This window comes from Leucoraja erinacea, chromosome 4, assembly GCF_028641065.1.
Source record: "Leucoraja erinacea ecotype New England chromosome 4, Leri_hhj_1, whole genome shotgun sequence".
NCBI classification, from domain to species: domain Eukaryota; kingdom Metazoa; phylum Chordata; class Chondrichthyes; order Rajiformes; family Rajidae; genus Leucoraja; species Leucoraja erinaceus.
In genome coordinates this window covers 35,171,972-35,316,150 of record NC_073380.1, presented here as the reverse complement: position 1 = coordinate 35,316,150, position 144,179 = coordinate 35,171,972, and the positions used below count along the sequence as shown (strand labels likewise).

At 42.7% G+C, this 144,179-nt stretch overlaps 1 protein-coding gene across 4 annotated transcripts; it reads right to left on the bottom strand.

Annotated features, from left to right (window-relative positions):
• Positions 1 to 39,330: 39,330 nt before the first annotated feature.
• On the bottom strand, positions 39,331 to 94,417 carry ca8 (carbonic anhydrase VIII). Of its 4 annotated transcripts, XR_008723298.1 has the most exons (11): positions 93,945 to 94,338; positions 92,956 to 93,150; positions 90,999 to 91,190; positions 81,030 to 81,154; positions 73,663 to 73,758; positions 67,487 to 67,549; positions 63,684 to 63,732; positions 63,463 to 63,575; positions 57,384 to 57,551; positions 41,567 to 41,775; positions 39,331 to 39,901 (listed from the first exon to the last, which is right to left on the bottom strand). XR_008723298.1 is itself a non-coding variant. In XM_055634017.1 (10 exons), the coding sequence occupies exons 2-9, from the start codon at positions 93,029 to 93,031 to the stop codon at positions 57,417 to 57,419; spliced, it is 849 nt and encodes a 282-aa protein (XP_055489992.1). In that variant the 5' UTR covers positions 93,032 to 93,150; positions 93,945 to 94,417; the 3' UTR covers positions 39,332 to 39,901; positions 57,384 to 57,416. The 4 variants fall into 4 exon arrangements, 3 of the variants coding, with proteins under 3 accessions (XP_055489992.1, XP_055489991.1, XP_055489993.1); XM_055634017.1 differs by lacking the exon at positions 41,567 to 41,775 and having other exon boundaries at positions 39,332 to 39,901; positions 93,945 to 94,417; XM_055634016.1 differs by lacking the exon at positions 39,331 to 39,901 and having other exon boundaries at positions 39,920 to 41,775.
• Between the last annotated feature and the right edge of the window lie 49,762 nt (positions 94,418 to 144,179).

Genomic DNA, 144,179 nt, shown 5'->3' with positions numbered 1-144,179 from the left:
GCGAGACGAATTTGCCATGATGGATATAACATGCAAATAAAACAAGTTCGAATGAAATAAAACCCGATAAACTTAAACGGGGTGGGTAAGAAACTACTTCTTGACACCATGTAATGAGTTGACTCATACGTACGTCAAGGAACAACACATGTATATTAACTTTCACTCAGAGCATTCTTCGGCATGGTGTTACAGTAAACTAGCAGCTACTCAGACTAATTACTTAAGCAGACTTCTGATAATATAAACGACATAATATGCGGAGCTTCTAATACCAAGCACTACAATTTGTTAGCAAAAAGTAACCAACCTACACCATCCAAGATCGCAAGAAATTGCAGAGAATTATGGACGCAGCCCAGATCATCACACAAACCAACATCCCTTCCATTTACTCCATTTATACTTCACGCTACCTCGCCAAGGCCACCAGAATAATCAAGGATGAGTTGCACCCTGGCCACTCTCTCTTCTCCCCTCTCCCATCAGGCAAAAGGTATAGAAGTTTGAAAATGCACATTTCCAGATTTAGGGACAGTTTCTTCCCAGCTGTTGTCAGGCAAGTGAACCATCCTCCCACAACTGGAGAGGTCTTGAACTATTATCTACCTAATTGGAGACCCTCGGACTATCTTTGATCAGACATTACGGGCATTATCTTGCACTAAACGTTATTTACATTATTCCCTTTATCGTGTATCTGTACAGTGAATGGCTCAATTGTAATAGTGTATTTACCAGCTAACTGGTTGGCAAACAAAAGCTTTTCACTGTACCTCAGTACACATGACAGTCAACTAAATATAACTAAATAAAACTGCAGTATAATGTGGATAAATGTGAGGTTATCCATTTTGGTGGCAAAAATAGGAAAGCAGACTATTATCTAAATGGTGGCCGATTGGGAAAGGGGGAGATGCAGCGAGACCTGGGTGTCATGGTACACCAGTCATTGAAGGTAGGCATGCAGGTGCAGCAGGCAGTAAAGAAAGCGAATGGTATGTTAGCTTTCATTGCAAAAGGATTTGAGTATAGGAGCAGAGAGGTTCTACTGCAGTTGTACAGGGTCTTGGTGAGACCACACCTGGAGTATTGCATACAGTTTTGGTCTCCAAATCTGAGGAAGGACATTATTGCCATAGAGGGAGTGCAGAGATGGTTCACCAGACTGATTCCTGGGATGTCAGGACTGTCTTATGAAGAAAGACTGGATAGACTTGGTTTATACTCTCTAGAATTTAGAAGATTGAGAGGGGATCTTATAGAAACTTACAAAATTCTTAAGGGGTTGGACAGGCTAGATGCAGGAAGATTGTTCCCGATGTTAGGGAAGTCCAGGACAAGGGGTCACAGCCTAAGGATAAAGGGGAAATCCTTTAAAACCGAGATGAGAAGAACTTTTTTCACGCAGAGAGTGGTGAATCTCTGGAACTCTCTGCCACAGAGGGTAGTTGAGGCCAGTTCATTGGCTATATTTAAGAGGGAGTTAGATGTGGCCCTTGTGGCTAAGGGGATCAGGGGGTATGGAGAGAAGGCAGGTACGGGATACTGAGTTGGATGATCAGCCATGATCATATTGAATGGCGGTGCAGGCTCGAAGGGCCGAATGGCCTACTCCTGCACCTAATTTCTATGTTTCTATGTTTCTAAACTAAACGTCTTACTGTCTGCTCAATAGGCAAGACATGCACCACAGAAGAAAAGAGTGTGAAGTGTGCAAGCTTCTAGACCAAGCATTTATGTCTAAACATGAACTTCTTGCAATGCTAAGGTCATTTTGATTAAGAATTAAGTTGAATTATATGCCCCTGTTTTCCGGTGTGAAATATGATGATCGGGGGTGCCGATTGGACGAGAGAAACATTTCCTTCCAACTTACCTAACTCCACTTGGTTCTTCAATGCATATGCGATAGGCTTTTAAATTTATCCAGTGAATTGGCCTTTACTGCCTTCTGTGGTAGAGAATTCCATCAATTAACAACTCTCTGGGTGAAAATGTTTTTTTATCATCTCAGTTTTAAATGGCCTGCCCTTTATTCTTGGACTGTGGCCCATGGTTCTGGACTCCCCCAACATTGGGAACATTTTTCCTGCATCTAGCTTGTCCAGTCATTTTTTAATTTTATATGTTTCTATAAGACCCCTCTCATCCTTCTAAATTCCAGTGACTACAAGCCCAATCTTTAAAATCTTTCCTCATATGACAGACCCGTTATCCCAGGGATTAACCTATGTGAGGAATTGAATCCAAGTTATTAAAGACAGAATCGCAAATTTGAATTCTTCAGGTCATGCAGCATCTTTGGAGAACATGTTCTCTGCTGATGGAACCTATGTCCTATTCCCTCAATGATTGGTAGATCAATACTTTCCCATATATTACCATTAGAGCAGATGAGTGGTGGGAGGATCAGGGTGGAGTTAATGGTCATGTGAGACAGAATAGGTTTCATGGAAATAAGTAAGAGAAAGGGATTGGTGAGATGTTTCTGACAGCAGGGATAGACTCAAAAGGCCAAATGGTCTCTAACAATATCATATAAGAAATTTGAAATGTAACAATAGTCAAACCTGAGTAAGTTGCTTTTCCAGCTATGCTTATTGGATTGTGCTATGATGCTGAGCAACAATGTATGCTTTTTTTCATGATTTCACCCATATTTGCATATAATAGTTTTAACTGCATTCGGAGCTGACACATGAAGATCTTGAGCTGTAGGGACGTCACGCTGTTATGCATGTATTGTAGTCTTGTCAATATCCATGGGTGGTGATGCACTTGCAATGGAGATGTTCTGACACCATGGTAATAGGGAAATAAACTTAATTGAGCACACATACGATAATATCAATGACTGCCTGCCAACAAGAGAGCTCTAAATTTTCAGAGTGTTACAAATACTTCCCTGAGCAACAATATAACTCAAAATAATTTATTTTTTAAACTTAAGAGCACCTGAAATAAATAAAAATGGCAAGATGTATGTTTGACTGATGGTGAAATCTTGAGCAAAACACAAAGTGCTGGAGGAACAAAGTGCTGGAGTTAGATAGAGCTCTAGGGGCTAGTGGAGTCAAGAGATATGGGGAGAAGACAGGCACGGGTTATTGATAGGGGATGATCAGCCTTGATCACAATGAATGGCGGTGCTGGCTTGAATGGCCAAATGGCCTCCTCCTGCACCTATTTTCTATGTTTCTATGTTTCTATGAACTCCATTGGGAAGTTTGACAGTGAAATGGTCAATAAGCTGTGGCATCATTCATAGGATCTTGGACTGTTGCTGACACCCCCAGCACACCTTCAACTCGCAATATCAGAAACATACACATCTGAAAATGCAATTGCATTTTACATGGTTTTTATCAGCAGTATGCAATTGAAAATCTTGCATTAAACATTATTCACAATATTCCCTTTATCATGTATCTGTACACTGATAACAATCATTCCACATCATTTGGACAATCCAACCAGACATTTCCTGTTGTGATTTGGCCTATAATGTATATAAATGTATGTTCCGCATGTTCAATGTGTGCGCATATTATGATGTAGTTAGAGAGCTGCATGAACAAGACGCACTTGCTTCTCAATGTTACCTTCACCACCCGCAGTTAGAACAAGCGATGTGTGAATATGGGCATACATTGAAAATCAGTCAAAAATGGTGGAACTATCAGACTTCACACAAAGAGAGAAAAAATCAGATTTCATGTCAGGAGTTTCGACTTGCCTTCAACAGAATACCATTTCCTTCCAACTTACCTAACTCCACTTGGTTCTTCAATGCATATGCGATAGGCTTTTAAATTTATCCAGTGAATTGGCCTTTACTGCCTTCTGTGGTAGAGAATTAGATCAATTAACAACTCTCTGGGTGAAAATGTTTTTTTATCATCTCAGTTTTAAATGGCCTGCCCTTTATTCTTGGACTGTGGCCCATGGTTCTTGACTCCCCCAACATTGGGAACATTTTTCCTGCGTCTAGCTTGTCCAGTCATTTTTTGATTTTATATGTTTCTATAAGACCCCTCTCATCCTTCTAAATTCCAGTGACTACAAGCCCAATCTTTAAAATCTTTCCTCATATGACAGACCCGTTATCCCAGGGATTAACCTATGTGAGGAATTTAATCCAAGTTATTAAAGACAGAATCGCAAATTTGAATTATTCAGGTCATGCAGCATCTTTGGAGAACATGTTCTCTGCTGAACATGTTCTCCAGAGATGCTGCCTGACCCACAGTATTAATCCAGCACTTTGTATCTTTTTTTGTAAAACAGCATCTGCAGTTCTTTGTATCCTCAAAGATAAGAAAATCCCAGACAATTTCAGCAGATATGTGATGTAGTTAAATTAGAGAGTTGGAGAGTGTAGTGAAATAACCAAGCATTCAACAAGAACATTTTCACAGATTTTCATATGTTGACATCAGTTTATCGGGAAGGTTGACATAAAAAGAAATGGCAGCTCAGACTCAAGCTGGTCACATTGGAAGCCTAATAAAGCCCGTCCCACTTAGGAAACCTGAATGGAAACCTCTGGTGACCTTGCGCCCCACCCAAGATTTCCATTAGTCGCCAGAGGTTTTGGTCACTCACCTGGAAAGCCTCCACCGAAGCGTGAGCTGCATCTACTGACCAAAGATCCTACAGGATCTTTGCTACCAACCGCACACACACACACACACAACGCTAAGGTGGGGACCAGGGACAGCGGAGGAGCACTGTCTGCGCGATGAAGAGGAAGGTAAACGGCTGCCACAGAGCACGGTAAGTCCTTTAGAGAGCGCGGGGAGGAGGGAGAGAAGGAGAAAGAAGGGGAGAGGACAGAGAAGGGGAGAGAGGAAGGGGAGAGAAGGGGAAAAGAAGAGGGAAGAAGGAGAGAGAAGGGGGGAGAAGGAGTCGAGACTAATAAAGTTTAATAAAGTTCTCTCTCCCACCCCCTTCTCTCTCTCCCACCCCCTTCTCTCTCTCCCCCCCCTTCTCTCTCTCCCACCCCCTTCTCTCTCTCTCTCTCTCCTCTCCCCCCCCTTCTCTCTCCCCCCCTCCCCTTCTCTCCCCCCCTCCCCTTCTCTCCCCCCCTCCCCCCCCCCCCCCCCCCCCCCCCCCCCCCCCCCCCCCCCCTCCCCCCCCCCCCCCCCCCCCCTCATATCTACCTCATTGGAGACACTTGGACTAACTTTGATCAGACATTACTGGACTTTATCTTGCACTAAACATTATTCACATTACTCCCTTCATCATGTATCTGTACCCTGTGAATGGCTCAATTGTAACCATGTATTGTCTTTCCGCTCACTGGTTAGCATGCAGCAAAAGCTTTATTACTGTACCCCGGTACGTGTGACAATGAACTCAAACTCAACCTCAACATGAACAAGACTATTTGCCGATGTGATATTATTTGATGATATTTAACCAGTTGATGATGAACTATATCAATTTCAGGATCTCTATACAGGTGCAAGAGACTGCAGATGCGGGAATCTTGAGCAAACACAAAGTGCTTGAAGAGCACAGCAAGTCAGGCAGTATCTATAGAGTTAAATGAGTGGACAACACTTTGGGTCAGGACCCTACCTCTGACTGCAGTTTCCCTCAAACCAGCTTTAGCACATGTATATGCTCTATTAAATGTGGATGCAGAGATTCAGAAATATTTTACAATACATAGTAGAGTATTTATTCCTGCATAAAACTATCTCATACTATCTTCTCTAAAGAAGTTTAAAATTGCAATAGCCTAGATTTGACTAAATTAAGTGAAGTGAGGACACTTTTCTCAAATTGTGGGATGGTTATAACACCAACATGTCCACTTAATAAGGTTAAAGAAACTCAGAAACATTTTAAATCTGTAAATCTTATGACGATATAAATCAGTCTTCCCATTCAAAAATGTATGTAATTGTACACTTACGTGCTGAATGTTTGCACACATGTGCATTGAGGTCAGCAGACTGCATAAACAAGTTACATGTGTTTTTGCAACTCTCCACCTCTATCCATGATCCTCACTGTTTCCTTGCTGCCTATAGTTAAAACAAGCATGTGTATATGCAGATAGATTATATGTATTGCCAACATCAACATGATTTCAGTATCAGGCTGCAGAGTGTTATTATTCCCCAGGCATCATTCCTTTGAGCTTGGAGACACTGTTCTAAGGCCACCCATTGTTGGCCATTCCCAGCACGATGTGGTCTCGCTGCTACTGTGCTGAACTGGGAGACCTACAAACAAAGTAAAAACCTTAATATCATGATTTGTACCCGGTACTGAAACAATATGGCTATACCCGAAACAAAGGAGGTGATATTGTTGCTGCAGTAGTTCCTGAGACATACAAGTCATTAGTTGGCTCCTCAGCCATAATTATTTTAAAATCTTTGAAGGAACACCTTAACCCAACATAATTTGAGAACGTCAAGAGACACAAACAATGACAAACTGGAAGAAGCACTGGTCAGCACTTGGTCAAGATGGAGACAATGCTGAAAGCTGCAACTTCAAGATCATTTTTGATCAGTTTCATATATAGATAGGTAGATGAAAACATTTGATGGACATTGCCTAATTTGGAGCACTTGAGGAGACAGGGTGGCTGCCATTGTAGAAACGGTGTCCAGAACAGTTAGATAGCTTTATTTGGGATTAAATTTAGAAATAATCTTGTAGAAATGGCTGTACCTTCTTCTTAGTCCACAGAATTAGAACTGGGATCCTAACCATCTGCCTATTAAAAAAATCCTCTTTGCCTGTATCCACCTATTACCTGCCAGGATTTGTTCTGCCCCTACTCTCTTCCAGTTTCCCCTCCACTTCCCACACAACAGTCTGAAGAAGGGTCCCAACCAAAACATCACCTGTCCATGTTAACCAGAGAAGCTGCCTGACCCGCTAAGTTACTCCAGGACTTTGTGTCTTTTTCTGGAAAGTGATACGTCAATACTGCTGAAGAGTGTTTTTGATTGTCAAATTGTCGGACAAAGGCCAAGGAATAGACAAAAAGTGTGAGGTAAGATAAGGGAAGAAAAGCCATGAAATACAAAGCCAGAGGAAAGGTTATATTAAAAAAAAGGCTGCATTTAGAGTATCATGTTCAGGTCTGGGCACCATGTTATAGGAAAGATGTTGTCAAGCTGGAAAGGGTACAGAGAAGATTTCCAAGCATGATGCCTGGGCTAGAGGGTCGGAGCTATAGGGAGAGGTTGAGTAGCTGGGACTATATTCAGCGCAGGACGATGAGGAGTGATCTTATTAAGTTGTATAAAATCATGAGAGGAATAGATCGGGTAGATACACAGAGTCTCTTGCCCAGAGTAGGTGAATCCCTTCCTTCACCTTCCTTTCCTTCATTCTGTTTTCTCTTCTTCCTTCCTCCACAGGCCAAAGGATGAGTGAGGCTGACGAGCTGATGATGTGCAGGTGATTTGAGCCAATAGCTCAATTGGACTTAGCTGTGGCTTTTGTTGCTGAGTCTTCAGCCTGGCCCAGAGTGTTGCTGTTTTCCAGCAGTCAGGCTTTGCTTGTGGTGATGGGGATCATAGCAGTACTGAGGGAGGACATGTGATGTCACACTGGGTAGAAATCTTTAGCTTTAGAACATAGAAACATAGAAACATAGAAATTAGGTGCAGGAGTAGGCCATTCGGCCCTTCGAGCCTGCACCACCATTTAATATGATCATGGCTGATCATCCAACTCAGTATCCCGTACCTGCCTTCTCTCCATACCCTCTGATCCCCTTGGCCACAAGGGCCACATCTAACTCCCTCTTAAATATAGCCAATGAACTGGCCTCAACTACCCTCTGTGGCAGAGAGTTCCAGAGATTCACCACTCTCTGTGTGAAAAAAGTTCTCCTCATCTCAGTTTTAAAGGATTTCCCCCTTATCCTTAAGCTGTGACCCCTTGTCCTGGACTTCCCCAACATCGGGAACAATCTTCCTGCATCTAGCCTGTCCAACCCCTTAAGAATTTTGTAAGTTTCTATAAGATCCCCTCTCAATCTCCTAAATTCAAGAGAGTATAAACCAAGTCTATCCAGTCTTTCTTCATAAGACAGTCCTGACATCCCAGGAATCAGTCTGGTGAACCTTCTCTGCACTCCCACATTTGGGTTTGTAGAAGCTAAATTAACCGGGTGGAACAGTGGTACAGCCGGCAGAACTGGTGCCGCACAGTGCCTGACACCTAGGTTCCATCTTGAACTCGGGTGCTGACTTCGGAGATTGCATGTTCTACCAGGGACCGCATTGGATTTCCTTTGACTACACCAGCTTCCTCCTATGTCCCAAATATATGTGGATTTGGAGGTTAATTGGCTACTGTAAATTGCCTCATGTACAAGGAGTGGGTGTGAAAGTGGAATAACAGAACTAGTGAGAACGGGTGATCGATGTTCAGCGTAGACTTGAGGGGCACTATTCTTTTTTTCCACAGACGCTGCCAGACATTGAGATATTCTAGCTTTTTGTGTCTATCTTTGGTGGGCTGAAGGGCTTGTTTCCATGCTGCATCTCTAAATTAAACTAAACTGAAAAATAAATGAACACCTTTTTGCTGTCTTCATACAATGGCAATATGAGATGCAAATGCCCCATTTACCTCTGTCCGAAAGTAAGCCCAGTTATGGTTGGCCTACATCCTTAATCCACAATGTAGGAGGAACTGCACAAGTTCGAGATTAATGGGATGTTGGGGAAGGTTCAATATGAAGAGTGGAAACAGCATTGGTGGTGGACCCCAAGACAAACATAACAATGCAATCACATGGACAGCACAAGGTTACCCTGAGCAGAGCTGTTCATGATTAGCAGTTTTCACAGTCTACCTTAGAAGATTTATTCACATACTTGATGACTTCTTGAGATTTCAGTAATCTTGGCTAAGCATAGGTAAATATGGATTCTACGAGCTGGAACTATCTGACACATAATACTCACAAGGAGTTGTATGTTCACACAAGCTACCACATGTGGATAAAACAACTGGAGGAATTCAATGGGTCAGGCAGCGAATAAAATACATTGCCACAGAGACCAAGTAAAAACACTTGAAGAAGTTGGGTGAGATATTGGCAAGTTGCAGAAACATAAAGTATGGCTGGAATGAGAAAGGTGAATTACTGAGCTCAAACATTTCTTCTTGGGCTTCTAAATCAATAAGAATGGCTAGAGACCTGCCTTGGATTCTCAATCCTTTACATTAATTCTCTCAGGAATGCGCACAACACAAGCATCACTAAAGGGCCTGTCCCACTTGGGCGACCTTATCTGCGAGTTCTGGTGAGTATTCCCTCGACTCATACTCGCAGCATGGTCGACACGAGGTCGTAGGAGGTCTTCGTAACTCTCCTTCATGCTCGAGAGTGGTCTCCGCGTACTCGAGGCCTCAGCTAGGTCACGGCATTTTTTTCAATATGTTAAAACATGCCCGTGAGTAAAAAAGGTTCGCCATGGAAAAAATCGATACTTTGTTTACTCATAGGTTTAGTCGTAGTATGTCGGCATGTTAGTTAGTCATAAGTAATCGAGGGTAGTCGAAGGTAGTCTTCATCATAGTCGAAGGGAGGTCGAAGGAGATCAAAGGAGGTTGTCCAATTTTCCCGAAGTTAGTCATAGCTAGTCGCAGCTAGTCAAAGCTGGTTTTCAACATAGTCGAAGGAGGTCGAAGGAGGTCTTCTACATAGTCGAAGGAGGTCTTCAACATGTCATTTTTTCAAACTCTTCTAAACTCGCCAATTAGGCCAGCCTCCTTAATTCTTCCATTATATATTCTGTAAATATTGAAACTAAAATGTAAATGCTTGCATTGTACTTAATTTGGTGGTTGCTGGCTGAAGGGCCAAATGACCTACTCCTGCACCCATTGTCTATTGTTGCATCATTTTGTATTATTTCTGAACACAGTATTTATATCACTAAATCATTTTGCAATAGAATTGCATTTGGCTTGGTGGAGAAATATAAAGGCTGGTTTTCTGAAATTCTTACTGAGTGAGAAGTTATTTGACATCATGACAGGAATCTACAAAAAATAGCACCTTCATAGACATGTCTTGCTAAATGTGCATGTAATCTGCTTGTTCGATAAAGACTAACATAACAACTACGCTTGCGTTTTTCTCCTGATTTACAGATAATATCCACAACTATAACTCTAAACATTCAGTGGAGCATCTACACTGCTCATCTTAAAACAAAGTGGGCAATAATTCAGGTAGACTCAGGTTTAGAGAAAATCAAATCTAAATGCAGAGACATGATTTTCCAAATACTCTACCATTGCTTGATTACTGGATGGTGGGCCTAAGGGGTGTCATATTATGTGGGAGAGTACAGAAAAGCTCACTTCCAGCTAATATGTCATTTGGTGCAAATTATTAATGTTCTATAACTGGCTCATCCATACGGCCATCTTTAAGGAAGGAACTATGGGTGCTGGTTTACAGAAAAAAACTACAAAGTGCTGAGGTAACTCAGCGAGTCAGGCAGCATCTCTGGAGGACATGGATAGGTGACGATTCAGGTCAAGATCCTTCTTCAGGCTGATTATAGTTGGGAGAGAGAAAACTAGAAGAAGTGGTGGCAGGGCAAAGTCTGGCAAGTGATAGGGAGATACAAGTGAGGGGGTGGACAGTGCAGAGGTCTCTTTGACCAGGTTTATGGCTTCAGTATTAATATTCTTGCACCAACAGCAAACTAATATTATTCATGCTATTCACCAGGCTCCTCTCTTTCAAAAGGATAGCCCAATGTGTTGGTCACGTCACAGATCTCATATAGCCTGAGTTTCGCTAGATTGGTGAGAACAATCAGCTTCTGTTCCACCGGAGCATCACTGATCTACAGGAAGTATTGTATGTTGCTCTACCATGCTCATGATGCCCGCACAACTCTTTGTCTCAACACATCACCATTTTGTAAGGATGTCTAGCGAACCCGACTCCCCCCAACTCCCCTCCCTGGTGGCTCAGCATTTCAACTCCCCCTCCCATTCCCAATCTGACATTTGTGTCCTGGGCCTCCATTGCCATAGTGAGGCCCAGAGCAAATTGGAGGAATAGCACCTAATTTGCTCTGGGCCTCAATTGGAGGAATAGCACCTAATTTGGCTTGGGTAGTTTACACCACAGCGATATGAACATTGACTTCTCTAACTTCAGATAGCCCTTGCTTTCGCTCTCCATCCCCTCCCCTTCTTAGTTCTCCCACTAGTCTTACTGTCTCCGACTACATTCTATCTTTATCCCGCCCCCTCCCCCGACATCAGTCTGAAGAAGGGTCTCGACCCGAAAGGTCACCCATTCTTTCTCTCCAGACATGCTGCCTGTCCCGCTGAGACTCCAGCATTTTGTGTGTGTCCCCCCAACAACTGATGAGGTGCTGTAAAGGGATGTTCTCAAGGACTGAGGGAAATATTGTACAAGAAAAACAAATGAAGAGAAACCAAATTGTAAGGCACAACACTAGGAGGCAACACCAAAATACTAATGGGCCTGTCCCACTTTGGCGACTTATTAGGCAACTGCAGGAGGCTATGCAGTTGCCACATGGTCACCACATGTTCGCGGGTGGTTGCCAGGGAATCGCCTTCATGGTCGTGAGGAGTTCCCGCATTCTGGTAACTAATCGCAGCCTCATTATGGTCGCCACTAATTTTTTAACATATTGAAAAACTAGGGCGACTAGAATGAAGCCGCCATGAAGAGTAGTGAGAATTCTCGTGCCGTAGGTGGGTCGCCAGGAGGTCCTAATGGGTTGCCAGGATGTCGAAGGTTCTCATAGGTTGTAGCCGGTGCTGACCAGTGAATTTCATTGGCTCATTGGGGGGAAAAACGTAAGCAGCAGTTTTCAGAACCAAGGATAACCGATAACAGATAATGTTAATATCTGCCGAGATTCACAGCTGTGTATCTCTGGCTTCTTAAATGTTGTCTCCTCCATTCCCCCCCCCCCCCCCCCCCCCCCCCCCCCCCCCCCCCCCCACCCCCCACTCCCCCTCTTCTCTTTTAAAGGACTTACCATAGACTGTGCTTTAGCCGTCTTGATTACAGCGCCAACCTGTTCATCGTGGCGTGAGTCTGTATCACATTGGCTTTGCACCGTGTGAATTTCACTCAGACAGTGCTCCTCCTGCTTGCCCTGTCCCCCCCTGCATAATGGGCTGGTGAAGGAAGCGATGTGTTTGTGTGTTCCACTCTGACAGTCGCCATTCCATTTGCTGGTTTTTCAGGCAACTGCCGGCAACTTGATAGTCGCCTGAAAAATCGCCTGAGTGGGACAGGCCCATTACTACCACTTTCACTTGATGTTTTCAAAATAGTTTCTGTCAGATTGCATACTTTTTATCATAGCCCCTAACAGTTACAAGTGGTTGCTCTGACCAGCTATCTGAAGCACCAGAGGACTCAATGGTAAAAAAAAAAGATACTCAATAACATAAGAAAGGCAACGGCGAGTTAAGGTCACAATTTTGTCTTGCCAAAACATGCATTCAGCTCTCTCTTACAAACTATTCTCAAATAGTTCACTCAAGCTCCAAACATAAACATTAAACACAAAACCCAAATGCATATATTATGTTTTAATCATGGTTAGATCATTTCGCATATTTTTGAAACAGTTTCATCTGTCATAATGAGCTATAATGCAAAGATGTGTGAAACGGCATGGTGTCGCAGCAGTAGAGTTGCTGCCTTACAGTGCCGGAGACCCGGGTTCGATCCTGACTACGGGTGCTGTCTGCACGGAGTTTGCACGTTCTTCCTGTGACAGATTAGTTTTCTCCGGGTGCTTATGTGTCCTCCCACATTCTAGAATTGTGCGAGTTTATAGGTTAATTGGCTTTTGTAAAAAATCTGTCCTTAGAGTGTAGGATAGAACTAGTGTATAGGTGATTTGCTGGTCGGCGGAAGCTTGGTAGGCCAAAGAACCTGTTTCCACGATGTATCTCTAAACTAAACTTATTTAAAGATAGCTGATTAATAACATGTAAGACCATTTGGCAAAAAAACGGCTGGAGGATAGTGAGTGAGACAACATCACTCAGTGACTCAGACGACATCTGTGGAGGGAATGGACTAACAACGTTTTGGGTCAAAACCCTTCTTCAATCTTTAGGGTCCCAACCAGAAATGTCATCTGTCCATTCCCTCTATCGATGTTGCCAGACCCACTGAGTTCCTCCAGCACTTTGCTTTTTTTAATGAAGTTTCGAGCTCTGAAGTTTCATGCATCTCAAAGGCCATTCCTGGTCTCAGGATTTCATTCTCCAACCTACCTTCAGAAAATATTATGCTATGTACAAATTTGCATGATTATTACTAAATAATAAGAACATTAAACACATTACTGTGTGAATTGAAGTCACATATTGTAAAATAAATAAACCAGATGATACCAGGAATTTTATGAAACTATTTTGAAGACTATGAAAGTTATCCTTACTAACCTGGCCCATGCATCATTGCATGTACAACATCACATTGCTGCTTGTGATAATTGCCAGGTACAATGCTAGTTCTTGTATTTCCTCCATTACAATGCAATAGTAACTGCAGCAGAAAAGTACAGAAGTCACTGCTTGCCAAGTGCATTGCAATGACCAGAGGTCATAAAAAGTGTTATATAAATATAAGACTTCCTACCTTTAAACAAACATGCATGATGCAGCTTCATAGAACTTTGGTTGGTCTGCATTTGGAGTATTTTATGCAGTTCTGATCTCACTGGTACAGGAAGAATTTAGAGGCTTTGTAAAGGGTGCAGAGGTTTACAAGAATCATGCCTGAATTAAGGGGAATAAGTCCCAGGGAGATGTTGGAGAGACTTGGATTGTTTTCTCTGGAACTTCAGAGGTTGAGGAGAGACTAGATAGAAATATATAAAATCATGATAGGCATAGAAGGATAGACAGTCAGACGCTATATTCAATGCTCCTAACATTGAAGGCAAGCATACTTTATACCTTCTTAACCACCCTCTCTACTAATGCTGCCACTTTCAGTGAACTATGGTCTCCATGATTCCTCTGCACATCAATGTTAAGGGTTTTGTTATTAACTGTATACTCTATCCTTATATCCAACCACCCAAAGTGCATCACGTCACATTTGCTCCCGCTCTCATTGATAGGTAGAATTAACGCTATAAAAATGACTTTCTTACCACAATTAATATATTTGTTTCAAGCGATCCCAATATATATTCCAAAATACTTTTTCAAAAAACTAGATTCTACTATCACTAATTTTATATGGGATTACAGAGCACACAGAATTCAACGAAAGCATTTGTGTAAACCTAAAGAAGTTGGGGGTTTATCATTAGCTAACTTTATGTATTACTACTGGGCAGTGCATATTAAGAACATAATGTACTGGTTGGATAGTCCCACTCAGCAGTTGGAGTGGATAAGAATGGAGAAAGAGGAGTGCTATCCGTACGATATAGGAACAATCTTGCTCTCACCGATAACATTGAATAGTATAATATATAAGAAGAACCCAATTATTCACAATACAATAAGAATTTGGAAACAAATAAAAGTATCCTTGAAATTAAATAATCTATCAGTCCTAACCCCACTATTGAACAACCCCGCATTCAAACCATCTCTCATCGACAAAACATATCAACAATGGGATAAACTGGGGATTAGGAAAGTAGGGGATATGTATGAATTGGGCAAACTGTTATCATTTCAACATTTAAAATTTAAATTTAAACTGAAGGATAATCAATATTTTAAATATATACAGATATGTGACTTTATGAAGAATATACACATAGATTTCAAACTATATTTTTAGACCCTTTAGAAGAAGCAATGAATATTAAGGCTGATTCACATAAACTAATATCATACTTTTATAATAATATATTAAATAGAGAATTACCCTCAACAGAAGCACTAAGAGAAGATTGGGAACATGAACTAATGATAACGATCTCAAAGGATAGATGGGAAAAGTATCTGATGAACACACATAATTGTTCTCTTAATGCAAGACATAATTTAATTCAATTCAAATTATTACATAGACTATATTATTCAAAAACGAGGTTGAATAAATTTTATCCAAACGACTCTCCCAGATGCGATAAATGTTTGTTTCAAAACGCCAATATAACAAATTCATTTGTAGGATGTACAAAGTTGAATAAATTTTGGAGCGATATATTTGATATATTTACAAAGCTTTTCAAGTCTACAATAGAACCTAAAACGGAATGGATTATATTTGGAATAATAGTAGAAGATATCAATTTAAATAAAGACCAAAACGTTTTTTTTAATTATGGGTTAATAATTGGAAAGAAATTGATACTTAAATTTTGGAAAAATACAACCATACCAACTGTTAAAATGTGGATTAGGAATATGATGGACATAGCACGCCTTGAAGAATTGAGACCAACTAATAGATAAATATGACCAACTCTTAAGGAGTTGGTCTCCTTTCATCGACTTTTTGGAATCATGTGATGCAGCGGTACCGTAAAGATTGCTGTTTTCAGTTCATGCCGTGGATAGATCTACATCTCCGAATAAAGATTTGAAAATTTCTCTTTTAAGGGGCCTTCTCTCCTATTTCTACTTTACACTTTTTCTTTTTTTTTTTTATATACACACTTCACATTTTTCTATTCTCTACCATCTATTTTTCCTCTTTTTCCCCTTTCTATTGTTTTCTTTTTCTTGTCTTGCTTCCTTCTCAAAACATAAAACTAGAGGTTGTACATAGAATGGATTACGGTATGACATAGTTGGCACCTAAAATTAGGTTCCACTGTACTGTTTTGTACTGTATTAACTTCTAATAAAATAAACAAAAACAAAAACAAAAACAAAAAAAGAATCATGCCTGAATTAAGGGGAATAAGTCCCAGGGAGATGTTGGAGAGACTTGGATTGTTTTCTCTGGAACTTCAGTGGTTGAGGAGAGACTAGATAGAAATATATAAAATCATGATAGGCATAGTAGGATAGACAGTCAGACCCTAAACTCAATGCTCCTAACATTGAAGGCAAGCATACTTTATACCTTCTTAACCACCCTCTCTACTAATGCTGCCACTTTCAGTGAACTATGGTCTCCATGATTCCTCTGCACATCAATGTTAAGGGTTTTGCTATTAACTGTATACTCCATCCTTATATCCAACCACCCAAAGTGCATCACCTCACATTTGCTCACGTTAAACTATCTGCCATTTCTCCGACCATTTCTGCAACTGATCCATATCCTGCTGTATCTTCCTCACTGGCTGCAAGTTCTCTCTGCAAATGATTAATTCTATCTCACAAAATGAAGCAGCCTGTGCCTGCATGCAGCTCAACCTAGACAACATTCAGGCCTTAACTGATGAGTGTCAGATAACATTTGTTTCATACAAGTGACGAGCAAGAGAGAATATAGCCATTTGCTCTAGATATTTTTATGACAAAAGTAGGCCACTTTAATTACTACTTCGTCCACCACTGCAAATGTGTTATGTACCATCAACAAAGTTTATTTACTCTCCCATGATGGCACCTCTCAAACCTACAACTTCTACCACCAGAAAGGGTAAAGATAGTAAGTACACATGCATACTTCTACCTATGGTAGAACACAAAATGCTGGAGTAACTCAGTGGGCCAGGCAGCATTTGTGGTGAGGAATCTACACAAGATTCCAATATCCGCAGTCCTTGTGTCTCCACCTCCACCTATGGATTCTCCAAGTTGCACATCAACCCAACTTGGAAATACATTGACATTCCTTCATCGTCAGTGGAGCACAACCTGGCAATTCCTTTTTCAACAACTTTGTTGAATTAACTTCACCAGAAAAATTGCAGTGCTTCAAAAGGACGACTAACCACCATCTGCAATGGGCAATCGAGTTTCAATAAATATTGGTCTTGCCACTGGAAGCTCGATCCCAAAAAAACAAATGCATTAAAAAATATCTGTCCATTGCCTCTAGCATTGGACTTCAAATGGGAAGATTCGGAAGACAGTTATTTTTTCTTAATTGCTTTGTTACATTAAAATTTGTAATAGTGTATTTTTTCTTGCTCACTGATCCTCATTCATCTTCCTCTATTTGCACCTACTCTAGAGAAATTTGTTTTCACTGGCCCCTCTCAGCCACCAATCCTGCTCCTTGCATCCCTTGTTTCTAACTACTTGTATCTCTGTTAAAATGTCATTGGTCTGAAACCGTTTCTCTCTTCACAGAACCTGCCTGATAGGCTGAATACTTCTCACAATTTGTTTTCATTTCAGATTTCCATCATTTGCAGTTTTTTGTATTGGATTTGTATATGCATTGGAGAAATGAACTTTTCAATTTCAAATAAACCTCCCAAACTCCCTTCTCATCCCCCCAAACCATGTGCACACCATTTCCCAACTACCCAATCACCTTGCTCATTTCCCCTCCACCTTCCACTCATCTTCCAACTCTTCCATCCCCTCACCCCCATTTCCCTTTCATTGTCCCTCTTTCCCCTCACCCCGTCCCCTTCCACCCATATCCTTCCCTTCGACTTTACATTTCACGCCTCCTCTTCCTTCCTTATCTGGCACCCTTATGTCTCCATCCACCTCTAACCTTTGTCTCTATCTCTACACAAATGCTAATCGCCTCTCCTCAGCTGTGTCTACTAGGTTTTACCCCACCCTTTCCCTTCAGCTTTCTTTGCCAGCTATATTCCCTCAACTTCATCCGTCTGAAGAAGGGTCCAAACCAAAAATGTAATTTGTTAATTTCCCACCATAGATGCTGCCTGACCCTCTGAGCTCCTCGAAGCGAAGGGTTGTGGCCCGAAATGTTGCCTATTTCCTTCGCTTCATAGATGCTGCCGTGCCCACTGAGTTTCTCCAGCAATTTTGTCAATCTTCCTTCCATGTTTAAAACCACATAATATTGAGACAACATGAAAGTCAACATACAAACATAGAAAATAAGTGCAGGAGGAGGCCATTCGGCCCTTCGAGCCAGCGCCGCCATTCATTGTGATCATGGCTGATCGTCCCCTATCAATAACCCGTGCCTGCCTTCTCCCCATATCCCTTGATTCCACTAGCCCCTAGAGCTCTATCTAACTCTCTCTTAAATCCATCCAGTGATTTGGCCTCCACTGCCCTCGGTGGCAGGGAATTCCATAAATTCACAACTCTCTGGGTGAAAAAGTTTTTTCTCACCTCAGTCTTAAATGACCTCCCCTTTATTCTAAGACTGTGGCCCCTGGTTCTGGACTCGCCCAACATTGGGAAAATTTTTCCTGCATCTAGCTTGTCCAGTCCTTTTATAAGTTTCTATAAGATCCCCCTCATCCTTCTAAACTCCAGAGAATACAAGCCTAGTCTTTTCAATCTTTCCTCATATGACAATTCCGCCATCCCAGGGATCAATCTCGTGAACGTACACTGCACTGCCTCAATCACAAGGATGTTCTTCCTCAAATTAGGAGACCAAACCTGTACACAATACTCCAGTTGTGGTCTCACCAGAGCCCCATACAACTGCAGAAGAACCTCTTTACTCCTATACTGAATTCCTCTTGTTATGAAGGCCAACATTCCATTAGCTTTCTTCACTGCCTGCTGTACCTGTAAGCCAACTTTCAGTGACCGGTGTACAAGGACGCCCAGGTCTCGCTGCACCTCCCCCTTACCTAACCTAACCCCATTGAGATAAGAATCTGCCCCCTATTATACTGCATCTGCCATGCATCTGCCCACTCACTCAACCTGTCCAGGTCACCCTGCAACCTCCTAACATCCTCTTCACAGTTCACACTGCCACACAGCTTTGTGTCATCCACAAACTTGCTAGAGTTGCTCCTAATTCCCTCTTCCAAATCATTAATATATATGGTAAACAGTTGCGGCCCCAACAACGAGCCTTGTGGCACTCCACTCGCCACTGCCTGCCATTCTGAAAAGGACCCGTTCACTCCTACTCTTTGCTTCTGGTCTGCCAACCAATTTTCTATCCATGTCAACACCCTACCCCCAATACCAGGTGCTCAACAAAAAAGATTTTCTTCAGTACTGTATAATGAAGAATTTCACTATTTCTATATTTTAAAATGTGCTTATTTTGCCCTCTGTAGGAAATATACGTTATTGCAACTACATTTTTTTAAAGTCTTTCGTCTGGCGCTTCCACATGTCAAATTTCTAGACTGTGGTGGAATAGGCTTGTATGAGTTTAGCTGACCCACACCTGTCTGTTCAAAGTGACGTAAAGATGATTTGGTAGTGTTTAATTTCTCCTGGGGCTCATATTTATAGCTCAACCAATGAAATCAATCGACTGACTGATCATGTATTTTTCCATTGTAAATGTGAACTTGTAACGCTGAAACTGAATGTAATATTTGCCTATTTTCTTCTTTAGCAGTCTCTTAGGCTCAACTGTGACTTGCTTACACTCTGGTTTGGAGGTTCTTGAGAATGCTTATTAGGCTACTGTCAGATTTCCACAAATGAGGCAAGAGGTGCCTGATATAATGCGCCCATTTGCTGTTTTCGTAGTGATTTGGAGTGCTCCCAATGTACTGAAACACCCCAGTGCTCCTTCTACTCTAGATCGTTCATGGGTTAAGAGGTACCCAGGAGTTAGTGAGCATGTTGAACTTCTTCAAGGAAGGTTTCAGCACATTCTTGAATTTTATTCTCTGTCTGCCTGGTTATCACATCTCCCAATAGCGATCAAAAGAGAGTTTGTTTCGGGAGTCCAATGTCAAGCATACAAAAGATGCAACTTGCCCAATGCTGTCAATGTTGGGGATTTTGGCCTGGGCGAAGATGTTGACACTGGTTCATTTACTCTTCCAGAGAATTTGAAGGCTTTTTCAGAGGCTATTTTTAAAACTATCCATGAATAACCAAAGCCACAAGTCATCTCCACTATTCAATCAGACTGCCGCTGTCTCTACCTCAACAGCATTGATTTATATCCCGAATTACCTGATAATAATTTATCAAACTCATGCTCAACAGCTCAAATTCTCCCTTTTGGAAGAGATCCCCACTTTTTTTTTCTACCATTCCTGGCTTCACTCGAAAAAGGATTTGATCTAAAATGTTATACGCATGCCTTGCGGCTACAGATATAATAGCTTCATTACATAAATATTACCAAATACTTCTTATTTTCTGCAATCATCTATTTTCAAGGGAATATATGGCTTGTGCAACATAATTTAACCCATTCTTTCTGCCATAATTCTGGTGAATTTGCATCAGATCCTCCCCAAGGCCTACTACTTTCATGAGGTACAGAGCTAAACACAGCACAGCAAGATGCAGTACAACAAAGGTTTCAAATGTATAAAGGCATTTCTTTTGGCAATATACTTTATAAGCTATGGAGCATTTTTTTTAAACCATGGCGACATCAAACACTGCTTTGACATTATTATTAAAAAATCTTCTTGAATACACATTCAAGAATATTTTTTTCTGGAATTGTGCTTTGCAATCATTCTTTCTTTAGGCCTGTTACATTATAAGTTGCAGCATGGAAACAGGCTCTTCAGCCCACGAGTCCATGCTGATAATCAAATACCCATTCAACTTGTTCTATATTATCCCACTTTCTCATCCACACCCTACACACTAGGGGAAATTTACAGAGGCCAATTAACCTTTGCACGTCTTTGGGATGTGGGAGGAAAGCAGAACACCCAGAGGAAACCCACGCGGTCATAGGAAGAACGTTCAAACTTCATCCTGATAGCACCTGAGGTCATGATCGAACTCGGGTAACTGGAGCTGTGACGCAGCAGCTCTGCCAGCTGTGCCACCCTCATTTGTTTGTTATTTAGTTATAACCAATGTAACTAAAGGAACATATTGCCAATGTCCTCCCAATGGAAGACAACATGTAAGCCTTTGCAACAGCAAAGGAGGTTGAACAATGCAGGTGGCCAATTACTTCCGGGTAATGGAAGACCTATCTAGTGTGTCTCCTCCATAAGTTGCATACAAATCTAGCTCTAAGCATAGCTTTGTGCTTAGTGCCGGAGTTAGCCAGCGGGTCTGGTGGCAACTCTGGATGGGTAACATTTCGGTTTGGGACACTTCTTCAGACTGAAAGTAGAGAGGAGGTATGTGGTGGTAATAAAGGCCAGAACAAGCAGGACTGGCAAAGGGTGACCAAGGAAGAGTGGAGCCCTCAATGGCCCATTGTTGGCTGGGGAAGAGGTAATAACAAAGTGATACAAGGATGCGAACAGTGGAATGTGTAGGACAACTAAGGTGGGGGAGGGCAAGGGAGGGAATGCAAGGTGAACCCCAGGAACTTACTCCTGCACATGCAAATGCTACACCTGTCCTTATACCTCCTCCCTCGACTTCATTCAGGATCCCAATAGTCCTTTCAGGTGAGACATAGGTTCACCTGCACTTCCTCCAACGACATCTACTGTATCCGTTATTCTCAGGGTGGGCTCCTATATATCAGCGAGACCAAACACAGACTTGACGATCATTTCGCTGAACACCTAGACTCTTGGCCCATGCAATCTTCTGGCTGCCAAATATTTTAACTCCCATTCCCATATTGAATTTTCTGTCCTGGGCCTTCCCCACTGTCAGAGTGAGGCCAGATGCAAATTGGCGAAATATTTTGCTTGGTCAGTTTACAACCCAGTGGTATAAACATTGATTTCTCCAATTTCAAGTAACCCTTGCATTCCCTCCCTTCCCTCGCCCCACCCTGTCAGACCATATATTTGCCAGATGTTAAAGAAATCAACATCTGCTTCTACTCATTTTTATTAACCATCTTGGCATGTAGTTGATAGATTTGAGTTTTGCATTCGTCTGAGGAAATATGCATCCTATCAGTGAGGTCACCTGACTAATACTACCCATTGTGAATTATTCTAATTGTTAGTCAGTTACATTGTTAGTCATCTAATTAAAAGCTCTTTGAGATTAAGTCTTCATTTGAGAACTATTAATTGAATTTTGCAGGTTTAATTGCTAATATCAGGTCTACATTTCCGCGAGCATTGCCACTTTCATTTCACTGCACATCTCGTATGTGTATGTGACGAATAAACTTGACTTGACTTGACTACATGATTATAAATGTAACTAAATAGAAGATCTATACCTTAGACTATGTAAAACCAAAACCACTCAGTTAACAAAATTAATTGTGGCTGTGATTGTAGTATTCAATATGGCTCTAGGACATGTGATCTACTTATCCTGGAAAAGTCCTGAATTAATAAAGGTTAGTTAAAGAACATTATTACAGGGCTACAAATTAGCGAATGTGAAAATGAAATTTAAAAAATGTTGAAAACTGCTGGAGTAACTCAGTGGGTCAGGCAGCATCTCCAGAGTACATGGGTTGGTAACGTTTCAGATGGAGACCTTTTTCAGACTGATTTGGGGTGGGGGGGGGGGGAGCTGAAAGAGAGAGAGAGGTGAGGGGGAGTGAGGTTTGATTGGTCTTTGTACAACCATCTGCCTGAGATGAAAAGTCAGAAGGCACAAGACAAAATAATTTAACTGTTGTGAATTGTGAAGCTAGGGGAAGGAATGTAGGTAGAATGGGGAAAATAGGTGCAACAGGGGAGATAGGGGAAATGGGGAGGGACAGTTTGCAGTTATCTATAATTGGAGAAATCAATATTCAGACCAATGGGTTGTAACCTATTCAAGCGTAATATGAGGTACTATTTCTCCAGTTTGCATGTAGCCTGATAATGGAGGCGACCAGGACAGAAAGATCAGTATGGGAATGGGAAGAAGTTAGGATGGTTAGCAACCGGGAAATCCAGAAAGGCGTTGGATTAACCGTCAAAAAGTTGCCTATTCTATGCTTAGTCACAATGTTGTCATAATTTTGCTCTTTATGTATTTTTATGCATATGCATTTTGTGTCAAGTACTTTTCAATCCTGATTCATGGCCAACTATAATTTTTTCAAATTCTGGATTTGAAGGTTAAATCCCCCTTGTCCAATTTGGTAACTCAAAGAACTCAATTGTACATGCAATTGGAAATTTGTTTTCCAGATTAATATTTTAGTTGCTTTAGCGACTGGATGCACTTGGTCATCGTGGGGCTCCCTCCCTTCTCACCAGCTGCTGCTTTTTCCTGTTGGCCGTCACTTTGTCCACTCCCTGTTCGACCACCGCCACCTCCCCTTCCTCCTCCTTCTCCGCCGGAGTCGCCGACATACTCCACCTTTGAACATTTCGGCGGCTGCATGGAGAACGAGGAGACATTGGTGGTGGAGGGTGCAGCGGAGTAGACAGTGACAAGAGGAGGAGTGGATGGCAACTGAGTGGGATGGCCGACAGAAAGAATGGGCAGCTGGTTAAAGGAAAGGGAGGGAACCACACAGTAGCCAAGTGAGCCTTTTCATTGACAGCAGCTTGAAGAAAAAGCTGTTGGCCAAGGACTACAATGTGAGCCGCAAAAACAGCCGTGTCAACCAGACCATGCAGCAGCTGGTGAAGAAGGGCTTGCTGGTGCAGACCAACCCTATCAGTGCCTAGTTTTAAGGTGTAAACACAAAATTGCTGGGCTGAATCAGTCTGAAGGGTCCCAACGTCACATCCAAGTTTTCCAGAGATACTGCATAAGCCGTTGAGTTACTCCAGCACTTTGTGTCCATTTGTGTATTAACCATCATCTGTAGTTCTTTAACTACATACAATGAAAATACCTTACTCGCTTAATCGGCAATGACATACCATTCCTCTTCTTTCTACCCCCCACCCCCCAAATGGTCTGTTATATCAAGGGTTTACTGCACTTTATTTTCAACCACGTCCTTCTTATTATCTTCTCTAGGCTCAGAGGTGAAGGACTCTTAGCCATGGGATCTAAAAATCACTATTAATAATCTCACCACCATCCTATAGCAAAGAACATTGTTATTAAACATGGCTCAGCTGTTCCTTTCAAACAGAGCCCCCACTACAGAATACTATGTTAACTCCAAAATTCATAAAAATATATTCTCATTTATGAATCCACATAATTGACCATGTTGCAGCTGTACAAGTCATTGGTGAAACCGCATTTGGAGTGTGGTGTGTAGTTCTGGTTGCCCATCTGTTGGAAGGATGTCATGAAGTTGGAAAGGGGTCAGAAGCTATTCACAAGGATGTGGATAGACTGTGACTTACTTTGGACCTTATAGAAGGTCCGAGGCTCCGGAACTTATAGAATAATACAGAATCATGAAGGGCGGATATGCATAGTGTTTTTCCTGGTGTAGAGAATTCTAAAATTAAAGGACACAGGCATCTATATAATTAAAAATCTCATCTTGACCACTTCCTGTCTGCGCTGTATATTGATTTTAGAAAACACGCTACCCTGTATCACTGTGATTTTTGGCCATCTTACTCACACTCCTCCTCCACTCAGCCAGCCCTGAGGATTTTCTCTATTGATTAAAATTAAAAAAGTTATGAGTGTTTAAAATACTTTGAGATCAGTTGATTGGTGCTCTCGCCTGTCAATCACCGCAATGAAGGTAACGCCCCTTCCGGGGGGGGGGGGGGGGGGGGGGGGGGGAATTACTATAAAATCCCGGATGCCTGGACGTGAATCAGTCACTCTGCAAGATCGCGAAGGAGAGGCCACGACTGTGACTGAGATCACTAAGCTGTGAATCAACTGAACAGTGAGTCTGCAATGTACTTGCAATAAATGATTTGTTAGCCCTTAATGACAATGCCAAGAGTTGTTTGGCCTGCTGCCCTGCCTGTGCTTGAAAGTGCAATGCTTAATTGGAAATTAAATGACAATGCCATGAATTGTTTGGCCTACTGCCGTGCCTGTGCTTGAATTTGTAATGCTTAATTGGAAATGAAGTGAAATGACAATGCCATGAGTTGTTTGGCCTGCTGCCCTGCCTGTGCTTGAAACTGCAATGTTTTATTAGGTCCGATTGTGTTTGGAAGGAATAAATGCTTTATTAGGTCCAAATGTGCTTGGAAGGAATAAATGCTTTATCAGGTCCGACTGTGTTTGGAAGGAATAAATGCTTTATCAGGTCCGACTGTATTTGGAAGGAATAAATGCTTTATTAGGTCCGACTGTGTTTAGTCCAAAAGTCCCGCTCATTTCGTGACTTCCACTTAGTGAACAGGTCGCGCTGATTTCGTAATTTCCGGTGAGTGCAGAGGTCGCGTTGATTGCATAATTACCGGTAAATGCAGAGATTGCGGAAGTGCAGCGACTGCGGAAGCCCCACAGTGCAGAGGTCGCGCTCAGCCATGTGAGTAGATTCAAGAAAGTTTACTGTCATATCTATGGCGTGTGTTAGTGTGTGAGTGTGTGTGAGAGTGTTAGAGGGTGTGAGAGTGTGTGTGAGTGTGTGTGTGAGTGTGTGTGAGAGTGTGTTTGCGTGTGTGAGTATGTGTGTGTATGTGTGTATCTGTGCGTGTGAGAGTATGTGTGTGTGAGTGTATATGTGTGTGAGAGTGTGTGTATATGTGTGAGTGAGTGTGTGTGTGTGAGTGTGTGTGGGAGTGTGTGTTTGCACACGTGTGTTTGTGTATGTGTGTGTGTGTATTTGTGTGCGTGTGTGTATGTATCTGAGTGTATGTGCGAGTGGATGTGTGTGTGTGTCTATGTGTGTGTGTATGTATCTGTGTGTGAGTGCATGTGTGTGTGAGTGTGAGTCTGTGTGGGTGAGTGTGAGTGTGTGTGTGTGTGTGTTTGTGTGTGTGTGTGAGTGTGCGTATGTGTGCATCCATGTGTGTGAGTGAGTATGAGTGTATGTGTGCGTGTGTGAGTGCATGTGTGTGTGTGTGTGTGTGCGTGTGTGAGTGCGTGTGTGTGTGTGTGTGTGTGTGTGTGTGTGTGTGTATATTGGAATTGGTGGAGAGGTGGAATATTGCGTTGGGGGACCAGCCCTCCCCTGTAAAGCCAGGACCTAACGGGTCCCACTTAGTCTAATATGGTAAGAGGTGAAAGACTTAAAAGATTGCCCCTGAGGTCCTCTCGACTCAGAATGTGGTCCATATATGGAAGAGCTGCCAGAGAAAGCTATACAAATGTTTACAATTACAACTTATAAACATGCATTTGAACAGATATGTGGATAGGGTTTAGAGGGATATGGGTCAAATGCTCGTTAAATGGATTGCCCAGAATACCTTGATCTGCATGGACAAGTTGGGCCAAAGGGCCTGTTTCCATCTGTACAGCAGTATGATTTTCCTCATTCTCTTGCCTCTGTTGAGGCTGAAAGCAAATTATTTCCCAAGTTTCAATCTCTCTTTTAAATTTGATTTTCATATTTGGTATTTTAATAGTTTACATCCATCTTTTAGCATACCCTACTGGAAATTAATTTCATAGCAGTGTTAATTCTTACTCAAATCATGAAATTTGTTTGAACATTTAGGAAATTAATCATCATTCCAAGCAATTAGGAATCTCATTTTGATTGACAGCCCTTTTCTTGTAATGGATATCCAAGGCTCTGATTTTTGTTATTACATTTTCTACCAGTGACATTTTAGAATTAAATACATATACAATGCGGATAGAAGGAAACCAAGAAAGTAATTTTAAATCGCCAGTTGGTGGTGCTGTCACACCATGCAGTTAATTTTTCAGCACTTGCAAACACCTCTTTAAAAAGAAAATTAATCTAAATAAAACATTAAAACACAATTGCCAACATTTCCCCATCCTCCCTTCTCTGCAGCTTCTGGCAGTTTTGCACACCCACACAAATCTGTGTTTACAGAATGGAGGAAGGCTGAAAATGCACACAAGGGCAACAAGCTGGCTGAAAATGTTCTCTTGCTTGAGTGCTCTTCACTTCATTTGGTTGGAGCCAAGTTGACCTATAGTGGATTATAAATTGAAATCTGCCACTTAAAATGTATTAGCAACAGTATTATATATTCTCATGGCTCAAGAGGATATTAAAAAAAATAGTTTTCCATAATGGAAGCAACAGTTAATATATGCAATCTATTCGTCAGTGATCTCAATGAAATACGTGATATTTATAGAATGTCCTTGTCTTTCATATCCATCATTCAACTTGCATATCTCTTAAAATGCTCTGTCTTAGAAATCTCCATTAGTTCCCTGTACATTTTTTATTAATACTCATTATGAAGAAATGTAGTTTTTATTACATATGTTTGGCAGAGCAGAAATTTCATGGCTTCCATCCAACTAGCTTGACTTTGAGGTTTATAAATGTAGAGAGAAATGGAATAGAGTTAATTAATTCAAATTCAATTGATCCATATACTGATTTAATTTGCTGTATAAATGAGATTTAAGACTCCAGGCTAATTTTAGAATGATTTCATAATGATGTGTGACATACATCTCACTTAATTACTACTATTTAGCATTTTTTTTTTTTAAGTGATTTCTCACAGTTCTTACTCTAATCGGTCACTTCACAGCTAAAACTAATTATTCTAGTTTAATTTGCCAGTACCAACAACTGATTAAGTGAGAATTTAATGCTAAAAACAAGTGTCTGCAGATCAAAGAGGTTGGATGCATAACTTATTTAGTTTCATTTCCACACTAAGTATTTACAAAGTTTTCCCAAACTATCTTACCGTCAGATGCTGAGTGTACTTTAGGTATTTACTGAAATGCTCAGATTAAATCACAGGAAAGGTGTGTTCACATAATAGGCCAACAAGCTGAGATGAAAACGTATTGTGTTCAACCAAAGAAACAAAAAGGGCATCATTACATATTTGAAACAACCAAATTAAAATCTTTAAATTAGGCCGAGTGCTGCTGCTGCATGAGGTTGCAACAAAACAAGAAAAAAAATTGTTGCTGAGTCGGCTTTTTAAAATATTTCTGTGACTTGTGTATTACATACACCTGCTTGAAACAGGTACACATTGTGTGAAGTGCAGCCAGCCAAATGGAATTAACACCATATTTTACGCTTTAGACTGAATGTAGTAGCAACACAACTTTATCCTTCCCAATGTTGCTTTTTAATGTACTGAGAAGGCAGCAAGGTGAAAATTTCCATAACCACAGTAAACTCCATTGCAAAGTCTTAACGTAATAGTAACAGGTCAAAGAGTAAAAACATTCCTCTGCGACCTTTGTAAATGCTATTAAATTCAGACATTGCTCATAAAATTAGAAAAAATATTATGGCTCATTTTACAAATTTATTATAATAAGTTAAAATACCTGCTCGAGTTGAATTGCAAATACTCGACTTCTGCATAAACTCTTTAGATTCTGGAGTATTTCCTGAGGATTGGAGGGTAGCTAATGTAACCCAATTTTTTTTAAAAGGGAGGGAGAGAGAAAACGGGGAATTACAGACAAGTTAGTCTAACATCGGTAGTGGGGAAAATTCTAGAGTCAGTTATTAAAGATGGGATAGCAGCACATTTGGAAAGTGGTGAAATCATTGGACAAAGTCAGCATGGATTTATGAAAGGCAAACCATGTCTGACGAATCTTATAGAATTTTTCGAGGATGTAACTAGTAGAGTGGATAAGGGAGAACCAGTGGATGTGTTATATCTGGACTTTCAGAATGCTTTCGACAAGGTCCCACATAAGAGATTAGTTTGCAAACTTAAAGCACACGGTATTGGGGGTTCAGTATTGATGTGGATAGAGAACTGGCTGGCAGACAGGAAGCAAAGAGTAGGAGTAAACGGGTCCTTTTCAGAATGGCAGGCAGAGGAGGATGCTAGGAGGCTGCAAGGTGACTTGGATAGGTTGGGTGAGTGGGCAAATGCATGGCAGATACAGTATAATGTGGATAAATGTGAGGTTATCCACTTTCGTGGCAAGAACAGGAAAGTAGACTATTATCTGAATGGCAGCCGATTAGGAAAAGGGGAGATGCAACGAGACCTGGGTGTCATGGTACACCAGTCATTGAAAATAGGCATGCAGGTGCAGCAGGCAGTGAAGAAAGCGAATGGTATGTTAGCATTCATAGCAAAAGGATTTGAGTATAGGAGCAAGGAGGTTCTACTGCAGTTGTACAGGGCCTTGGTGAGACCACACCCGGAGTATTGCGTACAGTTTTGGTCTCCTAATCTGAGGAAAGACATTCTTGCCATAGAGGGAGTACAGAGAAGGTTCACCAGACTGATTCCTGGGATGGCAGGACTTTCATATGAAGAAAGACTGGATAGACTCGGCTTGTACTCGCTGGAATTTAGAAGATTGAGGGGGGATCTTATAGAAACTTACAAAATTCTTAAGGGGTTGGACAGGCTAGGTGCAAGAAGATTGTTCCCGATGTTGGGGAAGTCCAGAACAAGGGGTCAAGGGGTTTAAGGATAAGGGGGATGTATTTTAGGACCGAGATGAGAAAAAAAGAATTCACACGGAGAGTGGTGAATCTGTGGAATTCTCTCCCACAGAAAGTAGTTGAGGCCAGTTCATTGGCTATATTTAAGAGGGAGTTAGATGTGGCCCTTATGGCTAAAGGGATCAGGGGGTGTGGAGAGAAGGCCAACAGGATACTGAGTTGGATGATCAGCCATGATCATATTGAATGGGTAGTGCAGACTCGAAAGGCTGAATGGCCTACTCCTGCACATATTTTCTATGTTTCTATAGTTGTCACTTTAAACCAAAACTAATCTTTCGTATTATCCTATCAAGAGTTTGACTCATTTCCATCCTAGGTCTGCCAGACCTCTTAAAAAAAACAATATCATTCACATTTGAACATAATCGCACTGATTTTGAATCTTTAAATTTAAGGAAAAGTGGCTATTTTACTATTGTCAATAATTTTCAATAATTCAGAAAGCTATATGCTACTGCATCCATGAAGTGTTTAATTTAAGCAACAAAACTACCAAAACTATTCCTGGATGTTTAACCAACTGCTCAGCTAGAGCAGTTTAGGAGCTGAACCACAAGTTGGCTATTGACTAAAGCTCATAATTACAATGTTTTAGACAACTCCCTTGGGCCAAGTTGTCATTCGCCAGGAGAGAAATAAAGATGTAGTGTGTTGGTATGGCAAGGTAGAGCAGAATCCTGTTGTGGCAGAAATATGAAATGTGAACATGTCTGTAAATCTTAGTACAATATCCTAATCTTGGCAGAGCCATCAGAAAGAGTTACAACCCCATTCTGGCTCCTTCGCTCTAGGTTCTGATCAAAAAATGGATCGAACTATTTTACAGGTTTTACAGATGGCTTAATAGATCCTTTTCAGAGAGAGGAATTTGATGCCAGCTTTAGTGTTTGGGGTGCTTCATAGTGTTTGGGGTGTGATAAACAGGGGAGGTCAATCATACAGTTGAATGCATCAAGATCTCAGATAGAAATAAGATGCACTGCTAGACCAGCAAAACCAAATAAATACATATTGGTCAATGTACTTTAAATCATCTCTGAATTCATCTAAGCGGGCAAATAAACACTTGGCTTAACTTTTCATTATAACAAAATACAACAATAAAGGGTACAGCTGCAAAGATCTTGGGCGAGCAGTCATAGGTCTGGACCTCTGATCTGGACACAAGTTCAAATCTTTCAATTTAGTATGGTCACCATGCAATTACCAACATGTCATAACCCATTTGGCTTAGCAATGCCCTCCATAAGGAAATCTTACCTGGTTTAGCCCGACAGATCTTACTCCAGATCCACAAATATAGGCATTTTCTAACTTCTATTTCAGTTTATGTGCCTTTATAGGCTGACAAATCCTAGCAGCACCATCAATCATACTTTGAATAAGCGGAAATTCCACAGGTGCCCAGATTACGTGTGAACTGTTGTAGATATTTTCCATCTTAACAACATCTTTCCAATAACATGGTGTCCATGGTGAATCAGATCAATTCATTTCAATGCGATTTCCGAGATAAACAAAGTACTAAGGCAATAGTCTAACAATAGGCCGCAGAATACATTTCACCAGACTTTTGTTTGAAAAAACATTAAGATGTAGGAGGAAAAAATAGACACAAAGTGGTGGAGTGACACAGCACAGCACACAGTCAGGCAGCATCTCTGATGCTGGAGATCATGGAGAATATGGATAGTAACATTTCAGGTCAGGGCCTTTCTTCAGATGGATTGTGATGGGGGGGAAAGAAAGCTGAAAGTGAGGGGGGGGGAAACGCTAGGTAAGTGAAAGGATGTTACAGGTGAGGGGGGGGGGGGGGGGGGGTGAAGAGGGGGTGATAGGCAGATGGCTGGACAAAGGCCAGAGATGAAAAGCCAAAAGAAGTGAGATAAGGATAGAAGCGTGAATTTTGAAGGCACAAGGAAAGCAAGGGGAATGGGGAGGGGAGAGCAGGAACCTGGACACAAACCCATTTCTCTCATGTTCTCCAGAGATGTTGCCTGACCCGCTGAGTTACTCCAGCACTTCACACCTTTTTTTTTGTAACCTAGCATATATAGTTCCTTGTTTCTCTCTTAAGATGTAGGCGATTCCTAGAAAATAATGATTATTATTCCTCTTCCATTGCTCTTGTTTCAGGATCATAAAACTTCCAACAGAGCAGATGCCCTTGAACAGAGAATGTTCTGACAATGTGCAAAGGGAATTCCAAGATCTCAACCTAGGAATGATGAGTCTATGTGTGAGAGCAGGAGTGAAGGCAGGAATAAGGACCACCATATTATAACAGAAAAAAACAAGACTGGGATAGCTGTTGAAATTAGTTTGGGAGACAATAGACAATAGGTGCAGGAATAGGCCATTCTGCATTTCGAGCCCGCACCGCCATTCATTTGTGATCGTGGCTGATCATCCCCAATCAGTACACCGTTCCTGCCTTTTCAACATTTCCTCTGACTCCGCTATCTTTAAGAGCCCTATCTAACTCTCTTTTTAAAGTATCCAGAGAACCGGCCTCCACTGCCTTCTGAGGCAGAGAATTCCACAGACTCACAACAATCTGTGTGAAAACTTGTTTCCTCGTCTCAGTTCTAAATGGCTTACCCCTTATTCTTAAACTGTGGTCCCTGGTTCTGGACTCCCCCAACATCAGGAACATGTTTCTTGCCTCCAGCATGTCCAAACCCTTAATAGTCTTATATGTTTCAATAAGATGCCCTCTCATCCTTCTAAACTCCAGAGTATACAAGTCCAGTCGCTCCATTCTCTCAGCATATGAGTTCCGCCAACCCGGGAATTAACCTTGCAAACCTGGGGATTTATCAGCCTTCAGTCCCATCAGTCTACCCAACACCATTTCCTGCCTAATGTGGATTTCCTTCAGTTCCTCTGTCACTCCAGATCTTCTGACCACTAGTACATCAGGAAGATTGTTTGTGTCTTCCTTAGTGAAGACGGATCCAAAGTACCTGTTCAACTCATCTGCCATTTCCTTGTTTCCCATAATAAATTCACCCTTTTCAGTCTTCAAGGGTCCAACTTCGGTCTTAACTATTTAAGAGCTAGTCATAATGGGGATATGGGGAGAAAGCAGGAACAGGGCACTGATTCTGGATGATCACCCTTGATCAAATTGAATGGCGGTGCTGGATCAAAGGGCCGAATGGCCTACTCCTGCACCTATTTTCTATGTTTCTATAATGCATCCACTATGTATCTTGCATATTAGCCAGATAGTTAATCAAAGTGATATCTATCTATATAATTAAAGTCTCATCTTAACCACTTCCTGTCTGCAGTGTATATTGATTTTAAAAAACATGCTACCCTGTATTGCTGTGATTTTTGGCCATCTTACTCACAATCCTCCTCCGCTGGGCCAGCCCCGAGAATTATTGCCATTGATTAAATTTTGAGTGTTTAAAAAAACCTTGAGATCAGCTGATTGGTCCTCTCGCCTGTCAATCACCGCGATGAAGGAAACGCCCCTTCTGGGGGGGGGGGGGCAGGACTATAAAACCCCGGATGCCTGGACGCGAGTCAGTCACTCTGCAAGATCGCGAGGGAGAGGCCACGACTGTTATTCTAAGCTGTGAATCAACTGAACTGTGAGTCTGCAATCTACTTGCAATAAATGATTTGTTAGCCCTTAATGACAATGCCATGAGTTGTTTGGCCTGCTGCCCTGCCTGTGCTTGAAACTGCAATGCTTTATTAGGTCCAACTGTGTATGAAAGGAATAAATGCTTTATTAGGTCCGACTGCGTTTAGTCCAAAAGTCTCACTCATTTCGTGACTTCCGCTTAGTGGACAGGTCACGCTGATTGCGTAATTTCCGGTGAGTGCAGGGATCGCGCTGATTGTGGAAGTGCCGCTGACTGCAGACGCCACACAGTGGAGAGGCCGCGCTCTGCCGTGTGAGTAGATTCAAGAAAGTTTACTTACATATATATGGTGAGTGTGAGAGTATGAGTGGGTGAGAGCGAGTGTGTGTGCGAGTGGGCGAGAGTGAGTGTGTGTGTGCACGAGTGGGTGAGAGTGAGTGTGTGTGTGCGAGTGGGTGAGAGTGCGAGTGAGTGAGAGTGAGGGTGTGGGCGAGTGAGAATGAGGGTGTGGGCGAGTGAGAGTGAGGGGGTGGGCGAGTGAGAGTGAGTGTGTGTGCGAGAGTGAGAGCGAGCGTGTGCGCGAGGGTGAGAGCGAGCGTGTGCGCGAGGGTGAGAGTGTGCGTGTGCGCGAGGGTGAGAGTGAGCGTGTGCGCGAGGGTGAGAGTGAGCGTGCGCGAGGGTGAGAGTGAGCGTGTGTGCACGAGTGTGAGTGTGCTTGTGCGCGAGAGTGAGCGTGTGCGCAAGTGTGTGTGTGTGCATGCGTGCGTGTGTGAGAGTGCGTGTGCATATGTGTGTGTGTGCGTGTGTGTGTGTGTGTGTGTGTGTGTGTGTGTGTGTGTGTGTGTGTGTGTGTGTGTGTGTGTGTGTGTGTGTGTGTGTGAGAGAGAGAGTCTGTGTGTGTGTGTGTATATTGGGATTGGTGGAGGTGTGGAATATTGCATTGGGGGACCATCCCTCCCGTGAGAAGCTGCAACCCAACGGGTCCCACTTAGTCTAGTATTAAATAAATGTGTCATAAGTGGCTTTAAGCATTTTATTTTACTCTTGCACCAATTCTGAAAAGAACTTGATAGTTAATGGCAAGATTTTAAACTGGTCAAAAGAGGAGTAATTAATTGAAGAATATCCAGTATCATCCCGATTTAAATTTATTTTTAATACTGACTGGTCCCATAAGGTTTTGGTTATGTGTAATAACGAATGATTCTGAGAAGAAATCGACGAACAATTCGAGGGAACATCATGGAGAGGTCTTTACCTTTCTTGATAACCATTAGCAGCTGGTATTGATGTAGCATGAATGGTATTTGCTGCATCGTAGAAACCTATATTGGCTATTGTCCAGGAACTGCACCTGGGAATAAAATATTGTATTGTTGTAAATAGTACTAAATCATGCATACATTTTGATATCTCAGCTACTTCTGACAGGTTTACACTTTCAAAAAGAGACGAGTCATCCAGCCAGCAAAGAACATAATAATAATCAGCAATGAAAATTAACACAAATGCAAAAACTCTTAAGCGCTATTGATTTCCATTGCAAATGAAAACAAGTATAAACAAACCCAGTCTGATTAAACAGGAAAAAGGACTGACATAGCAGTTTTGGAAATCATGCCATCTTCATGAGATATTCCAAAGGGATTTATCAGTGTATTTTGGTTTAAATTTCCTGAACTCAAAAGGTGACCAGATTCAAAAATGTTCATATATTCCTGAGAATGTTACTGCTGTACATTGATCAGAGAACTAGATTTCACATTATTTATGCTTTCCCAAACACAGTTACTAATGTGGTAAGAAAAAAAAAAACGATTTTCAAGGCTGCAAACACTGATGCCTCAAATTTGAATTGACAGATATGCGATACAGATAAACACTAACATTAAGAGTCTATGAACAATATGCCAATTACAACCCCCCCCCCCCCCCCTTCGCAATGTCATACAAATACATTCATAGCATTCAGACATAATCCTCCATGCTATTCCTTAATCTCTCTGATGAGTGCATAAAATTGTTTGTCCCGCCTTAACTTGAGTTAACATTGGCCAGAATTTAGCAGGATAGCAATACCAGGAGTTGCGTTCATGTGCAGTCAAATATAGGTTAACAAACTCACTCAGCAGTAACAGCCATTGCATCCCTCAGGATGCAGTGTTGCTGTTCTCACTCTGGACTTCATCACTTGAGCTCAATATTACTGAGATTCATTAGAGTTTATGTTGGGAGAGGGGTATGGTACCAACAATATATCGCATCAAATATGCCTACAGGACATTACTGAAAGGATGGAAATTATTGCTGTGCAAGGGCCATCTTAAGAAATTGAAGATAAAGGGTAAATTCCACATGGACAACAAGAATGCACAGATAGTAATAGAAATTATACTGGAAACATAAAACGTTAAGAACAAATTAAATTGTTTTATTTTATATAAATGCCCTTAAAGCCTTTAAAGTTCCAGTTAACAATCTTTACAGTTGCAAGGCATTTAAATCCACAAAATATTATTGAACCTGTACATTAAATTATACATTGTTGAAATAAGCTTTACCAGCTGTTGTTGCAATCATCCCAGCTGTTATCAGGCAACTGAATGGTCTTTCCCATCTACCTCATTGAGGACCTTTCAACTATCTTTAATAAGCGAGTTTGGTATTCCGAAAAATGCAAGGAATCATGGGATTTGTCAAAGGACACAAGCTATCAAAACTCTGGACAGACTGGACACCAGCCCGGAGCCATGGAATTAGCGCTGTTTCTATGGGCTGGCTGTAAGCCTGGGCCATCATTCTCGTAAATCCAGGCGGATCTGTAGGTTAACCCGGCGTGACAGGCAGAGTTGAGCTGGATTTAGCGCTGCTTCTCTGCGCTAGCTGTAAGCCTGGGGCGTTGTTCCCGTCAGTCCAGGCAGGACTGTAGGTTAATCCGGCGAAACAGGCAGAGTTGAGCTGGATTTACATAAAAACATAGAAAATAGGTGCAGGAGTAGGCCATTCGGCCCTTCGAGCCTGCACCCCCATTCAATATGGTCATGGCTGATCATCCAACTCGGTATCCTGCACCTGCCTTATCTCCATACCCCCTGATCCCTTTAGCCACAAGGGCCACATCCATCTCCCTCTTAAATATAGCCAATGAACTGGCCTCAACTACTTTCTGCAGCAGAGAATTCCAGAGATTCCCCACTCTCTGTGTGAAAAATGTTTTTTCTCATCTCGGTCCTAAAAGATTTCCCCCTTAACCATAAACTGTGACCCCTTGTTCTGGACTTCCCCAACATCGGGAACAATCTTCCTGCATCTAGCCTGTCCAACCCCTTAATAGCTGATCATCTACAATCAGTACCCCGTTCCTGCCTTCTCCCCATATCTCCTGACTCCGCGACCTTTAAAGGTCCTGTCCCACTTGGGCGTCCTAATCTGCGAGTCCAGAAGAGTGTCTTCGACCTTCAAGCACGAGGGCATTCTCCTGGAAAGCCTCGAGCTGGACCGACCGGCCGCATTGAAACGGCGAGCTGGATCGACCGAACCGCGAGCTGGATCTACCGACCGCACACACACACAAGCACATCGCGAAGGTGGGGGCCAGGGAAAGCGGAGGAGCGCTGTGTGCGCAATGAAGATGAGGGTAAATAGCTGCCACAGTTATGGTAAGTCCTTTATAGAATGCGGAGGGGGGGGGGGGGGGGGGGGGGGGGGGGGGGGGGAGAGAAGGGGGGAGAGAATGAGTGGAGACACTTTTAAGAAGTATAATAAAGTTTAGCGGGCATTTTACCTACTGGTAGGTCTTCTTTCCTCATCTCTGTTCTAAATGGCTTACACCTTATTCTTAAACCGTGGCTCCTGGTTCTGGACTCCCCCAACATCGAGAACATTATTCCTGCATCTAGCGTGTCCAAATCCTTAATAATCTTGTATGTTTCAATAAGATCCCCTCTCATGCTTCTAAATACAAGCCCAGCCGCTCCATTCTATCAACATATGACAGTCCCACCATCCTGGGAATTAACCTGGTGAACCTACACTGCACTCCCTCAATAGCAAGAATGTCCTTCCTCAAATTTGGAGACTAAAACTGCAAGGGGGAAACCACTTTTGGTGGACTTGCCATCCGGAGTGGGTTCCCTCGCCGGGGATTCCTGGAGAAGAGCTTCGACCGCCGGCGTGCGGCCTACATCATCTTAAAGCCGTGGTCTCCGGTAGTGAAGCACCGATTCGGGACTTACCTTCCAGAAGAGGGCCTGCACATCTGGCCGCCCACAGCGGTGACTGCGGAGGTTTATGGCCCCGTCCACGGGAGAACAATGGAGGAGGACTGACTGTTCTTTGTGCCTTCCACCTCAGTGAAGAATGCTGTGGTGGATGTTTGTGTAAAATTTTATTGTTTGTTCTTTTTTATTGTACCACTGCTGGCAAGTTCATTTCACTGCACTTTATTGTGTATGTGATGAATAAATCTGATTGATTGATTGATTGATAAGAAATGTTGCAACAATCCATCTAAAATGTACATAAAATTATGAGAGGCATAGAGTAGGCAGTCAGAACCTCCCACCTCCCCAATGTTGGAAATATCAAATATTAGAATGCATACCTTTAAGGTGAGAGGAGAAATGTTTTACAGAGCAAGTTGTTTTGTTTTTTGCAATGTCAGATCCTCGCCTGGATCCAAATGTAATAAACACACTTCAAGGACACTGAACATAAACAGCTAGTGCCTGGGAACATATTGATGGGGCTTGTGGTCGAGACAAATATGGAAATGACATTTAAGAAACTTTTAGATAGGAATATGGATATGCAAAGAACAGAGGAATATGGATTATGAGCAGGTAGATAAGAATCGGTCTTTGCATCATATCTGGCTCAGACATTGTGAACCAAAGGTCTGTTCTTGTATTGCAATATTCTATTTTCTATTTTAAATCCCCCCAAAGGCTCCATTTTGATGTAAACATTCGATCCTTCTGCATAGATGGAAAAAAATTGACACAACACAAGAATAATCAAAGGTTGACAGTCTATGATCAAATAGTCTTCCATAAATACTGGGGCAGATTATGTTCAACTCAGGCCTCTTGACAATCACTGCTCATACAGTTCCCTGCAGCTAAACTGCTTTTTGCAACACTGTACATAGAAACATAGAAAATAGGTGCAGGAGTAGGCCATTCGGCCCTTCGAGCCTGCACCGCCATTCAATATGATCATGGCTGATCATCCAACTCAGTATCCTGTTCCTGCCTTCTCTCCATACCCCCTGATCCCTTTAGCCACAAGGGCCATATCTAACTCCCTCTTAAATATAGCCAATGAACTGGCCTCAACTACCTTCTGAGGCAGAGAATTCCAGAGATTCACCACTCTCTGTGTGAAAAATGTTTTCCTCATCTCGGTCCTAAAAGATTTCCCCTTTATCCTTAAACTGTGACCCCTTGTTCTGGACTTCCCCAACATCGGGAACAAACTTCCTGCATCTAGTCTGTCCAACCACTTAAGAATTTTGTACGTTTCTATAAGATCCCCCCTCAACCTTCTAAATTCTAGTGAGTACAAACAGAGTCTATCCAGTCTTTCTTCATATGAAAGTCCTGACATCCCAGGAATCAGTCTGGTGAACCTTCTTTGTACTCCCTCTATGGCAAGAATGTCTTTCCTCAGATTAGGAGACCAAAACTGTATGCAATACTCCAGGTGTGGTCTCACCAAGACCCTGTACAACTGCAGTAGAACCTCCCTGCTCCTATACTCAAATCCTTTTGCTATGAATGCTAACATACCATTCGCCTTCTTCACTGCCTGCTGGACCTGCATGCCTACTTTTAATGACTGGTGTACCATGACACCCAGGTCTCGTTGCATCTCCCCCTTTCCTAATCGGCCACCATTCAGATAATAATCTACTTTCCTGTTTTTCCACCAAAGTGGATAACCTCACATTTATCCACATTATACTGCATCTGCCATGCATTTGCCCACTCACCCAGCCTATCCAAGTCACCTTGCAGCCTCCTAGCATCCTCCTCACAGCTAACACTGCCCCCCAGCTGCGTGTCATCCGCAAACTTGGAGATGTTGCATTCAATTCCCTCGTCCAAATCATTAATATATATCGTAAATAGCTGGGGTCCCAGAACTGAGCCTTGCGGTACCCCACTAGTCACTGCCTGCCATTGTGAAAAGGACCCATTTACTCCTACTCTTTGTGCAGGTTTTCAGCAGGTTTTGCTGTGGCTGTCCCACAAGGCAGAGTTGTGGCTGGACTCAGATCAGCATATCCCAATGCCATCTCCAGATCACCCAAAAGCCAATTGACAGCTCAGTCTGATCAGAGTCCATTTTACATATATTTTAATGTTTATATTTGACTTTAGAGATACAGCATGGAAACGGGCACTTCACCCATTCACACTAGTTCTTTGTTATTCTACTTTCTCATCCATCCCCTACATACTAGGGGCAATTTACAATGACCAATTAACCTACAAAACCACATCTTTGGGATGAGGGAGGAAACAGGAGCATCGGCGGAAACCCACGCAGTCACAGGGACAATGTACGAACTATGCACAGATAGCACCCAAGATCAGGATTGAACCTGGGTCTCTGGCTCTGCGAGGCAGTGGCTCTATCAGCTGTGCCACCGAGCTGCCTCTTTAAGATATAAAAACCATAGAAATGATCTTTAAATGTGTAAATGAAAATGTAATGTATTACTTTAAGATTAAAATAGCATTAATATCAAAATAAACACCTCTGTCAATCCAGGTTGGCACTCCCATTTAATAAATAGGCAGCACCAGAAGCTATAATGCGGTGAACAAAATATATCTGATCTTTCATCTTAACACCTTTGAGATCTTCATCAGTCCAACAGCAGAGCAGAATGTCAGATGTGGCAGCATCCCATGTCCAATTCCTTCCAGTCTTCTACGTTGCACTAGATTGACAAGGGGTTTATTTAATTAATCTTAATGTTCATAATTAATTTCTACACAGAAATAATTTGAAGTAGATTTTTGTATTTCAATTCTTATTACTTGCACCTATTTTGACTGTTTTTAAATATCTCCGATTATTAAGGTGCCAAAGTCAGGAACAAGTTAACTCATGCATGGCAACAAGCCTCGAGCTGTCTGAAGACCAGCACCCATAAGCATCGCAATCCAACCAATTAATAAAATCCTGTCAGATTAGCTCATGAATGTGTATATCTGACCCCCAAACAACCCATTATAAATTCAACACTAACCAATGTAGATATGATCAGCTAAAGACATATTATTATTATTCCATTCTACTGCATCATGCTCTTCTCCACCATTTAAAAGCTGGCAGAAAAATGCAGCTTGCATCTCTACTGGTTAAAATACTCTGACCAGAAACAAAACTTGACGCTCTCTCACAACACTAGACTAGAATCTTTTCTAATATAAACAAAATATTAAAAACTAGCTAAACAAGAGTTTCCAGTTCATTATGTGGAAGTAATTAAAGACTCCCCACCCAGTTTAACTGATGTAGATAAATTGGCCAGGACATTCAATTAATTTGGTATAGTTTTAAAGCAATTCACCACATACATATGCTAATGTATATCTTGCATATCCCAATGGAATGAAAGAGAACAAATGTGAAAAAATATGTAGATTTGATTCACATTACAAAAACATTTTATAGAAACAACAGCTTTTACAGTAAATTTTGGAGTTATGCTTGAATAATTGCAACCATAAATTTGCAATTTGGCTTTAATTTTGTTAAGTCCTTTACTTCAAATTTGTTTTTTGCGTTTGCCATACCTCCCAATGCATTCAATGAAATTGCCTTAAAATGATTGTACAAAGTGCAATGAATATATTGTGTTTATTCAGTTGAGCCCAAGCATTTAAATTATAAATTACAGAATACTGCATTTTTTAAACAAAATTTTGCCCCCTCCACAGTTTTGAGCATGTAGTTCGACTGCACCTTCAGGTTCACCCATCTCCTCTCCTCTCCTCTACCACGCACACACAAAAAATCATGAATTAGGGAATTATTCAGGAGTCTTTCAATATGCAGACTTTTCAAACCATTTTGTTCAAAATTATATTAGTATCTGATAACAGAATCACATTCATTACAAAAAAAATGTTTTGATTGGAGAAAATTCACTGCAGAATATCTCTCTCCCCTCCGTGTAGAATTTGCATTAACTTTAAAGTACAAGTTGGTGGAAAATGTTGAAATAGCGTGTTTAGTATTAACCAGAGGAAAATCAAATGGCTATTGAAATCATCAGTCATTTTAAAGGATTGACAAGTTCTTTTTTCTTGCATTCTATGCAATTATATTCAGTCATGCAGATAACCCTTAAATCACATTGGTATTGTCTAGGAGCAAACTTATCTTTTGGCCCTACTAAATTGCGAGGTCTTACTTTCCCAAGCAGCAAAGAGCTAGCAAGTACCCCATATGTCAAGCTCATAAGGAACTTCAGAAAAGCACATCATTATTAAATGATATTAAATACATGATAGAAATTTTGCACATTAACGAACAACTATTTACAAAAGCCAAATGCATAAACAGACTACAAAACAATTATATGAAGCTTGGGCACCTAGAATGAGCTCTTGTTCTGGTGCATCAGCTCTTTCTTTCGGAATATTTAACAGGACTATGAGAACAAACCAACTGCCACAGCTGCTTTTCAAGACTGCATTAATTATAGAAGGCAACACAAAACATGCTTTGTATTTTGAAGGAGCAGCAGCTTCAGAAAGATCCATTTCTCATATAGTGGGATACTGTGGGCTCATTGTCTTCACCCTGTTAAAAAAGAATGGCACATTCATGCTTGAGAAATTCCTCAGTGGAGTTCACCCTGTTCATTTAACTGATCAGACAGATGGAATAATAAGAAAACAGTTCCAATATATCAGCAGAGTCTGCCACTGTAGAATTGTCTTACAAATTATTCAATAATTTTTATCCATGTGCTATTCAACTGGGTTTGAAACAGTATAGTACATACATATCTCTTTAAACGTTCAGTGTTTGTGCATCACAAGGTCCCATCAGGTTTACATGAAATGCAAACAGTGAGAGAGCCATACTATTTTATTCTGAACACAAAGAATTCCAAAATTCTAGCCTTAAGGACACAACAACAATTAAGGGCCTGAAATAGTTTACGTTGTTATTTATCTTGCCCATACCAGATCAATTCAATCTAACAAAAATCAGAAGATTAAAATACAAAGAAACATTGCACTGATGTTGGACCTGCAAATTTGGACAAAGGCGGCGGCTGCTTTTCAGGGCAAATCTATCAAACTCTTAAATTGGCTCAAATATATAATGCAAGTTTTAATTAAATTAGGACACAAGAACAAGAAGATGAAATAAATCAAATACTATAACCCTTGCCTCTGGATTCTGCACCTCTTTAAAAACAGAAAAACAGCTCTGTTGATCTTCACAAAACAGCTGTTTCTCCACACATTCACCTTGTACTTTGATGTGGTTATGTTATGTTGGGTTCCCAGTGTTGCAATCTATTCAGTTCAGAAGTAGTTCATTGGCTTCAAACCACTTTGGAACATCCCAAGATATGAAATCTAAATTGGGAATATTTTCTTCTGGGATTTGTAGGAAAGAAAGGGCAATGTGACATGCAAGGAGAAGGAAATGCAAGGGTCAATTTTCTTTCTTAATTACAATTTGCAAATCATGATGCAGATACCGTTTCTTCATGAAATCACAGGAAAGGGACGCTACACTCAACTGTACATTTAGACTAATCTGATGTCCTTGTGTACAGAAACCAGTTGGTGCCAATTCTGCTTTTAATTTAAGGACTGCATTTATGAGACAAAGTTTGAGACAATTTATCAAACAAAATATCTTCCAAACAATCAAAATATTTCTGTGCATACATGCCATCGATGGTTAAAATCACATACAAAATGCTTCCACACAAAGCACACACAAATGCTTCCACAAATTTGCTTCCCCCACTCCTCCCAACAATAACACGATTGCATTGGTAAGGTTCGAAAGTGGTCAAATCTTGCAAGTAATCTAGATCATATGAAAAATTAGATCTTCTTTCAATGTGGAAACAAATCACTGGAGTACTTTGTTCTTCTATAAACATCCAACCAATGTTCAAGGTGCTCATGAGAAATTACCAATCCTATTTTCTCCCTTACAAGCCACTTGAGACCAGGCCAAACTCTCAAAACTGGACCCTGTATGGCAAATCAGAACATAATTGCAGCACCTTTCTGATCAGTGCAAGACGTACAGCAACCAAAATTGAAATCAAACTGGATGATTATAAATGTTATTCAAAATGTGGGCAGTGTTGCCACAGACATTACCTTCTCTGTCCATTCGTTGTCTTATAAATATCAGGGCGAGCTTTCACCTTAAAATTGCTGTAGTCCTACATTTGTGCTCACATCCCAGAAAGAAAACCAGAACATTAGCAGACTATATAATATAACCATATAACCACATAACAATTACAGCACGGAAACAGGCCATCTCGGCCCTACAAGACCGTGCCGAACACTCATTTTCCCCTAGTCCCATCTACCTGCACTCAGACCATAACCCATAATTCCTTTCCCATCCATATACCTATCCAATTTATTTTTAAATGATAAAATCGAACCTGCCTCCGCCTCTTCCACTGGAAGCTCATTCCACACAGCTACCACTCTGAGTAAAGAAGTTCCCCTCATGTTACCCCTAAACTTCTGTCCCTTAATTCTGAAGTCATGTCCTCTTGACATCCATGGCAATATGATAGTCACATATATCTAATAATATAATAGTAATATGGTGTGTCACTTAGAATGTAAAGTGCCTCTAAACATCTTCTGTTAAAGAAAATGAAAATTTGCTGGATTAACTTATTAATCAGATGGACAAAACATTTCCCAGCATGTAGAGTATGTAATTACAACTGCAAGAAATAAATGATTTGAACTAAAGGCCTCTGAAGAAAAGGTCATAACATAGCAATTCATGCCTTACCAAATTAATATTTCATCTGTTTTGGACCCATTGCAGAATCATGGCATTGTTTCATTACAGGAAGCTACCATTCCACCTTCTCTGTCTATGTCTTCTCTGGTGAATGAATCAGCAGATATTGGTGCTTCAAAGAGATGCTAATATTTAGATGATGCGTCTTTAGATAATTGAAATGAAGCACTTACATTACGAATTAGTTTCATTTTGTTTAGAAATACAGTGTGGAAACGGGTCCTTCTGCCCAAAGAGTCCAAGCCGACCAGCGATCCCCACACACTAACACTACCCTACACACTAGGGGCAATATTACAATTATACCTAGCCATTTAATCTAATAACCAGTATGTCTTTGGAATGTGGGAGGAAACTGGAGATCCTGGTAAAAACCCACAGGGAGAAAGTACAAACTCCATACAGGCAAGCACTTGTAGTCAGGATCGAACCTGGATCTCTGGTGCTGTAAGGCAGCAACTCTACCATTGCGCCACCACGTTGCCCGAATGTTAATATTATATTAATTCAATTAACAAAGCAAAATCATAGCTACTATCACAATAATATTTATGAAATATTCTTATTCCTACTACAATTGGGCTAGTGCCACAATTGAATAACAGGGGGTGTGATCTCGCTGATTCTCAATTGGATCATTAAGATAATAAGAACACATGCGTCAGGCTGTTGTTCACCAACTAGAGCTTGGCATTCAACACCATTATTCCCTCAAAACTTCTCAAACTCAAAACTGGGTATCAGCTCATCCCTATGTAATTGGATCATCAGGGGAATCACAATCAGTATGAACTGGGCTCATCACTTCTTGTTCAATAACCATCAACACTGGAGGACCTCAAGGTTGTGCGTTCAGTATCCTACTCTGCTGTCTTCAAACTCATGATTCTGTAGCAAGACACAGCTCCAACCCCATATTTAAATTCACTGATGATACGACTGTTGTTGGATGTAGAAAGGGGATGAAGAAAGTTTGATAATCTGATTGAATGTCATTCTTACTCTCAATCTTGGCAAGATCAACAAGCCGATTGTTGACTTCAGGAAATGAGAGCCAGGGATCTATAAACCCATCTTCATGGCCAGGATGGGATTGTGGTGGAGAGAGTTTACAACCTCAAGATTCCGGCCATGCATTCTCTGAAGATTGTTCTTAGGCCCAGCAATAAAAAAAGGTTTAAGGGCCTTTTCGGCGACTGCCGGCACCCGTCATAGGTCGCCGAAAATTTTCAATGGGTGCCTATGATGGGTGCCGGCAGTCGCTGAAAAGGTCGCGTAAGTGGGACAAGACCTTAACACCTCTATTTCCTTACAAGATTTAGTACGTCACTGAATACTCTCTCAAATGTCTTCAGGTGTATGGTAGAAATTAAACTGACTGGTTGAATCACGGTCTGGTTTAGTAACAAACACGCAAGAATGAAGAAATCTGCAGAGGTAGACATTGCACGGTTCATCACAAGTACCGACCTCCCCACCAAAGGGATCTACAGGCTGCCCCAAAAAGGCAGCCAATATCATTGAAGCCATTGAATACCATACCAGCCATGCTCTCATCTCACTAGTACAATCAGGAAGGTGATACAGGAGCCGGAAACCATGAATATCAGGTTCAAGAACATCTTCCCAACAACCATCAGGTTCTTAACTCTGCACACTAACCGTTACCTGGACAACCATGATCTCCTATGGTCTTTACCTTTGGTTGCACTACAGGCTTTGGGTATGTACAATCATGGTTACCTAGTATTACTGATTATTATTAATTTATTGTAATATTGATTGTGTTTTTGTTCCAACGGGCCAAGCAACAAACATGAATTTCGTCGTGCCGTTGCCAATACATATGACAATCAAACACTCTTGGTTCTTGCTTATCACTTCAGTTAGGAAAACAAGATGCATTTCTAAATTGAAGTGTTTTGGCGAGTTCTTGCTTCATCTTACACTTTGGAAATTGAGTATCATGAAGGTTATTTAGATGCCCTACATTTGTTCTTTTGTAAAAAAAATGGCTTGCATATGGCCCCCATTTCAGGATTACCACCCTGTCTTCAATTTTATCTTGATGTTGTAAATTTAAGCCAAACCATCAATATTAACATGGTACCAAATTGATAGTCTTCATTTTCTGTGATAATTGTTGCAATAAACTTTACAATGTCTTGGCTATCATAATCAAAGACTAATTAACTCAACAGCAATTTCCAGTGACATTAGTGCAACTTTTAAACTATTAAAAATAAACATTCAATTTTTCCACTAAAATCGTGATCATCAATTCTTTGCACCGTTGGTTATTTCAGATGGTCGTACTTGACTTTCAAAAACATTTGTTCACAACTTCATATGTTCCAATTCAAGCCATTTGGCCCATCAAGTGGCCCTATTCAATCATGGCTGATCTATCTTTCCCTCTCAACACCATTCTCCTGCCTTCTCCTCATAACACCCTTACTGATCAATACGGTTAATTTAAAAAACATATTAACTCCATAGCTGTCATCAGAAACCAAATACAGATGTACAAAAAAAACTCCATTGTACCAAATAAAAATGCAGTAAACAGGGTTGTTTAAGTTCTATAAGGCTACCTAAAATATATGTTTATATCAGTGATCATTATATTGGTCACATTTGTCAGATAACTCTGGGGGTACTATGAGCAGGAGGTACAAATTTAAAGAAAATTAAATCAAACACCCTACCACTAAAATTTAATGTATTACAAATACCTTTCAAACTTAATTCCATGACTCCTGACTTTTGCATGGTTGATCACCAGCCTCTAAAATCGTTTTACTTTAGAACATGATTCTTTTCCCCTCTATTTTCCATACACCAGCCATCTAGAAGCACTGATCCTGTTTTTGGACACAGCAGCGATGGAGAAAGATCCTACCAAGACAGACCCTAGTATGCTACACAGGTTCAAGAACAAGTGGCCTATTATGATTACATCCATACGGCTACTGTCCACAAGTTCAGCAGATTACCGGGCAGAATTTGTCGGAATCGAGCAGCATGAAGAAAAAAGGCTATTTCAGTAAATAGGCTATCCAGACAGGAATAACATCACTGAGACACAACGGAAGCCAGTATTGTTTCCCCGACATAGCTACACAGCAGAACATAAAATTATAACAAGTTCTTTCTTCAAACATGGTGGCAGGCATGCATCACTGGGACAAGGAAAGATTGGGGCTTCTTGACAAAAAGCAGATGAAGCACAACGAGGAAACAAATTTAAAATTGGTTGCGGAAAGCCAAATAAACACTGGGAAAGAAATGAAACATTAACAAAAAAGTTAAATGTTTTTTGGCCGCAAGGGAGTATAGCTAACAATTATTGATCATTACACTCCACTTCATTTTTTTAATCCTGAATGCGAAGGATCTAATTTTTTCTCAAGTGAGAAATAATTAGGCAAGATTGTCAAGTTCACACTTTTACATTATTTTTGGAGTTGGATCTACTGCCAAGAACTTTATAGTACTGCATTATGAGGTGCGCTGAGCTACGTCCAACTAAAAAGGTCATCTCACAACTCACAAAAACTGGAGTGGATGCAAATCATCCATAAACCAAAGGAACTGCTTAAGAAATTGTGCTGTTATGCTTGCTTTTCAATTGTTCCAACACTAGATGGAGCTACCTAACCTCCAAGCTCTGGCTGCACTTTCTTTAGACCAATTACTTTGGCAGTTTTTAATGCAAGTTATGCTTAAATTTATATTTCACTCCTTTTCTGGTAAAATTATTTGGTCAAAAATAACATTTTTCTATTTCCATTCGGCAATGTTTTAAAAAAATTACGACATGTTTTATGCCGCTCACCAACTTGAACTTTTGAACCCGAAGTATGTGGAACAGACAATTAAAAGAGAAATCAAAGGGGTAAAAAATGAGTTTTGCATCTCCCCCTCTGGGATAATCTAACATTTCATGAATCATGAATCATCGGCTCACTCAAATTGAATCAGTATCCTACAGTCATCATTCCATAAACTCCAATGTTGGGAGCCATATATAAAGCAAGGACAATTTCTATTTAGAACTGAATAAAACCTAGCAAGTATCCCACAGGGAGACAAACTAATCCTCCTGGATACCAATATTAGCAAATGCGTAAACCTTTGGTAGAGTGGTGTTGGCATACTCTTGTCAAAGAGACAAATACAAGACGTTACAGCAATAAGACTCATCCAGGCAGGCAATCACAAGGATCACCTGCACCTTGATAAATGCCAACATCCCCCAGCCAAACTACCTTCTCAGCTACTGTTATTTCCTTCAGACTGGCTCCAAAATAATGCAAGCAACTGAAAAATTGAAATAAAATTGTCAAGAACACTGTGAATAGACAATAGGTGCAGGAGTAGGCCATTTGGCCCTTCGAGCCAGCAATGCCATTCAATATGATCATGGCTGATCATCCCCAATCAATACCCCTTTCCTGCCTTCTCCCCATATCCCCTGACTCCGCTATTTTTAAGAGCCCTATCTAGCTCCCTCTTGAAAGCATCCAGAGAACCTGCCTTCACCACTCTCTGTGAGAAAAAGTGTTTCCTCGTCTCCATTCTAAATGGCTTATTCCTTATTCTTAAACTGTGGCTCCTGGTTCTGGACTCCCCAACATCGGGAACATGTTTCCTGCCTCTAGCGTGTCCAAACCCTTAACAATCTTATACGTTTCAATGAAATGTCCTCTCATCCTTCTAAACTCCAGAGTGTACAAGCCCAGCTGCTCCATTCTCTCAGCATATGACAGTCCCGCCATCCCGGGAATTAACACTTGTAAACCTACGCTGCACTCCCTCAATAGCAAGAATGTCCTTCCTCAAATTAGGGGACCAAAACTGCACACAATACTCCAGGCGTGGTCTCACTAGGGCTCTGTACAACTGCAGAAGGACCTCTTTGCTCCTATATTCAATTCCTCTTGTTATAAAGGCCAACTTCAGTTTCTTCACTGCCTGCTGTACCTGAATGCTTAGTTTCATAGACAGATGAACAGGGACCACCAGATCCCGTTGTACTTCCCCTTTTCCCAACTTGACGCCATTTAGATAGTAATCTGCCTTTGTGTCAAAGTGGATAACCTCACATTTATCCGCATTAAACTTAATCTGCCATGCATCTGCCCACTCCCCCAAAATGTCCAAGTCACCCTGCATTCGCATAGCATCCTCCTCACAGTTCACACTGCCACCCAGCTTTGTGTCATCTGCAAATTTATAGTATAGTATAGTATATCTTTATTGTCATTTTCCCGAGTACTCACATACCCAGAGGAAACAAAAAAACATTGCTCAACCAGTGTCCATTCAGTGTGCAGTAAAAAATAAATAGAAATAAAAATACATATATCATGAACAAATTAAACACTCTACTCTCTACTAAACATCAACAGGCGTTCCGATCGGCAGCGGCATGACAGTGGCTCTGCTGTAGTGTGTCCAGGTTGGTGGTTAGTGCGCGATACTTTGGTGCGCGATACTTTGGCAGGGGGCAAAGTCTGTTTATCAGTCTTATAGCCTGCGGGAAGAAGCTGAGGAGCATCTTGCTGGTTTTGCAGCTAATGCTCCTGTACCTCTTCCCAGCTGGCAGGATGGATAATATGTGAGTGCGATGGGTGATAGGGGTCTTTGATGATGGAGATGGCTCTGCTGATACATCTCTTCCTGTATATGTCCAGCAGGAAATGGAATGGAGCACCAATAATCCTGCTGGCGGTCTTCACAATCCCGTCTAGTTGGTGCTGTTCGTACGCCTTGCAGCTCCCGAACCAGGAAGTGATGCCGTAGGTTAATGTGCTCTCGATTGTCCCCCTATAAAAAGTTCGTAGGTGTGTAGTGGGGAGACCTGCTTTGCGTAGTCTTCGGAGAGGGTGTAGTCGCTGCTGGGCTCTCTTGACCAGTGCTGTGGTGTTGGTCGTGGACGTCTGGTCATCTGACAGGTGGAGTCCTAGGAACTTCACGCTGCTGACCCTTTCCACATCAGCTCCATCGATGTGCAGAAGTGTATGGTGTTGTTTTCCCGCCCTCCTGAAGTCAACCACCATCTCCTTAGCTTTTCCCACGTTGAGAATGAGGTTGTGGGATTTGCACCATCCTGTGAGCAGCTCCACCTCCATCCTGTACGCCGACTCATCATTGTCACTGATGAGACCCACCACTGTTGTGTCATCAGCGAACTTGTTGATGAAGTTGTTGTTGAGTCTAGCAGTACAGTCGTGTGTAAGCAGACTAAACAGCAGGGGGCTTAGGACACAGCCTTGGGGCGAGCCAGTGCTCACGGCTATGGTTTTTGATGTCCTACCGCCCACCCTGACTATGCTGCCATTGCGATAGAAAGTTCAGGACCCAGCTACATGTGCCAGCCAACATTTGCTAATGTTACTTTGAATCCCTTCATCCAAATCATTGATGTATATTGTGAATAGCTGTGGTCCTAGCACCGAGCCTTGCGGTACTCCACTAGTCACTGCCTGCCATTCTGAAAGGGACCCGTTAATCCCCACTCTCTGTTTCCTGTCTGCCAACCACTTCTCTATCCATGTCAGTACTCTACCCCCAATACCATGTGCCCTAATTGTGCCCACTAATCTCCTATGTGGGACCTTATCAAATGCTTTCTGAAAGTCCAGGTACATTACATCCACTGGCTCTCCCTTGTCCATTTTCCTAGTTACATCTTCCAAAAATTCCAGAAGACTAGTCAAGCATGATTTCCCCTTTGTAAATCCATGCTGACTCAGACCGATCCTGTTACTGCTATCCAAATGTTCGGCTATTTCATCTTTTATAATTGACTCCAGCATCTTCCCCACCACCGATGTTAGGCTAACTGGTCTATAATTCCCTGTTTTTTCTCTCCCACCTTTCTTAAAAAGTGGGATAACATTAGCTACCCTACAATCCACAGGAACTGACCCTGAGTCTATAGAACATTGGAAAATTATCACCAATGCATCCACAATTTCTAGAGCCACTTCCTTAAGTACCCTGGGATGCAGACCATCAGGCCCTGGGGATTTATCAGCCTTCAGTCCCATCAGTCTATCCAACACCATTTCCTGTCTAATGTGTATTTCCTTCAGTTCCTTCATCACCCCAGATCCTCTTGCCACTACCAAATCAGGAAGATTGTTTGTGTCCTCCTTAGTGAAGACAGATCCAAAGTACCTGTTCAACTAATCTGTCATTTCTTGTTCCCCATAATAAATTCACCTTTTTCAGTCTTCAAGGGTCCAACTTTGGTCTTAACTATTTTTTTCCTCTTCACATACCTAAATAAGCTTTTACTCTCCTGCTTTATATTCTTGGCTAGCTTACCTTCGTACCTCATCTTTTCTCCCCGTATTGTCTTTTTGGTTATCTTCTGTTGTTCTTTAAACATTACCCAATCCTCTTGCTTCCCGCTCATCTTTGCTACGTTGTACTTCTTCGCTTTAATTTTTATACTGTCCCTGACGTCCCTTGTCAGTCATGGTCGTCCCTTTCTCCCCTTGGAATCTTTCTTCCTCCTGGGAATGAACTGATCCTGCACCTTTTGTATTATTCCTAGATATACCTGTCATTTTTGTTCCACTGTCATCCCAGCTAGTGTATCTTTCCAGTCAACTTTGGCCAGCTCCTCCCTCATGGCCCCATAGTCCCCTTTATTCAACTGCAACACCGACACCTCCGATCTGCTCTTCTCCCTCACCAATTGTAGATTAAACCTGACCATGTTATGATCCCTGCCTCCTAATGGCTCATTAACCTCGAGGTCCTTTATCAAATCCTGTTCATTACATAACACTAAATCCAGAAATGCCTTCTCCCTGGTAGGCTCCAATACAAGCTGTTCTAAGAATCCATCACAAAGGCACTCTACAATGTCCCTTTCTTGGGGTCCAGTACCAACCTGATTTTCCCAGTCTACCTGCATGTTGAAATCTCCCATAACAACCACAGCGTTACATTAATTTTAACTCCCGATTCAACTTGCGCCCTTTGTCCAGGCTACTCTTTGGAGGCCTGTAGATTAGTCCCGTTAGGGTCTTTTTACCCTTACAATTCCTTAGTTCTATCCATACTGACTCCACATCTCCTGTTTCAATGTCACCCCTTGCAAAGGACTGAATTTCATTCCTCACCAACAGGGCAACCCCATCCCCTCTGCCCACCTGTCTGTCTTTTCGATAGGAGGTATACCCTTGAATATTCAGTTCCCAGCCCTGGCCCTCTTGCAGCCATGTCTCAGTAATTCCCACAACATCATAATTGCCCATTTCTAACTGAGCCTCAAGCTCGTCCACCTTATTTCTTATACTTCGTGCATTCATATACAGCACTTTGACCTCCATATTCACTTCCCCCCTCGCACCGCTCCCAATTGGCCCTGACCTTACTCTGTGGTCCATTCTCGAGCTTTCCTTCCCATTAATTCGAGAATGTTTTGTAATTTTTCCAGTAGCCACTTCCCCTTCAACTGCATCTTTATACTCCCAATTTGTCAATCCCTCCCCCCCACTATTTAGTTTAAACCCACACGTGTAGCCCTAGCAAACCTGCCTGCCAGAATGTCAGTCCCCCTCCAGTGTTTCACAAGGATGTTACCAGGTCTGGAGTGCTCTGGTTTTGACGAAAGACTGGACAGGCGGAGACAGTTTTCTCTAGAAGATTGAGGGGTGATCTTTGAGTTCCATAAAAGTATAAAGTGGTGTAGATAAGCTGAATGGTCAGTCTTTTTCTCAGCATGGGAGTGTCTAAAACAATGCATAGGTTTAAGGTGAGAGGAGAAAGATTTAAAAGAAACCAGAGGGAGATTTTTTCCTCAGAGGTTGACGAGTATATGGAACAAGCTGCTCGAGAAAGTAGGAGAGGCGGGTACAATTACAATGTTTCAAATACATTTGGACAGGTACATGGATAGACAAGATTTAGAGGGATATGGGCCAAAAGCAAGCAAGTGGGACTAGTTCAGACACCTTGGCCAGGATGAACAAGTTGGACCGAAAAGTGTATTTCCATCCTACAAGATTATCTTCATCCTGAAGACCACCTTAATGAAGATTTATTAGATTAGATTAGATTAGATTTGTTTATTGTCATTCAGACCTTTCGGTCTGAACGAAATTCTGTTTCCCTGCAGTCATACATATAATTTAAAAAAATGACAAAACACATAGTCAACACAAATTTAACATCCACCACAGTGAGTTCACCAAACACCTCCTCACTGTGGTGGAAGGCAAAATCTTAAAGTCTCTGGCTCTTCCCTCTTTGTTCTCCCTCTGCGCAGAGGCGACGGTTCAAACTCCGCGGGTGGTCGATGCCTCGCCACAGCTCAGAGGCCGAGTCAGGTCTCCGCTGCCGCTGCCGCCGCCACAGCCTCGGTGCCGGTCCAGGTCTCCGCTGCTGCTGCCGCCGCTGCCGCCACAGCTCCAGGGCCGAGCCAGGTCTCCGCTGCTGCTGCCGCTGCCGCCGCCGCCACAGCTTGGGTGCCGGGTCAGGTCGCCGCCGCTGCTGCTGCAGCCGCCACAGCTCCAGCCGGGTCAGGTCTCCGCCGCCGCTGCTGCCACCGCCGCCACAGCCTCAGGGCTGAGCCAGGTCTCCGCCGCTGCTGCCGCCGCCACAGCCCCGCTGCCGCCAGCCCCGCCACTAGGCCTCGGCGCAGACGGAGACGGGGGACATGACCGAAGAAAAAGTTGCATCCCCCGAAGGAAGAGGCCAAAGCATGCTTCTCCCACCCCACACATACACAACTTAATAAAACAAAATTAACTAAAACATGACAAGGAACAAAACGAAAGAAAAAAACAGACGGACTGCAGGTGGGCCGCAGCTGTTAAGCCAGCGCCGCCATCTTTGAAAGCTTTACAGACACTTGGCTTCTCTACTACAAAACGCCAAGAATGATTTGATAATATCTGAAAATCCAAAACAAAAGATGTAACAACTCGAGGATGAAAGCAAAAATCATACAAAACATTAACAAACTGTTGTCAAAACGCAGACATTTCGGTCCCACAGCCTAGTGCCTAAGGTTAGAAACCAGATTGATGAAGACATCTCCTTGGAATTTAAATTTGACATAAAATTTGGCAAAACAGGTTTTTTTTTTTAAACAATCTCAAGGGTTGGAGTTGAGACGCTGCAAAAATAAACTAGCCAAGAAGCTGAAGAACCAGTCAAACTAATTAACCAACCATAACCTATTGTTCTTCACAGTCCATCAGGATCAAAGATAACTTGCTCCCATTCTAGCTTTGTGGGTTATGAACTAACTGAAGATGCCAATGTAGAATCCACAAACATTGCCACAGGGCAGACAAGCAAACAATCTGAGAGATAATGTGCTTATTTTACAAAGCGTGGCATCTGTACGCTCCGAATGCACAAATTCTTATGTTCAGAACACCACAAATGTTCCCTTACCATTTTGAGAGATCAAAGTCCAAGGGCCAAGGATTTCCAAAGGTCAGTGCATTTTCATTTCCCCAGGGAGGCTTTGAGATTTTGGAATCTTTTTCTCTACCTGCCTGATAATATTTTTCCATGACAAAGAAGGTCTGTTTTGCACCCAAGTCATACAGTGCAGATGCAAAATGTCCAGGAACTTTTGAAACTACAAATAAGCAAATATCCAGTGTTCATTGGCAGCTTATAAAAATGCCAAGTTACAACAACAGTATTACAGTTGTTGTAATACTCCCAAAGTCAAAAGAATTCAGGATTTGGAAACAGATTTAAGCAATTATTTTTATAGATTATACAAAATCATAAGGTGCAGCAAATTGAGGATATAGACAGCTCTTCACTCACAGCTTTACAGTTATAGGTCAGTCTTAAATACTGCCAAGAGGCTACAGCCATGAAAGAAATTAGACTGAAGGAGAAAGACGAAAAAGATCCTGGATATTTTAAGGATGTTACATAAGAGTTCCTTAGCCCAGTCACAATGTGGAAATAAAAAGAAACAGGTGGAATCACGAGATGAATAACTGAGGTTTCCTTTATTTCAGGCAAGAGGCCAATATGCAAATTAAATCCTAGTGACCCACATCAGGGTTTTTACAGGAACTGCCAGAGGCTATTTTTAAATGGGTTGACAGGACCAGAAGCTAGATTCAATGGATTGTGATTTGATGGCAGTCAAATACAAAGTTGTAACCCCATTCCACCCACTAACCTCAATGTGGCATGTTATCAGTCTTCTCTGTAGAAGCTAGCCTATTCCCACATGAAGCAAATCAACTCAAAATCAGAACAAGCTAACATGAAAGGAATCCATTTAATCCACCCACTGAAAAAGTCCGCCTTGAGTATTTCCATCCCTAGATTTGTGTTCCTATTTAGCATTTGTAAATGTTATAATGTTCAATCATTAATGCACAGCTTGCCAATAGCAATTAAACTAATTTAAAATTAATGCATTATTCAGCTTTATATTTTACTGCTCCTTGCAGAACATCAAAAAAACATAAAAGGTTTAAAATGTTTCAAAAAGCATTACAAGTACAGGAAACAAAGAAATGCATTAATCTTCAAATATACAATCTCAAACTGCTTAATGTACAAGAATACTTTCACCATGTTTTCGCCAGTCACACATCAACTAGACTTGGAAATTCATTCTGCTGATGTTCATTCCATCAGCAGATGGAATATTTTGTAGCAAAGTGTGAAGTCATGCATTTTGGTAGTTGGAATAAAGGCCTAGACTATTTTCTAAATGGGGAGAGAATCCAGAAATCGGAAGTGCAAAAGACTTGGGAGTGCTGGTGCAGGATTCCCCAAAAGTTAATCTGCAAGGTAGAATCTGTAGAAAAGAAAGCAAACTCAATGCTAGCATTTATTTCAAGAGGGCTTGTATACAAAAATAGGGATGTAATGCTGAGTCAACATTTGGAATATTGTGAGCAATTTTGGGCACCATATCTGAGGAAGGATGTGCTGGTGCTGGAGAGGGTCCAGAGGAGGTTTACAAGAATGATCCCGGGAATGATTGGGTTAATCTATGATGAGCATTTGACGGCACTGGGCCTGTACTCGCTAGAGTTTAGAGGAATGAGGAGGGACCACATTAAAACACACAGAATAGTGAAAAGCTTGGATCGAGTGGATGTGAACAGGATGTTTCCACTAGTGGGAGAGTCTAGGACTACGTCACAGCCTCAGAATTAAAGGACGTTCTTTTAGGAAGGACATGAGGAGAAATTTCTTTAGTCAGAGGGTGGTGAATCTGTCGAATTCTTTGCCACAGAAGTCTGTGGAGGCTAAGTCAGTGGATATTTCAAGGGATATGGGGAGAAAGCAGGAACGGGGTATTGATTTTGGATAATCAACCATGATTATATTGAATGGCGGGTGGCTCAAAGGGCCGAATAGCCTACTGATGCACCTATTCTATGTTTCTATTTTTAAGGCATAGACAGATAGATTCTTGATTAATACAGGAGTCAGAGGTTATGGGGAGAAGGCAGGAGAATTGGGTTAGGAGGGAGATAGATCAGCCATGATTGAATGGTGTTGTGGACCGGATGGGCCTAATGGCCTAATTCTATTCCCTTCACTTATGACCTTCCAGCCCATCTCAAACCGCAATGATAAAATTAAAGACAGTTTAAATTTCCTCAACATTATACAGCATTTCTAGTGCATGAAGTTGGTTCAAATGGAATGGCTGCAATGCAAAGAGCAATTTCAAGACAAAACACACAAACTCAATGTGTAACTGTTTAAACACAGTTTAAAAATCCTTAAGTCACTTGTACTTTACATCTCAGGCTGAAGAATTATAACACATTTAAATTTCTGATATACTTTTCATTATAAAGTCAAAATGATTACATTTGAATGTTGATCAAATTATGTTATTAACTGACGGTGTTTTAAATGAAACTATAAAAAACATCCCCAAAACAGGAATAATTGGGGTTTTATTTAATTTGTTTGATGCAAAAAAAGTGATAATAACCTACCATCTAAAATTGGATAACATCGCATTGAACTGCATTAGTCAAATTAAAAATTGAGCACAGTATACTATTTACCTGTTCTGAATAAAATGTTCATGCAACTTAAAGAAATGGACACACATTTACTATGAAAATCTTAAGATACCACAAGTGAGGAATTTTACTCCAATGTTTAGAGATGGTGAGATTTTTTTTAATGTCGTTTTATTCACAATGTTTTAGCAAAGAATAAAAGTAGAAGTGTACTGATCTCAAATTTAAGGACAATCATATCTGTATGTAACAAACTTGTCCAGGAGTGCAAAAGGTCTACAAAAACTTAAATAAACCTGTGGCGATCAGACTCCAGCAAATATATTTGAGTAAAGCATTAATAGCATGTTTGAAGCAGGAATGTTTGAAGGTTACCTGAAGCTGATTATGTTTATTACTGCTCATTCTTTATTGGAATGCAGATCTGATGATTCGGTCACTGAGTGGCTGTGTTGGTCTAAAGTTGTCTCCTAAAATCCCATCACATCCTTCAGGTAGTTCTGCTCCCTTTATGTGAGAACGTACCCTTCTAAACTCTTCTATCTGGAAAGAATGAAATTGGAAGCAAAGAAACATTTGATAAATGTTTTATGCTGTTAATATCTTTACATCTGATCTTGTGTACCAATGATTACTATGGCCACAACTTGCATATCTTGTGCCTTTGGATAGTAACAAGCTACTTCAAGTTGTTCAGGTTGTGAAAATTGAATCAGTGTTAACTTGGTCAATATCTTCCCTTGCAGCACATTTATGGCCTCACTTTCCTATGTGCAACTTCTAGTGATTCGTAAATTTGTATTGAGGTCTGACAAGAGTGCACTGGCCTGAAATGCTACTTCTGATTCTCTCCCTTCAGATGCCATCTGAACATTTTCAGTATTTCTTTTATTTTTATATTATAGAATCACATGACCAAAGTATAATACAAATTAATTGATGGCAGATAAAGTTCCAACAAATTATGGCCAAAAGGAAATTTGGAAAACTCCTTAAGTTGGCATTAAAATTAAAGTAAGCCCTTTGCACAATATGTCTAGGAAAAAGTAACTGATCACCCGGCCCCACCTCTCTTCAAACCTCCCTCCCACTCCAGTCAGTTTGAAGCAAAGTGGAATCAAGCATTTTGGTAGTAGTAATAAAGATGTAGAAATGGGGAGGGAATCCAGAAATCGGAGGTACAAAGGGACTTAGGAGTGCTGGTGCTGGATACCCAAAAAGTTAATCTGCAAGTTTAATCAGTAGTAAAGAAAGCAAACTCAATGCTGGCATTTATTTCAAGAGGGCTTGTATACAAAAACAAGGATGTAATGTTGAGGCTCAATAAGGCGCATGGTAAAGCCACATTTGGAATATTGTGAGCAATTTTGGGCACAATACCTGAGGAAGGATGTGCTGGCTCTGGAGAGGGTCCTGAAGAGGTTTACAAGAATGATCCCAAGATTGAGTAGGTTAACCTATGATGAGCGTTTGTCAGCACTGGGTCTGTACTCGCTGGAGTTTAGAAGAATGAGGGGGGACCTCATTGAAACATACAGAGTAGTGAAAGGCCTGGATAGAGTGGATGTGGAGAGGATGCTTCCACTAGTGGGAGAGTCTCGGACGTTTTTTGAGGAAGTAAATGAGTGGGATTTCTTTTGGCAGAGGGAGTTGAATCTGTGGAATTGCTTCACCAAAGAAGGCAGTGGAGGCTGTCAGTGGATTTTTAAAGGCAGAGATAGGTGGATTCTTCATTAGTACAGGTGTCAGAGGTTATGGGGAAAAGGCAGGAGAATGGGGTTAGGAAATAGAGAGATCAGACATGATTAAATGTCAGTGTAGACTCATTGGGCCGAATGGCCAAATTCGACTCCTATCACTCCTATCACTTAAACCAACATTTGCAGTTCCTCGAGTCCAGCATGAAGCAAGAGGTGTTTTATGCAAATAGTGAAGGCATTCCATGGCTGCAATAATGTTGGGATGGAAGGTGGCAGACAAGGTCAGGGAACATTTATTGTGAATACCTTTTGGGCCTGTCCCACTTAGGTGATTTTTTAGGCAACTACAGGCGACTAGTTTGTCGCCACATGTTCGCTGGGAGTAGTCTCCTCAATCGCGCAAAAAGTCATAGCGTCTTTCTGGACGCCGCTAAATTTTCAACATGTTGAACATTTTTCGGCGACAGTGGGTTTGACGCCAATGAGCATAGCTTGGACTTCTCCTGATGTAGGTGATGTCGTAGGCTGTCACTAAGATGACGTAGGTTGTTGCCGGTTTTTCGGCAACCTGCTACGACTGTGACAGTCGCCGGCAGTTGACAAAAAAAAATCACCAAGTAGGACAGACCAATTAGTACCACTGATGTGATTCATTTCATAGGGCAATTAACAGGCAACTAAATTGTATACATCTGCTAACATGTGTAGGGCCAACTGGGACAAGGACAGACCCTTCTGTGAAGGACATTACTGAACCAGTCGAGTTGTTAAGATAATCCTGTAGTTTCCCTATTATCTTTACGTTCCAGGTTAGTTATTAACTGAATGTAAATGGTGGGATTGGAACTTGGTTGCTGGCAACATCAGTTCAGGCCTCTGGATTACAAGTCCTATTATGCAGCCACTGTGTTACTCTGCCCCATGAATTCCTTCTTTCAAAATAAAAAGACAAGATTATCAATCAGGTAATTAAAAAAAAAAAATGTATGTACAATAATAAAATTAGCCTTTTTTTTTTTCAAATGACAATGAAGGTCAAATTTCCCGACAGTTAGAAGTGTTCCCTTATAACACATTCTGGGAATACAGAATGTCTAAATTGTAGCAAATGCATTGAACAATTTTGTTGACCATTAAAAAATTTCAAGAATTCCTTATTGGCATCCATTGGCTTATACCCGTGTCATTTGGAGGCAGTATCTTAATGCACAATGTTTTACTGACAATACATTATGATAACAGTTGTCAGCATTAAATTACACTGGATCAGGAGCCAGAGCACCAAGCAATTTTCAGATCACAATACAAGATCCCCATTTTCAATTTTCATAAAAATATGGAATTTATTACCTAAATTTATTTTTGCTTTATAGACAATTTATCCAAACTATTGTTTTTAAAAAAGCGCTTAGAATGAAAATAGCACAATAGGTTATATATCTGGGTTACTGCCATAACACGTTTCCAAAAAGAGAAAGCTGTTATGGCATTATGGATTGATAAAGGATGGATAGTTTGAGGCAACCTTCCACTCACATTGACCAACCCCAAAGCTATCCTTCCAAACGCACAATATTTTTATGACTATGGCCAATGACCAAGGCCTCAATTCTGCATCTGTCCTGCAAGCAAAGTATTAAGATAGACACAAAATGCTGGCGTATCTCAGCGGGACAGGCCGCATCTCTGGAGAGGAATGAGTGGCATTTTGGGTCGAGACCCTTCTTCAGACAAATCAGGGGAAAGGGAAACGAGAGATTGTTTCCCTTTCCACTGACCAGTCTGAAGAAGGGACCCGCGGAGTTACGCTAGCATTTTGCGTCTATCTTTAGTTTAAACCTGCATCTGTAGTTCCTTCCTACACAAAGCATTTCAAGATCCTGTTCCCATTATTACTCCGTAGGCTTGTGCTGTCAATGGCATGTTTACTGATGTCAATTATCAAATACATTTAAAAGAGTTGAAATTGATTTAAGTCATAAGGTTATAAGTGATAGGAGTAGAATTAAGCCATTTGGCCCATCAAGTCTACGCCACTCAATCATGGCAGATCTATCTCACCCTCCCAACCCCATTCTCCTGCCTTCTCCCCATAACCTCTGATGCCTGTACTAATCAAGAATTGAGCTCTGCCTTGAAACTATCCATTGACTTGGCCTCCACAGCCTTCCAAGGCAAAGAATTCCACAGATTCACCACCCTGACTAAATAAATTATCCTTATCTTCTTCCTAAAAGAAAGTCCTTTAATTCTGAGCAACTGAGATTAAATTAAAATACTATACGCAAACATTAAGCAACTTATTTATTTTTAAATACAATGATTAAACAAAAGCACAAAACTTACCTTTAATGAATGAATTCACCAACTAGGACTGGTGTAAGAGAGGAACCAGATAAGAAATCTACCCACAACACAGCGACTCATGGAGTGGAGCAAGGAGTCAGACGTGCCTGCATCTAGCTCATTCCACACTTCTGAGCCATAGGCCAAAGCACTCTCCCTCAATGTATTAAAGACCTCTTGCCAGTAGAGTAACTAATCAATGCATTTCTCATGAAAATAAATGATGCTTTGAGTCAAGATTGACTCGAATACAAACATTTTATTATGGTTGGCATGGAGTTGAAACACTGACCCGCTAAACAAAAATTATATGAAAGGATGAGTGAAATTAAATTTCAATTTCTCCATAAGAGCCTTCATTAATCAAATATTATGGGCTCAATGGACAATTCATTGACATACACAAAGTTGATGGGTGAAACTATTCACTATTTTTCTATCCCGTTGGATTTCAGAGTTCATTATTGTCATGGTTTTCAATGAAACCCATCAAAATGGAAACCTTGCATCAGTGGTAAGCAAGTTATCGGAGGGGATTCATATGCATTTGTAAAGGCAAGGACTGGTTAAGGATAGTCAGCATGGCTTTATGCGTGGGAAATCATGTCTCACCAATCTTAGCTTTTTTGAAATGGTGACAAGAAGATTGATGTGGGTGGTGTGGTTAACGTTGTCTGTGTGAACTTTAGCAAGGTCTTTGACAAGTAACTTCATGGTCGCCTAATTTGGAAGGTTAGATCTTCCAAAAGATCCAGGGTGAGCTAGCCACTTGGATACAGAATTAAAGGTAGGACACTTCTTCTTCTGTCGTATGTCTTTTAGACCTGCAGCTCCGTTGAGGCGAGGCAGGCCTACGTGTCATTCTCTAGGTCAATCAGACCTCATTCACAATTCGGTGGCCAGTGATTGGGGCAACTGGTGACTATGTGCTCCACTGTCTGTGTTGGGTCCCCACACTCGCAGGAGGCACTGTTCACAAGGCCCCACCTCTTCATCGCTACTCCATAGCGTCCGATGCCTGTCCTCAAGCGGTTGAGGGTTGTCCACTGCTTTTGGGGCAGGTCCTGGCCAGGGACGTCCATGGGGTCATTGATGTACTGGCGTAGGACACAGGGTGGTGAAAGTAGAGGGTTGTTTATCAGTAACGAGCAGTGTGCCATAGGGAGTACCAGGACACTGCTTTTCATTTATATTAATAAGTTATTTGTGAATGTAGGTGGCATGGATTGGAAGTTTCAAGATGACACCCAAAATTGGTGCGACAGTGAACAGTGAAGAAGGTTATCTATACAGATCTTGAACAAGTAGGTCAATGGGTTAAGGTATGACACATATGGTTTAATTCAGATAAATACAACGTGTTGAATTTTGGTAAGACAAACCAGGGCAGATTACATGGTAAACGGTAGCATCCCAGGGATTGGTGTAGAACAGAAAGTGGTGCACGTACATTGATCCATGAAAGGACAACACAAGTGGATAGGATATTGAATATAGCATGCTTACCTTCCTCAATCAGGGAATTGAGTACAGTGTTGGTACCTCATGTTACAAGATGCTGGTAAAAGTTAACATTTAGTGTACTTGTGCAGTTCTGGTTGCCCTGCTATAGGAAGGACATCATTAAACTAGCAAGGTTGCAAAAACATTCAAGTATATTACTGGGAGAGAGGGATTGAGTTATAAAGGAAGGCTGGATAGGCCAGGAACTTTATCCTTGTCGGAGACTAAGGAAGGACTGCAGGGCCACTTCCTTGCTATATTGCTCTATGTCTAAAGTTTTTTTTAAATCTGCAATAGTATTTATAACCTAGAAATATCCCATTGCTCAATATCAATGGCTTTGCGAACTAACATCAGTAAAACATTAGCGGGTCTCTACGTTACAGATGTTATAGGACTTTGTTTTGCACAAGAGTGGTTTCTCCAATTCCTACATCTTAAAGTAACTACACAATGTTTTATTGTCCATACAGCATCCGATAAACCTTGAAATTGTAAAGGCGTTAATTCATACAAATTCTCTCCAATCCTAAAATGATTAGGATGAGCTGCATACATATACCAAGATATTCTGAATGTTTAATTCAACCACAGATGGGTAAAATTTAAAGAGCCATATTTCCAATGTGACTAAAATTTAGGAAATAGACAATTTGTCTCATTACACACCTTCAAACAATGACATTCACCAGCAAAAGTAGAAAACACACAACGTAGCTTTTTTTTTTGATTGATCCTAATAGTCACATAGCTGCAGTTGACCAGTTTAGAAAAAAATGATTTAAATCAACTACTTCATCTTTGACCTTTGCCTTGAATCTGTGTAGGTGGTAGACTTCCAAGGCTGTAACCTTTACTTAAAAGATAACGCTCTAGAAAGGCAGATTTTGTGCTTCGTTTAATACCTGCAGCTGAGAGATGGTTAAAGGGTATCGAAATAGTATCCAGGCCACGTTTTCACTGCACGGAGGGATGGTCAGAGAGCCTTCATACACCCAGTAGTCCCGGAGGAGTGGATCTAAAGCATTGACAAAACAAGAGAAATTGAAGACATTGTTTGCACAAACTTCTACCTAATGCTTTATTACTTTGAATTAAATTTTATATATTATAAAAGTAAACTTACCAGGAAGTAATGTATTAGGATTAAAACATGGCATGGTTTTCAATTTTCCCTAAATAATAATAAAAATCAATTTATGGCCACAAATAAAAATTAAACACGCATGAAAAAAAATCACTCAGTAGTCAAACGACGATATATTCCCAGAAATTCATACACAGTTGCTAGTGCTGAAGGCATGATGAGGCAAGGGCTCAATAAGTGCCCGGCACGGACTAGAAGGGCCGAGTTGGCCTGTTTCCGTGCTGTAATTGTTATATGGTTATATGGTTATAATATACCTATCCACTTTTGAAATTCAATTCCATTGAAGTCAACCAACTCAGTGAAAAACAATGATTTCCTAGTTGATGGTTTTGTATCAACTTTATCCTTGTTTTAAGCTAACACAACCATTTAAACAATAAATCTCAATTCTCAACTAACATTTGGAAGCAAATCCATATAATTTCATGTGCATTTCCCTCACTAAACCGCATTTCAAGAATGCATCCATAAAATTTGTTCTAATATGACTGAATAATTCTCATAATGAATGTACTCCCCAAAAAATAATTTTCACTTCTTCCTCCGAAAGATGTTAGTTTCATCTGGGTTAGAGATCGCTTATTCCTCATGCAGAAACAAAAAACTGCTGATTACTGGTTAATGCATAAAATACTGGTCTAACTAAGCAGGTCAGGCAGCATCTCTGGATAGGTGCAGTTTCGGGTTGAGACCCATCTTCAGTCAGGTTGTATGTGGAGGGTGGGGGGGGGGGGGGAGAAGAAACCTGTAAAAGGGGAGAGGCAGGATAAAACATGGTAGGCAATGGATCAACATAGTTAAGGGGGTTTATTGATAAATAGATGGTTGGAACCAAAGATCCTATAGCAGAGCAAGATGGGTTACTCTCACGCAAACGTGTAGTACGCTCATGGGCGGATTCATGGGTGATGTTATGACTCATTTTAGCAACCAGCCCCCGCCATCTTGTTCCGCCATCTTGCTCAGCGGGAGAGGGAGTGCGTGCCCCGGAGCAGCAGGAGAGGGAGTGCGCGGCCCGGGGCAGCGGGAGAGGGAATGCGGGGCAGCGGGGAGAGGGGGAGACATTGTAGTGTGGGGGCAGGCGAGGGAGTGCGGGGGGGGGGGGGGGGGGGGGGGGGGGGATAAGGGGAGATAAGGCCTAGTGTGTGTGAAGTTACGGGGAGGTTTGCAATGTTTCTTATTTACAATGTTTATTTAATGTCCCTTGTCTGGTCTGAAATAAAGTTCATTATTGGATCAGAATAAATATAATTGTGTGTGTTATATGATTATATACATTTATATAATTTTCATGTTTGTGTGTTTATAAACATTTTATTCTTTAACAAGAATTAACAGAATTATGAACTAACAGAATTATGAATCTAACCCTATATCACACACAAAAAGTTCCCCTGCAATGTCAATTACCATGCGAGTCGGGTCGGTTCCGATTACCACAAAATCAACTCAAACACTGCTTGTGAGCCATTTAAAAATAAATGATTTAAAAAACATTAAAAAAAGACAATTACCCGAGTCAAATTTTATTCTTGACAAGAAGTTTGAACTGACAGATTTATGAATCTAACCCACACAACATTGATTACACTGCAAGTCGGGTCGGGTCAGGTAGGCTCAGTTTACTAAAATGGGCGGGGAAAAATGCCCAGGATCCCCTCCATAGCGTATTACACGTCAGCCCATTGCATTTAGCAGGAGTAGCCTATCTTGCTCTGCTATAGGATCTTTGGTTGGAACAAAGGCCAGAGATAAGAACAGGAGGTGCGAGACAGGTTTGAAGAGTTGTGGATTGTAAAGCTAGACAGAGGAAGAATCAAGGTCTGGGGAGAATTAGAGGTTACCTAAAATTGGAGAATTCAATTTTCATATCATTGGGTTGTAAGCTACCCAAGCGGAAATACATGGTGCTGTCCCTCCAGCTTGCGTATATCCTCACTCCAGCAATGAAGAAATCCCAGGACAGAAAGGTCAGTATGAGATGCAACAAAACACACACACCAAAGGGGCAATTTGATTTTGAAGCTATGCTATCATGCCTGGCTAACATTACAATATCACGTAGTACAACTTTCCAGAGTAGGGAACATCATTAAACATCACTTGTATGATACTGGTATCTAAGTGAAGACCACCTGCAGCTAAGATCAAGGGTAAATTCTTAATAACATGATTCAACAAACCCCATTTGCGCTCTCTGCAACCTTAATAAAATCTCAGTTAGTAAGGTACATTCACCTTACTCTACAATTAACAGAAGACAAATAAAAAATTAAACATTTAGTTGCCTTGAAGAGATGGACATTAATGGGTTGATTTTGTGCTCAACAGAAAGCTTATGTGTGATCTCCCAGTGGTGAACTTGCAGGAAAGAAACTAGCTTAATTTTTAGTATCTCGGTCACAAAAAAGAAAAATAACATTTGATAACCAGTTTCACAAAGATAAACAAAGTTCCGGCGTAACTCAGTGGGTCAGGCAGCATCTATGCAGAATATAGATGATCAATGTTTTTGGTCGGACCTTTCTTCAGACTGATTTTAGTGGGGTCAGTGGAGAATAGAAGACCAAAAGAGTGTTTGGGGCAGGGGAAAGTCTGGTAAGTGATAGGTAGATACAGGTGAAGGAGTATATATTTGGCAGATGGCTGGACATTAAATTAAATTCTCCACTTTTAATTCTCCACCAACATTAACCAACAAAAATCCACCCCTCCCCTCCCTTCCCATGCTCCAGCTGGGTGCATACCCATTTCTCAGTTTTTGGAGTTTACTTTCAAATTGAATGTTACATCTTTTATATTAGAAAGGCGATTAGACCTCAAAATATATATTTCATTGCAAAGCACTGAGGATATCCCTGGGAAAAGGAAAGCATCATAGTATGTATGTGCAACAGATTCCTTCCTTTCTGGCACGTCTTTCATCATTTTAGCGGAAATTAGATAGTCCAACTGTAATGCTGCATGGGAAACAACAATCTTATCAGTTCCCCATGTGGCTGAGTCCCTCTCACTGCTTCATCATGCCTAGTTAATAATGCAAGAGCAAATCACTGAACAAGCGAGTTCGCAATTATATCCATTAGAGGATGTAAAGTAACTGTCGTCAAAGCAGTACCAATGAGACGTGCTCCTTCTCTCGGCAGCAGAAGGCCACATGACCCAAATTATACAAGCTACATTTTTATTGTTTTAACTTGCTTTATGTTTTTTTGTTTACCCAATTTTATGCTGCTTTCCTTTTCCCGATCATCTATTATTATATAAAAGTCTGTGGCTGCCGCCTGACGTCCGTCCGTCTGGCTTCCGGCTGCCTTTCTTCCTTTTGATTCGCTGCTCCTTCCTATCAGCTTCCAACACACTTCAAAACAAAGTTGCAAGACAGGAACACTCTGAACTTTTCACCTCAATGGGATATCACAGCAAGTGCTTCAACAGGAGGGGGAGGGCCAATTGGTATTGCAATTGGAACTGCTGCAGCAGGCAGGGTAGGTGAAATTGGAATTTTTTTTTAATCCACTGCTGAGGGAGGCAGGGGAGTGCTGGAATCTTACATTTGGGAACGGGTTCAGTTCCGTTGGAGGAGGCGGGTGCATGGTGGAATATTGGGTTGGGGGATCACACCATTGGGGGAGCAGACCCAACGGGTCTGCACTTGGTCTAGTGTGCATATAAAACTGAGCTGCTTGTGCTAGTTTCCTTTATCTTACTTATAAGGACGTTGAGTCATCTGTCCAATATTTTTGTTCCTTCTCCAGAAAAAATGATTTATAGCATACCTTGTATTGAATTTCCTGAAGGATTTCTGTGACTGCCTTTAGGCCCAAGTGTTCCTTTCCTATCTGTGTCAAATAAAAATAGTCATTTATGCACAACCATAAAAGTGTGAAAATGGAGAATTAATAACATTCACACATTAAGTGGACTGCCGTACATACTGGTATTACATGCATGAATAATATTTACATATTGCACATAATGACACTGAATCTCATCCTTTACTCTATTTACAGTAAGTCACCATATATCAGTACCCAGGACCACTAAATCACTGAATAGAAATAAAATACATTTTAAGCTGCCATGCGGATTTTTATTTGAAAATTAAAATGACTACATCATACCCTGAGATGCAAGGAAAATCTACTCCTAATTTGAGGAAGGACATTCTTGCTATTGAGGGAAAGAAGCGTAGGTTCACCAGGTTAATTCCCGGGATGGCGGGACTGACATTTGATGAAAGAATGGGTACACTGGGCTTGTATTCACTGGAATTTAGAAGGATGAGAGTGGACCTTATAGAAACATATAAAAGTCTTAAGGGATTGGACAGGCTAGATGCAGGAAAAACGTTCCCCATGTTGGGGAAGTCCAGAACCACAGTTTAAGAGTAAGGGGTAGGCCATTTAGGACTGAGATGAAGAGAAACGTTTTCACCCAGAGAGTTGTGAATCTGTGGCATTCTCTGCCACAGAAGGCAGTGGTGGCCAATTTACTGGATGTTTTCAAGAGAGAGATTTAGCTCTTGGGGCTAATAGAATCAAGGGATATGGGGAAAAAGCAGGAACGGGGTACTGATTTTGGATGTCAGCATGGTTTTGTACGTGGGAGATCATCTCACAAATCTGATTGAGTTTTTTTAAGACGAGACCAGAGGTGTAGATGTTGTGTACATGGATTTTAGTTAGGCATCCGACAAGGTTAGATCGCATGGGTTCCGAGAGATAGCTGAATGGATAGCAAATTGGCTTAATGGATGGAAGCAGAGGGTGCTGGTGGAAAGCTGCCTATCAGACTGGAGGCTTGTGACTAGTGGTGAGCCCCAGGGTTCGATGCTGAGCCCATTACCGTTTATCATCTACATTAATGATTTGGATGAGATCATCCAGGGCAAGATTAGCAAGTTTGCTGATGATACAAAAGTGGGTGGTTTTGCAGATAGTGAAGATGTTTATAAAAGATTGCAGCAGGATCTTGATCGTTGGCCAATTGGGCTGAGGAATGGTTGATGGAATTTAATACAGAGAAGTGTGAAATGTTGCATTTTGGGACGTCAAAGACCTACACTATAAATGGTAGGCCTCTGGGGAGTGTTGTAGAGCAGAGGGATCTAGAAGTGCAGATGCATGGTTCCTTGAAGGTTGAGTTGCAGATATATAAGGTGGTCAAAAAGGCTTTTGGCACATTGGCCTTTATCAGTCAGAGAATTGAGTACAAAAGTTGGGAGGTCATGTTGCAGTTGTACACTATAAGACATTGGTGAGACTGCATTTAGAATATTGGGTTCAGTTATAGTTATAGGCACCATGTTATAGGAAATATATTGTCAAGCATGAAAGGGTTCAGACATGATTTATGAGATTATTTACAGGACCAGTGGATCTGAGCTACAGGGAGAGGTTGTGTAGGCTCAGACTCTTGGAGTGCCGGAGGATGAGGGGTAATCTTATAGAGGTGTATAAAATCGTGAAAAGAATACTGTAGATTGGGTAGATGCACAGAATCTCTTGCCCAGAGTAGGGGAATAGAGGACTAGAGGGCATAGATCCAAGGTGAAGGGGAAAAGATTTTAAAGGAATCTGAGGGGTAACTTTTTCGCACAAAGGGTGGTGGGTGTATAGAACAAGTGGCCAGAGGAGGTAGTTGAGGTTGAGACTATGCCAACGGTTAAGAAACAGTTAGACAGGTACATGGATAGGACAGGTTTGGATGAATATGGACCAAGCGCAGGCAGGTGGGACTAGTGTAGATGGGACATATAGGCAAGTTGGGCCGAAGGGCCTGTTTCCACACTGCATCACTCTATGACTCTATGAATCGATTATTGTAAATTGTCCCTCATGTGTAATGTTAGTGCACGGGGATTGCCAGTCGGCACGGGGGCGAAGGGCCTGTTTTCACATTATATCTTGAGACTAAACTCATTGTACAAATCTTTTTAACCCACTTTTTAAGAAAGGCGGGAAAGAGAAAACAGGGTATTATAGACCAGTTAGCCTGACACCTGTGGAGGGGAAGATGCTGAAATAAATTATAAAAGATGAGATAGCCATACATTTGGATAGCAGTAACAGGATCGGTCCGAGTCAGCATGGATTGACGAAGGGGAAATCATGCTCGACTAATCTTCTGGAATTTTTTGAAGATGTAACTAGGAAAATGGACAAGGGAGAGCCAGTGGATGTAGTGTACCTGGACTTTCAGAAAGCATTTGATAAGGTCCCACATAGGAGATTAGTGGGCAAAATTAGGGCACATGGTATTGGCGATAGAGTGCTGACATGGATAGAAAATTGGTTGGCAGACAGGAAACAAAGAGTAGGGATTAACGGGTCCCTTTCAGAATGGCAGACAGTGACTAGTGGGGTACCGCAAGGCTCATGTGCTGGGACTGCAGCTATTTACAATATACATCAATGATTTGGATGAAGGGATTCAAGTAGCATTAGCAAATTTGCAGATGACACAAAGCTGGGTGGCAGTGTGAACTGTGAGGAGGATGCTATGAGAATGCAGGGTGACTTGCACAGGTTGGGGGAGTGGGCAAATGCATGGCAGATGAAGTTTAATGCGGATAAATGTGAGGTTATCCACTTTGGTAGCAAAAACAGGAAGGCAGATTACTATCTAAATGGTGTCAAGTTGGGAAAAGGGGAAGTACAATGGGATCTGAAGGTCCTTGTACAGCAGTCTATGAAAGTAAGCATGCAGGTACAGCAGGCAGTGGAGAAAGCCAATGGCATGTTGACATCTTCTTGACTGCAATATGGACTATCCAAGATATCGCCATTAGCTGTCCCAAATTCACTGTTTGTCATATGTTATTCCATGTTAAAAACAGAGGAGAAATATTCATCGAGGACCTTGCGCATCTCTTGTGGCTTCACACATAGAAACCAACCTAAGATGCCCCATTCTTCCTCTAATTATCCTTTTCCCTATAAAATACAATTATAAAATCTCTTTGGATTCTCATCCAACAGGAGCGTACATATCTTGAACTGTCAGTGTCAATAAAACAACTCCCATCTCCTCTTTTACCCCACCTTTATCTCACCTGCAGCACGTGTATCCTGGAATTGGAAGTTGCCAGTCCTGCCCCTCCCTCAGCAAGATTTCCGCAATGGCTATATCACCCCATTTGCATGTGCCCATCCATGATCCGAGTTGATCCACCTTTTCCATCGGGCCTCCGACATTCAAATAAATGCAATTTGATCCAATTATCAATGCTCACTCCCTGCCGTGTTTCTGCCTATCCTGTCAACTGAGCCTAATGGCATACATTTCAAGCCTCTCCACTGTATTGGATCCTGCCACCTGCTAATGTAGTTTAAACCCTCCCGAGTAACACTAGCAAACCTTCCTGCCAGGATATTGATCACCAAACTGATCACCAAACTCGGTAACCTGGGCATCAACCCCTCCCTCTGCAACTGGATACTGGACTTTCTAACAAACAGACCCCAGTCTGTGAGGTTAGACAAGCACAACTCTTCAACCCTCACCCTGAACACCGACGTTCCACAAGGCTGTGTGCTGAGCCCCCTCCTCTACTCCCTCTTCACCTATGACTGCACACCTGTACATGGTACTAACACCATCATCAAGTATGCAGATGATACAACGGTGATTGGCCTCATCAGCAACAACGATGAGCTGGCCAGGGAGGAGGTCCAGCTCCTAGCAGCATGGTGCGCTGACAAAAACCTGGCCCTTAACCCCAAGAAGACCAAGGAGCTCATTGTAGACTTCAGGAAGTCCAGAGGCGGCACGCACACCCCCATCCACATTAACGGGACGGAGGTGGAACGTGTTTCTAGCTTCAGGTTCCTGGGAGTCAACATCTCCGATGACCTCTCTTGGACCCACAATACCTCAACTCTGATCAAGAAGGCTCATCAGCGTCTCTTCTTCCTGAGGAGACTGAAGAAGGTCCATCTGTCTCCTCAGATCCTGGTGAACTTCTACCGCTGCACCATCGAGAGCATCCTTACCAACTGCATCACAGTATGGTATGGCAACTGCTCTGTCTCCGACCGGAAGGCATTGCAGAGGGTGGTGAAAATCGCCCAACGCATCACCGGTTCCTCGCTCCCCTCCATTGAGTCTGTCCAAAGCAAGCGCTGTCTGCGGAGGGCGCTCAGCATCGCCAAGGACTGCTCTCACCCCAGCCATGGACTGTTTACCCTCATACCATCCGGGAGGCGCTACAGGTCTCTCCTTTGCCGAACCAGCAGGTCGAGGAACAGCTTCTTTCCGGCGGCTGTCACTCTACTCAACAACGTACCTCGGTGACTGCCAATCACCACCCCCCCCCCCCCGGACACTTATTATTATTTATTCAAATCGTTTGTTATGTCGCTCTTCAAGGGAGATGCTAAATGTATTTCGTTGTCTCTGTACTGTACACTGACAATGACAATTAAAATTGAATCTGAATTGCTCCCCATCCAATTCAGGTACAACCTGTCCCTCTTGTATGTCACTTCTGTCCCAGAAGAGACCCCAATAGTCCAAAAATCTGTATTGCTTCCCCCTGCACCAACTTTTCAGCCCCATATTCACCTTTCCGATCTTCCCATTCCTACCCTCACTACACCCATGGTACCAGGAGTAATCCAGAGATCACTATATTCCCACTGATGGATGTCATCCCTTTTCCCATCTTTGCTCTTTGCACCAATATGCACAACTACTTCTGGCTGCTCACCCACCCTCTAAAAAATGTGCTACAGTTGCTCCAAGACATCCTATAGAATAGAATAGAATATTTATTGTCATTCAAACCTAGGTTTGAACGAAATTTCATTTCTAGTTTTTTACATTACAAAACAATCCAAGACCCACACTTAACACAGTTTACATGAACATCTATCACAGTGAGTCTCCAACATCTCCTCACTGTGATGGAGGGCAAAGTCTTTATCTCTTCCCTTTGTTCCTTCTCCCGTGGTTCAGCAGTCCAACTGCAGTGCCGAGGCGAACTGGGGCTCAGATGTTAAAGCCCCCGGCGGGCGATGGTAAGTCCCGAGGCCATTTAAGTCACGCCGGGCGATGATAGGCCCCGGCTCCATGTCCTTAAACCCGCGATTCCAGCGGGAGAAGTCGCCGTTGCGGAGCTCGGAAAAGCGGTCTCCCACCAGGGACTTGGAGCTCCCGATGTTCCCGTCCACCGGGTCTGCGGCCGGTGCCTCCGAACTCCAAAAGTCGGGTTGCAGCCGCACGCCACCACAGCTCTTCCCACTCCGAAGTTGGCCAGCTCCGCGATGTCAGTTCCGCAGGCTCTGCAACTGGAGCCCCCAGGTTAGTCCCGGCCGGAGGTCGCCGCCGGCTCCACGATGTTAGGCCCAACAACATCCGAGACCCGACAGGGAATAGTCGGGCCCCCGAGCAAGGTAGAGAGTTAAACGGTTTCCCCCACACGCCACCCACCACCCCCCAACATATACACAGCTAAAAAAATAATAAAAACTAACTCAAAGACATACATTTAACAAACAAAAATAAAAATATAAAAATAAAAAAAGACAGACGACTGTAGTCGAGCTGCTGCCGTTAGGCGCCGCCACTCCCACATACACTGGCATCGAGGCAAAACAGCATCTTGGAATCCTGTTTGCTGCCTTAGAATCGCTTGTCTATTTGCCCCCACCCCAAAACTATACTCTATAACGTCGGACACCAAAGCCGTCTAGTTGAAGCTGATTATCAGATAGAGTCACGTAGCACGGAAACAGGCCCTTTGATTCAACTCGACAATACTGACCAAGATATCCATTTCAGCTGGTCCCATTTTCTCATGTTAAATAATCATTATGTCAACAAAAGAATTACAATGTTCAATAAAATAATTACCTGGCACTTTCTCAGGAATAATGAGAAATGGGTATTATATATCCCAACTTGTGAGAAACACCCACATCCTGTGAATGAATTTGAAGATTGTATTTACCTGAACAAATAAAGCAATTATTGCAATCCCATTTTTCTTCCCCAAAGCTTCTTCAATGTTATTAAACAAGGTAGAATTCCAATGGATAAGATGGAGCTGCAAAACATAAATGTTGTATACATCAGTCGTACAAACTTTATTTTTTTAAAAGCCACATATTTAAATCTGGAAAGCCCAAACATACAGCTGCTTGCAATGTAGAAATGTAGAAACATAGAAAATAGATGCAGGAGTAGGCCATTCGGCCCTTCGAGCCTGCACCACCATTCAATCTGATCATGGCTGATCATCCAACTCAGTATCCTGTACCTGCCTTCTCTCCATACCCCCTGATACCTTTAGCCACAAGGGCCACATATAACTCCCTCTTAAATATAGCCAATGAACTGGCCTCAACTACCTTCTGTGGCAGAGAATTCCAGAGATTCACCACTCTCTGTGTGAAAAATGTTTTTCTCATCTCGGTCCTAAAAGATTTCCCCCTTATCCTTAAATTGTGACCCCTTGTTCTGGACTTCCCCAACATCAGGAACAATCTTCCTGCATCTAACCTGTCCAACCCCTTAAGAATTTTGTAAGTTTCTATAAGATCCCCCCCTCAATCTTCTAAATTCTAGCGAGTACAAGCCGAGTCTATCCAGCCTTTCTTCATATGAAAGTCCTGACATCCCAGGAATCAGTCTGGTGAACCTTCTCTGTACACCCTCTATGGCAAGAATGTATTTCCTCAGATTAGGAGACCAAAACTGTACGCAATACTCCAGGTGTGGTCTCACACCTGTACAACCCTGTAAGACCCTGTACAACTGCAGTAGAACCTCCCTGCTCCTATACTCAAATCCTTTTGCTATGAATGCTAACATACCATTCACTTTCTTCACTGCCTGCTGCACCTGCATGCCTACTTTCAATGACTGGTGTACCATGACACCCAGGTCTCGTTGCATCTCCCCTTTCCTAATCGGCCACCATTCAGATAATAGCTGCTGCTTGCTGCTTGTAAGTGTAGCTGCTGCTGCTGCTGGCGCCGACGATAGCTGCCACAGTGTACTGCTCCTTGTTGTTTTGTATGTGTTTGTTCATTTGTGAAAACCCTACAAAGATTACTTTCACGAGAGAGGTATTCATAAACATCGGACATACGGTACCTCCAAACATCGTTCTGGATTTCTCTCACTCGCTGGATTATTTGGACATGCTCGTCGGTGGGGCTGTGGCTGCATTCAAGGTCTTGAGACAGAGGAGGACCCGTGGGAAGTGATCTGGAGCACTCACCCGACTCCGGCGACGAGGATCACACACACCACTCCCGAGCATATTCCGGGCAAACGTACGTTCTCTCAATAACACAGTGAACGAACTGCAACTCCTGCATCGGACAAACAAGGACTTCTCTCGAGCTGCTGCCCTGTGTTTCACCGAGACCTGGCTGTGTGAGTCAACCTCGGACAATTCTCTGCAACTGGCTGGCTTCCAACTTCACAATGGACCGCGAAGTGGAGGCAGCGGGGAAATCAAGAGGTGGTGGAATATGCTTCTATACCAACCAGGACTGGTGCAGCGACATCACTGTACCGTCAAATTTCTGCTCTCTCAACCTAGAATCCTTCTCTATAAACTGCAAACCCTTTTATTCTCCGAGGGAATTTAACTCCTTTACTCTCGCTGGAGTTTACATATCCCCCCAAGTATGCGTACGCGAGGCGTAGAGAGTGACTTCCCGGACTCTATGGTCATTGATTTGGGGGACTTTAACAAAGCTAACCTCAGCCGTGACCTTCCAAAATACAGACTTCATGTTACCTGCCCCACCAGAGGGGAGAGAACACTCGATCACTGTTATACGGCAATCAAGAACGCATATCGCTCTATTTCCCAGGGCGGGTCTGGGTCTCTCTGATCATTGTCTAGTTCACCTTATTCCAACCTACAGGCAGAAACTAAAATCTGTTAAGCCTGTGGTCAGAACAATGAAAAGGTGGACAAGCGAGGACATTGAGAACTTACAATCCTGCTTTGACTGCACGGATTGGAATGTGTTTAGGGAAGCAACCACAAGCCTCGATGAGTATACGGACACTGTATCATCATATGTCAGCTTTGCGAGGACAGTTGATTTCCAACTAAGACCCGGACATGGTTCAACAACAACAAGCCCTGGTTCACTGCAGAACTCAGACAGCTCCGATGGTCTAAAGAGGAGGCCAACAGGAGCGGGGATGCAGACCTCTACAGGCAGGCCAAGTACAAGCTGAGAAGAGGAATCAGAGTTGCCAAGGAAAGGTACTCTGAGAAGTTGAGGAGCAAGTTCTCAGCTAGTGACTCTTCTTCAGTTTGGAAGGGCTTGCAAGAAATTACCAGCTACAAGAGGAAAGCCCCCCCGCTCTTTGGACAATCGTCAGCTGACCAACGACCTGAATGAGTTTTACTGCAGGTTTGAAAACCAGAAACGTAACCCTGGTACCCCCTTCCCCCCTCCCCAACCAACACAGTCAGACCCCAGTCTACAAAGAATGGACCCTGCACCCTCTCCTTCCCATTCAGCACTTCACACCTACTTAAGGCAAGACTCCAGTATGAAAAGACTGGACCATTTCCCACCCCAACAAACACTTCACACCCACTCACAGCCTGACCTCAGTCTGCAAAGGCTGTGCCTTCCCCTCCATTGATGAACTGTAAACTGCAAGGGCCAGGAAGCGAGCGGGTAAGATCATCTCTGATCCCTCTCACACTGGCCACAAACTCATTGAATAATTTCCCTCTGGAAGGCGACTCCGGACTGTCAAAGCTGCCACAGACAGACATAAAAACAGTTTTTATCCACGAGTTGTTGCTCTTCTCAACAGCCAAAAATCTGTAGCCTCCCTTTGATCTGGTATTTTGTTGGTTCACATGCTTGATCAATGGTGTTTTATTATTAATGTTTTATTATTAATGTTTAGTGTTTTCGGAGTCATTCGTAACTGTCACTGTAGGTCATGTTGTTACTTGTGGGCGGAGCACCAGGGCAAATTCCTTGTATGTGAATACTTGGCCAATAAACTTACTTAATGTTATGGAGTTTTCAATGGTACTTTCTACTTACTTTTAGGAAACAAAGAATAGTCTTTTATTTGTGAATTTGGCTCAAAACAAAACAATCAGTGCAGAACAAAACAAAGTTAATCTTGGCCATCTCGTGTGTCACATTTGCTGCCAGAACACAGGATCAAAAGCCTTCCTTCCATTTGTGTTCCAGCATTGATTTCTTGAGTGCGAGATAGCCTTAAACATTTAAGATGGAAAACATTCAAGCTTTCCCTCAATTATAAAAAAAAGTTGCTTTGGTTCATCTTAATGATAGCATATTAATTTTGTGAACCATAAGTTATTTTTTGAATGCTACTTAAAACATTGAAGCAAGTTCAGATCATCCCCTTCTCAATCCAATTTGTCAACCACTAACTCAGTTATTGTACAAATAATTCTCAAATTTACTCCACAAAAATATTCTTCTTGGCTATATGAACTACAAGAGAGGCAAATAGACCTGAGTATTAATTTCTTTTTTATCTGTCTTTTGAATGTAGGTTTAAAATTTGAAATCTTTCCAATATTAAAAGACATAAAAAAAGATTTATTTCATCATTTTGGAATAAACACCACCTTTGAAAATTTGTTTGAACAGAATCCATTTGAATCTCCTGAAAATGGACTTTTCATGGTGAATATCTGGCATACCCATTCCACGGGTCACAATGCAAGATATCCCTTATTAATGGTCTTTAAGATTCAAGTAAATATACATTTAATTGGTGTGTGCCAATGTATCACACTTTAACTGCCATCACTTTAACTGGTACTAAAGATAATGAATTACTTTGCCTAGTCCTTCCATATTTTTACCCTTGGTTACTATAAGGGTGATTCTTCAGTAATGGCCCTGTCCCACGGTACGAGTTTATTCCAAGAACACTCTCGAGTTTGCCCTGATTCGAACTCGGAGATTTACGGTAATGGCCACTCATCGGTACTCGGGGCTCTCGTGGACATTTTTCAACATGTTGAAAAATCTTCACGAATCTTCCCGAGTACATGCCGTTAGCGAGTCTTCCCGAGTACCGGCCGTTAGCGTTACGAGTCGCTAGGAGACGTCCCCGGGCTCCGACTTACCCGCTATGTTCATTCTCCGTGCTTACCTCGAGTTTATTTTTTTTTAACTCTGGAGAGCTCTTGGAATGAACTCGTACCGTGGGACAGAACTATAAGCGTCTACTTATAAGTTTCTGGAAACCAGAAAATAAAACTTACATTTTTGCAACTTTGAATGTTGTTTCACATAGATGAACATCTCTACTATGGGAAAAATATGTTTGGTGCAATCTTTTAGAGAATTTAATTTATTTTTTCCTCTTCTTTTTCCAGGTTGCCCATTGCATTCAGTCATATCTGTCATATTTTTATGACGATCAACGTTGCAAAATATAACTGATTTAAGAATATAAACTCAAATTTTTGTCGCAATCTTTCAAATTATAGTGTCTTCCTCAAATAAACCACCAAAAAATACATTTTCAGTCTAACGCATTGATTTTAAACCTTCGTAACAGTTTACTGCTGAAAAAAGTGGTGATTTTCAGTAAAAATGGTAACCTTCACATAACGTTTCACCAACATCCTTTAAAACAATATTAACTTCAGATGAATAGGCAGAAGCATACAGTTTATTTATCAATTACAATTGATAATTATGGTCATTGTTGTATAATTTTATGAGCACAAAATACTCATGTGACGGATATGACTCAGCATGATGGAGATGATCAAGTTTGGGAGAGTCATGTGATGGAGATGACTAAAACTATCTTTGGGGCTGGGGCTAGGGTTAGGATTAACATGCCATATCCGTGACTGTGCATAGCTCCTCTAGGTATTCCTGGAGCTTCCTCCACCGTCCCACAAAGTGGAAGGTCAAATGGTTACTATAAATTACCGAGTGTATGGCATTATAATCAGGTATGAGTGGGTGAACATGTGAGAGAACAGGGGAAAATGGCACTGTGGGAGCAGGCATAGATCCTGATGGGTCAAATGGCCTTTCATGTTATAATAAAGTAAAGAAGCATATCGTCAAGCCTTTCAAATTCAGGTTTTATCAGTTCTTACTCCACACATTATTTATCCATTCGTTGTGTTAAAAGTTAGAATGATTTTTGCCTAAACTACTGCTCATGGTAAACCTTTGCTCATGGTAAACTATTTCACAACAATTTTCTGCATTATGCAAGTCTAAATTTTTATTTTTCTTGGATGACAAATTTAAATTGATAACCTTTATTAACTCACTTGCCAGCACATAGAAATAAGTAGGGCTCTGGATTTATCCTTTCAAATCCATTCATAACTTTAAATACATTAAATTTATTTTAGTCTTCCCTGCTCGAATCAAAAGATTTCCATAGTCAAAGGTCTCAATTTATAATCCTAATACACATTGACATGCTCAGGTGATTGGATTTATCCTTTAACTCTCCACAATCATATACTTTCTCCAAGCATTTTGAACATAACAAAGTACCATGTAGTCAAATTGACTCAATTGTATTACTTCTTTGCTGCAGTATGCAATGCCATAAATTCCAGCTATCAAGATGCTATTTGTAACCTTCAGTTCTGTTCTAAAAATCTGGTATGCTGGCTTTTTGCAAAAGTTATGACAATGCATCATTAATTGCTTTAGCGATTATTTTACAATCACAAAATGAATGTGTTGTAAAATCACAGCAGCGTTTTTTAATGCTGCAGCTATGTAGTTGTCCTAAACAGGTGTTGTGCTGCAAAAGTGCAATAAAAGAGGTGGAGCAATTTATTTTTTTCATGGGAATCAAATACTTGATTCTCTTGTGAAAGGAGGATAAACCTCATCTTCTTTTAATACTTGCTCAGTAAAGCCTTTCTTTTCATGTCTCATTCCCTCCATTTGTTGACATTGAATATGCCATCATCACCATAGAACATAGGCTGAATAATATGAAAAAATGATCACTCAAGATTTTTCACAACTTCGGGCATTGGATTGCTTGGAGTAAAATCTGTTTTGAAATCCAAATTACTGATTATAGAAGTCCCGGAATAGTATGATCATCCTCCTCCTTCAAATGGAGAGGAATATATTATTTATTTTAATGAGAAAACAAAACCAGTGACCTTGCTTTCAGTGAGATATTCCAGCCGAGATACTCATTAACCTTATTTAAAAAGGTTTATTGCAATGTTCCCAATTTAAAAAGTGATCTTATGCACAGGTAGCCCTATTTAAATGGAAACCTAATTAATAATATTAAAATTGGAATGAGAGTGACCTTTTTTAACGAAGTCCACACATGGCCATTACTGAAAAGTTATTACCATAATAAAATAGGTGAAACATTGAAGGCAGTGATATGAAGAACAGACAGCAAAATAAATCATGAATGTCATTGACAAAAAAAAAGTTTTTTCCATTCAAAAAGAAAATGTGTTCAAAATATTCAGGCTTTCAAATTATGAAACTGAATCCAAAAACACCATTCCTCTTTGGAAACCTCCCATTGTATTTCCTCTTTAAACATCATCAGCCCAGCCAATCTAATCAAAAGGAAGTGAGAGTTCACAAAAAGTTTGTCGGAAAAAAAACAAATTAAAAACTTAATATAATAAATTATTAGATTTAGTGAAGTAGTGAAAGGAAGAAAAAGCCCAGAAAAGTAACAACATATTGCAGAGGTAGTTAGGATGAGACATTCAATTCCTCACTATCAACTGAAAAATGTACTACATTCTACCAAATGTGGTGTTCGTCAGAGTATCCTTGATTTGGCAAAGGCAGCACCCTTTTGTTACTGCAAGCTCAAAATACTCAAAGCTGTATGTTAATTTTTTTAATAGTATCATTGCATAAGTGACAATAGAAGAATAGAAGCAATTTCAATTATCACCTACAGTGAAACTGACAGAATATGTTCTTAAGAGACAATGGTGTCCGTTTACTGTGGAGAGGTTACAGAATTTTATTCTTCCCTCTGGACTTTTCCCCCACCCCACCCAAAGAATATTATTTTCTACATGTCAATTCCCAGAGTAACTTTTAACTGGTTCTGTAGTTCCTAATTGAAATTGAAACCAATTTGGCACGTAAAACAAATGATGTTCCCTAATTCATCAATTCTATTATATCCAATTCGTAGTTTGGAAACAGACATTATAACAGAACTACTTGTACTACAACACATTCCTTTTCAAAAAGAAGCAAAGTTTCGTACGTTTGGGGAAAAACATTTCCAAAGTTGTAAGCTCAAATTTTATGGCACAAACAATTCAAGAATATTCTTTGGTCTAGCACCCACCTCCATGGGAAATGCTTTAAAATTAACAGTATGTTCAGAGCCACGTTGGTTCTCTTTACCCCAGTGAAATCGAACTTCATGTAATTCATATTCATAGTTTTCAAGCAATGGACCGCCAGTCAAAACTGTAATAGAAAAGCAATGTTTAAATAACTATAAATTAAAATAAAGTAGTATTTAAGTCATCTGGACACATTGGCCTACAAGCAGCACACCATTTGTTTGTTACACAATGCAACTTTATCCAAATTCCAGGTGCTAAATGAGTGACTATAACACTAGGAATTTGTTCTAAAAGTGTGCGCAAATCACACACCCACAGTTACAAACACCATGCAATGCATATTTTGATATCATTTATTAATAATAATAATAATATATATTTTATTGTCATTGCACGTCAGTGCAACGAGATTTAGTATGCAGCTCCAACCGATGAAAAAGAAAAGTAAAATAAATAAATAAGCTGTGTGTCGTGACCATCCGAGGGAGACAGTCCAGGGGGGGTGGGGGGCACTCAGCAGGGCCAGTTCAGAGCCGCTATAGCTCTGGGGATAAAGCTGTTTCTGAGTCTGGAGGTACGGGCGTAGAAGGCCTTGTAAAGTCTGCCGGAGGGAAGTAGTTCAAACAGTCAGTTACAAGGGTGTGAGGAGTCTTTATGGATGCTGACGGCCTTCCCGAGGCACCGTGTGTGATAGATGCCCTCCAAGGCTGGTAGCTCTGTCCGAATGATCCTCTGCGCTCTGTGGATGACGCGCTGAAGAGCTCTCCTCTCCTCCTCCGTGCAGCTGAGATACCACACAGAGATGCCATACGTTAATATGCTCTCTGTGGTGCAGCGGTAGAACGTTGTCAGCAGCTGTTGGGGCAGACCAGTCTTTTTTAATTTCCTCAGGAAGAACAGTCGTTGCTGTGCCTTCTTGACCAGCGCAGCGGTGTTGGTGGACCATGTGAGGTCCTCTGAAATGCGAGTGCCCAGAAACTTAAAGCTGGACACTCTCTCCACACTTTCCCCGTAAATGGAGATTGTGGCGTATTCTCCATTATGGGACCTCCTGAAGTCAATAATCAGCTCCTTGGTCTTGGAGGTGTTTAGTGACAAGTTGTTACGTGTGCACCAGTCCGCCAGGTTCTGGACCTCCGCTCGGTATTTTGTTTCATCACCGTTGGTGATCAGCCCAATCACTGTTGTGTAATCTGCAAACTTCACGATGGTGTTGGTGTCGAATGCAGGAACACAGTCGTGAGTGAAGAGGGAGTAGAGCATGGGGCTTAGTACACAGCCCTGTGGTGTGCCGGTGCTCAGGGTGATAGTGGAGGATAGGTGCGGGCCCAGTCTCACTGCCTGCGGTCGCTCCGTCAGAAAGTTCAGGATCCAATCGCATATCGGCGAGCTGAGGCCTAGCTGGTGGAGTTTGGTGGTGAGCTTGGTGGGGATGACCGTATTGAATGCAGAGCCATAGTCAACGAAGAGCATCCTCACGTACGTGCCCTGTCTGTCCAGGTGAGTAATTTATTAACATGTTTACACATTTATGAGGTCTGTTGGTTTGCAAGCCCTCTTTGGAAGGTTGAGGCCTGCTTCTGCATTAAAGGAGGGATCACACCTTATACAACACATTTCCATAGAATGCTTTCCAAGTGCATTCTCTATTAGGTGGTTTTCTTCCAATTCATTCTAAACTCCACCTTCTTCCTTCACCCCACAGTTCACATCCCCTAACCTCCTCTTCTCCTGAATTCCATTTTGCTTTGGTCAATCCCTGTCCCAGCCTCAAGTATATTCAACAAGCAAGCCTAACTCAAGTTTGTATTCACCACTTACTGTCCAAACAGCCACCCCAACCCCATTTCTTCCTCAAATCTCTCTCCACTCCACTCGCAATCTGTGTTAATCCCTGTCCTGAGGGTAAGGACCCATCTAATTTATTCCATGACTTATGGAATTGTATCATTATCAGAAAGAAATGCCTGAAGTATGCCTTAAAGAATGTACAAAGTATGCAAGATCTATCCTTGAACTTTGTGTGCAGTTCCAATGTTTCCATCAAGAGCCTTGCATAAAACAGGTGCAGGACTCGAGGCACCACTATTTTAGCATGTCTTTTTTGGGCAACAACAATTTCTGTATAATTAACTAGCACAGATATAACATGTTATTTAATTTTTTATTCACACAAGCTTATCGCAAGTAAAACGTGTTTATTTGGCGGTCTGTAGAACGACAACTGGGGTTTCCACAGATTTTTATTCAATAGTTCGATTTCCCAGTATACAGGTTCTTCAGCCAAGTCTTCCCACAACAGTGGTCAGCGCTGAATTAACGCGCGCAAGCAAAAACCGCGCGAAACAAGCGGCCCCTCCCGAGTCACGTGACCTCGGCTTCCGAATGCCGGGTTCGATCTCTGCGTACACCAACAGGCGCCACTACATTTACATGGTTTACGCTTAGTAATTTGAACTGAATACATGAAATGCTACTCAGAATTACAAAGACTAAACAGTTTTTTCATTCAGGTCATAAAATGACCTAGAAACAAAGCTCTGAATCTATCATTACACAGAAAATTTAATTCCCTATATTCATCAGCATTAGAGTTAAAAATAGTGTTTTAATTGAGTGTTTTTAAATTCAAATATGACAAAAGTAGACCATGTAATTTATTACAGATTTTAATAACCGGACATTATACACTACTTTCCTCATTAAGTATACAAAATTCTATAAAACAAATTATCTTGTGTTGACATGTCCTACTTGAATCGATGTAGTTCCTCCTTTTGACATGCCATAAAAAAAGAATTCTTGTGGGATAACTCAATCTGGATCATAAACTAGGTGGATTATTTTAGTTCCACTTGAGCATACCAAAATGATTTCTTATCAGCCTTTGCCACAATTAATCATCAACTAATTACAAGCAATGGGAGAAGCTCTCCAGGAACTAAATTACACAATCCTCCTTCAGGGGCACTGTGTTATCAGAACGTCTTTTATCTAAAGCAAGACACTGTGTTGCCAAAGTGGTCAGAAAATAAACCATTACTTTTGTTTTAAAAGAGAATGGGAGAGCAAGAGTCCCAACTAACAGTTAGCCCTTAATTAGTAACAGCATAAAGTGTAACTGAACTGTTATCTCAATTTAGTTTTAAGGCCTTGCTATGCACAAGTTAACTGTAATTTGGCCTCCAAAGTAACATTGATCACTCTTCAACCTTTGGTTTTGTGAAGGGGGGGGATCTTCCCTGAAAAAAATCTTTGAGGAAATAAATGGCTGGAGAGTCAGTGGATGGTCAGTGGATCTAGTTTTTTCAGAAAGCCTTTGATAAAGTGAGGCTGCTAAAGATGAGAGCCCATTGTATCAAAGAGAAGATCCTAACATGGATAAAGGGTTGGCTGAATGGCAGAAGGCAAAGAGTGGCAATAATAGGGAGCTTTTTCTGGTTGGCTGATGGTGACTAGGTGAGTTTCGCTGGGGTTGGTGCTGGGGCTGCCACTCTTTACGTTGTATATCAATGATTTGGATGAGGGTATTGAAGATTTTGTGGCCAGAGTTGTAGATGATAGTGGGCAGAGAAGCGGCAGATGGAATGCAAAATAGCATTCCAAATAGTAAAAGTGTGGAGTCGTGCATTTTGGTAGTATGAATAAAAGCTTAGACTATTTTCTAAATGGGGAGAGAATTCAGAACTCGGAAGTGCAAAGGCACTTGGGAGCACTGGTGCAGAATTCCCCAAAAATTATTTTGCAAGTCGAATCGGTAGTAAGGAAGGCAAATGCTATGCGAGCATTTATTTAGAGAGGACTAAAATACAAAAACAAGGATGTAATGCTGAGGCTTTATAAGGCACTGGTCAGACTGCATTTGGAGCATTGTGAGCAATCATGGATCCCAGGTCCGAGGAAGGATGTGGTGAGGATTCAGAGGAGGTTTACGAGAATGATCCCAGGAATGAATGGGTTAACATGTGACGAGGATTTGATGGTGCTGGGCCTCTACCCGCTGGTTTAGAAGGATGAGGGGTGACCTCATTAAAACTTACTGAATAATGAAAGGCTTTGATAGAGTGGATGTTTCTACTGGTGGGAGAGTCTGGGACCATAGTCTCAGAATAAAAGGACGTTCCTTTAGGAAGAAGAAGGATGGTGAATCTGTGTAAATTCATTTGCCACAGAAGGCTGCGAAGGCCGTCAATTGATATTTTTATGGCAGAGATAGATAGATTCTTGATTAGTACGGGTGTCAGGGGTTATGGGGAGAAGGCAGAAGAATGGGATTGAGAGGGTGAGATTGATCAGCCATAATTGAACCGCGGAGTGGTCTTGATGGGCCAAATGGCCTAATTCTGTTCCTATCACATGAACTGAATAGGCAAATTAACAAGATTGAATCCCAAGTAGATTTGGTTTGATGAGGAACTATCCTCACAAAAACGGTATTAACTGTAGTCATTCTACATGGAAACCAGCCAGCAAATGTTATAGGGGATAGACTTAATTATTCCTCAAAGCCTTCAGTGTAATCAAGACCCAAGAAGATGCAATGGTATGTACAGGTGTCGGAACCTTGGATCAGAAAAATAAATTAACAAGTTTTCATACAATATGGAAATTGCCTTACATACTGCATTTGTCATTTAATATGAGCAGCACTATTTACAAAAATTGGGCTACATTAAGTCATGCATATGACCACAAGATATAACAACTGAATTAGGCCTTTAAGCCCATTGAATCTACTCCGCCATTCAATCATGGCTAATCTATTTTTCCCACACAACCCCATTCACCTGCCATCTCACCATAATGCCCTTATTAATCAAGAACCTATCAATCAATCAATGTATTGGGCTCCACAGCTATCTGAGCAATGAATTCCAGACATTCACCACCCTCTGGCTAAAGAAATTCCTCCTCACCTCTACTCTAAAAGATACATCCTTTTATTCTGAGGCTATGTCCTCTTTGTTCTAGACTCCCCCATTTTGGGAAACATCCTTTTCATGTCCACTCAATCTTGGTCTTTCATTACCTGGTAGAATTCAATGAGATTCCCCTCCCATCAACCTCTGAACTCCAGCAAGTATCAGCCCAGAGCCTTCCAACACTCCTCGTATGTTAATCCAATCATCCCTGGGATCATTCTCACATATTCTATTCAAGACTGTGTTTAAAGTAGTAACCTAAACCTATCATGCATGAATTACCAAGAAGTTAAAAATCCTCCGTAATTATAAATAATAATAGTAAAAATACCAAGAATATTTGAATAAATAAGCACACCAGTCCAAATTTTTACCATTTTGGATTGCACAAACATTGTTAGGCACAGAAGAAAAAAACAATTATAATCAGCTGAGCAATTATCAGACGAAGCAAATTAGAAATGTTAATATCAAATCAGTGAATATCAAATATCAACTTAGTGAATTCATGAGAGTGTGAACCATAGTAGAGGTGATCATTACCAAATTAGGTTGATGATTAGGTGATCATTAGGTTGCTTTCCTAAGACAGCCCATACCACAATTTTCCGTAACTCAAAGTTGTGTGCATGTGTCAAGGAATGAAAGCTTTAAAAAAAATTGAATTTTGTGTTTATCTTTTTCCCCACAAATTTCATGATAGTAAATTTTATTCCATATCTCAATTTTTTGGATTGTGATGTCTGAATTCTGCAAGGGCAAATGTCCATTCCTCAAATGGCCATAAACACAGGGTTACCTGTACCAGAAAAGGTCCAAGTCCTCTAATCCAATCTGAATTAGTTGAAATTGGGACAAGTAGTAAACACAAAATAACACTGAAAATTGCTGAATATTATTTCCAGCACAAGTAGCATCTTTCATGTTTTCCAAGAATAAATTTAAAAAATGTACCTAATCACTATCTGTTTAGGAAATGGATTTCCAGATTATGTATATATTTGGATGTTGAAACTGAATAATAATATTGGTCTTGATGGCCAAAATCACATGGCTCAAAATGTGAAGCCCCTGCCCCCTGCCCCCCCCCCACCTTCCAAAAAAAACTATTTGTATAAAAATGTGCAATTATACAATGCAGGACATTCCTCCATCATTTGCAGTACTTAGTATAACAATTTCTTTACTTCTAATAATTACCAATGCCATTTACGCATAATTTCCTTATTTGCTTAACAACAGACTAAGAATTATTTATACAGGGTCCAGCACCTCATTGTCCAGTGGCAGGAAGACTCGATAAAGTCCATTCGGTAGCTGCAACAAGCTTCAGAGGGTCCTACAGCATGCAGTCCTGCACCTTGGAATATGCCATTATGCAGCATTTAATCATAAGCAGCTACACTTACTGGATGCTATACCTAGACTAAGCTATACGAAGACCAAATTGCATCTTTCACCACTGATGATCTTTTAGCAACAGTCAATTTTTAACGCACTATCTTTGAGAACAGCCAGCAGAGCACAGAGTTCTGCATTAACCAACAGCTCGGGATGAACCTCAAAGACTGCTGCATACCTTACAGACCTGCAGGAGGTAGATAATGGTTTAATCCACATGACAATCACACTGAGGACAGCATCCAGCAAGATTAAGCATTGGTATAGACACAAATAAAGAGTGCTTCCCACCACTGGCCAAATGATCTATTGGTGCTTATTTCACAATCTGGCGCTAAATTACTTTCACCGGTCAGAAAATCATCTGACCGGGCCCACCATCTCTTTTCCCACAAGGCTGCAAGAACATTCATGCAAACTAGACTAATTTTTCTGGTCAAATGTTCTCCTGCATGAACATTTCAGTAAGTCTCAGAACACGTTGGATGGTCTAAATGAATGGAATGTTTCATGGCCAGTCTATCCTTCACAACAGAGGACAAGGAGCACCCCATTAGACCGAGGTGTGGCGTTTATTAACCCAGGATCAACATGCAACTTGGATGCAGCTACACACAAAGGTGACTATTACAAAGAGAGCACAAAGTGCTGGAGTGGGTCAGGCAGCATCGCTGGAGAACATGGATAGGTAACATTTCGGTTCATTACCAAGTGGGCCATGTGGGGTATATTTTTCTTCTACATGGAAAAGTATGCATCATGTTGCTGCAAATATGATTTATTTTGGACTATAGGGTGAAATTGAATTCACATCAGGTGACTGTTGAAACACAAGAGTAGAATACAAGGCACACCTCTCTTATCTACAGCAATAGCTAGAGCACCATACACCTGATGACCAGCCTCCTCCTCACAATTGAGGTAGGGGGTTTCTCCTAAATTTTCAATTTAAAATATACTTTAGATGTGTACTCCACCCAATTCTAACTGCATGCATTGGTTCCTCCGAACTATATTCCCAGCATTACCAAACTCCACTTTGGAGAACACATCCATCATGCACGTGTATGAATTTCAAGTCTAACTACCCAGACGGTGGAATATGCATCATTTACTTGTGCAAGTGTGCTTATGGTCTGTAATTCTATTGAAAACCAAACCTCAAAGGGCACAAATGCATACACATCCTTCAATATCAGCATGTTAAAGGAGCTAATCACCAATTTTGTGTTAGTCAACTGTATACACACTACTGTCAGCATCAATAATACCAATGTGCAAACGGTCAAGAGCTTCATGTTCTGAGGTGCTAATATCATCAATAGGTTTTCCTGGTTCAATCATATTGAAGATAGACAGACACAAAATGCTGGAGCAACTCAGAGGGATGGGCAACATCTCTGGAGAGAAGGAATGAGTGACATTTCCAAGAAAACACACCTCTACTTCTTCAGAAAGCTAAGGATATTTGGCATGCTGCCAATTACTTACCAATTTCTACAGATGCACCGTAGAAAACATCCTATTGGGATGCTTCAAATATGAAGAATTGTGTGTGCACCCCAGCCCATCACGCAGACCAGCCTCACATCCATCAACTTCATCATACTTTCTAGGGAATTCAGCCAACATAATCAAGGACTACTCGCACACCAATCATTCTCTCATTTCCCCTCTCCCTTCAGGCAGAAGTTAATAAAAGATTGAAATCTCATACCACCCAGTTCAGGACAACTTCTCTCCTGGTGTTATTAGACTACCAAAGAGACTTCTCATAAGCTAAGGATGTAGACCTGATCTCCCAACCTACACCTTGCACTTTTTTCTTCTGTGAACTCTGGTTATTAATCTCTTTGCGCTACTTATTGTACTTGACTGTATCGATAGTATGGTTCAACTGGAAATGTTTCACCAAATCTTGGTACACATGACAATAATAATCCAATACAGAGGTGTGATGCACAAATAGTTTCTAAAGTCATATACTCAACAGTTAAAGAACATCAAGAACGGAACGTTCAGAAACTCAACTAATAAATACAAAAGGGAAATCATATACAATAGAAAATAAAGCCCCTCACTATCAACATCAATTGAAGAACCCAATGTTTAGGATTTTCCATGTTATCTTCAGTTATGGCAAAATATAGGAAAACTCATTTCTGATTTTGGGTTGAATCAAAGCAGCTTATGCAAATATCCCAATTATTTCTATCCGACATCTATAGGTGTTTTGATATACGTAGATTCTATTGAATATATACATGGTTCCTTTTTCATTCTTTATCTTTCAGCATATTTTTGGCCTGGAATTTAACAACAGCTGCACATCATTCTACTGCAAGTAGAGGAAATCGAAGGTAGACACAAAATGCTGAAGTAATTCAGCGGGATAGGCAGCATCTCTGGAGAGAAGGAATGTGTGACGTTTTGGGTCGGGTGAAGAAGGGTCTCGACCCTAAACGTCACCCATTCCTTCTCCCCAGAAATGCTGCCTGTCCCGCTGTTACTCCAGCATTCTGTGTCTACATCCTATTCCAAGTTCCCTTTTTTGAAAAATGTAATAATGATCTGATCATGTATAATTATTTATTAATGTCTGGCCAATGACAACACCCTGACCAAGTCAGAAGATTTTGAGTCCACGGTCCCACTCCAGAGGCGTCAACACAAAAATCCAAAGTAACTCACTGATAAAATAAATAACATTCAAATCCTGCTCATAATAAGAAGTACTGTTTATCAACAAACCAACACTCTGTCAAGCATCTCTGTTTATTTGCAACTGATTCCGTGGCACCATTTTGAAGAGGAGGCAAAACATTATTCCTACTATCCCAACCATAATTCATAACATCCAGTTATTACCACACTATTGGTGGTTGGATCGTGCTAGGCAGATTGCTGTAATGTGGCAACTGACCATTAACTCTAGTCTGGCAATATTATGAATAATTATTTTGCTTCAGCAATCAAGTATGTTTGACAACTGCTTTCAGATTTTCTGAAGGGAATGTGGAATGCAATACATAAATGGTATTTTCCCAATAGAGTTCCTGTTTTTCTTCTTACACAGCTCAACAGAACCGAATAGATTTTGGAAAGCCACACAACATATAGCAAAAGTTATAAAAGTTTAGAAGTTATGAAAACATATTGCATTGTCAAATACTCCAATACCAGGAATCTGGTATTTGACAACAAAAAATTGAATGACATAGGTATTGATTCAAGGACACTTACAAAAGGAAATCTTAATGATAAAATGTAGATCTTGTACATGGATACCAATTTAGGTATAAGCCAGTTCCAAATATATCTACATTGATCACCATCTCTGAAACATGCTAATATTTATCTCTGAGCAAAAATCCTTTTTTGTGGATTTGGAAAAAAATGATCCGCAAACAATATTTCACTTGTTGCAATGTAGTAAATAAAGCAATGTAAAGGTAACTAGTATTCTGCGGAAAGCCACTTCTGCAGATTATGCACATCTACTCAACCCACATGGGTGCTATTGGACTCTACAAATAACTGCTCGCAGAATAAACTATGTATTAGAAATGGGTTCATGCAAAAAGTAAACACTTCATCACCTAACGTACAATTTAAAATACCTGCACATTCAACTTTACATACCCGATTTGGATTTCAGCAGTATCTTAACGGTGTGACCATCATTAATTACTTCAGAATCCCGACAAACCACATAATTTGGTGATAAACGTGCTTCCAATAGCGACGGGTCATACTTTGCCTCTCTGGAGTTCAGATTTATTGGAGATTGATATTCTCCATTAGCTGCAGGGAACAGCAATCCCCATTCTACACCTAAAACAGAACAGACTATTTTTTATCCATTGAACATCTCAAATAATATAAATTCATCCCAATATTCAATTGAACGCAAATTGCCATAAAACTCACCGTTGAATCATTTAGTTCCAGCTTGTTATCACATACATAAATAATTGTGCCTCGTTGATAGTTTTAGACAGCACTAAAAATTAAGGAAATACAGTGCCCTCCATAATGTTTGGGACAAAGACCCATCATTTATTTATTTGCATCTGTACCCCACAATTTGAGATTTGTAATAGAAAATATCATGTGGTTAAGGTGCATTGTCAAATTATAATAAAAGCCATTTTTATACAGTATGGTTTCACCATTGAGAAAGTACAGCAGTGTTTATACATAGTCCCCCCATTTCAGGGCACCATAATGTTTGGGAAACAGCAATGTCATGTAATTGAAAGTAGTCATGTTTAGTATTTTGTTACATATCCTTTGCATGCAATGACTGCTTGAAGTCTGTAATTCATAGATATCACCAGTTACTGGGTGTCTTCTTTGGTGATGCTCTGCCAGGCCTGTAATGCAGCCATCTTTAGCTTATGCTTGTTTTGAGGGTATGTTTGGGATCATTGTCTTGCTGTAGAATGAACCACCGGCCAATAAGCTTTGAGGAATTTGTTTGAACTTCAGCAAACAGGATGTGTCTATACACTTCAGAATTCATTCTACTTCTACCATCAGCAGTTGTATCATAAATAAAGATAAGTGAGCCAATACCTTCAGCAGCCATACATGCCCAGGCTGTAACACCCCCAACCGCTGTGTTTCACAGATGAGGTGGTATGCTTTGGATCTTGGGCAGTTCCTTCTCTCCTCCATACTTGCCTATTGCCATCCCTCTGTTAAGTTAATCCTCATATCATCTGTCCACAAGACCTTTTTCCAGAACTGTTGTTGCTCTTTTAAGTAAACTTGGCAACCTGTAACCTGGCCATCCTATTTTTGCAGCTAACCAGTGGTTTGCATCTTGCAGTGTGGCCTCTCTGTTTTTCTTTGTGAAGTCTTCTGTGCCCATTGACAAATCTATACCTGAAGAGTGTTTCTGATCTGTCAGACGCGTGTTCGGGGATTTTTATGTATTATAGAGAGAATTTAGCTGTCATCAGCTGTGGAGATCTTCCTTGGTCTGTCAGTCCCTTTACGATTAGTAAGCTCACCGGTGCTCTCTTTCTTCTTAATGATGTTCCAAACAGTTGATTTTGGTAAGCTTAAGGTTTGGCTGATAACTCTAACAGTTTTATTCGTGTTTCCCAGTCTCATAATGGCTTATTTGACTTTCATTGGCACAACTTTGGCCCTCATGTTGATAAATAAAAGTTTCCAAAGGTGATGGATAGACTGGAGGAAAGAATAGGTGCTGAGAGCTCTCTTATACCTGCATAAAGGAGGCAATTAAACACACCTGAGCAATTACAAACACCTGTGAAGCCATGTGTCCCAAACATTATAGTGCCCTGAAATAGGGGGACTATGTACAAACACAGCTTTAATTTCTACATGGTGAAACTAATATGGATCAAAATGCCCTTTAATAAAATCTGACAATGTGTACTTTAACCACATGGGATATTTTCTATTACACATCTCAAATTGAATAATTTCCAATAAATCCCATGCCAAAGAAACAAACGCTCAAATATTTCCAAGTTTATGTACAATGCAATTGTCACACTATTTCTTGTATGTCAACTACCTTGCTTCCTTTACAGCATTAAAAAAAAGTTTTCAAACATCTCACCTTGTTCGTACCCCCAGTCCAGCCCATCTTTACTCCTGTCATGGTCAGTTTCCTCGATGAAAGTGCTGTCAGCCATTTGGAACGTTGCCCGGTTCCGAGCGGCTCTAGTTGCGAGGAGACCCGAGCGCGTGCGCCTCCTTTACAAGCGCCGATCCCTGCGTGCGCAGGAAGCTGCACCTCGCCCCTGAGTCCTAGCTGAAACATTATTCGCTTTTACCTTCAGGTTTTATTTCCACCAGAAAAAAATATACACAAATAAACCACTCACCGACTATCGGAATTTGCAATCAGACGAGATGTTAAAACAAGCAGTGCCACAGATTATCTGTCACCTTGGAAAAGTGAAATGTAATGTTTCCAATTTCCGTTCAATCTATAGTTACAAGTCCAGAAATGTTTAACTGGAGTGCACTTTAATGTAAAACGCACGTTTATATTTTGAAACTACGACCGCAGAAAATTGCTGTCACATAAAACTTCCCACCCTAACATTTGACATGATTAACTCTAAGTAGAAGTAGCTATGCAAACATTAAAACCTGGCAGGTGCGTTAATTCTTCAAACGCGTTGAATGGTTGAATGAAGGCTGCCCGGACAACGTTGGTCCTGAAGGAATTATATTAATAGACACTACTTTCTGCCTGCGTTCTGATTTTTTGAATGCGTTGAATCGCGGTAGCTCATGGACTCATTGACGATTGACATCTTCAGATTGTAATCGTAAAAATGCTCCGTTTGCAGCTCCATGTCGATAACTTTCAGACTTTGATGTTTGCAGCGGTGCAACTAAAATTTAGCACCATATTCTCTCAAGTATAATTCCCCCACCCACAAAACCCAAACTAAAACTTTTCACATGTTAGCATTGTGGGTTAGTAGAGTAACACATTATGTTCGTTAGTTAACCTTTTAAGATTAGTAGTCAAATCACAGAGAAAAACGCTACAACGTTAGAACGACACTTGAAGCATTCACTTCTCTGCCTTACCTTCCGAGGACTTCCTCCGTCGTGCAAGACGTTCAGTTGTCAAACTCACGGCAGGAAGTCTGACAACCGCATTACCAACCCGAAATATATAGTCCTATCTAGTATGTCTACAGGGTTATTCTCAGTTTCATCAACAAGAGCTAAAAGGCGCTCCCAGCATCTGTTTGGTAGACACCTTAAAATTCAAGCAACTCCTCCCACTTACCACCCGCAGACTGCGGAATATGTATCATATTACGTGCAGTTGTGCTTATGATCTGCAGTTCTGATGAACGAAACCTCAAAAGGACGAAATAGATAGACTCTGCACTTCAGAGGAAACCAGAGTACCCTGACGCAATTCATTTGTGCTGCGTATATTGTTGTCCATTATTTGATCCTGTCCTTAGCAACTCAGAAAACGAGGAACCACATTTTATAACATCAGCTGTGCTTTAGGCCAAACCCCTCTGGCAGTCACAGAGAATCAGACATATTATAATGTTTCCATCAAATTGTTATTGGGGCTAAAAAATTGCTTCCTTCAGCACTTTCTCATCAATCTCAATGACCCTCATCTCCAATGACACATGTGGAGAACTCATGGACATCTTCATCATTCAATCTATGACTATCTCAAGATTCAAGATTCAAGAAAGTTTATTTTGATGTGTCCCAGTTAGGACAATGAAATTCTTGCTTTTCTTAAGCACAACAGAATATAGTAGGTATAAATAAATAGATTAGTGTGACCATATACTATTGAATATATATATATACACACACATAAATGAGCCGATAAAGTGCAATGGGCTATTAATGTTCAGAGTTTTGTTTCAGTTGAGTTTAATAGCTTGATGGCTGTGGGGAAGTAGCTATTCCTGAACCTAGATGTTGCAGATTTCAGGATGTGCTTTTTTTCTATAATTGCATCAGTGTTCTGGGACCAGGAGAGATCTTCAGAGATATAAAACATGTTATATGGTTATATTGCAGGCAGGTGGGACTAAGGAAAAAAAGTTGTTCGGCACGGACTTGTAGGGCACAGATGGCCTGTTTCCGTGCTGTAATTGTTATACGGTTATATGGTTATTTAGGATCCTGTACCTTCTACCTGAAGGCAGCGGGGAGATGAGTGTGTGGCCTGGATGGTGTGGATCCTTGATGATGCTGTCAGCCTTTTTGAGGCAGCGACTGCAAAAGATCCCCTCGATGGTAGGGAGGTCAGAGCCGATGATGGACTGGGCAGTGTTTACTACTTTTTGCAGTCTTTTCGCTCCTGGGTGCTCAAGTTGCTGAACCAAGCCACGATGCAACCGGTCAGCATGCTCTCTCCTGTGCACCTGTAGACGTTCGAGAGAGTCCTCCTTGACATGCCGACTCTGTAATCTTCTCAGGAAGTAGAGGCGCTGATGAGCTTTTTTTATAATTGCATCAGTGTTCTGGGACCAGAAGAGATCTTCAGAGATATGCACGCCCAGGAATTTGAACTTCTTGACCCTCTCCACCATCGACCCATTGATATAAACGGGACTGTGGGTCCCCATCCTACCCCTTCCAAAGTCCATAATCAGTTCCTTGGTTTTGCTGGTGTTGAGAGTTAGGTTGTTGTGCTGGCACCATTTGGTCAAACGGTCAATCTCATTTCTATACTCTGACTCACCTCCATCAGTGATATGTCCCACAACAGTGGTGTCGTCAGCAAACTTGATGACGGAGTTTGCACTATGATCGGCTATGCAGTCATGTGTATAGAGCGAGTACAGCAGGGGGCTGAGCACGCAGCCTTGAGGTGCTCCCTCGTGCTGATTGTTATCGAGGCTGACACATTTCCACCAATTCGAACAGTCTGTGGTCTGTGAATGAGGAAGATGAGGATCCAATTGCAGAGGGATGTGCAAAGGCCCAGTTCTGAGAGTTTGGTAACCAGCTTGGAGGGGATGATTGGATTAAATGCCAAGCTGTAGTCAATGAATAAAAGCCTGACATATGAGTTTTTGTTGTCCAAGTTGTCCAGAGCGGAGTGGAGAGCCAGCGAGATCGCATCCACCGTTGATCTGTTGTGGCGGTAAGTGAACTGCAGTGGGTCCAGGTTTTTGTTGAGATATGAGTTGATTTGCGCCATGATCAACCTCTCAAAACATTTCATCACCACCGACGTTAGTGCCACTGGTCGATAGTCATATGGGCACGTCACCTTGCTCTTCTTGGGCACCGGTATTATTGATGCCCTTTTAAAGCAGGTGGGAGCCTCGGACCTCAGAAGTGAGAGGTTGAAAATGTCCGTAAAAACTCCAGCCAGTTGGTCCGCACAGGTTTTTAGAACACGACCAGGTATACCATCAGGTCCAGGCGCTTTCTGAGGGTTCACCCCCCTGAAGGATTTTCTGACGTCGACCTCTGTGACCGTGACCGAAATACCATCACGGCGAAAGGGGGCTCGAGAAGGCACATCAGTGTTCTCCCTATCAAAGCGTGCGCAAAACGCATTGAGCTCGTCAGGCAGTGATGTTTCGCTGACATGTGAGCTGCCTTCTGGTTTTGCCTTGTAGGAGGTGATTGCATTCAGGCCCCCCTCCCACAGCTGCCGAACATCCGTCTCATCCTCCAGTTTGGAGCAGAAGTTCCTTTTGACCTTTTTGATGGCCTTACTAAGGTCATATCTGGACTTCTTGTAGTCCTCAGTATCTTCGGACATGAAAGCCCAGTGCCTGGTACTAGACTGTGGGACCTGTTGGGTCCCATTGTCATATGGGAGGCCTGGTCCCCAACACAATATTCCAACTCTCCACCAATTGCAATATTCCAACATTCACACATAGCCCCCAACTGCACAGGGGGTGGCTGACGGGTTCCCGTTGTGACGCCCCCGATCCCCGCTCCTCCCCTCACACCCCCCATTCTGCCCCTTGCCCTCCCCCCCCCCCCCCCCCCCCCCACGCATTCACTTCATCCCCCCACTCAAACACTACCCCCATCCACACTTAGCGGCTCTTCGGCGGTGCAGCCATTCCCGGTGGGGGAGCATCCTGCAGCCTGGGGGGGGCACGGGGGCACGGCTGTCAGGCAGTGGCTAGTGGGGGGGGGGGGGGGGAATTCAGGCTGAAGTGGGGGGGGGGGGGGGGGGGGAAATTCTGGAGGGCTAATGTGGGAGTTGTGGACCGAAGGGACTGGTATCCAGAGGGCTTGTATGGTCATTGTGGGTCGAATGGATTCTTGAGCTGTTTCTGTAGCTGGGGATGGGGAGGCTTCAGGTGGGGGCCAGAGGGAGCATTCTGGAGCCTGGTAGGGGGACGGCTTCAGGCAGGGGCCGGTGGAGCGGAGGAGCGCTGCCATGGAATATCGCTGCCTTGGCCTGTCGCGGGTGAGGAGTGTGCAAGGGGAGTGGGATGGGGCTGTGTGGGCGGGGGTGGTGAGCACCGCCAGTGCCCGGCCCTGCCAGAACCTGGGCCTGCCATCGCCCGGCCCCTCCAGCGCCCGACTCCCTCAATCCCCCCACTCTCACTCCTCACTTCCTCAGGATCTCGAGTTTGCAGCAATCGGGCAGGCTCTGCACTTACAGTTCACTCAATCATGGCTTTTGGACTCATAGTTCACTCACTCGCAGCTTCTGGACTCACAGTTCACTCACTCACAGCTTCTGGACTCACAGTTCACTCACTCACAGCTTCTGGACTCACAGTTCACTCACTCACAGCTACTGGACACAGTTCGCTCACTAACGGCTGCTGGCCTCACAGTTCACTCACTCACGGCTGCTGGACTCGACTCTCACTCACGGCTTCCAGGCTTCCGGGCTTCCGGCTTCTGGGCTACTGGGTTTCCAGGCTTTCGGGCTGACTGACTCACGTCTGATTTCTGGACTCACACCCGGCCTCCGGGGCTTTATTCCCCTCTCCCCAGTGATTGACAGCGGGTGCCGGTAGGGGCGTTACCTTCATGGTGACTGACAGGCAAGAAGATCAATCTGCTGATTGCACGATTTTTAAACCTTCATAACTTTTGTAATATTCCACCGATCGGAACAAAACTTGGTGCGCTTGGAGCAGAGGTGAGTAAGGTGGCGAAAATCCTAGCGATATAGGGTACCGTTTGTGCTCAAATTTAAAAACAACACAAACCAGAAGAGGACAAGATGAGAGTTTTAGTACTAGTATAGAGTAAGGGGGTAGACAGACAGACAGACAGACAGACAGACAGACAGACAGACAGACAGACAGACAGACAGACAGACAGACAGACAGACAGACAGACAGACCCCAATTATTCTGAAAGACAAACTATTTAATGAGGACACAGAACAGAGAAAATAAAGGATATTGTTGCAGATGGTATCTATCTATCTATCTATCTATCTATCTATCTATCTATCTATCTATCTATCTATCTATCTATCTATCTATCTATCTTTCTCTAAAACTCTCATCTTGACCACTTCCTGTCTACATTGTAATTAAATTGTCAAAAGACATGCTAAGGTACACATAGACCATATTTATTGCCCTGCCCTTCTCAGTTCCCTTGCAACTCTATTTCCCATGCACAAAGCCATGCTCACGTTCCCTAATTGGTTCTTGCTTTTCCAAATACAGATAAACCTTGCCCCCCCCTCCACCACACCCCCTCCCCCACACCCCCCCCCCCCACAACCCCACCCCCCCCCCCACAACCCCATCCTCCTCCACCCCACCCCCCCACACCCCCACCCTCCAGTTCTTTGCCACTCCCCCACCTCACGAGCCTCGGTGGCCCTCTCCAACGCCAATGGTTCACAAAAGATGAGCCTACAAAGTCGCCATCGATTGTCCGCAAAATAACTCAATTCACATCCCCACAGCCCCCCTCACCTTCTCAGAGAGATTTAAGTCCTGATTGGCGCCTGTACTACTCCACTCACTGTCATGGGAAACCCAGCTCAAACACCGGCCCAAGGAAGTCCCGTAAGGTTCTCAAGCCCATCCCCCAAGTGGAACCACCTATTACGAACAGCAGCGGGGACACGAAGGTGTTAAATCCCCTCCCCCTCCACAGACTTTGTCCTGCCCCCCCCCCCCCTGCCCCCCCCACACCCCTACCCCGTTCCTCCACCTCCCCTCCCCCACATCCAACTCAGAATACAGCAACTTAAAGTCTATCCAGTTCTTGCTGAAAAAGGCTCAAACACTTTGAGCAGTCCCTGTTCAAAATGGCGTTGGAGAAGTGGGTTTGAATGCGTGGGACATTGGCATCAGGATTGAGGCGGAGGAAACTGTTGTAATGGGACAGAATCAAAAGGAGCAAAATAATTTGCCGTATAGACCATTCGTTACATCTCTGTAATCCACTATTTGGGATGTAAAACTAAATTAGTGGATAATCTCATTATTCAAGCAAGTGGTCATTTCACACGAGTAAATCAGTAAAACTATGTAGACACTGCACATTTTACCTTTCTCCTCCTGGCTGGAACATGTTAAATTTTGGCCAGAGAACAAAGGGAGTAGGACTTTGTCCTGCCTCATAATACGGCAATAGCCATGATACATTTCCTGCCTCAAGCAAAAGACACGTGATAAAAAGAAGATTTGCAATATTCTATAAAAGATACAATATAGAGAAGGGATGAGATTTTTTCAACATTGTGGAAATAATTGAGGCCAAAAGTAAAAAATCAGCCCCGATATGTGAAAAATTCCATTTGAGTCAAAAAATTGAGTTATCATATTTACTGTAATCAATTCCAACGCTTAAAGTAATAAATAGGTGAGATTTTAAATGTTTTCTTCACACAAGTGATATATCACTAGTAAATATGATTTAAAGAAGCAAAGAATAGAATTAGTAGACCATCCCATTTTGGAATCAGCATACCCAGAAAACTTTGATCAGGAAGGTGGACATCATTGTCACACAAGCTGTGTAGACAGTATGAGCACAGAGGCTCCAAGCAGGCAGATAAAAATGTTGAATAAGTAAACAAATAACCTCCCAATCAATGCAATTAGACAACAGAAGCAAATTATTGAAAAGCACATTAAAAGACAGTTCTGGGGGTTGTTGATTTTCTTAATAATTTCTTAATCTCCATTTTCAAAGCCCTCGTTCCCGTTAAAGCCGTTGGAGCCCAGACTACTTCCATAAGGCAATAACAGATTTGCATCCATGACACACGGCTTGTAATTTCAAGACCAACCAAAATGACACAATACACAGCCAATTAAATACTTTTGCAATTGAAATGTGACATGCAATTTAAAAAAATCTGTTATTTTACATCTCATTTTGCTGTTAAAAAAATCTTTACCAAAGGATATTGATTGCTACAATTCATTCTTCCTGAATTCTGAGTGTCAGAGCTGCCATCTACTTTTGTATCTGCTTATTTTTTAATTCACAGTATGTGGATGTTCCTGACAAATGCACTATTTATTGAGTTTGCCACTTTCATTTCACTGCACATCTCATATGTGTATGTGACAAATAAACTTGACTTGACTGGACTTGACTTGACCTGTATAATTCCATTGAGCAGTTAAGAGTCTGGAGCCAAATATAACCCAAAAGGGTAAAGACAGTGGATATCCGAGATATCCTTTCCTGAATTATGTTAATGAACAAGATCAGTGTTTGGGACAATTCTTTACTTTTATGGTCACTAATGCAGGTGCCCCCTTTTTCAAAAAAATCCAGGTTTGTTTAATAATTTTAATTCTGCATTTATTGTGAGATTCAAACTAATGTTTCTAAATGTCGGGCTGTGGTGGTGGAACTGCAGTCGTTTTTAAAAGCAATTTTAAATGCAAACAGTGCACTACATTATCAACTTTTTCCAGCTTTGAAGCTACTTTGGTTGAGGTGGGTCGCCCCGGCACGGTGCTGTGTGGTGTCATCTACAGACCCCCCAAATGCCATAAGGACTTTGTGAGTGACTTTTCTGAGTTTCTAGCTGGGATTATGCCCAACTATGACCGTATCGTCTTGGTTGGGGACTTTAATATTCACGTGTGCTGTCCCGATAAACCGTTGGCGAAGGACTTTTTAAATCTTATTGATTCTTTTAATTTTGCACAGTGTGTGTCTGGTCCCACACACGAACATGGACATACATTGGACCTTGTACTATCTTATGGTTTGCCTGTGTTAAACTTGGAGGTCTGTGATAGTGTGTTTTCTGATCACATGCCGGTAATATTTGATGTTGGTTTCTCCAGTGCTGCAGTTAGACCTGTTGCGTCTGCTCGGTGCTGTCGGACCTTTAACCCCTCTGCTGCTGGCCAGTTCTCTGCCACTTTCAATCAGCTCTGTGCCCCCTCTGCGTCCATTTCCATCGGTACGGAGGAGATTAGTTCTTGGTTCCACTCCTCCTGCAGAACTATTCTCGACTCTGTGGCCCCATTAAAAACTTTGCAGCCCAGAGCTAAACCCGAGCCCTGGTTCAGTGACGCAACTCGTACAGCTCGACGGAAGTGTCGCAGAGCTGAGCGAAAGTGGAAGAAGGACAGGCTACAGGTTTCATCGCAAATCCTAAAGGACAGCTGGTGAAACTACCAAAATACTGTTAAAGAGGCAAAAAGATATTATCTCTCTAATATAATAGTGTCTAAGCGTCACGATCCACGTGCGTTATTCAAAACTATTGATTCTGTTTTAAATGCCCCACAGCTTGTCTGCCTGGAAGCATCGCCCGAATTGTGCAACGACTTCCTGCACTTCTTTATAAACAAGGTTGTTTCTATTAGGGCTCTTATCTCAGCTCCTGCCTCAGACCCACCTGTTCCGGCCCCTTGCCTGGTGGCATTTGATAAGTTTGTTCCCCTGACGCTGTCGGGTCTAGAGGATGTGGTTACCCATATCAAGCCGTCGGGCTCCCCATGTGATGCTGTCCCTCCTCTTCTTTTTGAAGAGGTCTTCCCGAGCATAGGGCATTTGGTCCTCGCCATCATAAACAGTAACTTGTCTTCTGGGGTTGTCCCCGTAAAATTTAAACATGCTGTAGTGCAACCACTACTCAAGAAACCTGGCCTGGACCAGACTGTCCTGGCCAATTTTAGGCCAATCTCCAAGCTGTCATTTATCTCGAAAATCATGGAGAAAGTAGTTTATGCTCAGCTGAAACTCTTCCTGGATGAGCACAACACCCGGGAGGTCTTTCAGTCTGGTTTCAAGGCTATGCATAGCACAGAGTCAGCTTTGCTAAGGGTCTCTAACGACATCCTCCTGGCAAACGACTCCGGTAATTATGTGGTTCTTGTCTTGCTGGACCTATCTGCCGCCTTCGACACTGTGGACCATGGAATATTAATTTCCCGATTACAGCAACAAGTGGGCATCTGTGGCAGTGCCCTGGGATGGTTCAGGTCCTATCTGGCAGATAGAACCATGCGTGTAAGCCTTGGTGGCTTTGAATCCTCCTCTGCTCCCTTGGCATATGGGGTTCCACAGGGCTCAATTTTAGGGCCCCTGCTTTTCTCCCTTTATCTACTTCCACTGGGCTCAATTTTAAGACGGCATGGCATCTCCTTTCACTTTTACGCGGATGATAGCCAGTTGTATATGCCACTCAGGAAAGAAGATAACTATTCCCTAAAATCACTTCTGTCTTGTCTTGAGGACATTAAGTCCTGGATGGCCTTAAACTTTCTGGGACTTAACGGAAATAAGACAGAAGTGATTTTGTTCGGCCCCAATGGCTGCCGTGAACCTCCCTTTGTTGACTTGGGTCCACTGGCAGTGTTCGTAAAGCCAACAGTTTTAAATCTGGGTTTTATGATGGACGGTGATTTTCAATTAGATAAACAAATAGGCGCAGTGGTTAAGTCCAGCTTCTTTCACCTAAGGAAGCTGGCAAAGGTGAAGCCCATTCTCGAGCGGCTGCATTTTGAAACAGTAATTCACGCCTTTATTTCATCTCGGCTGGATTACTGTAACGCACTCTACTATGGAGTCTCATGAGCTTTGTTGGCTCATCTCCAGTTGGTCCAAAATGCTGCCGCTCGCCTTTTAACCGGAACTCGAAAGAGGGAGCACATTACGCCAATTTTGGCCTCCCTTCACTGGCTCCCAGTGCACTTTCGAGTTCATTTTAAAATTATTTTATTTGTTTTTAAATCATTGAATGGCCTCGCCCCGCCTTACCTCTCTGAGCTGCTCCACCTATATGCTCCTGCCCGGTGCCTCAGGTCAGCGGATCAGCTGCTCCTTGAGGTACCAAGGTCTAAGCGGAAGCTCAGAGGGGATAGAGCCTTTTCTGTTGCTGCCCCGGCACTCTGGAACACCTTGCCGCTGCAGATCAGACAGGCCCCTTCACTGTCCATCTTTAAATCCTCCCTAAAAACTAATTTATTCACTGGCTTTCGACACTGGCTGAGACATTGTTCCTGTTTTTAATGCTTTTAATGTCTTTTAATTTTTACTGTTTTTATAGTCCTGTTGTCTTAATGGTTTTAGTAGTTTGTAATAACTTTTTGTTGACTTCCCATGTACAGCACTTTGTGGTAACTGATGTTGTCTAAAAGCGTTTTATAAATAAAGTTATTATTATTATTATTATTATTAAATCAATTGTCCATTGCTCCATTATAACTTCATTACTAATAGCAAGTTATAAAACCCAGGACAATACAGCAATGGTCTTAATTGTGATAAAGATTATTGCAGTGTGGTGTATGCCTCTTTCTCTAATTATTTGTGTTAGTGATGGCACAGTATCAATAGGTAATGCCACACAAATATTGAAACCTTTATACTGGTCTTAACTGATCATTCCAGGATTATGTGCAACATTCTCCAATTTTATTAAAACTAAGATTGCACCTAAAATTGTATAATAAAATATTACCATTTCATAACATTTCAGCAATGAGTCATTATTAATGATGCAATAGTATATGAATGTCATATATATTGAAGATTAATTTTAAAAATAATATTACATTTCTGCAAATCATAATCTTTTTCACATCCCTAGGTACATTATCATTTAAATGTCTATAAAATTACGTAATCTCAACATATCCCAAATATATCAATTGATCTTGCATAATAGCAATGGTATTTGATTAGTACATCAAAGGCCATGATCATAAATCATGTTAAGACATACAATAAGACAGAATAAACAAACCAAAGATGAACCTTGAAAGCTCAAAGAATTAGTCTGGATCACAAATATCTGCCAGAGCACTGCACTGTCACCTTGTACTGCAAATTGGTATTGCCTAGGTGGATGCTGATGCATAGGGTGGTTGGCTCATAATTCCCTCAGGGCAACGGGTGTAAACACACACTTCTAAAGCTTACACCCCCCCCCCCAGTCTAGTTCAGTAAAAAACATTGACTCAAGCACTGGAACAACTAAACTTTATTTTTAGATTGAACAGCAAATTCCCCTTTACGATACCTAAACCACCGCGGGTTCAATCCTTGTCTCTGCCTGGCCAAGCCCTTCAGGGGTCGAACTACATAGGGATGGTCTCATTACAGTCCAATCAAACATATTAATTACATAATTAAATTATTGACAGTTCCCCAAACCAATTACAGAGTCTCCCATACATTGTTTCTTGCAGAAGCCTCTGGAAGGAAGCTAATTAACTGAATAGTGCAACATTTATGCTGGAACTCAAAACAAACCTGCCATGGCTTAACACTTTGGCCAATCAACAAACAGCAGGGTAACTGTCTTGCAACATTATTTACATTATTTACAATTCCTTTGCAGCCATCCAATCAAACTCATGCATTTTCAATACTTTGGAGGTTCTCTGCAAGAATCTCATTCATACTGACAATTGGAGAGATACTTGTACACTTCTTATCTGAAACACTGATCTGGGACCTCGACTTCCTGGCACCAGTCAGCAGCTTGTGGCTTTTTATACACAGAAATACAGACTTGACCAAAATGGCCTTGCAATGCATGAATCCTCTGCTAAATGTTGGTTCTATTCCAGCCCCATTTTGGCCAGGATTTATACAGGTAATTAATATAACTTCGCCTCCACATACAAATAACATAAATATATTAAAAAAATACATCATCAAGGAGAAGGAAATGGATCATCAAGGAGAGGGTCATGAGATCAGCATGGGTATAGTAAGATTCTAGGGCATGTTGATATCAAGAGGTGGAGGTGTTGGATGTATTGAAGAACATTAAGGTAAATAAATCCCCAGGGCCTGATACCATCCATGCCAGGTTATTCAGAGAGCCAAGAAAGGAGATGGTTGGGGGCTTGATATAGACCTTTGTATCCTCTCTAGCCATAGGTAAGATCCCAGAAGTTTGGAGAGTAGCCAATGTTGTTTAAGAAGAACAATAGGCATAATTCAGCAAATTTTTGGCTGGCAAAATTTACATCAGCAGTAGAGAGGCTATTTGGGAGGATTCTTAGGAATACACTTTTAGAGAAAAGGATTTATTTGGCTTTGTGTGGGGCAAGTCATGTCTTATGAATATGATTGAGCAGGTGTTGAAGATGATTGATGAGGGTAACGCAGTGGATGTTATTTAGATGATATTTAGTAAAGCATTTGACAAGGTCCCTCATGGTAGGCTGATCCAGAGTTTAAGTCACATGGAAACTATGGTGACTTGCTAGATTGGATTCAAATTTGGCTCGGCATAGCAGACAGAAGATAGTGATGGAGGGTTGTTTCTCTATCTGGAGGTCTGTGGTCAGTGGTGTTCTGCAGGTATCTGTACTGGGGAGGACCTCTGTTGTTTGTGATATTTTAAAATGATTTGGCCGAAAATATAGATGGGCTGACTAGTAAGTTTGAAGGCAACACAAAAAACTGCGGTGTTGTAGATAGTGAAGAAAGTTGTTGAAGGATACATTAGGATAAAGATCAGAAGGAGATATGGGCAGAGATGTGGCAAACAGAGTTTAATTTGGAGAAGCATACAGAATTTCACTTTTGGAGAGGTCAAATCTAAAGGGGAAGTGTAGAGTAAATGACAGGAGCCTAAGGAACATTGATGTACAGAGGGATTGTGTGGTGCAAATCCATAACTCTCTGAAAATGGCAACACAAGTATATATGATGGTAAAGAAGGTGGAAGGCATACTGACCTTCATTGGTTTTGGGCATTGAGTACAAATGTCAGGAAGTCATGTAGATGTATAAAACTTTGGTTCAACCACATTTGTAGTATTGTGTTCAGTTCTGGTCACCACCATACAGGACAAATGTAGAGATTTTAGAGAGGATGTTAATGGGGTTAATGCCTGGATTAGAAAGTATTTACTACAGTATAAAAGGAGATTGTACAAACTTGAATTGTTTACCCTGAAGCATTTGTGGCTGAAGGGGAGACCCGATAGAAGTTTATAAAATTATAAGCATAAATAGAATTTAGTAATTTATTAAATATAATATAAACATAAATAGTCATTTACTAAAGGTGAAAATGTTGAATACGAGAGGGCATAGCATTAATGTGAAAGTGGGAAAATGTAAAGCAGATGTGCCCGGCAAGTTTATTTTACGCAGATAATGGTAGCTGCCTGGATTGCACCAGTGGGTGGATGACAATAGATAATAGACAATAGGTGCAGGTGTAGGCCATTCAGCCCTTCGAGCCAGCACGACCATTCAATATGATCATGGCCTATCATGGTAGATACAATAGTGACATTTAAGAGGCTTTTAGGCTGGCAAGTGAGCATGCAGGGAGAGCAATAGAATCAAGTGCAATGTGATGGGATTTAACCTGGTGTCAAGGTCAAAATTCCTGTGCTCTACTATTCTAGCATGGTGTAATCTAGCATGGTGTAATCAGTCTAATTGAGTTTGTTTGGAAGAAAATGGTGTTTCTTTATTTTGGATGGTTACTCTACTAATGGGAAAATAAATCTCTTTCTTGTAGCTCCTGTATGTAACCAGTCAAAATCACCTCAATCAATTAGGTTCCTATTAGGCCCGTTGAAAGATCTCCAGGTGATATATATTTTTTTCATATTACCCTTCTATAAATGTTATAAGAAAGACCAATTAAAATCTTTAAATATCTTCATAGGATGTAGGCATCACTCTTATTGTCCATGGAAACATAGAAGCAGAAAATAGGTGGCAGTAGTCCATTTGGCCCTTGGAGCCAGCGCCATCATTCAAAATGATCATGGCTGATCATCCAAAATCAGTACCCTGTCGTGGCTTTTTCCCCATATCCTTTGATTCCCTTAGCCCTAAGAGCTAAATCTAACTCTCTCTTGAAAACACCCAGTGAATTGGCCTCCACTGCCTTCTGTGGCAGAGAACCAGCAAATAACTTTGAAAGGTTGGTAGTAGAAGTTGTGGGTTTAAATGGTTCTGTCAGCAAAGTATTGGCAAGATAAAGAAGTTTTGTAGATACCACACATTGCCAACAGTGTGCAAATAGTGAAAGATATGAATATTTACTGTAATGAATGGGTTCCAATCAAGTATGTTGCTTTATCCAGGAATGTGGCAGAGCGTTTTGAGTGTTGTTGAGATAGATTCATCCAGGCAGGTGAAAAATATTCCATTACACTCCTATTATTGTCTTGAAGATATGTCAAGACTTTGAACTGCTGCAGCAGAATGCCCAGTATGATCTGCTCTTGCAGCCACAAGACATAAGCTTCCGGTTTATTAACTCATAGGGTGTTGTGGATGGTGATGAATTCAAGGTAAATGTCAAGAAGGTTCAACTCATTCTTGGAACTGATCAAGAGAAAAAAGAAATAAATGTTGTCTTCTTGCTCTACTGTGCAATTACACATATTTTTGATTTGCAGCGGGTGTAGGTAATATTATAAAGAACTAGACTAATTGCAGACCCGTTGGGGTGGCAATATTCCACCGCTCACCCATTCCCTCAACGCAACCTGTTTCCCCAATGCAATATTCCACCACTCATGCATAGCACCCAACTGCGCAAACACGGATCATTTCCTCTCATCCGCCAGCACTCCCTCCCCCTCCCCTTCACCCTCACTCTTCCTTCCCCTCTCCTCCTCCCCCCCCAAAACCCTCCCTCACCTCTCTCTCCCTCCCTTAAATATCCCACCCTCTCCTTTCCCATACCCTCAGTCACTCCATCCCTCCCTCCATAACACCTCCACTTCCTACCCCCTTCCTATCCCTCTAACCCCCACTCCTCACTTTCCCCTAACCCCCCCCACTATCCCTCCTCACCTCTCCCACTTTCCCCCCTCTCCCTCCCTATCCCGTCCTCTCCCTCAATCCCCCCCACTCTCCGTTCTCACCCCCCCAGGAACTTTCCCCTCTCCTCCTCCCCTCCCCCAATCCCTCCCTCATCTCTCCCTCCCTCTCCTTTCCCTTACCCTCAGTCACTCCCTCCCTCTCACCATAAAAAGCGGCATCTGCAGTTCTTTCCTCCACAGGTCATTCATTGTTTGCTGTGGTTTAGATCCAATTGACTTGAAAATTGGACCAGTCTGCATCATGTGTGAGTGTGTGTGTGAGTTACTCAAACTACACACAAACTGCTTGGCCACTCTGCAATCCGACTCTCCCTCCCTCCCTCTGCCCACTCCTGTTCAACCATCGCTCGGACCATCCCCGTCCTGCCCGACCGCCAGCTGCTGCCACTTGGCCCATCCCCACTCTGCCTGCCCACCCGCTGCTGCGGTTCGGCCCATCCCCGCCCTGCCCACCCGCCTGCCTTATTGCTGACGCCGGCCAGCCGGAACGCGGGGGGGATGGAGTGGGTGTTTGGCACGGTAGGCACCACGAGTTTCGACAAGCTGGTGGAGAAGATCTCCTCCGAGAGGGCGGTGAGGGTGAGTTACCGCAACGATGGTGGCAGTGGAGGAGATGGACAGTCGCAACCATTCACCCGGGGGATGGGTAGATGGGACCACCATTGACGCAGAGTTTGAGCGGGGGAGAGGGATGAGTGAGGGGGAGAAAGAGACGGGACCGGGGCCTCCACTGAACCCATTGTGGCCGCCGTCGGTGGTGGGGAAGATGGTAGAAACGTTACTGTGAGGTGGGGAGAGAGGACGTTATGAGTGAGGCGGGAGAGGCCGCGGTGCAGGAAGGGGCATCCCCGCCCTGGCCGTGGTGTTGACTGACATGAGAAGAGACCAATCTACATAGCGCAGGCTTACAGGAGAAGAGACCAATCTACGCAAACTTGTTTCACTTGCAGCACAGAAGAATGGGGAGTATGGTGGCAAAATTTCGTAGCGCTATCGTGTACCGTTTTTGCACAAATAGAAAATCCATGCCAACTGGAAGAGCACAAGATCATAGATTTAGTTACGTACTAGACCAACTGGGACTGGTCACATGGGAGGCCTAGTCCCCAATATCAACCTGTTCCACAACACAATATTGCACCACTAACCTGTAGCCCCCACGGGAGGCTTGGTCCCCCAACTCAACGCATTCCCAAAAGTAAGATTCCAGCACTCCCCTGTCTCCCTCAGCAGTGGATTAAAAAAAAATTGAATTGAACTTCCCCTGCATGCTGCAGCATTTCCAATTGCAATACCAATTCGCTCTCCCCCTCCTGTAAAAGCACTTGCTGTGATGAACCATTGAAAAGTTTAGAGTGTTCCGGCCTTGCAACTTTGCATCAAAGTGTATTGGTAGCTGGCGGGAAGTATTTCAACAGTAAAAATCATATTTTAAAGCTTAAATCATCAATAACGTGAAATGTGGCATCAAATTATGGCGTGGAGGGCAAAAATGTGAGAGAATAAGTAAATATGTAAATGTGAGAGAATATGTAATATGTAAATCTGAGAGAATATGTAATATGTAAATGTAAGAGAATATGTAAAAATGTCAGCGCCAACATGTAGCGTTTTGAGGAAGATACAAAACATCCAATACAGACAGACAGACAGACAGACAGACAGACAGACAGACAGACAGACAGACAGACAGACAGACAGACAGACGTTGGCCACAGTGAAGGCCATTCCTTCACCCTATGTTATCCCTGCTGAACCTCTAATGAAGTGAGTGAGTGAGTGAGTCAACAAGTGAGTGGTGTTCATAGGTTTGGCAAAGCTACCAATAATGTGTGCTTATTTTGTATGCAATTGTCACAGTACTGGCTTGAGACAGTATCAGGTATTTTAAAAGCTCTACTCTGGAACATCACAAGCACATCCATTTTACATTTCCCTGAAAGAGGTAAATGTAAATATTGAAGATGGAGTCATTGCACTCAAAGCACAGAAAAGAGGATCCAGGAAATCCCTATATTTCTCCTTGTACGGTGCCCGGAAGGTGGGGTTCCATTGTTTCTTGCGTTGTTGACATTGCTAGACAAGATTGGGGAGTTCCAGGATCCTCTTTTCTCTATTGTTAGTGCAATTACCCAATCTTCATTTTTCACATTTGCCTCCTTCAGTTATTTATGAGGCCAGACATAACTAGACCACATTCTCTAACATTTGAGAATGTCATCTCCTCTCTCCTTTGTCTTGTTATTAGGCCTGTGGAAAAAATGGTTTCCTTGTTTCATTGTTATCTCCTTAAATGTCTGCTTTATGATAGAGGTTACGGGTATTTAACACAATTCAGGAGCACCAGTTCAACGTCAATGTAAAGCAAACTCAAAATAGGGATTGTTCTGGTGTGCGTGCTGATTTATATGTGTGCTGATTTATGCATACATCATAAAGCTTTGCATTGACTCAAAGACCAAATAAAATTTACATATCCACTGTTACTATCTCATTTAACCCTTTGTCAAGCACATTCTTGATGCTTTTTGCCAAAACATTCAGGTATTGGAAGACAGACTTGTCCATGCTTAGTGTGCAACTGCATGAAATTAGTTTTTTAAAAGTCATAAGAAATCTGATTTCTTGTTAACTTTAAATGAAAAGTAGGCAAACATTTTTTAAACAAACATTTAAAGGGATATGTCAAAAAGAGCAGTCTATGAAGGTTGGTCACAAATCAGCCATAATCTCACCAAGCATTGTGGGATAAGCCTTAAATAGCATACACATGTCTTTACTTTGTGATATCTGTGTATTGACTGGCAGCACCTTATCATTGGATAATGTACCTTTCCATTCCTGCGAGTTGCCAACATCCAAAGCTTGCATCTATGTTTTTTGCATTATCACAATGAATACTCTTCAAAATTACTTTATTGGCAGTAAAGTGCTCAGAGACAGCCCATAATCATGAAGGACACTATAATTAATGCAAGCCTTTCAATATACAACTGTCCTGCGAAGGGTTTGTACACAAGACATTGGAGCATAGTAAATTGGAATATATATTGAACATTTGAGCTCATTCAATATGATTATGGCATCCAAGTATTCCTGTTTTAGCCCCATATCTCTGACAATCATTGTTAAACAGCACAGAAACAGGCCTATCAATCCAACTCATCCATGCTGACCGAGATGCCAATCAGAACTAATCCCATTTGTCTGTTTTTAGAAACATAGAAACATAGAAAAATAGGTGCAAGAGGAGGCCATTCAGCCCTTCGAGCCAGCACCGCCATTCATTGTGATCATGCTGATCGTCCCCTATCAATAACCTGTGCCTGCCTTCTCCCCATATCCCTTGACTCCACTAGCCCCAAGAGCTCTATCTAACTCTCTCTTAAATCCATCCAGTGACTTGGCCTCCACTGCCTTCTGTGGCAGGGAATTCCATAAATTCACAACTCTCTGGGTGAAAACGTTTTTTCTCACCTTAGTCTTAAATGACCTCCCTTTTATTCTAAGACTGTGGTCCCTGGTTCTGGACTCGCCCCACATAGGGAACATTTTTCCTGCATCTAGCTTGTCCAGTCCTTTTATAATTTTATATGTTTCTATAAGATATCCCCTAATCCTTCTAAACTCCAGTGAATACAAGCCTAGTCTTTTCAATCTTTCCTCATATGACAGTCCCGCCATCCCAGGGATCAATCTAGTGAACCTACGCTGCATTGCCTCAATCACAACGATGCCCTTCCTCAAATTAGAAGACCAAAACTGTACACAATACTCCAGATGTGGTCTCACCAGAGCCCTATACAACTGCAGAAGAACCTCTTTACTCCTATACCGAAACCTTCTTGTTATGAAGGCCAACATTCCATTAGCTTTCTTCACTACCTGCTGTACCTGTAAGCCAACTTTCAGTGACCAGTGTACAAGGACGCCCATGTCTCGCTGCACCTCCCCCTTACCTAACCTAACCATATTGAGATAATAATCTTCCCCCTTGTTTTTGCCGCCAAAGTGGATAACCTCACATTTATCTATATTATACTGCATCTGCCACACATCTGCCCACTCACTCAACCTGTCCAGGTCACCCTGCAACCTCCTAACATTCTCTTCACAGTTCACACTGCCACCCAGCTTTGTGTCATCCACAAACTTGCTAGTGTTGCTCCTAATTCCCTCTTCCAAATCATTAATATTTTTGGTAAATATATATGCCCCAACAGAGAACCTTGCGGCACTCCACTGCCTGCCATTCTGAAAAGGACCAGTTCACTCCTACTCTTGCTTCGGTCTGCCAACCAATTTTCTATCCATGTCAACACCCTACCCCCAATACCATGTGCTCTAATTTTAGTCACCAGTCTCCCGTGCGGGACCTTATCAAAGGCTTTCTGAAAGTCTAGATACACTACATCCACTGGCACCCCTTCATCCATTTTACTTGTCACATCCTCAAAACATTCCAGAAGATTAGTCAAGCATGACTTCCCTTTCATAAATCTATGTTGACTTGGACTAATCCTTTTACTACTATCCAAATGCCCCATTATTACCTCTTTAATAATTGACTCCAGCATCTTTCCCACCACAGAAGTCAGGCTAACTGGTCTGTAATTCCCCGTTTTCTCTCTTGCTCCTTTCTTGGAGTGTTAGGTATATAATAGAAATGGTGTTACCTTCCTCCAAGTTAAAGGGGAAGAAGTGTTAGGTATGTGATATAATTAGCATATATAATTAGTAGATGTGATGTCTTGTCCAAGTACGCATGCGCTGCGGAGTCTCAAGGTGGCGTCCTGGAATAAAGAAGCTTGTTAGTTTACTCCCGTGTCCGAGCCTTATTTAAGTCTGTTCCAAGCATCCAAATACACAACAGATCCTCCGTCCTCCAGTACATCTGGGAGATTGTTTGTGTCTTCCTTGGTGAAGACAGATCCGAAGTACCTATTCAACTCTTCTGCCATTTCCTTATTGCCCATAATAATTTCACCAGTGTCTGCCTTCAAGGGATCCACATTTGACTTTGCTACTCTTTTTCCCTTAACATATCTAAAGAAGCTTTTACTGTCCTTTATATTCCTGGCCAGCTTCCCTTCGCACTTCATCTTTTCAGCCCGTATTGCCCGTTTTGTTTCCTTCTGTTGTCCTATGAAAGTTTCCCAATCTTCTGGCTTCCGGCTACTCTATGCTGTGTTATACATCTTTTATTTTAGTTTTATTCTATCCCTAACTTCTCTTGTCATTTGGCCCATGCCCAGCTAAACCTTTTCTATCCATATACTTATCCAAATATCTTTTATATGCTGTTATTGTACCTGCCTCAAGCACTTCCTCTGGCAGCTCGTACTGTATACCCATCACCTTCTCTATGAAAAGTTGCCCCTGAGGTTCCTTTTAAATCTTTTTCAACTCACCTTAAACTTATGCCTTCTTGTTTTTGATTTCCCTTCCCTGAGAAAATGACTGTGTGCATTCACCTTATCTATGCCCCTTGATTGTGCACATTTCTATAAGGTCACCCCTCAGTCAACCTTCAGTTGGGCAGGCTTGAATAAAGTTCTAACTGGCCCAATCTCTCACTATAACTCAGAGCCTCGAAGTTGTAAATCTTAACCAAACTTGTGCAATAATCCAAGCGTCAAGAGTGTTTTATTGTCATATATCCCAGATAGAACAATGAAATTCTTACATATGTACACATAAACAACAAATAATAATGCAATAATAAAAATAATAGTCTATGTAATTCAGAGCTTATTAAGAGGTTGTAGTGCTTAATAGCCTAATGGCTGTAGGGAAGAAGCTGTTCCTGAACCTAGACATTACTGTTTTCAGGCTCCTGTACCATCTTCTCAATGGCAGGGGTGAAATGAGTGTGCGGCCAGTGGTGTGGGTCTCTGATGATGCTGGCTGCTGTTTTGAGGCAGCGTCTCCGCTAAATCCCTTCGATGGTGGGGAGGTCTGAACCTGTGATGGACTGGGCAGTGTTCACAATTTTTTGCAGTCTTCTTCGTTCCTGGACGTTCAAGTTGCCGAACCAGGCCATGATGCAACCAGTCAATATGTTCCCTACTGTACAGCTGTAGAAGTTCAAGTGAATCCTCTTTGACACACTGAAACTCTGCAATCTGCTCAGGAAGTAGAGGTGTTGAGAGGCTTTCTTTATAATTGCATCAGTTTGCTGAGTCCAGGAAATATCTTCAGAAATATGTATATCCGTCCACAACCACCCCTCCCCCCCACCTCCCCACCCCCCCCCCCCACCACACACCCCCCCCCCCCCCACCACACCACCTGCTACCACACCACACCTCACCCCCACCATCCTCCCCCTACCCCCACCACCCCCCTTACCCCTCCAACCCCTCACCCCCACCCCACCACCCCTACCCCCATCATCCGCCTCATAGCCTCTCCCACCACCCCCCCGAACCCCACCACCCCCCCCCCCAGCTCCACCATCTCCCCCCATCCCCCCCCCCACCATCTCCCCCCTACCCCCACCATCTACCCCCACCCCCCCCCCCCCCATACCGCTCTAAACCCACCCCACACACACCCCCACATCCCCCCCCTCCCCGCACACATCCTCCCCCAACAGGCCCCACCTGAAGCAGTCCCCTCCCCTGGCTGCAGGACGCTCCCGCTGTTGCGTTGGGGGAACAGGTGGGAGGTGGAATATTGTGTTGGGGGACCAGGCCTCCCATGTGACTGGGACCCAACGGGTCCCACTTAGCCTAGTAGTATCTATTGTTCACTGTGAAAGTCCCACCCTGGTTTGCCTTTCCAAAATGCAACGCATCACATTTATCTGAATTGAACACCAATTACCATTCCTCTGCTCATTTACCCAGCTGATCAAGATGCTGCTGTAATTCTCAATAACCTTCTTTACTGTCTATCATACAATCTATTGTAGTGTCATCTGCAAACTTTCAAACCATGTCTTGTATATTTTCATCCAAATTATTTATAGAAATGTCCACACCAGGCTCTGGGGCACATCACAAATCACAGGCTTCTAGTTCAAAAAACAATCTTCCATTATCACCCTCTGTTTCCTACCATCAAACCAACCGTGTACCCAATTGGTTTGTTCTTCCTGGATACCATGTGATCCAACTTCCAGATTAGCCTACCATGTGGGACCTTACCAAAGGCCTTGCTTAAATCCATATTGCCCACAGCTCTGTCCTCATCAATCAAAATTCCCTTGGTCAACTCTTACAGATTTGTGAAAAACTATTTCTCATGCACAAAACCTTGCTGACTATAACAAAAGCTTTTCACTGTACCTCGGTACACGTGACATTAACCTAAACTGAACTGATCTGTCAATCCTTGTCTATCAAATCCTGGTAGTTCCGCCTCTCAGAATCCTCTCCAGTAACTTACCAACACTGATGTTAGGCTCACTGGCCTGTAGTTCCCTGGTTTGCCCTGGATGCCCTTCTTAAATTATAGCATAACACTATTATACCCTCCAGTCTTCCAGAACTTCACCTGTGGTTAAAGTGAAGGTACACAAAAAAGCTGGAGAAACTCAGCGGGTGCAGCAGCATCTATGGAGCGAAGGAAATAGGCAACGTTTCGGGCCGAAACCCTTCTTCAGACTGGTTAAAGTGGTTAAAGTGACCTCTTTGTCTATTTAAATTTCATCTACCTCCATCTTGAAAATATTTAATGATGTATCTAAAGTGCCTGCTTCGGTGGAGAAGCAGTAGACTAGTTGATGTTTTATTAGGACAATTTATTCTCCGAGTAGCAATTTATCCCCAGCCCTTCCCACAGGACTTTTGGTGGGAGTTATTATTTTAATGGTGGTCATAATTAACCTTTTGTATTCAGTTTTACACCACCATGAGGCAAAGCTGTTTCCATCCCCCACTTTCCCTTTGTCCTTGAATAGCTAAATAGGTCATTGCTTGTGGTACAGGGAGGAGGGGATTGAAAACAACTCAGATTGTTTTGTTCCAGGCTGTCAGTAGTTGATTTCTATGTGCAGCTTTTGTTGGATTATTAGTGGTGAATCATTTTCCCAAGAATCTGCTTTGTATTTTAATAGCCCTCCCCTAGAATAAGTGGATGCTGAAATAGTGATTCTGTTGTCCTCTGCGCATTGCATTGTATTTCTTGTTCCCAGACCATGATCAATTCATTTACTGACACCAACTATTCACTAGATTCCCCAAAATCATATCCAGAAATTTATGATCAAAGCTTTTTAAAAAACAACAGGCTATTTGAGCTTTTAAAGGATTAAAATCGTATTACTTTAATTCAGCATTGCAAACTGTTGTTGACTAGATTGTGTTCCAACATATGGAAATATTTCTTCAATCTTGCAATCCACTACTGCCATCTACTGCTTACAAGTAGTACTTGCCAACAACTTTCAAGATAACAAAAATTATGAAAATATAAATGAGGGGAAATGAGCCGCTCCGGTGCAGTTGGGGGCTATGCGTGAGTGGTGGAATATTGCGTTGGGGGAACGAGTGAGTGGTGGAATATAGCGTTGGGGGAGCACTTACACTAGTTGTTGTTGAAAAATCGTTTTTTCATTGATGTCAACAGTGCTGATGTCCATTTATTTGGCCCGTAACAAACCCCATTCAAAAGTTTCAGGGTGAGTTATTTAAATATTTAGGAGATCAGACATCCTGACGTGCCGATGAAGCAGAAGACACAGCGCCATCAAATCACTGTAAGTTTGTAACAAACTGAGCAAAAAGCCCCTTCGAGGAATGTAAGATGGATGTAAGGAATGGAAGATGGCTGTCATCAGTCTGATCAATTACCTTTTGGTCTTAAGGTCTCCCCCAAATGCTACATTGGGATTAAGTTCATTGATAGGTTTAATAATAATAATAATAATAATATATTTTATTGTCATTGCACATAAGCGCAACGAGATTTGGTATGCAGCTTCCAACCGATGTCATAACATAAATAACTAATAAAATTTGGATTTAGATATCCCGAGAACATGGATTGTAAAAAGAACAGTAAAACAGTCAAAACAGTTCAACAGACTAAAGTGCAGATGTGTCTGTGCGACGTGACCATTCGAGGGAGACAGTCCAGGGTGGGTGGGGGGCACTCAGCAGGGCCGGTTCAGAGCCGCTATAGCTCTGGGGATGAAGCTGTTCCTGAGTCTGGAGGTTCGGGCGTAGAAGGCCTTGTAACGTCTGCCGGAGGGAAGTAGTTCGAACAGTCCATTACAAGGGTGTGAGGAGTCTTTATGGATGCTGACGGCCTTCCTGAGGCACCGTGTGTGGTAGATGCCCTCCAAGGCTGGTAGCTGTGTCCCAATAATCCTCTGCGCTCTGTGGACGACGCGCTGAAGAGCTCTCCTCTCCACCTCCGTGCAGCTGAGATACCACACAGAGATGCCATACGTTAATAGTAGAAGGTTGTCAGCAGCTGTTGGGGCAGACCCATCTTTTCTAATGTCCTCAGGAAGAACAGTTATTGCTGTGCCTTCTTGACCAGCGCAGCGGTGATGGTGGACCATGTGAGGTCCTCTGAAATGTGAGTGCCCAGAAACTTAAAGCTGGACACTCTCTCCACACTTTCCGGGCGGTAGGCGGCGCGGCTCTGGCCAGCAGCGGCCTCTGCAGCCTGTCCGCGTTTTTATTATTTTTTTGTCTGTGTTTTTTATGTAGTTTTTGTTATTTTATGTTGGGGTGTGTGTGTGGAGGGGGCGGGGGTGGGGTGGGGGGGGGGGAAACTTTTTGAATCTCTCCCTGCACTGGAGACCCGACCTTTTCTCGTCGGGTCTCAGGTGTCGTTGAGGCCGCAACGAGGAGCGGCCTCCAACAGGAAGAAGCCGGGGACTCAGGTGCCGACTCACCGTTGCCGTCGCGGAGCTGGCCGAGTCCGGAGCGGGTGGAGCGGTGGAGGAGCGCCGCTGCTGCTGCTGCTGCTACCGGAGAGTCGGAGGCTGCTGCTGCGGGTCTGTGGACGACGGCGCCGGGAGCCCACGGCTCCCTGGAGGGAGACCGCTTCTCAGGGCTCCTGCAACGGCGACTTCTCCCGCCCGAGTTGCGGGGTCGAAGAGCTCCTGGAGCGGGGCCTACATCACTGCCCCGCGCGGCTGGAATGGCCGCGGACTTTGCGAGCGCACACCGGGGGCTCTAACACCAAGACCCGGTGTGCGACCTCGCACCACCCGGCGTGGCTTTAATGGCCGCGGGACAATCGCCATCGCCAGCCGGGGGCTATGACTTTGACTGTGACATCGGGGGGGGGGGGGGGAGAGTGCAGTGGAGAGATAAGTTTATTTGGCCTTCCATCACAGCTATGTGATGGATGTTTATGTTAAATGTAATTATGTTGTGTCTGGGGTCTATTTGTGTGTAATGTATGGCTGCAGAAACGGCATTTCGTTTGGACCTCCAGGGGTCCAAATGACAATTAAATTGACTCTTGACTCTCTTGACTCTTCCCCATAGATGGAGATTGGGGCGTATTCTCCATTATGGGACCTGCTGAAGTCAATAATCAGCTCCTTGGTCTTGGAGGTGTTTAGTGACAAGTTGTTACGTGTGCACCCGTCCACCAGGTTCTGCACCTCTGCTCTGTATTTTGTTTCATCACCGGTGGTGATCAGCCCAATCACTGTTGTGTCGTCTGCAAACTTCACGATGGTGTTGGTGTTGAATGCAGGAACAGTCGTGAGTGAAGAGGGAGTAGTGCATGGGGCTTAGTACACAGCCCTGTGGTGTGCCGGTGCTCAGGGTGATAGTGGAGGACAGGTGCGGGCCCAGTCTCACTGCCTGCAGTCGCTCCGTCAGAAAGTTCAGGATCCAATCGCATATCGGCGAGCTGAGGCCTAGCTGGTGGAGTTTGGTGGTGAGCTTGGTGGGGATGACCGTATTGAATGCAGAGCTATAGTCAACGAAGAGCATCCTCACGTACGTGCCCTGTCTGTCCAGGTGAGTCAGGACAGTGTGAAGAGCCAGAGAGATGGCATCCTCTGTTGATCTATTTGCCCTGTATGCAAATTGATGAGAGTCCAGTGAGGCAGGGATGCTGGATTTGATGTGGGAGAGGACCAGCCTTTCGAAGCACTTCATTGGTATTGGATTTAGGGCAACCGGGCGGTAGTCATTCAGGTTGGTGACGGTTCAGCTGGATAAAATGTCAAAGGGAGGGCAGAAGCCTTACCAGGGCACACCTCCTGGTTGTTGTTTCCTCACATAAAGATTGACCAAATCAATTTCTGACATCCTTACCAACAATTTGCCACATTAGTTTTTGAATTGGAAATTCATGGTATAGTTCCAGTAAGGAACCAGGCCATTCGGTCCAACAAATCCAACAAATAGCTTAATGCAAGAGCAATCGATCCTTTCCAGTCTTCCTGATACTTTCCTTCAGATATTTATCTAGTTGTCTTCTGAATACTGTGGTTGAATTAGATTAGGAATATTATTCTTTATATTGAATTCCAAACTCCAACTGTTCGGTGTATATTTGAAGAACTGGAACATGCACATGTATTTCCTGAGCTCTGTTCTTGCACTTCTTTTAGAATTGTGCCCTTGGCTCAAATTTTCTACCAATATGTAACACAACATACCTCAATTTTACATTTCATCTGCCACCTATCCACCAGGCTGTCTATAATTTCTTAGCCATCACCCTCAAAGTTTATTATACTTCCAGGTTTTAAGTCAAAATTCAGAAATTGAGCCCTGTACACCCAAGTTCAAAATTTCTAATCCATTCTCTGACATCTCTTTTATTCTTAAAACTTGATAGCAGTCCTATTATATGTCATCTCAATCAATGCCTTTTTAAAGTACATCTCGTTGTGGCTCTTACCCTTTTTCATTTGCACTTTCTCTAAGCTGTAAAACTGTATTTTGCATTTTTTTTGTTTTCTCCTCTGCATAACCTAATGTACTCATGTAGAGAATGATTTACGCCGCAGAACAAAGCATTTCACCGAATCTCATTTCATGTGACAATAATTACCCAATACTCACACTAATTAGCCACATCAAGATGACTTCAGTCATTTCCGCTGGGTTACTCCAACATCTTCGGATTAAACCAACATCTGCAGTTCCTTCCTCCAGATTTCAATCATTGAGCCTTTCTGTTGCTTCATCAAAAAACTTGGATTAATCAGACATGATTTGTCTTTAAAAATCTATACTAGCCTTTGTTAATTAATTTACAATTGTCAACATGAATTCTAATTCTATCTTTGATTATTGTTTCTATAACTTTACCCACAACTGAGATTAAATTGACGAATACTAATTTAAAAATTTTAATTACATTTTACTAATACTCACCTCTGCCTAGGTGATCCGCTGGTCCTTACCCTCAACAACATTTCCTTTGACTCCACCCATCCCTCCAAATCCGAGGCATAGCTATGGGCATGCGCGTGGGCCACAGCTATGCCTGCCTTTTTGTTGGGTACGTCAAACAATCCTTGTTCGAGGTGTATCGTCGTCCTATCCCCAAACTCTACCATCCGTTACATTGATGACTGCATTGGTGCTACCTCCACCCATGCAGAACTTACTGACTTCATCCATTTCACCACTAATTTTCATCCGGCACACAAAGTCACCTGGTACATTTCCGACATCTTCCTACCGTTTCTACTGACCAACATCTACTGCAAACCAAAGACTCCCATGCCTATCTGGACTACACTTCTTGTAGGGACTCTATCCCCTAGTCCCAATTTCTCCGTCTACACCGCATCTACACCCAGGATGAGATGTTCCAGACAGGGCATCAGAGATGTCCTCATTCTTTAGAGAACGGGGCTTCCCCTCTTCTATTACAGATGAGACTCTCACCATGATCTCCTCTTTATTGCGCAGCTCCACTCTCACTCCCCATCCCCCTACTCGTAACAAGGACAGAGTCCCCCTTGTCCTCCCCTACCACCCTATCATCCTTCGCATACGACATTTCACCACTTCCAACGGGATCCCACCACTGGCCACATCTTACCATCTCGTCCTCTTTATGCTTTCTGCAGAGACCATTCCCTCCATAACTCCATGGTCAATTTGTCCCTTCCCATCCAAACCACCTCCTCCCCGGGTATTTTCCCTTGCAACCGCAGGAAATGTTGCACTTTTCGCTTTACTCCCTCCCCCCCTCGACTCCATCCAAGGACCCAAGTAGTCTTTCCAGGTGATGCAGAACTTCACCTGCACCTCCTACAACCTCATCTACTGCATCCACTGTTCCAGGTGCCAACTTCTCTACATTGGCGAGACCAAGCGCAGGCTTGGCGATCTCGAATCCCAAGCTCCGCATTGTTTTTAATCCAGCGCCGCTGGCGGCTGGACGCCCGCAGCCACAGCTCCTCGGACGTTGAAGTCGGCGGCCACAGCCCACCCGGTGACCCGGTAAGGCATCACCCGCTCCGTGATGGCGTCCCCGCGCTGTGCCGCCGCCGAAGCTGCAGTCCCGGCAGGAAAGGCCGCCCCAGTCCGATGGTAGGCCACGAGGAGGGGGTCGAAGAAGCAGCTCAGAGGAAAGCTGCCTCTCCGACCAGGAAGGGACCAGGAGATAACGTTTTTTGAACAATGACTTCTCCAATTTCAGATAGACCTTGCTTTCCTCCTCCTTCCCCTCCCCCTCCCCTTTCCCATTCCCAGCTCTCCCACAAGCCTACCGTCTCCGCCTCTTCCTTTCTGTGGAAGGAAGCTGTTTAGCAGTCTGGTTGTCTGGGCTTTGATGCTGCGGTATCTCTTTCCTGATGGCAGGAGATCTAGATGTGTGTGGAGTGGGTGCAGTCTGCCCTTTGCTATGCTCAGTGCTTTTTTCAGGCAGCGGCTCTGGAACAGTTCTTGTACCGAGGGTAGCGAGACACCAATGATCCTCTCTGCTCCCCTCACTACCCTCTGCAGAGACTTCCTGTCTGAGCAGTTGCAGTTGGAGTACCACGTGTTCATGCAGTATGTGAGTACAGACTCCACCGTGCCCCTGTAAAATGTCCTGAGGATGTTGGTGGGAAGTGAGACCTGTTTGAGTTTCCTCAGGTAGTGCAGTCGCTGATGGGCCCGTTTGACAATCCCAGTGTTGTTCCTGGACCAGGTGAGACTATCTGTTATTTGCACGCCGAGGAACTTTATGCTCTCCACCGTGGTGCCACTGATGTTGAGGGGTGTGTGTTTGGGCTGCGACCTCCTGAAGTCGACAATCATCTCCTTTGTTTTTTCTACGTTTAATTCTAGATTGTTGTTGCCGCACCAGTCCACTAGTTGTTTCACTTCCTCCCTGTACATTGTTTCATCCTCTCCACTGATGAGTCCCACCACTGTGGTGTCATCTGCAAAGTTACACTTTTTCCCAGTTTATCTGTTCAATTTCTTCAAATCAACCAATATTACTGGTTTGTACTGAAGATAGATGCAAAGTGCTGAAGTAACTCAGCAGGTCAGGCAGCATCTCTGTGGAGAAAGGGTGGGCTCCCCTACACTTGCAGTCTGAAAACGGTTCCAACCCAAAACATCACAGGTCATATTTTCTCCAAAGATGCTGCCTTATCATTTGTTTACCTAACTGCCCAGTAAAGTGGCTGACATCGCAGATAGTGAAGATGGTTATTTAAAAATTACAACATGATCTTGATCAGTTGGGTAATTCAATTTTGTGTTCAGTTTTGGTCGCCATGTTATATAAAGGAGGTCATTAGGCTGGAAAGCATACAGAGAAGATTTACATGGATGTTGCCAGAACTTGGGGGGCTGAGATTCTGGGAGGAATCAGGCAGGCTGAGGGGTGATCTTATAAAGGTGTATATGATCATGAGGAGAATGGATAGGATGAATGCACAGAGTATTTTACCCAGAGTAAGGAAGTCAAGAACGAGGGAATTTAGGATTAAGGTGAGAGAGAAAACATTTAATAGGAACACGAGAGGCAACTTTTTCACACAGAGGATAGTGGGTATGTGGAATGAGCTGCCGGCGGAGGTAGTTGAGGTAGGTACTATGACTGCATTTAAAAAACATTTGGACAGGTACAAGGATAGGAAAGGTTTAGAGAGAATGCTGGCAGGTGGAACTAGTGTGGATGGGTAATCTTGGTTAGCATGGGCAGGTTGGGCTGAAGGGCCTTATTCAGTGCTGTATGACTCTATGCCAATGACTCAACATTTAGGAAATCTGTGTCCATGATGTTAAGCAAATCCTAACCATTTACTTCATCAAAGTCCTTTAGATTTTAGACATTGTTCCTAATAAAACATTCAGAAACAGATATGAGTCATTATTTCCACCACTCCCTGGGCTGAAATGTTTATTATGTCATTTTTACCACATCCTGTCCTCACATTATTCTTTTCATGTTCTCGGCTGAATTAGAGTCTGCACTTGGATCTGCTTTTAACCAGCATGTGGTCTGTGCCATAACTTTTCAATCTCTCTCTTTTATTGCTCTTGATTTTTTATTTGTCTAAATCTATTTTGCTGGCCTCTTCCCCTGATCACAGAAAGCCTCCCCATGTGAAATTGTCGCATTCATCTCCAACAGCCCGAGTGGCTCCCATGACCAAGGGCAACACCAAGACATTAAAAGATAAAAGGAAGGATTTACAGAAATGGAGTAAGAAAAGGGACGAGAAAAGGATGAACGCGTATAAACATACTGATGAGAGTGGGAATTGTGAAAGCATGTAGACCAAAAAAGGTTACGTCAGAAGCGAGAATTTAAATTGGACTATTTTGGCATGGCACAGACGTATTAAACAGCTATTGGGTGGACAAGGGTGTGTCAATAGACAATAGGTGCGGGAGTAGGCCATTCGGCCCTTTGAGCCAGCACTGCCATTCACTGTGATCATGGCTGATCATCCTCATTCAGTAACCTGTTCTGCCTTCTCGCCCTATCCCCTGACTCCGCTATCTTCCAGAGCCCTATCTAACTCTCTCTTGAAAGCATCCTAAAAAACCAAACATATCTGTTTCCTTCCACACCTTCTGGCCATGATACTTTTCCTCAGCAGGCCAACCACTGTTCATCACTGATTTGACTGACTTAAATTTGATTTGAATGATGTTGAGGCTCCAATGATCTTTCCTAAAGATTGCTTGTAAACATAGAAACAGAAACATAGAAAATAGGTGCAGGAGTAGGCCATTCGGCCCTTCGAGCCTGCACCGCCATTCAATATGATCATGGCTGATCATCCAACTCGGTATCCTGTACCTTCCTTCTCTCCATACCCCCTGATCCCTTTAGCCACAAGGGCCACATCTAACTCCCTCTTAAATATAGTCAATAAACTGGCCTCAACTACCTTCTGTGGCAGAGAATTCCAGAGATTCACCACTCTGTGTGAAAAATGTTTTTCTCATCTCGGTCCTAAAATATTTCCCCCTTATCCTTAAACTGTGACCCCTTTTTCTGGACTTCCCCAACATCGGGAACAATCTTCCTGCATCTAGCCTGTCCAACCCCTTAAGAATTTTGTAAGTTTCTATAAGATCCCCCCTCAATCTTCTAAATTCTAGCGAGTACAAGCCGAGTCTATCCAGTCTTTCTTCATATGAAAGTCCTGACATCCCAGGAATCAGTCTGGTGAACCTTCTCTGTACTCCCTCTATGGCAAGAATGTCCTTCCTCAGATTAGGAAACCAAAACTGTACGCAATACTCCAGGTGTGGTCTCACCAAGACCCTGTACAGCTGCAGTAGAACCTCTCTGCTCCTATACTCAAATCCTTTTGATATGAATGCTAACATACCATTCGCTTTCTTCACTGCCTGCTGCACCTGCATGCCTACTTTCAATGACTGGTGTACCATGACACCCAGGTCTCGTTGCATCTCCCCTTTTTCTAATCGGCCACCATTCAGGTAATAGTCTACTTTCCTGTTTTTGCCACCAAAGTGGATAACCTCACATTTATCCACATTATACTGCATCTGCCATGCATATTCCCACTCACCCAGCCTATCCAAGTCATCTTGCAGCCTCCTAGCATCCTCCTCACAGCTAACACTGCCCCCCACCTTCGTGTCATCCGCAAACTTGGAGATGTTGCATTCAATTCCCTCGTCCAAATCATTAATATATATTGTAAATAGCTGGCGTCCCAGCACTGAGCCTTGCGATACCCCACTAGTCACTGCATGCCATTGTGAAAAGGATCCGTTTACTCCTACTCTTTGCTTCCTGTCTGCTAGCCAGTTCTCTATCCACATCAATACTGAACCCCCAATACCGTGTGCTTTAAGTTTGTATACTAATCTCTTATGTGGGACCTTGTCAAAAGCCTTCTGAAAGTCCAAATATAACACATCCACTGGTTCTCCCTTATACACTCTACTAGTTACATTCTCGAAAAATTCTATAAGATTTGTCAGACATGATTTACCTTTCATAAATTTCAATAAAGCACTGATTGTGATGGGCATTATTCCTGTGAGAGGTGTCAGAGGTTATGGAGAGAAGGCAGGAGAATGCGGTTAGGAGGAAGAGATATCAGCAGTTGACTTGATGGGCCGAATGGCCTAATTCTGCTCCTATCACATGATCTTATGACTATTAACAGATGAGTTAATATGGCATAATTAGTAAATAGTTTTGAAATACAGTGAGATATACATAGCCAACATTTTAATCACCTGCTGCCCCATTCTATGGTTAACAAGATTCAATCGTGTTCAGGAAGAAAGACTTTGGATGAACCGACAAAAAAAAAAATGATACCATACATTAGCGTTGTTACAAATTCCTGCAATCAGTGGCGCTCTTGATCTGCTCACTGCCTGTGCATGTGAATCGAGAGGCTGTGGGGTGGGGTTAGTAAAATGCAGGTTTTTATTGGTTGTCAGGGAGGGATTTCCTTGTGCTTATGAGGAAATTTTGTTCTGTGATCACATTCGCGTGTTTGATAAAACGTTGTTTAACTATTGAATCGCTCGATGAAAATAATCAGATTAAAACGCCTTAAATATCACAGATCACAAGTTCAGGACAAAGCAAAAGGTATGTTCTGTCTGGCGTTTATTTAACATCTTATCTAGTTTATGGTGTAAATAAACGCCAAACAGAACAATTTCATATTATTAATTTCATATTAATCTGATGATGCGAAAGATGTTATTTAGGCCCCGATATCGGCCGTGTCCTGTCTGACTTTGCACAAAATCATGGCGGCGGCCACAATCCGATTTCTGAATCTTAATCCACAAACATCCAGACTCAAGATAAACAAATTCATTATATTTTGCACAGTCATGTCATAGGAACATCTAAATTATCTATATTTTGTGTTATTGTCTATCCATGATCAATATTTTTTATACTAAATATCTGACTAAAAACTTTCACCGTACATCGTCTTTAGTCAGATATGTACAGAAAATATTGATCATGTATAGACAATTAAATATAGATAATTTAGATGTTCTTATGACATGATTGTGCAAAAAAAAAAGGATTTTGATTATCTTGAGAGTGGATGTTTGAATTTTGAACAGATGTCTGTGCAAAACGGCCCTTGCCTACTGCAGTGTTATAAACCAAAAGAGTTAAATTTATGGGAATTAAACATTCAATTCCTTCGATTTGGCATAGAAATTCAGGACAAAGTGAGATTTAAACATCATGTTATAGTGTGAATTCTTGTGTGAATGGGATCAGTTTGTTATTCGGATACTTTGGCAATTAAAAGAAAACAATTTTTAGCCTTTTCTTGAGAATGGGGTAGATGTTTAGGTCTAATAATTGAAAATAGATTAATTTAATTGATTTGATGACACTGATGAATATTGGGGTGGGAGATTGCAACCTTCACATGGTTCATCCTGTTTTGACGAATGCAATCAACCTGGCATGCACAAACAGAAGATCAAACAAATCAAGTTGTCTTACAACTTTAGGCTGTGCATGCCATTCGCAAGAAGAAGAAGAATATGATGTTTTTGTTGGGTATTTACCATTTGTTATAATGTTACCATAATATTAAAGTTCTGATCTTGAGAATATCACATTTTTGAATTTTCAAGGCAGTCTGGGTGTTTATTACTATTTCCGTCACAATGATTAATTTTGTAATTAGCTATTTAATTAGGTAATTAACTAATTATATACTTTAATTTCAGGCCATCCAAGATGTATCATATTTGTTTAATAACTGAAAATTGCATTCAGTTCTCTTAATTTTTAAGAAAGTTATGGGCTGTTATGTCAATTGACTGTCCCCGATCACAGCTTTTGTGTCGTTAATGCAAAAGCAATAGGGAACAAGTTGCTAATTTCCGAGTATGTTAATGACCATAACTTTTTTAATACTGAAGATATCAAAGGGAATTAGGTATCAAATTAATGTTTTTTTTATGCTTTATCTGATGGGATAAATTACAGGATTTTTAAAATCTCAATATTTTGTAACATTCCTACATACATATGATGTGATATAAAAAATCTGCTTGATACAAAGTGTGCTTTCATGGTGTAAACATTATCTTAAGAGATCTGTATGCATACAAAATGGCACCAACAAAACATTAATGCTTATTGTAATGACCATCAAGTTCATTTGAGTACTATAATAATTAGAGATATTGTTTGAATTACAAGATTTGAATGAATACAATATTTTCTTTCCACTGGAGAAATTGTGGAAAGAAGCTGGACCACGAGAAAAAGGGAAACAAAATCAAACAGTTGAAATGTTTGCACCTTAAAAATAAAGCTGGAAGTTAATATTCTAAAGCCCAATGTTTTCCTGGTTCAGCAGGCACAAGGTAAGTTAGAGCATAACTTTTCTGCTTATTGTCATTCATCCTCATTTATTTACTTTATTCAGAATCAAGCACACTGGCCAGAAAAGGAACAGCAGATTTGATTTACAATGTGCTGGAGTTACTCAGCAGGTCAGGCAGCATTTCAGGAGAACATGCAATACAATATAGTACAATAATACTTGATTAGCCAAGTATGTTTTGCAACATATGAGGAATCTAATTTGCCAAATCAGTCATTCAAATAAAAAGCAACGTTTCAGGTCAGGACCCTTCCTCAGACCTTGTTGAATCTGAAGAAGGGCCCTAACTCCAAATGTCACCTATCCATGTTCTCCTGAGATGCTGCCTGACCCAGTGAGTTACTCCAGCAGCTTACGTTTTCCACAGTGGGCAGAAACCAAGGTATTTTACTTCGGAGTCACGTGAGTGACTACGTGAAGAACCCCGCCAGGACGCATGCGTGTCATATCGCTACACGCATTGCAACGAATCACAGCAGAGGGAACGACGTTCCCCTTAGCGGCAGAATTTGAAAGCCGGGAACAGCAGGTAAGGAGACTCTACGTTCCTTCCACTTACCTTACAGGTGGAGACATGGACCAGATCCACGAAGGCTGCGAAAAAGCTGGCAGGGAGAACCGCGGAGTTGCGGGCAGCCAGCAGCAGCAGCCAACGGCACGCCAATCTCCCGTAATGGGAACAGCTGTGCCCGACTTCACTCCCACACCGGCCTCGGCCGGGCGGTAGAGCGAAGCAAAAAACTGTTAGTTGACTCCGATGAGTCCGACTTCGAACAGCCGCGAGCGGCCAGTGCCCATGAGCATTGTGGCCGGTTGGAGCGGCTTGAGGAACAGCCGCGAGCGGCCAGTACCCGAGAGCATTGGAGCCGGTTGGAGCGGCTTGAGGACAGGAGCAGCCGCGAGTGGCCAGTGCCTGAGAGCATTGGAGCCAGTTAGAGCGGCTGTTGGAGCAAATACTCCAAAGTGACAAGCTCCGGGAGATGGAGACTAGCCACAGTGGGCAGCTAGTAAGTCCTAAAGCAGTACCTCTTGTAGGGCTGCACAGTGTTTCTCCCTCATCAGAGGGGAGTACAGGGGGTCAATTCTGGGCTGACCCTGAAGAGGGGTGCAGAACATACCCCTAGTGCGCATGGGGTGCAAGAAAACCTATAAGATATGGTGGCCCAGTTCATTCAACCTGACCAAACTGGCCAAAACCTGGAACCTAAAATAGCTGCAAGTATCAACTACTTGTCATTCAACCAGCTATAAGGACAGGCATTATTGGACACCACAGCAAGACACTTACCATCAGGGAACTGCAAATCACTGAATGTTCCCAGTGTCAACCAGTGTATTTGAAAACATGTCAGAGCCTCAATCAGAGCCAGGGACTTGAAACTACAGAAAGTTCTGAAAGTCCTAACGCGGGAATTACGGTTTTCGCCCGCACAATAAATGAAAAAGACATGACACAAGATCACCAGGATGCACTGGCTTTATTTTGCAACTATCAATACGAGTAAACAGCATTAGGAAGAGTGCCATCCAATGGGCTTTAGACCCTAATTTGCAGGCCTATGCAAACCTGGAACCTCCAAACCACCAATATTACTATTTGAAGGCAACTTATCAAAACAGGCAAAAGACGAAGAGGGTAAAACCCTGGGGCTCATTAAAGCAACGTCTAAAAACTACTTTGGCCAGAAACAGCACCCCTACGCACCACCAGTCGGCCAAGACAAACTGGTGACTTAGGTAGCTAACTAACATCAACCGCCTCAACTTCTTTTTATAAGGCCACTTGGCATGTGACCTCACTCTGGCAACTTAGGTAGCTAACTAACAATATTCCCTCCTTTCCCCCTCTCTTCCTAGTTTCCCAACTGGATGTACACCCATTTCTCCCATTATTTTGCCCCTTTCCCCTTCCCCTTGCCCCCTTTCACCTACATCCCTTCCTCATAGTTTGCTCTTCTTCTCTCAATATCTCACTGCCTTTTGTCTTCTGCAAGTCTCTGGCCTTTGTCCGCCATCTGCAAATTCAGATTCAGATTCAGATTAAATCCACATCACCGGATCCACCTGTCACTTGCTTGGCTTTGTCCCAACTGGCCACCTATATTGGAATTGGTGGAGAGGAGGAATATTGTGTTGGGGGACCAGCCCTCCTATGTGATGCTGGGACGCAACAAATTCCATTTCAAGCAGGGTGCAAGGCCACCAAATTCAAGTGCAGTTTCTTACCAGTTCAAGCAGGGTGCAAGGCCACTAAAGGCAGCGAGTCGTGACCTCTTCCTCCTCTATCTTGCAGAGACTGAGCCACGCCCACACTTCTGGGTTTGATAGACCCTCCCACCAGAAGGGGCGAGGCCTTCATGGCGTGATTGACAGGGTAGAGAAGCTCAACATTTTTAAAACACTAATAACTCTTTTATTTTTCATCTATAGGAAAAATCCTCGGCACCTGATGAGCGGAGGGGGACTCTGAGTAAGATGGCCAAAAATCACAGCCATATGTGGTAGCGCTTTTTTCTAAAATCATTATAAAGCGCAAACAGGAAGTGATCAAGATTAGACTTTTAATTATATAGAAGGCAAGGCTACTTTAATTAGGCATGGCGACTTTAATTATGCAAATTTAATTAGGCAAAACAACTTTAATTAGGCAACATAGCTTTAGCATTTCCAAACCAAAGGCAACACAGCTTTAGCATTTCCAAACCAAAGGCAACACAGCTTGAGCATTTCCAAACTATATTTTCAAACCACATTAAGAGCACTGACAGGTCAGTAAAACCACTCACAGTTTAGTAGATATGTGTTCAGTGTTATTCACAGCTCAGACTGACTGAGGCACTCAACACTTCCGGGTTTTATAGTCCCTCCGGAAGGGGCGTGGCCTTCAGGAGAGAGAATCTCAACATTTTTTAAACACTAATAACTCTTTTATTTTTCATCGATGGGAAAAATCCTCGTCCTGCGCAGTGGAGGGGGACTCTGAGTAAGATGGCCAAAAATCACAGCCGTAAGTGGCAGCATTTTTTCTAAAATCAATATACAGAACAACAGTCAAGATCAGGCTTTTAATAATATAGATAACAGATCTCCCCTCAACCTCTGACGTTCCAGAGAAAACAATCCAAGTGTTCAATCTCTCCTTTTGGTTACTACCCTCTATTTAATGCAGAATTCTGCTAAGCTTTTTCTATACTCTTTTCAAAGCCTTCACATTATTCCTGTAATGAGGTGATCAGAACTGCACATAATGCTCCAAATGCAGCCTGGTCACAGTCCTATAAAGTTACATCATGACTTCTTGACTTATATTCATTGACTCAACGAATGAAGGCAGGCATAGCATATGCCTTCTTTACCACTTAATCAACGTATGTTGCCACTTTCGGGGAGCTAGGACTCGGGCCCCAAGTTCCCTCGGTACATTAATGCTGTTAAGGTTTTGCCATTAACTATATACGTTTCAATCACATTCGACCTACCAAAGTGCAACACCTCACATTTGCTTGGATTCAACTCCAAGTGTTCTGGGCAACAATCTTCACCTGTACCAGCCTTCTACTCAGATGCAGAAATACTCCACCACCCAATCCTCTGTGCTCTCTTGCTTTTGCCCTGTTTTCCACATTACTGCTGACAAATGTATTTACTCAGAAAATAGAATTTTAGATGAATGAATACCAATATGTTCCCTATCTCGTATACAAATTCAACTCACAGCACCCTCAAAGTGCATTGAATTTTGTCTGTTCCAAAATAAGTTTATTCTCATTCTACACCTTGCATTGGATCATTAATTTTACATGTGGGTGATGTTTTTCCACACCATTACTTAATCAACGTCAGTGTACCGGCTAATGTGGATCTTCTATGTTGTGCTTATTTGAATACTTATTTATTCATGCATGTCTAATATACAATACATGTTTATATACATACTTTACATGTAGAGAACATTCAATATTCATGTAAAGTTACAGCCACTTTTTTCCACCTCATTTATATTTCTGAGTGCAATTTACATTTATTATTCAATATAACTTAAGTATATTAACTCATCATTGTAAAATAATCTTGCTAGCTCTCCTACTGACATCACCTCATATTTTCTTTAAGCTATTGCAAACATACTGACGTTTCAAGCTGAGATTATCATAATGCATAGCAAAAGCCTACTGCAGCCTTTTGGAAGAGGACTTGTTATCTTCTAAACTTGGTGATCACAATGAGCAAAGAAAATGCTGGAGGAACTCAATAGGTCAGGCAGCATCCATCAATTCCCTCCACAAATGCTAACCTTTATTTTTTGGCTCAAGATTCCAGCATTGTCACAGACATTGTGGGCCAAAGGCCTGTTCTTTTGCTGTATTGTTCTCTATATGATCTATCTGCAGTCTCTTATGTCTCCATGCTGACCACAATTGTGGTTATGAGGCATTATGGTTGTCAGTTTACACAAAAAAGCTGGAGAAACTCAGCGGGTGCAGCAGCATCTATGGAGTGAAGGAAATAGGCAACGTTTCGGGCCGAAACCCTTCTTCAGACTGATCGGGGGCGGGGGTGGGCGGGGACAAGAAAGGAAAAAGGAGGAGGAGCCCGAAGGCTGGGGGATGGGAGGAGACAGCAGGGGGACTGAGGAAGGGGAGGAGACAGCAAGGACTAACAAAATTGGGAGAATTTGATGTTCATGCCCCCAGGATGCAGACTCCCCAAACGGAATATGAGGTGCTGTTCCTCCAATTTCCGGTGCTGCTCGCTGTGGCCATGGAGGAGACCCAGGACAGAGAGGTCGGAGACGGAGTGGTAGGGGGAGTTGAAGTGCTGAGCCACCGGGAGGTCAGCTTGGTTATTGCGGACCGACAGAATGTCTAAGCAACCTGGCGGAACATATGGCTGCGGATTCAACTCTATGGGTACGCTCAGCACTTCAACTCCCCCTCCCACTCCGTCTCCGACCTCTCTGTCCTCGGTCTCCTCCATGGTCAAAAAATCGCTTTTGGGTATGGCGTTTCATCTGGAGTTGTTTCTGTACAGCAAGTGATGGACCAATCTGTGGCTGCAGCAGTTGTTGAGGCACAGGCAGTGCAGCATTTGTCTGTCGGGACATCAGGCGTTGGGCAGGAGACCCCAGTATTGGGTCACGTACGATGTCCAGGTAGACATTGGATTTGGCAAGGTGTGAGCGCTCCATTAATTGCTTGGCTCTCTGGACAGCCCGTTCTGCAAGTCCGTTTGACTGTGGGAATTCTGGACTGGTGATATAGGGAAAATCACATTGTTGAGCAAAGTTCATGAAACACTGGCTGCCATTATCTGACAAGAGGTGTGCAGGGGCACCGTGTGCGGCAAAATCTTTTGGTGACTGCATCGGATGTTATGCTTTGGAGCAGGTCGATTTCGAACCAGCCCGAATACGAGTCAACAAGAAGCAGATATGTTTTGCCATGCCACTCGGATATGTCAGTAGCAAGCATGGACCAAGGCAGAGGAGGAACAGGGTGTGAGAGCAGGAGCTGCTTCTGTTGGTGTGGCAACAGGTTGTTGCAGATAGCGCAGGCTTGAACTTTCACACACACAAATCCAGTCATTCCGGGCCAGAAAAAACATGCTTTTTGCACATAATAAAGTTGCTTTCATGCCGGGGGTGACCCCTGTGGACGGCATCAAAGTATTTGTCCTGTAGAGCAGTTGGGATCACTGCTTTGTGACCCTTGTTTGTGACACCATCCTGCAGTATCAGTTTGTCGCAAACCGAGTAGTATGGGCGAATAGGAAGTGGGGCACGATATTGTCTATCCGGCCAGCTACACCGGATGACTGAGGACAGTACCTGTAGAGTTGAATCCGCAGCCGTATGTTCTGCCAGGTTGCTTAGGCATTCTGTAGGTACGTATGATACCATCATTACTGTGAACTGCTCATTTTCAGACGGCTGTTGTTCGCAGGCTGTTCGTGGGGCTCTTGATAGCTCGTCAGCCAGATGCATGTCCTTGCCCCTTTGTTAGACTTGGGTGAAATCGAAGCACTGTAGCTGCATCATCATCCGTTGCAGGCGAGCAGGAGAGGCATGAATGGGTTTGTTCAGAATGGTGACCAACCATTTTCAACAACCACGGACTTACCAAAAATAAAGTCCTTGAATTTTGTGCAGGCAAAAACCACCGCCAGTAATTCCTTTTCGATATGGGCGTATCGCTGTTCAGTCTCAGACAGGGTACGGGAGGCGTAAGCAGTAGGTCTGCAGTCTCCTTCGGCATAAGTCTGTAGGCAAGCAGCTCCAAGTCCATATTGGGAGACATCACACGTGAGTGTCACAGGTTTAAATCAAAATAAGCGAGAGTAGGGGCACTGGACAATTGTAATTTAAGGATTTCGAAAGCCCTCTGATGTTGTGGGTACCACAACCATGCAGTGTCCTTGTGAATCAGTTGTCGTAGGGGAGCAGATATTTTGCTGAGGTTGGGAATTAATTTCCCCAAGTAGTTAACCATTCCCAGGAATCTCTGCAACCTTGTCACGTCAGTTGGAACTGGCATCTCATTGGTCTTCGAGGGACCAGGTCTGAGGCCGTCACTGGTGAATACGTGTCCGACATAATGGACCTCCTTGACGCGATATTTGCACTTCGGAGGGTTGAGCTTGAGGTGGATGTCTTCTGCACAGTCCAGTACTTTTTCAAGTTGGCATCATGTTCAGCCATGTCACATCAGCAAAGAGAATGTCATCGACAATAATAGCACAAGGATACCCGGTAAATAATTGTTCCATTGTACGTTGGAATACTTCACTGGCAGAGTTGATGCCAAAGGGCATACGCAGAAATTTGTAAGGACCAAAGGGGGTTCCAAACGTGGTGAGATTGGACGAGTCGGTGTCCAGCAGGATCTGCCAGAATGAACGTTTGACATCTAGAACGGAAAACACTGAGGCACTGCCTAGCTGGGCAGCAACTTCCTCCACCATGTGCATTGGGTAGTGCGGATGTTTGATCGCTGTGTTCAGGTCTCTGGGGGTGTGGGGTGTGGGGGAGGGGGGGTGTGGGTGGTGTGAGGGAGGAGGGGTTTTCGGGGAGGAGGGGTGTGGGGGAGAGGGGGGTTTGGGGGGGTGGGGGGGGGGGGTGTGTGGAGGAGGGGTAATGTGAGGGAGGTGGTGGAGAGGGGGTGTGTGGGGGAGGGTTGGGGGGGGTGGGGGAGAGGGGGTGTGTGGGGGAAGGGGTGTATGGGGGAAGGGGGGTGGTGGGGGGGGGAGGGGGGATGTGGGTGAGGGGGGAGGGGGAGATTTTTGGGGGGTGGGGGAGGGAGGTATGGGGGAGGGGAGCATGGGGGGGGGGGAAGAGGGGGTGCTGTGCGGGAGACGTGGGGGGGGGGCCTTCAAAACCTTCATAAATGTTGTACTATTTCATGGATCGGAACAAATTTTATTTGACACAGCAGAGGAGAATGGTGAGTAAGGGTGGCGAAAAAATCGTAGCGCTGCGGGGGATTGTTTTTTTGCGCAAATTTAATTACAACACAGACATGAAGTGGTCAAGATGATAGTTTTAGTAATATACTAGACCAAATGGGACCCGTTGGGTCCTGCCCCTCAACGCGTGGTTGGGCAGGGGGGAGGGCAGCCGGCGGCGTAACACACACCCTAAACACCTCCCCCCCACACACACACTAACCACCCCTTTATATAATATTAATATTATTAATTCGCCCATTTTATCCCATCCCCCGCCCTATCCACTCACGCATAACCCCCAGCGGCACAGGTGCGGCTAGAGAGGGGGGGTGGGGAGGGAGGGGGAGGGGGTAGAGAGGGAGAGGGAGGTGGTAGAGATTGAGGGGTGAGGGGGGTGCTCGGCATCACAGGGGAGGGCTGGTTCCCGAACGCAATACTTCACCACTCACCCATAGGTCCCAATATTCACCAATGCCCAGAGAGGGTGGGTGGCAGAGAGGGAGGGGGGCAGAGAGGATGGGGGGCAGAAAGGGGGGGGGGGGGGGGAGAGGGAGAGAGAGGGAGGAGAGGGGGGGGGCAGAGCGGGAGGAGGGAGAGAGAGGGAGGGGGGGCAGAGCGGAGGGAGGGGGGGGCCGAGAGGGAGCGGCAGAGAGGGAGGGGGGCAGAAAAAAAAGAGGGGACACAGAGGGAGGGGATAGATGCAGCACCTACCCAGGTTGTAGAGCAGCAGCCTCCCCACCAGGTGCCAGGCCAGAGCGAGGCTGCGGGTGGACGTGTACCCGAGTGAGGCCCCCCTCCCACTCCCCCCTCTCCCCCCTCCTCCTCCCCTCACCTCCCCCCCCCCACCTCCCCCCCCCTCCTCTCTGCTCCCCTCCCCCTCTTCCCCTCCCCCCTCCTTGCACCTCTCCTCTCCCCTCTCCCTCCCCCCTCCTCTCCACAACCCCCCTCTCCACTCCCAACCCCCCCCTCCCCCTACTCTCTGCTCTCCTCCCCCTCCCCCCTCCCCCCTCTCCTCACCCATCTCCTCACCCCCTCTCCCCCCCTCTCCATCCCCATCCCTTCCCCCCCTCCACCCCCACCTCTCTCACCCCTCCCTCCCCCCCCCCCCCCCCACCCCCCCTCTCCCTCTCTCCCCCCCTCTCTCACCCCACCCCTCACTCTCCCCCCTCCCTGTCTCTTTCTCTGCCCCAGGGAGGGGGTAGAGAGGGAGGGAGCGTTGGTAGAGGCAGCACCTACCCAGGTTGTTGAGCAGCAGCCTCCCCACCAGGCCCGAGCGAGGCTGCGGCCGACGTGGACGCGAGTGAGACCCGGAGCGATCGGAGGACGGTCAAAAGCAGCGGAGGGCCGGCCAATTGTGGCCCACCCACCCGTGTGAAAGACGATCGGGCGGGGGAAACGGAGAGGAGGTCATCCCCCGTGATGGCCAGAGATCGCCAGGTGGGATCGGGATCACCAGCGAGGAAAATGGGTCGCGATTCCCCGAGTCCCTGCGATCGACGGAGGAATCGCAGGTCTCCATAGACGGCCTCATAGATTGTCTATGAAGCGAGATTTGTGTTGCCATACAGACATACAAATAAAAATAACATAACACACGATAAAATTTAACATGAACATCCCCACACAGAGGACTCAATGTTTCCCACAGTGAGGGAAGGCAATAAAAGTTCAGTCCACTTCCTTTATGTTCACCCGTGGTCGGGGCCTATTGAGGCCTCCGCAGTCGCCACAACGGCGGCCCGATGTTCAGGCCCTCTCGTCGGATGATTGAACTCCGGTGTCGGAAGAACAGTTTCAGTGGCCTAGTGTTCCAAATCGGCTGCTTCCTACCGGAGACCGTGGCTCCCGAAGTGCACAGGCCGAGCTGGACAAGTTTGGAGGGGTATGGACTAAGTGCAGGCAAGTGGGACTAGGGTAGCTGGGACATTGCTGGCCGATGTGGGCGAGTTGGGTCGAAGGGCCTGTTTCCACACTGTATCACTCTATGTCTATGTCTCTAACAGACACGGTATATTTAGTTTAATTTTAGAGATACCACAGGGAAACAGGGCCTTTGCCCCACCGTCCACTCTGACCATCCATCACCCATTCTATGTTATCTAGTTCTATGTTCTATGTTATCCAACACAGTCGCAGAGCATTTTCAAGATAGAAATCGCTAGGGTTTTGGATATCATATTTATCAATGTTATTAATCCAGGAGTGTGACTGAAACAAATGATCTCAATGAGTGGCAGACCAAACCTGCAGTTATGATGGCTTACTCATGCTTTTGTTTCTCAAGTTATATTGCATTTCCTCAACACAGATTCTTCACAAAATACCTGTCACCAGTACCTCTTTACTTTGATGAATGTGTCCAACTAACTTTCAAACTGGATCCACTATAGGCATCTGTCCCATTTCTCTCACATCTTGTAATTCCTGCTTTTGTATCTCTAATCCACATACTGGTTTTATTGTGTAAGTATGCAACAGATTTTGTAAGCTCCTGCCTTTGCATCTCCAGCAGAGAGCAACGTAGTTGTGCCCCCTTATCTCCAGGATCTCCTCTGCATATGTTAAATTGACCATTAATAGCACGCATCTCCCTCCTCTTTGTATTATGTGTTTCCTTGTCCTATAACAAGTAATAAAACTGTCCTATAAATGAACTTTGTGTATTCATTTGATGGATTTATTGCGTTGGTAGGGGTGACTAGGACCCAGATCCACCATCTTGCATAAAGATTAGGATTTGTCACTAATGGCAGCCTAAATGGGGAAGTGATGAAGCACATAGAAATTGAAGACTGGGCACTGCATACAGTTTATTAGTTGCGAGGAATGATGTTATTGAGAACGCTCGGCAAAGCAGAATGATGGTGAATGGAGGAGAAGGATGTCTCCTCAAGATGCTGCATGTGTTTAAGTCACCAAACCCTGCTCAGGAAGAAGAGCAACTCTTAGAAAGATAAGCTTCAAATACGGAGAAGTGTGAGGTGCATTTTGGGATGTCGAACATGAACAGGACATATACAGTAAATGGTAAGCCTCTGGGTAGTGTTGTAGAGCAGAGGGAACTAGGAGTACAGGTGTATGGTTCCTTGAAGGTCGGGTCGCAGGTAGATATGGTGGTCAAAAAGGCTTTTGGTACTGGCCTTCATCAGTCAGAATCTTGAGTATAGAAGTTGGGATGTCATGTTGCAGTTGTATAATACGTTGGTGAGACCGTATTTAGAATATTGTGTTCAGCTCTGGGCACCATATTATAGGAAAGATATTGTCAAGCATGAAAGGGTTCAGAAAAGATTTACAAGGATGTTGCCAGGACTAGAGGGTGTGAGCTATAGGGAGAGGTTTGAGTAGGCTGGGTCTCTATTCCATGGGACATAGGAGGATGCATGGGCGGAAAACCCGGTGGAGGGTTGAGGGGCCGTCCCCCCCCCCCCCCCCCCCCCCCCCCACCCCCCCCCCCCCCCCCCCCCCGCCATGTTATCTGTTCCCAGCTTCTTCTCCCGCAGTCAGGCCGTCAAACTGAGGTAATCGAAGTTCTCGATGTTGAAACCCCCGCCGGGCGATGGTAGATCCTGCAGCTGATTTTAAGCCACGCCTGGCGATGAAAGGCCCTGCGAACGGGTCAATTCAAGCCCCATGATTGGGGGCGGGAGATGTTGCTGTTGTTGCTGGAGCTCCTGAAAGTTGGTCACCAACCAGGGACCTGCGAGCTCCCAATGTTACCATCTACAAGGCCTGCAGCCGAAGCCTCCAAAGTCAAATTGCAGCTGCAATGCCACCACAGCCTCCGAAGACGGCCAGCTCCATGATGGTAAGTCCACAGGCTCTGCGACTGGAGCCCTCAAGGTTGGAGGCTGCTGGCTCCTAGATGTTAGGCCTCAGCACAAATATATATCTATTTTAATTTACACCACTATGGGCCTTCTTTCATTGTCTCTCAAGACTTCCCCAGGCCCCAGATCGTCATAGCAAGATGCGTGTAAGATGTGGGTAAGATGTGTGTGTGCGTGTGTAGGAGGGGGGGCACACACACATCTTACCCACATGGGTAGGAGATAAAATTGTTAGTTGTCATGCACACTTGTCATCGGGCCACTAGGAAATTGTGCCCCTCCCCCCATGTTTTAAAAGCGGTTTCTGCCCATGGGACGATGAGGGGAGATCTTATATACAAAATCATGAGAGGTATAGATAGGGTAGATGCACAGAGTCTTTTATCCAGAGATGGGGAATCGAGGACCAGAGGACACAGGGGAAAAGAAGGGGAAAAGATTTAATAGGAATCCGAGGGGTAACTTTTTCACACAGAGGATGGTGGGTGTATGGAACAAGCTGCCAGTGGAGGTAGTTGAGGCTGGGACTGTCCCATTGTTTAAGAAACAGTTAGCCAGGTACATGGATAGTTCAAGTTCAAGTTTACATTTATTGTCACTGTACCAATTGGTACAGCGAGATTTGTGTTGCCATACAGACATACAAATAAAAATAACACAACACACGATAGAATTTAACATGAACATCCCCACACAGAGGACTCAATGTTTCCCACTGTGAGGGAAGGCAATAAAAGTTCAGTCCACTTCCTTTATATTCACCCGTGGTCGGGGCCTATTGAGGCCTCCGCAGTCACCACAATGGAGGCCCGATGTTCAGGCCCTCTCGTCGGATGATTGAACTCCGGTGTCGGAAGAACAGTTTCAGCGGCCTAGTGTTCCAAATCGGCTGCTTCCTACCGGAGACCGTGGCTCCCGAAGTCCACAGACCGAGCTGGACAAGTTTGGAGGGGTATGTACTAAGTGCAGGCAAGTGGGACTAGGGTAGCTGGGACATTGCTGGCCGATGTGGGCGAGTCGGTACGAAGGGCCTGTTTCCACACTGTATCACTCTATGTCTATGTCTCTAACAGACACGGTATATTTAGTTTAATTTTAGAGATACCACAGGGAAACAGGGCCTTTGCCCCACCAAGTCCACTCTGACCATCCATCACCCATTCTATGTTATCTAGTTCTATGTTCTATGTTATCCAACTTTCTCATCTACTCCCTAAACACTAGGGTTTTTTTTTTTTACAAGGGCCAATTGACCTATGGACGTGTACTTATTTGGGATGTGGGAGGAAAGTTGGCACCCCTGAGAAGACCCATGCAGTCACAGGGAGAACATGCCAATTCCACGCAGACAGCACCCAAGGTCAAGGATCGAACACAGGTCTCTGGGGCTGTGAAACACGAGTTCTGCCAGCTGCGGCACTGTGCTGTAATTGTTTGTTAACCACTCTTACCTTCAATGACATTCATATTTACGAGTGATCATTAAACTGCTTTCTTTATATTGTCAAACAAAAATTGAACAGGGTGCTCCTGTTGCCATTGCAGATGTTATACTTTGGCCCATCAGAACACCACAAGTATTCATGACGTTGGGCAGGTTCAATGAGAAATTGTTCTAAGGCACGCTGATTCATGTTTTAAAATACACCCTGTAGTATCTTTCCTATAGCTGCGTAAATAGCTTGGAGCTGCTGTTTTATTACCACATTAGTCACTAAGAAGAGTATCACATCTTAAAGATATTCTGCACATGGCAACCACTGAGCAGTTGCTAAAAAAACTGCCATGGATGTGAGGTAACAGAAATGAAGGGAGAGGGAAAACTTACTTATCATGTGTGTGGTTAATTCATAGTTTATATATTTGCAGCTACAGTGCCCCCCCCCCCAAATGTTTGGGACAAAGACCCACAATTTATGTATTTGCCTCTACACTCTACAATTTGAGATTTGTAATAGAAAAAAATCACTTGTGGTTAAAGTGCACATTGTCAGATTTTAATAAACGCCATTTTTAGAAATGTTGGTTTTACCATGTAAAAATTACAGCAGCGTTTATACATATAAATTTCAGGACACCATATTGTTTGGGACACAGCAATGTCATGTAAATGAAAGTAGTCATGTTTAGTATTTTGTTGCACATCCTTTACATGCAATGACTGCTTGAAGTCTGCCATTCAAGGACATCACCAGTTGCTGGGTGTCTTCTCTGGTGATGCTCTGCCAGGCCTGTATTGCAGCCATCTTTAGCTGATGCTTGTTTTGGGGGGTAGTCCCCTTCAGTTTTCTCTTCAACATGTAAAAGACATGCTCAATTGGGTTCAGATCAAGTGATTGACGCCCACTCCAGAATTGGTCTTTTTTTTGCTTTGAAAAACTCCTTTGTTGCTTTAGAGGTTTGTTTGGGATCATTGTCTTGCTGTAGAATGAACCACCAGCCAATGTGTTTTGAGGCATCTGTTTGAACTTGAGCAGATAGGATGTGTCTATGCACTTCAGAATTAATTATAATACTACATTCAGCAGTTGTATCATCAATGAAGATAAGTGACCTAATACCTTCAGCAGCCATACATGTCCAGGCCATAACACCCCCACCACCATGTTTCATAGATGAGGTGGTATGTTTTGGATCTTGGGCAGTTCCTTCTCTCCTCCATACTTTGCTCTTGCCATCACTCTGACATAAGTTAATCTTCGTCTCCTCTGTCCACAAGACCTTATTCCAGAACTGTGGTTGCCCTTTTAAATACTTCTTGGCAAACTGTAACCCGGCCGTCCTATGTTGCAGCTAATCAGTGGTTTGCGTCTTGTAGCGTAGCCACTGTATTTCTGTTCATGAAATCTTCTGCGGACAGTGATCATTGACAAATCCACACCTGACTCCTCAAGAGTGTTTCTGATCTGTCGGACAAGTTTTTTTAAATTATAGAGAGAATTCTTCTGTCGTCAGCTGTGGAGGTCTTCATTGGCTTGTCATTAGTAAGCTCACCAGTGCTCTCTTTCTTAATGATGTTCCATACAGTTGATTTTGGTAAGCCTAAGGTTTGGCTGATGTCTCTAACAGTATTATTCTTGTTTCTCAGTCTCAAAATGATTTATTTGACTTTCATTGGCACAACGTTGGTCCTCATGTTGGTAAACAGCAATAAAAGGTGATGGAAAGACTGGAGAACACACCTGAGCAATTACAAACACCTGTGAAGCCATGTGTCCCAAACATTATGGTGCCCTGAAATGGGGGGGACTATGTATGCGGACAGTGATCATTGTTGACAGATATATAGTTTATTTCCACGTTGATATAATTATGGTAATTACTGCTGTAATTACTACATGGTGAAACCAAAATGTATAAAAATACCCTTTAGTAAAATCTGACAATGTGCACTTTAACCACATGTGATTTTTTATTATTACAAATCTCAAATGATGGAGTACAGAGACAAATAAAATAAATGATGGGATTTTATCCCAAGCATTATGAAGGGCACTGTATACCAATGTAAAAGCATCTAAAGGTAATTCCCCTTTATTCACATTGATATAATATATAGTTTATTTCCACGTTGATATAATTATGGTTTATATCAAAACATGAACTTATCAGATAAATGCACCTGTATAAAAACTGAGGGTGCTGGTCAGCAATGAGAGATTTCTGTTCAGAAATTAACATATTATTCCAAATTCATATCACATATGTTAGCTAGTGTTTACATGTGTTAGCATCTATTTTTGTCCCTTTATCTATCTGCAGATGAATGCCTCCCCTAAGTATTCCTTGTGATCGGGGATGATCGAGCTCTGGGTTCTGAGTTGGTTGATGCGCCCAAAGCTTGATTCATTATTTTGTCTAGGTTTCTGCATGCTCCCCACAGAAGGATGTTCGATTTTCGAACACACTTTGTCCATTCCTTCACCATTTTGAACAGCTGTGGGCCAGGGATTCCCACAAAATAGTGAGTTTGTTTGAGAACATCCTTGAATCCTCTGTTTCCTTGGTAACCTCTTGTTGGAGTTTAAAATGCTTCAGTTGGCACTGGGCATGCAGGCATTATGCCACTCCCATCGGAGTAACTTGACAGTAATTAGAGCCTTAATGTGGGGTGTTGGCCTGGGAGAGGACACTGATTTTGGTGTACTTGTCTTCCCAGTGGTGTGGAGGATTTTGTGTAGCAAAATCTCCCAGTTCTTTGAGACGCTTGATCTGGACAGTACAGCTGTACAAGTGGGTGGGAAATAGTGATGCCCAGTAAACCATGAGCTTTATGCCCGGTTTGAGATCTTGATTTTTGAACACCATGACTGTGCTGGTATGTTGCCGGCACCACAAGCGTTCATCGTTGGTCTGCTTTTGTGATGGTAGCTCCAAAGATATGGGAAGTGATCGTACTGTGAGCCTTTATATTTCGGGAGTGGTGCCGAATAGCAGGGGAAGTTTAATTAAATGACTTAGATTTGTACGAAAATATGTTAGTTAGCAGATCAAGCAACATCAGTGTAGAGAAGTACAGGGTCAACATTTCTTCTCTTCACAAATACCACCTGACCTACAGCCTTATTGCCATAGAGGGAGTGCAGAGACGGTTGACCAGACTGATTCCTGGGATGTCAGGACTGTCTTATGAAGAAAGACTGGATAGACTTGGTTTATACTCTCTAGAATTTAGGAGATTGAGAGGGGATCTTATAGAAACTTACAAAATTCTTAAGGGGTTGGACAGGCTAGATGCAGGAAGATTGTTCCCGATGTTGGGGAAGTCCAGGACAAGGGGTCACAGCTTAAGGATAAAGGGGAAATCCTTTAAAACCGAGATGAGAAGAACTTTTTTTCACACAGAGAGTGGTGAATCTCTGGAACTCTCTGCCACAGAGGGTAGTTGAGGCCAGTTCATTGGCTATATTTAAGAGGGAGTTAGATGTGGTCCTTGTGGCTAAAGGGATCAGGGGGTATGGAGAGAAGGCAGGTACGGGATACTGAGTTGGATGATCAGCCATGATCATATTGAATGGCGGTGCAGGCTCGAAGGGCCGAATGGCCTACT

Coding starts and splice junctions, on each gene's coding strand:
- ca8 (XM_055634017.1), bottom strand. CDS start 93,031: ATGGCTGACAGCACTTTCATCGAGGAAACTGACCATGACAGGAGTAAA. Junction 81,155..90,998: donor ACTGCTGAAATCCAAATCGG/GTATGTAAAGTT, acceptor TTTCTATTACAG/TTTTGACTGGCGGTCCATTG. Junction 63,576..63,683: donor TCCTAATACATTACTTCCTG/GTAAGTTTACTT, acceptor TCAATGCTTTAG/ATCCACTCCTCCGGGACTAC.